The sequence below is a fragment of the Tribolium castaneum genome, chromosome 2 (assembly GCF_031307605.1).
Source record: "Tribolium castaneum strain GA2 chromosome 2, icTriCast1.1, whole genome shotgun sequence".
Taxonomy (NCBI): Eukaryota; Metazoa; Arthropoda; class Insecta; order Coleoptera; family Tenebrionidae; genus Tribolium; species Tribolium castaneum.
This window is the reverse complement of record NC_087395.1, coordinates 3,627,003-3,770,787: the sequence shown is the minus strand read 5'-3', so window position 1 is coordinate 3,770,787 and position 143,785 is coordinate 3,627,003. Positions and strand designations below refer to the sequence as shown.

General features: G+C 30.5%; 3 protein-coding genes, 3 long non-coding RNA genes and 2 other non-coding genes across 10 annotated transcripts; 4 read left to right on the top strand and 4 right to left on the bottom strand.

Moving 5' to 3' along the window:
* Positions 1-6,329: 6,329 nt before the first annotated feature.
* On the top strand, positions 6,330-8,795 carry LOC107398589 (polycystin-2-like). Its single transcript, XM_064354827.1, has 2 exons — positions 6,330-6,434; positions 7,443-8,795. The coding sequence occupies exons 1-2, from the start codon at positions 6,330-6,332 to the stop codon at positions 8,751-8,753; spliced, it is 1,416 nt and encodes a 471-aa protein (XP_064210897.1). The 3' UTR covers positions 8,754-8,795.
* Positions 8,796-11,032: 2,237 nt separating this feature from the next.
* On the bottom strand, positions 11,033-13,218 carry LOC103314610 (uncharacterized). Of its 2 annotated transcripts, XR_010333130.1 has the most exons (3): positions 11,868-11,882; positions 11,685-11,811; positions 11,033-11,356 (listed from the first exon to the last, which is right to left on the bottom strand). It is a non-coding gene; the product is annotated as an uncharacterized LOC103314610 (transcript). The 2 variants fall into 2 exon arrangements; XR_010333129.1 differs by having other exon boundaries at positions 11,685-13,218.
* Positions 13,219-27,790: 14,572 nt separating this feature from the next.
* On the bottom strand, positions 27,791-28,616 carry LOC103314611 (uncharacterized). Its single transcript, XR_010333062.1, has 2 exons — positions 28,471-28,616; positions 27,791-28,109 (listed from the first exon to the last, which is right to left on the bottom strand). It is a non-coding gene; the product is annotated as an uncharacterized LOC103314611 (transcript).
* Positions 28,617-33,409: 4,793 nt separating this feature from the next.
* LOC103314612 (uncharacterized) lies at positions 33,410-35,442 on the bottom strand. Its single transcript, XR_010333068.1, has 3 exons — positions 35,329-35,442; positions 34,024-34,074; positions 33,410-33,744 (listed from the first exon to the last, which is right to left on the bottom strand). It is a non-coding gene; the product is annotated as an uncharacterized LOC103314612 (long non-coding RNA).
* Positions 35,443-39,827: 4,385 nt separating this feature from the next.
* Positions 39,828-44,842, bottom strand: LOC135265444 (uncharacterized). The gene is made up of 2 exons (XR_010333102.1): positions 44,742-44,842; positions 39,828-39,964 (listed from the first exon to the last, which is right to left on the bottom strand). It is a non-coding gene; the product is annotated as an uncharacterized LOC135265444 (long non-coding RNA).
* Positions 44,843-54,904: 10,062 nt separating this feature from the next.
* Positions 54,905-111,610, top strand: LOC103314620 (uncharacterized). Its single transcript, XM_064354945.1, has 23 exons — positions 54,905-55,007; positions 55,053-55,200; positions 55,249-55,373; positions 59,455-59,567; positions 59,620-60,026; positions 60,069-60,508; positions 65,271-65,656; positions 65,705-65,919; positions 65,973-66,123; positions 77,312-77,542; positions 86,077-86,403; positions 86,454-86,696; positions 93,649-93,867; positions 93,922-94,062; positions 94,114-94,259; positions 94,673-95,098; positions 95,156-95,227; positions 98,201-98,381; positions 101,965-102,108; positions 102,161-102,369; positions 102,423-102,772; positions 109,992-110,218; positions 110,269-111,610. The coding sequence occupies exons 1-23, from the start codon at positions 55,001-55,003 to the stop codon at positions 111,562-111,564; spliced, it is 6,204 nt and encodes a 2,067-aa protein (XP_064211015.1). The 5' UTR covers positions 54,905-55,000; the 3' UTR covers positions 111,565-111,610.
* Positions 79,018-79,474, top strand: LOC135265387 (uncharacterized). Its single transcript, XR_010333030.1, has 2 exons — positions 79,018-79,307; positions 79,369-79,474. It is a non-coding gene; the product is annotated as an uncharacterized LOC135265387 (long non-coding RNA).
* A 3,534-nt stretch (positions 111,611-115,144) lies between the features above and the next one.
* On the top strand, positions 115,145-142,607 carry LOC655801 (high affinity cationic amino acid transporter 1). Of its 2 annotated transcripts, XM_008201061.3 has the most exons (11): positions 115,145-115,333; positions 115,419-115,701; positions 124,399-124,527; positions 124,580-124,843; positions 128,003-128,274; positions 128,440-128,537; positions 128,593-128,835; positions 133,759-133,827; positions 133,897-134,227; positions 141,019-141,127; positions 141,199-142,607. In XM_008201061.3, the coding sequence occupies exons 2-11, from the start codon at positions 115,464-115,466 to the stop codon at positions 142,254-142,256; spliced, it is 2,811 nt and encodes a 936-aa protein (XP_008199283.2). In that variant the 5' UTR covers positions 115,145-115,333; positions 115,419-115,463; the 3' UTR covers positions 142,257-142,607. The 2 variants fall into 2 exon arrangements, with proteins under 2 accessions (XP_008199283.2, XP_008199284.2); XM_008201062.3 differs by lacking the exon at positions 133,759-133,827.
* Positions 142,608-143,785: the final 1,178 nt, after the last annotated feature.

The window sequence follows — 143,785 nt, the reverse complement described above, 5'->3', positions numbered from 1 at the left end:
TTTATTAATTTATTTATTAATAGACGTAGAAGTTAAGAAGTTAATTTTTTTCAAAAAATGAGTTTAGGTTATTCAAAATTAAATTAATCGTAAATTAAAAATTCATTGCGATTAAATCGGATTTTGAGAGTAAGTCATCGCTTTAATTTCAAACAAATAAAAGAAGATAAATATAAAATGGAAAGGCTCTTGCACATTACAAAGCAGGGTGATTCGAGTAAAAAACTAACAAGTCGAGGGTGTATTTGATAAAGAACATCGTTTATTATAAAAACAATGTAATAATAAATAATAAAATTAATTGTAAAAGTTTAAATAATGAAATTATTATTCTTGTTAATATTAACGGTCGGTTTACAGAAAGCGAAATTAAAGTTTAATTTAGAATTAAACTAATTCCACATTAAGTTGCCATTTAAAATGCATTGACAAATGTCAAGTTGATCTCGAAATTAGTCACAGAAGTACTGGTTATTGTCGTTCCCAAAAGGGATGAATTTTTTTTGCAAATATAATCCAAATTTAATAGTTTTTAACCACTTCGGGAGGTAACAATCATTTGGGGAATCCACAAGGGACTTTCTATTTTACCTACTACGAGTATTTTTCTCTTATTTGCTTCATATTAAAAACCGTCAAATTCAAATATACACATACTTGTTAATTGTTTAAAGTATGGCAAACTACTGTATAATTTTTTAAACTATATAAAAATTATCACAAAATTGAGGTAGTGTTGTTTTTACTGTTTACTTAATTTACTTTATTTACTCCTGCAATACGTGTTTCATTTTCAAATTTCCTCAAAGGGATGAATATTTATTGGAATCAAAAAAACTAATGCAAAATTGGTAGGTAGACAAGTTTGGGATAAATCATGGGGTCCTAATATTACCAGTGTCAATTCTAAGCTCCTTAAGGTGGTGCCATAATATTTGGGTATATTGTAAACGAATCTCTTTTTTATCACATTAAAACCAGGTTCAATTCCGAATAAGGCCTGTATAAACAATTTTAATCTAGGGTGGATTTTACAATTGTTAGATAAACTCCGGATAAGTTATTCCTTGAATAATTACTATGGTTACAATTGTTACAACAATGTATTTTTCTAAAATTCTATAAAAATTGCCATCATAGGGCGTAACTCTAACTTCATTAATTTCGCTAACAAATTGTTTTCAATAGAATAAACTTTATATTAAATTATAATTATAATACAATTAATATCTATGATATAACATTGACAAACACATGATGAATACGCAAGTGTTTCTCCGTTTTATACTTTTTTTTCCATTTTACCTACTGTTCTTCTCTCATTTGCTTCATATTAAAAACCGTCAAATTCAAATATACAAATAGTTGTTAATTGTTTAAAATATTACAAACTACTCTATGATTTTTTAAATTAAAGTTACCATAAAAATTGAGGTAGTATTGTCTTTACTATTTACTTATTATTCGAGAGCTTTATTTACTAGTAAACAGCTCTTAGATAAAGGATTTAATAGAATTTGGTAACATTTTTCTCAGAAAACGTTGATAGGTTCAACCATGTCTTCAGGCCACTTGTTTCCATTCAGGAATAAAAATTTCCATTCAATAGTCAGAAGTATGAATTGATCATGCATTTTAAATAGCCACTTAATGTGGAATTAGTTTAGTCCTGAATTAAACTTTAATTTCACTTTCGGTAAACCCACCGTTAATATTGAAAAGAATAATACTTTCATTATTTTGTAAACTTCTACAATTAATTTTGTTATTTATTAATAACAATTTATTTGTGGCAGTAAAATAATTACAATGTAATTAGTTACAACAAGAATAAAAAAAATACGATACCAAAATTAAAATTTTCTACAAGTTGTTCCTACCACAAATTGGACCAAAAGGCAGCAAAGCTGATCAAGGTTTTGGCCCAGACAATAAATGAAAAATAATAAAAAACAATGTGAAACATAAAAATTATAATAAAAAAATATAATCTAATTCTATTTAACAAAATTACAGAGAGGAGAAATAAGAAAATAAGAAAAACAGAAAAATCATTTTATATTTGTGTTTAAAATTGCTGATTTTTGAGTTTTTTAACGTCAACGGAACTTCATTGTAGAATCAATAGATATTATAAGCAAAACACCGGCGAAATATTGATGTCCTATATGGTGGTAAAGATATGAGACCCTTGTGTCTTAGGTTTAAATTGTGAATATGGGTACGATATCTCAACTTACGATATAAATAGGGGGGATATTGATTAATAATTAAAGAGTGACAGAAGCAAACAAAGTGAAACTTACGTCTCAAACACATAGTCATCCACTTAGCGTCTTTAAGTTTATATGAGATGGGGAGATGCTTTCTGATACTATAAATATAACGTAGACAAGATTTTTGTACTCTTTGAATACGTTCTTGTGTTACTTTGTCCAGGCAGGGTCCATATACTATATCGAGATAATTGAAGTGACTTAGAACTAGGAATTCAGTTAATATAATCTTAATATTGTTAGGTAAAATATGTCTATGAGGATATAGTTTTTTAAGATTTGTGTACGCTTTTTGAGTACATTTCTTTATGTGATTCTTAAATCGTAGATCAGTATCTAATAAAAGCCCCAAATTTTTTGCTTCTTTTTTGCAATTTAATTTACAATTCCCTACCCGAACATCAATTAAATTTGAAACATAATCTCTATTTTTACCAAAAATCATAACTTTAGATTTAGCAGAATTAATAGATAAACAATGTTTGTTTGACTTTTCAACGAGTCGTAATAAATCTTTATTAATAATATCATTGGCAACTTTTAAATTATGAAAGTCGAAGCAGTAGTAAACTTGGGTGTCATCTGCATATAGGTGAACTCTACAGTTTTTCAAGCACGTTGAAAGATTGCTGGTATATATATAGAAAAGTAACGGTCCCAAAAGCGAACCTTGGGGTACGCCACAAGATATACTTTCCAAATTTGAATTACCTACACTGGTTTTTACATATTGGTTACGATTTGAAAGATAATTGTTTAGAAGTTTGATAGCCTGTTGTGAAAAACCAATAAAATGTAAGATAGACAAAAGTAGTTTATGATTAATAGTATCAAATGCTTTTGAGTAATCTAGCAAGATCAAAGCCGTTGTCTTACCATTATCTACATCTGCAATAATATCATCTATTATTGAAAGTAATGCCATTGTGCAACTATGGCCTTTCCTAAATCCTGATTGATATTCGGGCAATATATTGAATGTGGTAAGATGTTCTACAGTTTGAGTATACATAATTTTTTCTATTAATTTTGCCAAAACCGGTAGTATGCTAATAGGCCTTAAATCTCTATATGAATTAAGTTCTTTCGTTTTGGTAAAAGGTATTACGTATGAAATTTTCCATTCGTTAGGAAAAACACAATTTAGAAGACATGTGTTAATAATATTTGTTATATACAGATTAGCAGCATGTCAATGCTTATTAAGTCATTGCCAACTGCTTTTGACTATTTATATATTGTAGATTTGTATATACTGTTCTTGTATCAACCGGTGTGAATCCAAAACGAGTTCCAAAATTTGTAAATTATTACATATTATTACATTATTATTATTACAATATTATTATTACATTTTTTGTAATAAACGATTCTTTTATATCAAATACACTCTTGACTTGATGCGCAAGAACCTTTCCATTTTATACTTATCTTTTTTTATTTGCTCGAAGTTAAAGCAATGACTCACACTCAAAATCGGGTTTAATTGCAATTAATTTAATTCTGAATTATCTTAAATACGGATGGCATGCGAACACGCCTGAACTCATTTTTTGAAAAAAAAATCATCAACTCTTAACTTCTACATCAATTAATAAATAAATTAATAAACGTATTTTGTAAACTGTTGATTTTGGACATAAACCCAGAATCAAGCCAACTTCTGTTTTTAATGTTTTTAACTGTGTATTCTATGAGACTTTCCAATTTAAAAATTAATTATTTTATTCCTTTCGCTAAACAATTCAAGTGCGATAGTCAAAATTTTTTTATATTTTGAACAAAATATTTATCAATTTTCATAACCCTCCAGCTTCCACCCATCCACTTCCAGTGCCGGAAAACCGACAACTGCCGAGTTGTTTGTGCCATTACTTCTCGTGCAAGCTGTACGTCTCGAAAGCGGAAACTATTTTCTTACTTTATTTTCCTCTTTCGAGAAAATAGTACGTACTTTTTTCTCTGAATTTCCTATTGAGGGAGCAAATAACGTTCTGACATGGAATATTTCGAAAGTGAAAAACAATATTTTTTGATGAAGACGTCAAAAAAAATTATCTTTTATTCTTCTTTTTCTTGTTCTTCTCATTTTTGATTTTCTTCATTTCTTCTCCTATTCCTCTTCTCCTTTCCTTATGTTTTTTTCCCATTTTATTTGTTCTCTTTTTCCTCTTCTTTTCTTCTCTCTCTTAGATGATTACTTTATGTTTGGTAGATTCATGTCATACAATCAAAATTTTAACGTTTTTAATTCAATTTGATTAATGATTGTCTGTAAGTTTGACAAAAAAAAATATTTTTTATCGGCCCCATCCTGCAATATTCCATGAACATACATACGTCTGGAAAGCGGAAACTATTTTCTTACTTTATCTTCCTCTTTCGAGAAAATAGTACGTACTTTTCTCTCTGGATTTCCTCTTGAGGGAGCAAATAACGTTCTGTCATGGAATATTTCGAAAGTGAAAAACAATATTTTTTGATGAAGACGTCAAAAAAATCTATCTTTTTTCTTCTTTTTCTTGTTTTTCTCTTTTTTGATTTTTTTCCTCTCCTCTTCTTTTTCTCTTCTCCTCCTTTCCTTATATTTTTTCCATTTTTTTGTTCTCTTTTTCCTCTTCTCTTCTTCTCTCTCTTAGATGATTACTTCATGTTTAGGAGATTCATGTCATACAATCAAAATTTTAACGTTTTTAATTTAATTTGATTAATGATTGTCTGTAAGTTTGACAAAAAAATATATTTTTCATCGGCCCCATCCTGCAAATATTCCATGAATATACGTACGTCTCGAAAGCGGAAACTATTTTCCTACTTTATCTTCCTTTTTCGAGAAAATACTACGTACTTTTCTCTCTAGATTTCCTCTTGAGGGAGCAAATAACGTTCAATCATGGAATATTTCGAAAGTGAAAAACAATATTTTTTGATGAAGACGTCAAAAAAATCTATCTTTTCTTGTTCTTCTCTTTTTTGATTTTCTTCTTCTCCTCTTCTTTTCCTCTTTTCCTCCTTTCCTTATCTTTTTTTTTATTTTTTTTGTTCTCTTTTTCCTCTTCTCTTCTTCTCTCTCTTAGATGATTACTTCATGTTTGGGAGATTCATGTCATACAATCAAAATTTTAACGTTTTTAATTCAATTCGATTAATGATTGAACAGAGTGCAAGCGGCTACATCCTGAGGGATGTTTCTGTAAGTTTGACAAAAAAATATTTTTCCTGCAAATATTCCATGAACATACATACGTCTCGAAAGCGGAAACTATTTTCTCACTTTATCTTCCTCTTTCGAGAAAATAGTACGTACTTTTCTCTCTGGATTTCCTCTTGAGGGAGCAAATAACGTTCTGTCATGGAATATTTCAAAAGTGAAAAACAATATTTTTTGATGAAAATGTCAAAAAAATCTTTCTTTTTTTCTTCTTTTTCTTATTCTTCTCTTTTTTGATTTTTTTCCTCTCCTCTTCTTTTCCTCTTTTCCTCCTTTCCTTATCTTTTTTTATTTTTTTTGTTCTCTTTCTCCTCTCCTCTTCTTTTCTCTCTTAAATGATTACTTCATGTTTGGGAGATTCATGTCATACAATCAAAATTTTAACGTTTTTAATTCAATTCGATTAATGATTGAACAGAATGCAAGCGGCTACATCCTGAAGGATGTTTCCGTAAGTTTGAAAAAGAAAAATATTTTTCATCGGCTCTATCCTGCAAATATTCCATGAATATACGTACGTCTCGAAAGCGGAAAGTATTTTCTTACTTTATCTTCCTCTTTCGAAAAAATAGTACGTACTATTTTTATTCTATTTTACTCTCTGGATTTCCTCTTGAGGGAGCAAATAACGTTCTGTCATGGAATATTTCGAAAGTGAAAAACAATATTTTTTGATGAAGACGTCAAAAAAATCTATCTTTTTTCTTCTTTTTCTTGTTTTTCTCTTTTTTGATTTTCTTCCTCTCCTCTTCTTTTTCTCTTCTCCTCCTTTCCTTATCTTTTTTCCATTTTTTTGTTCTCTTTTTCCTCTTCTCTTCTTCTCTCTCTTAGATGATTACTTCATGTTTGGGAGATTCATGTCATACAATCAAAATTTTAACGTTTTTAATTCAATTCGATTAATGATTGAACAGAGTGCAAGCGGCTACATCCTGAGGGATGTTTCTGTAAGTTTGAAAAAGAAAAATATTTTTCATCGGCCCCATCCTGCAAATATTTCATGAATATACATACGTCTCGAAAGCGGAAACTATTTTCTCACTTTATCTTCCCCTTTCGAGAAAATAGTACGTACTTTTCTCTCTGGATTTCCTCTTGAGGGAGCAAATAACGTTCTGTCATGGAATATTTCGAAAGTGAAAAACAATTTTTTTGATGAAGACGTCAAAAAAAATCTATCTTTTTATCTTCTTTTTCTTGTTCTTCTCTTGTTTTATTTTCTTCTTCTCCTCTTCTTTTCTTCTTCTCCTCCTTTCCTTATCTTTTTTTCCATTTTTTTTGCTCTCTTTCTTTTTTTCTTCTTTTTCTTGTTCTTCTCTTTTTTGATTTTTTTCCTCTCCTCTTCTTTTCCTCTTTTCCTCCTTTCCTTATCTTTTTTTTATTTTTTTTGTTCTCTTTTTCCTCTTCTCTTCTTCTCTCTCTTAGATGATTACTTCATGTTTGGGAGATTCATGTCATACAATCAAAATTTTAACGTTTTTAATTCAATTCGATTAATGATTGAACAGAGTGCAAGCGGCTACATCCTGAGAGATGTTTCTGTAAGTTTGACAAAGAAAAATATTTTTCACTGGCCCCATCCTGCAAATATTCCATGAATATACATACGTCTCGAAAGCGGAAACTATTTTCTCACTTTATCTTCCTCTTTCGAGAAAATAGTACGTACTTTTCTCTCTGGATTTCCTCTTGAGGGAGCAAATAACGTTCTGTCATGGAATATTTCAAAAGTGAAAAACAATATTTTTTGATGAAGACGTCAAAAAAATCTATCTTTTTTCTTCTTTTACTTGTTCTTCTCTTTTTTGATTTTCTTCCTTTCCTCTTCTTCTCCTTTCTTTTTTTTTCCATTTTTTTGTTTCTTTTTTCTCTTCTCTTCTTCTCTCTCTTAGATGATTACTTCATGTTTGAGAGAGAATTATGTCTTTCTTCTATACTGACTTTTTTATTTTTAGGTCCAGTCTGTTCGGATGTTGTTTGTCCAAAACGAAGTCGAGCGTATCTCGTCAATTTTCTTCGTTTTGTTCATTTCTTGGGTTGTGATTTTACTACTAAAACAGTCGGTTAGCACTGTCAAACGAATCCGTTCTTTCTACAGAGACGCCTGGTTTTTAATCGATATGGTCATAGTGTTGATGAGTTTGGCATGTATTGGCATGTTTACATTGCGAATGAAATTGGTGAAAAGATATCTCGACAAGCTTGAAAAAGCCAAACATAACGAATTTATAAACTACTTTCATCTGTTTCAAATCGAATACGTTTTGAATTTTGTGGCCGCTTGTCTTCTATGTACTGCCACAGTACGTCTGTGGAAGTTTTTACGATTTGCTGCAATGTTTCGCGTAATGGAACGAACACTTTTAGTTGCCGGAAAACTGCTCTTATCGTTTTCTGTAGCTATTTTATTGATACTGATTAGTTTTGCGGTGCCTTTGTGTTTTCTTATTGGAAACTACTTTGAAAAAATTCACACGACGGTCAAATTAGTTAAACTAATGTTGCTTATGGCTCTTAGACCCAAAGAAATGGGCCTTCCTGCTTATTTGAGATTTAGATCTGCAACGTTTTATGTTGTTCTTTACGTTATTAGTTTTACTATCGTCTTGTATACAGTGATGATGATCATAGTCATGTCTTACTATGAAGCTAAACTGTATTTGTCATCGGAAAAGATTGAATACAATGTGAGAACTTTCGTTGAAGAAAAATCACAATATATTCCACGGTACCTCAAATACAAGTACAAATATCTGAGGGGTGGAATTGAAGCAATGCCTAAAGTTGTAGCAAAACCCGACAATTTTTATTACGTCCGCTGTAGATCTATTATTGCAGCTCGACTTAAAAGAATGACTTCAGTCGCACGATGCATTTTTCGAAATCACACACAATTCAAAAAACCGTCCTCTCTCAGCGAAACTGACGTTCAAATGATGTTGAAAGTGTGCCGTGACTATCTAATCAAATCGGAGAAAGAAAGGGCAAAAGTGTTTTTTATCGGACATGTTCACGGAAAAAGGCGACAATTTGTTGAAGAGGAACACATCAGCAAAATTGCATCGGTTGTTGATTATTTGTTACAAGAGGAACAGCCACAATTTGAAGAACAAAAAGCAAAAGTTCAAAATCAGAAGTTTGAAAATTGTGTAAAACTGATCGAACAAAAGCAGGAAACACTTAAAAGATGCGATTTGTTGCTGAAACTGTGTCTTCAGAAGATGTATAAGATTCAAAGAGTAAACGTCAAGAAACTTAGGCGATAGGTGCATGTTCTTAAAATAAAATAAAACAATTAATAAATGCTATATTGGTTTTTAATTTTTCACATATTATTGATAATTGATTTTAATTTACGACTGTTTTTCTTCAGATGGTTCGACAACAACCAATCAGTTACTTTACCTTAACGCTTTTGAAAATGGTCATCAAGTTTATTGTTATCTTTACTGATTTTGCCAAGGCAGTTGATATACAGGGTGACCCAGGGGTGCGTAATCGGTCTATAATTTTTTATTATTTAAAATATTGCAATTCTGTTTTTATTATCCGATAGAGCGACTTAAAGTCCACAAACTCAAAATGTTTTTATTGTACACAGGGTGTTGTATACAAGGTGATGAACCAAAGATACATTTTTTTAAATGAAACACCCTATATATTTTTGCATAATTCGATTCTAGGCAAAAAAATAATGTAACTTTATTTAAACTATTATGGGTTTATCTTTTTCGTTTCGGAATTATTCAACTTTTTATTATAAAAAAGACCAATTTTTGAAAAATCACTGTGAAGTCGCCTATGAATATTTTCCGGTAAATTTGCAACAGAAAAATTCAGAATATCTTGTAGTTTTACAAAATAGTCGACTTTTACTTGAAACACAGAAATAATGTACAGGGTGTGCCAAAACGCAAAAAGTTGAATAACTCCTTTTTTTTAATGGAACACCATGTATTTCTTTACACGTATCTATAGCATTTTTCATGAGCTTTCTAATGATATGCGGTTTGTATAGCAAATTTACAGTATTTCTTAAAGTGTTCAAAAAAATAGAAAACATATTTTTTATTTATTTTAATAATAATTCTTGATGAGTGAAGTTTATTTATATATCAGGTAATAATTAGATTACTAATGGAATTAGTCACATTACTTCATATCAAAAAATTAATTACCATTTGACTATCAGATTCTAGGCTAACAAATTGTCTAGTAATAAAATTTTTTTTTTGAAAAATCTCGAAAATTATCAAAAGCTTATCAAAAATGATATCGACACATTTAATAAAATACAGAGTGTTCCATTTGAAAAAAATTAGTTACTCAACTTTTTGCGTTTTGATATTATCTGCGTGCTTTAACTAAAAGTCGTCTATTTCCTAAAACTACAAGGTATTCTAAGTTTTTCTGTTGCAAATTTATCGGAAAATATTCATAAGCGACTTTGCAGTGATTTTTCAAAAATTGGTCTTTTTTATAACAAAAAGTTGAATAATTCCGAAACGAAAAGAGATAGACCCATAATAGTTTATATAAAGTTACAATATTTTTTTGCGTACAGTCTAACTATGCAAAAATATATAGGGTGTTCTATTTAAAAAAAATATAACTTTGGTGAACCACCCTGTATACAACACCTTGTGCATAATTAAAATATTTTTAGTTTGTGGGCTTTAAGTCGATCAATCGGATAATAAAAACAGAATGGTAATATTTTAAATAGTAAAAAACTTATAGACTGATTACACACTGCCGGGTCACCCTGTAGTGTAATTACAAATTAGAAGCTATAAAGTTTGGATCGTTGTTTACAGACTGGGTAAAAAAATTTATTAGTGTGAGACAAAGTAAACTTTGTTAAAATAAAAATAAATTATTCAACGAAATTAGTAAATTCAGAAGTACCACAAGGATCACATCGTGGTCCACTACTGTTTAAGGTTGTTCAGCTACACTAATTTTTTTTACTTGCAAATGACGACAAAATTTGCTTGTCGAGAAATTCTGTAAATCATTGCTTCCATCTCAAGTTATTTTTAAATAAGATAATTGAGTGGTAAAAACGTTATTTTAATTCGTATAAGTCGATAGACTTCATTGGTGTTAACAGAAAGCATTTTCTTGAATCTACTAAAGATATTCGACCTTAATCACCGTGTTTCTTTATGTTTGGGTATTGAGATACTATTTGTACTTTTATGTATTTTTATTATTTTTGTTGTACCACTTGTACATATTTTTGTAAAAAGAAGGTTCCTACAAAAGACTCTAGGAGAGTGTGGTTTTAATCAAAATTACCTTCTCGAAAGCGAGCTCCATAAAGTGCCACTATTTTTTTCTAAACCTGTTAGTCTCTTTTAAGATTAGCGAAATGAGATTAAAAAACCAAAATGTAAATACTATTAGTTTTCCCTTTATTACAGTCTTAACGAACACGTTTTTAAGAGTTTTTGCTTCGGTCAAAGGTTAATGGAACGTAAACATTGAAAGTTTATTGAACATGGTGTAGTTTTTGTTGGATTTAGAACAGGCAGACAGTTCATTAACACAATACAGATTAACAATTTATTAGAACAGTCTAACTCTTGCGCTTAATATACTCTAAGCTTCCATTAATATAAAAATAATAATGAGTAGAGTCTTCAGTCGCTACCCAACAGCCGGTGGTGTCCGTATAGTTCTCAGGAACTACCCGTATTTTTGTTAAGTCGATATCGCGAAAATGTTTCCATCTTAATTCATAGTCCTTTTCATTAGTCCGGAGATATTCGCGAGCCCCTATTTGATGCAGAATTTTGTGCCTTTTCCAATCCGGTAACTGAAGACCCACACTTAGTATCATATCTATTTCCACAAAAGTTTCATGCTGTTGGGACAAACAAAATGTTAACATAAAATAATATTTGTTCTTCTTTCCTATTCCTCCATACCAAAAAATAGAATAGTGCAATGAATGGTTTAAGTTCTTTTAACATTTAATATAGCAAGCATAAAAAAGTCGCCTGCAGTGTCATTTGTCAATCACACTAAGGTTTGAAAAGTGTTCCACAAGGAAATAACATTTTTCAAGTTTTTAGTGTGGCTTGCAGATGCAAAAAAATTCAATTTCGAATAAATCTAATTAAAAAAAAAATAAAAGAACAGAACTATAAAAAAACAATGGTAAATTATTTGAAAATACAGCTTTTTCTTACCTTTTTATCGTTATCTGTATCAGCTGTGGTTATAACAACCACGCAAACACCGAGCAGTAGAATGGCAAAAATAAATTTCATTGTTAGTTTCAAGCTTGAAACCATCTTGTAGTTTGTTTAATATCACCTTTTATACAATTTTTTATTACATATTTTCCTTTTATCACGCCATTATTTACATACCTACACTAAAAACCCAATTAATTTTTGATGTAGCCATAATTTTAGCTATTAAAAATCACAATCAAAGATCACAGCAAGTTGGATGTTCAAAGCTTGTTGAAACAAATCTTAAAGAATAAGAAAATTTTAAAAGAGCACAAAAACAACTCTTTTATTTTTTCTTTCTCCTTTCTTTTGTGCAAACTAGGGTCGTGGTCGAATTGGTTCCCAATAATCTCTATAAGTATAATTCTGTAAAAGGTAATGGTCGAATTGGTTCCCGGGTGATGGTCGAATTGGCTCCCGCATGAGCAGGTAGGTAAAAAGGATTAAGCCAAATATATGTTAATATTTTAGATTTAAAGCTTGTAGAAATGTTCAAATAATTATTTTCTTAGCACAAAATCCAACAACAAATTTCATTTATTCATGGCTAACTGGTTACTTAAAAAAAGGAGAATGTAATTTTTTAAGCCCAATGCTCTCCTGTAAATTTCGTAAAATGTTTCGTCTAGTAATGACTACTAAGACATCTCACATGATGACGTTGCGTTCGTTAATATGTCTATTAATACTATTAAAGCATCAAAATAGAGACAAATTACAAAAATAATTTTAACATTTTTCGACATAGTACCCATTAAGTTCTATGCGCCTTCTTCATCGTTTTGGAAGTACTTGAATACTCGAAGAAATATTTATCCATAGCCTTTAAATTGTTAAAATACGATTTGTTTTTGAACGTTTTGGAACTTGTAAATTTGTTCATACACTTACAAACGCCATTTCTGTTATTATAATACTTTAATCTGTTTACCTGACCTACCTGACCGATGGGAACCAATTCGACCATCCCCGGGAACCAATTCGACTATAATTAGAGAGGATTACAGAATTTGGGAACCAATTCGACTCGTCCCCAAACTAGAGTCCCTATATTGGGAGAGTTGGGACACTGAATGTCAATTTTCGAAATTTTGTTTCATATACGTCGGTTGAAATGTGTAAAAAAACAAATTCAGTGGTGTTACACTTGAAATTTGGCAAAAAGTCAAATAAATTTGTCAAAAAATGTTTCCATTTTTCGTCGACTAACTGCGTTTAGAATAGAGATGGTACGAAAATACTGGAACTGTTATTTTGGAACAGGTATGCGGTGACTGTTCCACGGAACTGTTCCGCGATTCAGTAAGTAACAGCGATACTTGGAACGACGCCTGTTCTATGCTTACACCCGTTGTCAACTTTCGCACTGGAACGAATACTACTGGTCTCGTCATATCTCGATCCTTCAACTAATATCGATTCCTAGCCTGTTCCCGAAATTGTTTTTGTTATTCTGTTACTCACTTACGGCGATCTCTGCCAATATCGGCATCGGACAGTGGTTTTGGTCTCGGTACTCTCGCTCGATGACGCATACTTACATGTTTCATTATTTAGTATCGAATTACACCGTTTATATTTTGCTAACGCGGCGTCTTATTTTTATCGTAAATTATCTTCAACGAAATTAAACACAACAAAAATGAATAAAAAACATAATCACGGATAATATAATTTTGTAATAATAAAAAATAATGATTAATTAGGTACAGGTACACACGTAAATGCGTAAAATATTCTAAATTTTATTTCGCTAATCTTGTTTATTTCTTTATTTTAAAACTAATTTTAAATTAAGTTGCCAATGGTTGTCATTTATCTTGCATTGACAATAGACAATAAACGTCAAGTTAATCGCGAACTAAAATTTCCTTTTTTTAATCTGTGGTATACATACTCGTATATACCTGTAAATTAACTAATAATATAAACAGATAAAAATATAATTCTCCGGGCAATTCTCTTTAAACGAAAAATAAAAACTGTCATCTCTCAAACTTTTCAAACCCTTTTATTTTTGTCTAATATGTAAAAAAGGAAAGAAGTACTCCCTTGATATAAATCAATTGTAATTCACTTATTTCATTTGTATTTTTATGAGGAACAACATCCGACTTCGAGTCTTGTGATGCCTGTAAGAGTGTAGTTCCTCCGTACGGCACGACACCAAGCCAGACGGAGCAATATTGTTATCGGTATCGGTAAGAGTTTCATTTTACTTTTAACGTGACTTGCTTTGGAACCACTTGGAACAGGAACAGGTATTTGGAACAGATATCATTCGGTAACAGGAACAGTTTGGAACTGTTCCGCAGAAACGTTGTTCCATACCATCTCTAGTTTAGAAATGGTTTAGACTGGCAGTCGTCGTCAATTCACTGCATTAAGCACTCCAAACTTTAAAACAGATTTTTTGAAAGTACAAGAATTTTACGTCTAAACTCTTCATCATAAACATTTTTTCCTTAACTCTAAGAAATGGTAATCATCGATGAAAGAGAGAGAAATTGAACCTTTCCTGCCAAGTTTTACGTTTATTATTAACAAGCATTTGGAAAAGTGGATTGTCTAAATAATGTTATGTACAAAATTTATGAGATTTTGGGAATTTGTCTATGCATTTATAAAATACGTAGGTACTTGAACCCAAAATTGGTTCTAGTTTTTAGGAAAGTTGAAGCTGTCGCTGCTTGGCCGCCTTTAGCATCTACGTGAACTTTAGATTTAGTTGCAAATTATAAAATTATTGGAATTCACGATTTTGTTACGTTTTTCATACGAGAACACCTTCAATATCATTTTTTAGAAAATTTAAAAAGACGACAGGAAATACAGGGTGCTCAAAAACTGGCGCACTAACTCAGTGGTACGGTGATGGGAAGCATGTGTAGATTACGGGAAAAATCTTGAAAAAATTCTTAAAGTCGTATTTTCAAAAAAATTTTAATGTTTGTATGTTTCACACCAAGTAATCATTTCCTAACAAAACTATAAATAATTAATTTTTAATTTACTAGCAGACTTTATCAATTTTTTAAATATTAAAAAAATAAAATTCATCAAAAAAATCACAATTTGTAGATGTGCCAACACTGGGAATTATTTCCTAGGAAACCATTTCAAAAATAATTTATTTTTATTGTTGCTCAAATTCTATTGCGATCATGACTGTTAGACAACGGTGCCACATATCATTTATTTAAAATTCGTTATTTATCAACATTTTTAATACAAAGAATTTTTTTACAATTTTTACTTTTATATGTAGCCAGTTCTCTACCACACACCATTGAGTTGGTGCGCCGGTTTTTGAGCACCCGGTATAAAGGGTTCTTGATGACCAATTTTTGGGACGAGATGTTTAACTAAAAATTGTGACTGAAAGAAAAGCATTTTTAGCATTGAAGTATGTTTTAAGTTATGTATTTAATATTAAAATAAATATCGAAAAATGTCAGAAATGTGAACATTAATATTGGTAGGTATTCAATTATTTTCTTTTTTTAAATAGTAATCCCAAAATTTCTACGTTTTCTACGTCTCTGGTTAAATTTGACGTAAAACTATGTCATTTTATGCATTTGACAAAAATTATAACCTTGAAATTATTTTCGACATAAGCCTCTGACATAAGTTATTAACAAAAATTTTAATAAAAAAGGATAGAAATATATACCTTATCCACTAATACAAAATTGGCTCGGTTTGACGTTCAGTGTCCCAACTCTCCCAATAAAGGAACTCTAGTGCAAACAAGCCTTTCAGTGTTTAATACATAATTAGTTTGTATTCATAGCAACAATTTTCATTGTTTTAAATTGTTTAAATTGTCAGTTTCTATCACGAGAATAATTAGACACTTTTATTTTTCTACCGATAGGCGAACACACATTTTAGTATGTTATCTTATCTTTTCCAAATTTTAAGTAAATTTGCGAAACTGAAACTGAAAAATTAAAAAGAGAAATAATGTTTTGTTTATTGAGCTTCGTTAGATGTTAAAGTTAACACACGTATTTCTGATACTCCCTGTATAAGCTAGGAACTGTGAGAATATTTAGAGTCTTGAAGTAATTTCTACCGTCAGCTGAATAGACCCCTGTGGAACACTATATTTTTTTTGAGTATATTTTTTTTAGTAGTTCACAAAGTGAATTTTGTGAACTACAGACTGATCCAGAAATACTGAGTCTGTTGGCAACACATTTGAAAGTATTTGTGCTCGTAATTTGCAACACTGTAACCGAATTCGATTTCTCTTGACAATTATTTGACGTACAACCCCACAAGAATGTTAAATTGTTGTAAACTGGAAGAGTACTCTATTGGTATCCTTAAAAATTTAAGTCCAGTGTTGCCAACAGACTCAGTATTTCTGGATCAGTCTGTATTTGTAGTTACGATTTATGGTAAATAGGTAAGGTGTGCAACTATTAAGAAATATTAAGTTATAACAACAACAAAATGTTAACTAGTTACTAGTTACTACTTCTCTGAAAAGAAGGACTTATAAAATTTATGCAAACGCATTAAACGAAAAATTTGTTCGAATGTTATTTTTAAAATACTTACTTTATATTTTTGTTTTGTGAAGGACTAAAAATCCCTTCATGTTATTTTGTTATAATATTTTCCTAAAGTGTAAGAACTAAAGTGGAATCAGTGCTAGGTTTAATTAAGCTCATAAAAGCTCACAGTTGACATTTCGATATAGACTAAACATTTTAGAGAATGGCAATTTTTTATCTAAATTTTTGGATTAAGCTTGTTGAAGTGTTTTTGTCTTGATTCTTGGAACTACTGGGAGGGCAAAAATTGAACAAAGAAAAAGGGGCTATAAATACGAGCTCAAAAAACTCCACTAACAACTGTTAGGTAGAACTTGTTAGTTAATACTCGACACTGTGCACTTCGTTGTTGTTGACATATTATCAGTTAGTGCGACCAAAACTTCGTGACTTAAAAGTGGACTTTAGACAAATCTTTAAAATATAAATATATGAATTAAAACATAGTGTTGTGGTTATTTGATTTTGTTACCCACTATAGGTTAATTAGTTTAATTTTGAATTAAATCTTAATTTCGCTTTCTGTAAACCGACCCTTAGAACCAGTTTATATAGAAGCGTGATTAATTTAATTCGAAATTAAATGCTTGATTAACTGATCACGTTGTAATGTACCCATTATAAATATCCCTTTAACGTTATAATTATCATTATCATTAGTAAACATCTTTCATTATCATTAGCAAACGTCTTAAATTTAATTTGTATCATCTACATCCGGCATGTTCAACTTTGTACCTAATTACTTTACTATCTCGAGTTCACTTTTATTTGTACATTCTTCCGCTTATCGCCTTTCATCCCTCTATATATAAGAAATCATTTTTATGTTATGGAGCAGTCAGAATAAGTTAGTTGTTACTGTACGACCTAATGTCAATTCCAAATTCCAAATTTTAATAAATTATAGTAGTAGTTAGAAGTAAAGTGCTGGAGTTTCTCTTTCCCATCACCGGACCATCACAAAATTGGTGTCAGAAGTGGGATCGTAATAGTGCGGTTGGAAAATTTATTTCAAATTCAATTTGAAATTTCAATCAGCAAGTTTGGGAAACTTCGATTTGGGCTATCGTCCATCATCCAGTGGTGCAACATCCAGGTCTTCAAGGTTCGTGTATTCGTGCTACCTGCTGCATCGTCGCTACCATAGGTGACAAACGGCGATATTCAACCCCAGACGTGAAGGTTTTCGAAAATCGTGTGGTCCAGTGTAACATAATGGGATTCCAGCAGTTATCTTCCCTTGTGTAAGTGAATTTATTTGTTTGATGCCAACAACGAGATCTATGTCAAAACACAAAAAGGAAGCTACGACGAATTTAGAAGGAGCTACCGCGTCTAATCCACATTCAATCGGTTCAGAAGAAACTAACACGATTGATTCCGTTACGCCCAATTCGGATCAAAGTAGCCTCAATAATTTAAGTATTCAATCATCTAGTAATTTAATTAACCCTAACTTAAATCTCACCAACATGTCGATTTCACTAGAGTTAGCAGAAAAAATGTTAATTAAGTTTGATGGAACCAAATCAATGTTGTTCGAATTTATAGATAATTGTGATCAAGCTCATAATCTTGTTGGAGTTGCAAATCAACCACTTTTACTTTCAATTATTAAAACCAAATTAACGCATAACGCGAGAACTTTAACACGTAATAGAGAATTTGCAAATTGGAAACAATTAAAGAAACATTTACTAGATTTGTATTCAGATAAACGTACAGTTGGTCAATGGCAATTGGAGTTAAATTCCTGTCGGCAAAATCACAATGAAAGTGTCGTTTCTTTTTCAAATCGTGTAGAAACATGCTACGTAAAATTAATAAATTCGTTAAGTGACAATTTAACTGAAGAAGTACGCAACGGAAACATTGATTTACTGCAAAATGAAGCTTTGAACGTTTTTATCACGGGATTAAATAAAGATTTGTCAATTTTAGTTAAAGCTCAAAAACCGGATACATTAGAAAAAGCAATCTCGATCGCGATTAACGAGGAACAGGAACTTAAATCCAAATACGAAATTCATAAATATCAAAACGTAAATAATAATTCGTCAAGTAGATTTTGTAATTATTGTAACAAATCGGGTCATAATTCATTTAATTGTCGGAACAAAAATCAACAACACAACCAGAACAAAAATTTTAATAATGTTCACCGAATTCAGAATCACACACATATCAATTCTCCAAGTACCAGTAATTCCTCAAAATTTAATCGTAACAATTTCCATAATAATAATTCTTCCTCTAAAATCCAGCCAAGATCTAACAATGATTTTCAAAGAAAATTCTGTAATTACTGCAAGAACAATGGTCATTTAATTAACGAGTGTCGTAAATTACAATATAACCAGTCGCGAAAGGAACAAAATAATAATTCCCGCATTAGATCTTCATCACAGTCCCTACAAAATTCAAACGGCAGTAATTTAAACTGCCCGGGCTCTTCGACGTTGGCGGAGAACTCGAGGACTGCCCACCAAATTTCCGCCGAATTGCAACATTAAACATTGCTGCTGTAACAAGTTATATTCCATTAAATATTGCTCAATTAAAAAATCATCCAGGTAAATTCCTTTTAGATACCGGTGCTGACATTTCGCTTGTAAAAATTTCTCATCTTAAAGGTCAAACTCATTGTTATGAAGACAATCTTATCACTCTGAAGGGTATTGATATAAACGTGACTCAGCATACGAAAACATTGTGCTATACTTATTTAGATTTCTATATCGGCAATCAGAAATTTACACATATTTTTCATGCAGTTCCCGATAATTTTCCGATTCCTTTCGACGGTCTTTTAGGTAACGACTTTTTAAAATCGTTCAACTGCCTAATTGATTATCAAAATGATAAACTATTTATAAATGATAAACATCTAGATATATTCCATTTAGAATATCCCATACGTGCGCAAATTCAACGCGATTACAAATCAAAATTTTCACAATCTAATTCTAATCCTCCATTAAGTCAGAACATTCCTGCTTACAATGAAAAATTTTCTTCAAATAAAATAAAAAACAATCAAACTGATTCAAATGTAAAATTTCAACTAGCTCCTAGAACAGAAACAATTGTAAAAATTAAAGCCATAAACGGAGAAATAAAAGAAGGCATTTGTCCAAATATTGATATACTTGAAGGCGTTTATCTCTGTCCAAGTTTTGTAAAGGTTGACAAAGATAGCAACATAATAACCTCAATTTTAAACACTACCGAAAAAATCGTTAATATTAAAAATATCGAAGTCACATTAGATCCAATCGATTATAGTGAAAATAGTGCGAATATTTCCTCATTACGTACGAGTACCTCTGATAATAATTTCAAATCAGAACGTTTAGAAAAAATTTCAAATTTATTACGAACTGATCATCTAAATTCAGAAGAAAAACAATCTTTACTACAAATTTGTCATGAATTTAATCATATCTTTTATATCGATGGTGACAAACTAACATTTACAGATACAATCGCGCATAATATTCCTACATCATCGAAAGTACCAATTAACGCTAAAACATACCGATTTCCAGAAGTTCATAAAGAAGAAGTCAATAAGCAAATTAATCAAATGCTCGATGAAAATATTATCGAACCATCTAATTCACCATGGAATTCTCCTATATGGGTTGTACCTAAAAAATCAGACTCTTCCGGAATGAAAAAATGGCGAATAGTTGTCGATTATCGTAAGCTCAATGATATAACTGTCGGTGACTCATATCCGCTTCCTAATATCTCTGAAATTTTGGACCAGTTAGGACATTCAAAATATTTTTCAACAATAGATCTAACATCAGGTTTTCATCAGATAAAAATGTCTACAGAAGATGCTCCTAAAACTGCTTTTTCTACTCACACAGGTCACTATCAATTTAATCGTATGCCATTTGGATTAAAAAATGCACCAGCGACATTTCAACGATTAATGAATAATGTTTTATCTGGAATTCAAAATAACCGTTGTTTTGTTTATTTAGATGACATAGTAATTCATGCAGATACTTTAGAAAATCATAATAAAAAATTAAGAGAGGTATTTCAAAGACTATCAGAACACAATTTAAAAATTCAACCAAACAAATGCGAATTTCTACGTCACGAAGTAATGTATTTAGGACATAAAATCACTGATCAAGGTGTTAAACCTGATCCCAATAAAGTTAAAGCTATTTCAGAGTATCCTATTCTAAAATCACAAAAGCATGTCAAAACATTCCTTGGATTAATCGGATATTACAGAAGGTTTATTCCAAATTTTTCTTTTTTAACACAACCGTTAACCAAATTATTAAGAAAAAACGCAGAATTTATTTGGACTAGTGAACAACAACGCGCATTTGAAAATTTAAAATCAATATTAACCAATGAACCTTTATTGCAGTATCCAGATTTTACACAAACATTTTATTTGACAACGGACGCAAGTAATTTTGCTATCGGGTCAGTTTTGTCGCAAGGTGAACCTCCTAATGATTTACCAATAGCTTACGCTAGTAGAACTTTGAATAGGGCCGAATCAAACTATTCAACGACGGAAAAAGAACTTCTTGCTATTGTTTGGAGTGTAAAACATTTTCGACCGTACCTATATGGTAGAAAATTTAAAATCATAACTGATCATCGTCCATTAACGTGGTTATTTAATGTGAAAGATCCGGGTTCTAGATTAATACGTTGGCGACTAGCATTAGAGGAGTATGATTACGAAATTCTCTATAAACCAGGTAAATTAAATAAAAATGCAGATGCCCTCAGCCGAATTCCTCTAGATAATCTGTGTGTCAATCATTTCCGAACTGAGGACGACGATGAATCATATGCGAATTTCTTAAAAAAAATAAGAACAACTCTTATCACCAATGATAATATTGAAGAAGTTAATGGTAATATTATCGACTCAACCGATAACATCTGTTTATGCATTTCAAAGGATCTCGAATGTAAGGAATTAGTCCAAATACAAATAAAAGAGAAATTTACTAACAGCTATCAAATGTTACAAACAGAAACTTTAAACGTCAACGAAGTAATCAAAATACCAATAAATTCAGCAAATAACAAAAATATTTACTATATGATAACAAAAGAACATTATTGGGAATCTATATCATACGAAGATTTGTTTAATATTTTACAAAAATTAAAAAACCGATTAATTGCTGATAACGTAAAATCCATAAGCTTACCTAAATTAAACTCTTCCTTTGATAAACTCCATTTTCACAAAATTCGTTCAATGATAAGATACATTTTTAGAAAAACTAACATTAAAATTTACATACTTTCAAATGAAATCGTAATTCCGAACACTCAAGAAGAAATTAAGAAGATTTTAACGGAATATCATTCAAATCCTTGTGCTGGACATTCGGGCTTTCATAGAACCTATAATCGAATCAAACAATATTATAAATGGCCACGAATGAAATCTGATATCAAGAATTTTATAAAAACGTGTGAGTCATGTCAAAAAAATAAATTGGTTCGAAAGAAAAGTAAAGAACCAATGGTGATTACAACAACAAGTGAAACTCCTTTTGAACGCATATTTTTGGACATAGTAGGACCGCTACCGTTATCAGAAAATGGTAATAAATTTATTTTGACATTGCAGGATGATCTTTCTAAATATTCTCAAGCTTATGCAATTCCAAATCATGAAGCAGGAACAATTGCTAAAAAATTAGTTCACGACTTTATTTGCAAACACGGTATACCTTCAACAATTGTAACTGATCAAGGAAAAGATTTTACCTCAAATTTATTAAAACAAATTGCAAAACTGTTCAAAATTAAACAGATAAACTGTACGGCATACCATCCCCAATCTAATGGTGCATTGGAAAGAAGTCATCACACTTTAGCTGATTATTTAAAACACTACATTAGAGAAAACCAAACAGACTGGGATGAATGGTTAGATTTTGCAATGTTTTCCTACAACACAACAGTTCATTGATATCACCTTAAATTGCTTTCAAATGTCACACATAACCCTTTTCTTAGAAAATACTGGAATTTTAAAAATTAACTCAAATTGTAAATTATACACAAGTTCCGCAACTTTCTTAACCGATAAAACAATTCGTAATAGTACACACAATGCTGTTGTACCTCAGTTAAAATTAAATGACGATTGTTGCATTAATTTAACTAAAACAAAAAATTTTTCTTTAAATCTATTACCTATAACACCTACTAATCTTCACATCGACACATTAAAAGAAGCAAGCCATAAATTACAAGATATTGCCAAATCAACAGACGAATTATTATTAAATAAAGATTTAACTTTCTTCCAGGATACTAGTTATACTAATCATATTTTTCTTTTGATTTTCGTAATTTTCATAATATTCTCATTATATTCGCTGTCTAAATATTGTAAGAAACGTCACTCAAATCACTCGATATTTAATCTATGTAAAAAATCATCATCAGCTCCATCTTATAATGTAAAATATGATAGTTCAGCAGGCTCACATTCAGAATCTCATTCATCAGCAGTAGATATAAGTCCGGTTGCGCCAAATACATCGTCATCACTACCAAAATTAAGAACCGATAAATCGTATTCTTAATTTTCTTTTACGGAGGGAGGTGTAATGTACCCATTATAAATATCCCTTTAACGTTATAATTATCATTATCATTAGTAAACATCTTTCATTATCATTAGCAAACGTCTTAAATTTAATTTGTATCATCTACATCCGGCATGTTCAACTTTGTACCTAATTACTTTACTATCTCGAGTTCACTTTTATTTGTACATTCTTCCGCTTATCGCCTTTCATCCCTCTATATATAAGAAATCATTTTTATGTTATGGAGCAGTCAGAATAAGTTAGTTGTTACTGTACGACCTAATGTCAATTCCAAATTCCAAATTTTAATAAATTATAGTAGTAGTTAGAAGTAAAGTGCTGGAGTTTCTCTTTCCCATCACCGGACCATCACAACGTCACTAAATTGGACAAATTGGAAAATGGATTGGTCCATTCGCGTTGTTAACTTTTAATAACGAATTAAATTTTAACAAAGCTTTTTATAAACCGGCCCTAAGAATACTAACGCTTATGACGCGCCTGCTGGGACCATCTTATTTTATCATAATGTAATGTCCCAGCCAATCTTTTTCTTAGGTCTAACTGCACCGGTATGGCTTAATATATAAGCTCTGCTTAAGCCTGTCAAGTGAACTGCATCGTAACTTAAAATTGTCTAAAGCTTGGTTTAAACTAAACCGTACCTTGAGTACCGCTTAACGCAAAAAAAACAATTTAAAGGCATGTTTGTAAATGGATCGATGAGAAATTGCGTTATTCTTGATTTGTATGATGAAAAAATTAGTTCTATTGATACAAAAAACATTTTCAGCGGAAGAAAATCCAATACACACCTGTAGATGAGATAAACAGACAGAAAATGGTCAAATTTTAACCAAATAACAATAAAGTTATTGATTTTCGAAATAATAATTACCGCCCTAAATTATAAATCTTTTTTTAATTGTTTTTTTGTATTAAATAATATTGTTGAACACAAAAGCTAGGTTTATCAATTAACCAAAAGACGTCTATAGCACCACTGAACTGATTTTTTCTAATTTCAATTCTTTCAATTGAATATTCAATTTCACAGACTTTTTCATCAATTTGAGACATTAGGTTTTCTTCTTCTTGCATTCTAAACAGTTGCTTTTTTAAAGCAGTAACTTCATAATATTAAGTACATTGGAACTGGTGTGAACATAATACTACTTTTGAAACTGGTGTGCGATATCATATTCTTTTTCCAAATAATTTTGAATTAGCAGTCTGAGGTTTGTCCAATTCTATTTTTAGCTCAAGATGAAAATTTTCGGACAATGCTTCTTTTTCGTCTTCGAAATTGAAAATTCTTTGTTTTTTATTGAAATCATGGGTTGGTGTAGTAGAATAAGTTTTTTTCTTTTTAGTCTGAAAAATTATTACGTTTACATCTAACTTTTTGTTGGTATATACATACATTACCATATCAAAACAAAAATGCTAACACATTTGGCTCTATTTCTGGCTTTCGTCATCCCTGTAGCAAAACTTTTTTTTAAATAAAAGTGGCTCAAAGTAAAAAACTTAATAAGTACTCACTAATTTTTATTTATTTAAATTATTTTAGTCTTGATAACAAAACAAAAAAACCCGCACCATTTTCACGTATTTGTAAATTATTGACAACTAATTGATAGACATTATGCAGATTATAATTAATATAAATTAACTAACAGATAAAATGTTAAGGTGCAGCTCGACTTATTTAACTCCACTTATATCTGTAAGACTAGTTTTGTTAAGCGTTATTTATAAGCCGAATCGGTGCATTAGACCTTAATTGTTTATCTTAGTTTTAATTTACCTTATGTTTTATTTTACTTATTTCTTTTATTACATTTTAATAAGTAATTTAGTAAGCTCAAAGTTTAATAACTGCACCTTTTTCATAAATTGGCTGTCCTCACAACATAGCCGAAGATCCTACGCTCAAATAAAATTATTTTTTCTGTCGTCGGGCCCCCGCTCGTATCATTTTTGTATTGTTAAAAAAATCGGCGAAGAATAAAAAAGTATCTAAAAACACCCGTCACACTTTTTATACCTATACATTAATAATTACATTCGTAAAAGTGTAGACACAATCTATTTTTGATGTAGTCATTATTTTTTTTATTAGGCTAGAGAATATTGTTTAAGTTTATAAATACAATTTAACGATGTAATTTTTTTTAATACTTACTTCACAACTCTCATTAATTGCATGCATAAAATTTTAAACATAGGTAATCAATTTTTGATGAAGTTTTAGTTTTTCTTATAAGAAAAGTGTTTTTTTTTCAATAATATTCGTATGTTCTTTAAAGAATTTAAGATCTTCCCAGCAGCCCTATTTAAGATAATAATAATAATAATAATAATAATAATAATAATAATAATAATAATAATAATAATAATAATAATAATAATAAAAATAATAATAATAATAATAATATTAATAATAATAATAATTTATTTCTATTAATTTATACAGATGTAGTAACAAAATTGATATGAAAAACGTCAGTATTATATGGTAGCGCTCAGCTCCATTTGCGTGTGCGTCATCTGACATTTCTGTCATTACGTTTACATAGCAGGGTCAAAGCGGTGACAAACTATCAAATATTTTTTGAGGTTACGAAGTGTTTAAATTATGAGTTGTTACAAAAAATACAGATTCACAAAACAAGAACTAATAAACATAGAATCAAAAACCTAACGAAACGCAAATCACAAAACACAATAAATGAACGGAAAATACTTGCGATTAACACCGATAACACTTTCGACAACCATGCGACGACGTCTATAATTTACTGTCAATGTCAGGTTGACAAATTCGTGACACTTGACGGTGTTGTCGAAGTGCACATGTAAATTAATGTTCAAGGATACCACCCTTAGATAGCCCTTAGCTGTTTAAATTTGCATTTTTTTTTGATAATTTTTTCACAGCTTTGTGTTAGTAATGAAAAAATGAAATTGATGACGCACACGCAAATCGAGCTGACCGCCACTATACACAGAAATAACAGTAACATAAAAATAATTTTAAGACATAAGTCAAAAAACCTGTCTATTATAGAATTCATTTAAAGTATATGGTTCGAGATCCAAAATGTAGTCAAATATTTTCTTTTTAAATAAATTTAAATTACAAGGTGTGCGTAGATGCACAGGTAAACTATTGTATAGTTTTATTGCTGCATAATGAGAATTTTTTTCCGTCAGCGTGAGTTTGTGTCAAGCCTACTTTGCGAGTGTTGTGCTTATGGTCCTTAGTGACATTAAATAGTAGATTCTGTTTAAAGAAAAATAAAAGTAGTCTATATATGTATAAACCAGTTACTGTCAAGAAGTTATTGCTTTTAAAGCTGTTCCTACAAGTTTCTTTATATTTTAAGTTAAATATAGTTCTCATGACTTGATTTTGAGCAACAAATACTTTTGGTTTCTTTCCACTTTGTCCCCAAAATATTATACCGTAGCTTAGTAATGATTGAAAATTTGCAAAGTATATTATTCTTAGTTGTTCAATGTTAATGTATTTTTTTAAAACACGTATTGTAAAATGTACTGAGTTTAATTTTTTTAATAAATTATCTATATGATTAGTCCAGCTTAACTTATGGTCAATGCATATTCCCAGAAAATTAGTTTTCTCTATTAATTCAATTTCTTTAGATGATATTACAATTTTATTCGGTTTCTCTGTATTCTTGTGATTACATATTGCAAAATGAATGCCCTAGGTTTTTCAAAATCTAACACTAATTTATTTTCTTTAGTCCAGTTTATTACCTTATTCATGCATATTTCTGCTTCATTCATTGTATCTGTCATATTTTCACCCCAAATTAATATGTTTGTGTCATCATCAAAGTTAACTGCACTATTGTTGTCTGAGACTGTTAAAATGTTTAATAGGTCCTTTATATAAATTACGAAAAAATAATGGTCCTAGTATACTACCTTGAGGTACACCTTGGTTAATTAGAAGTTTATTTGATGTATATACAGTACTGTTTTTTGTTATTGTGACCTGCTGATACCTATTATTAAGATAAGATGTGATCAACTTTAACATAATTACTCTTATGCCGTATTTCTTTAATTTACTTACTAGGATGTTATGATCTAGGCAATCGAAGGCTTTGGAGAAATCTAAAGAAAATTCCAAGAACCACCTTTTTTCTTCTAATTTATCTAACAGAGCATTAGTGAAGCTAAATATAGCTGAGTCAACAGATTTCCCTTTAATGTACCCGTGTTGGGATGAATTCATTAGCTGAAATTTCATTAAAAAGTTAGTAATTCTGGAAGATATAACAGTTTTAGAAATGACAGCAGACTTATTGGCCTATAATAATATACAGATGTCTGCTATCCGGAGATGTCTGTTAAAGAAGGTTTTGCTGTAGTTTTTTGTGCAATAAAAAAATTTAACTTTTTTTGTTTCTTATATATCCATTATACCCAAATATTGGTTTAGTTACGGTAACCACTGGAATAATCGCAGTTCGTTTAGGAATTATGTGATCCTTAATATTTCCCACCATCACAGTTACCTAATTTCGGTTTTTTGATACGTGGAAGTTATCCACAGGAAGATTTCTAGCACTTGACTATACTGTCACGAGCAAAATAACCGAGGGCCTTCGTTCAAATGAATATTTTTTTACTGTTTTTGTCAAAAATATTGGACATTAAATTTTTAAAATAAAGTCGAAATTAGGTCTAGTATTTCTGATTATTCAGGCTCCCTTGTGACACAAGAGTGACGCAGTCAATACCTGCTATAGGGCATATTTACAAGATTTCAATAAACATTTTATTTATTTAGAAAGTGAATGACCAATATTGTGTAGTTTGGGATTAGGAGAGACTAACGAAGTAAAGATCAATACTTTATTAGAGCAATCTCAGTCTTATTAAGTATTAACATACTCCAAGCTTCCATTGTTACGAAAATAATAATGAGCAGAACCTTCAGTAGCTACCCAACAGCCAGTAGTGTCCGTATCGTTCTCAGGAAGTATTAGTAGTTTTGTTAAGTCGATATCGCGAAAGTGTTTGTACTTTAATTCGTATCCTAGTTCATTAGTCCGGAGATATTCGCGAGCCCCTATTTGATGCAGAATTTGGTACCTCTTCCAGTCCGGTAACTGAAGACCCACACTTAGTATCATATCTATTTCCACAAAAGTTTCATGCTGTTGGGATAAACAAAATGTTAACATAAAATAATATTTGTCCTTTTTTTCAATTTCTCCATACCAAAAAATTGAAAACTGCTAAGAATGGTTTGAGTTCTTTTAACATTTAATATAACAAGTATAAATAATCGCTTGCAGTGTCAAGTCAATCACATTAAGGTTTGAAAAGTGTTATTTTGTGACTCCAGTCACCAAATTTTTTTTACAAATGTCTACCAGAAAATAACTTTTTTCAACTTTTAATATGGTTTGGAGTACCTAGTAAAAAATTTTTGAATTTCGAATATATCTATGAAGAAATATAGCAAAAAAAATAAATACATTAAAAATTTGCATTAGTTATAATGCTTTTTCTTACCTTTTTATCATTATCCTTTTCTGAGTTCTTTTCCTTATCTGTGGCTATAACAACGACGCAAACACCGAGGAAAAGAATGGTAAAAATGAATTTCATTGTTAGTGTCAAGCTCGGAACCAACTTGTAGTTTGTCTAATTTCACCTTTTATACTATTTTTTATTGCATATTTTCTCTTTATCACGCCATTATTTGTATACACAAAAAACACAATTTTTGATGTAGCTAATCATAAAAAAGTCATTAATCAGTAATTACAATAACAAAATTATTTTTGAACAATACAAAAATGTCGAACCAACATTTGAATGGTATAATAGACTTTCAGTTAAGTAAAATATTAAAGTAACTTTATATTTAATTTTTAATTTTTTTTTTAATTTCCTTTGCCCCAACTGTATTAATTATCGTTATTATGGGATAATATAATTAATAGTATTATGTCTGTTATGCAATATTCAGCGAAATAAACTTTTTACCATATAATACAGCAGATCTATTATAAGAAGTCTAGTAATGCATTGATACATTTTTTTAAGATCCATGTCGGAGTAATATCTAAATAGGAAATACGAAATACGAAATACTTTTATTGGTATTTAAAAACAGTGTGTCACAATATAAGTCAATAAAATAAGAAACGTACAAACTAAAATAAAAACCAACTTACAAGTCACTAAAATTACAGCGAACATATTCATCAAAGTCATAGACACAATTCACAATTAAAAAATCTTTTAGCTTTCTTTTAAAAACATATAAAGGTAAATTACAAAAACTAGTTGGTAACATATTATAAAATTTAGTGCAATATTATCTTGGTCCAGTTTGGTTCCGCTTTAGGCTATTGAATTTTGGAATGAGCTTGTCACCAATACGAGTATTATAAGCATGGTTTTCAGAATGGGATCGAAAAGTTTGGGTATTTTGTTTCAGATAAAGCAGACAGTGATGATAAAGTCAAAATTTTTTGAGTTCGAAAAGTAGATCTACAGTCTGCTCGATATTCTAAACCACTTATAATTCGAATTATTCGTCTCTGTAATGAGAACAATCGATGCCAACAAGAAGAATGGTCCAAATTAGAATACTGTATGAAAGAACTGACTGAACAAGGGCAAAGTGTGCAACTCTAACAGTTGATAGAGATATATTGTTCACTAACTGTCTAAATAAAAATGTTAATTTGCTTAGTTTCGTTGCAAGCGTGTTACCTTGATGGTCCCATAGTAACTTGTTATCTATAGTGATACCTAAAGTATTAGTAGACCTTTTGAAACTTTCATCAATGTTACTGCAGTTTTTTAATGTAAACAACATATCAACTGTTTTTGTTGTATTCAAGCCCAGTTGATTCGAAGAAAACGATTTGCTGGCCAACAATTTCGCTTGATCACTGTTTGCTGTAGCTATGTCCAAGATCTCATCACTATCGAGTAGTGACGTATCATCCGCAAATAATGTCACTTTGGTGTTCTTTAAACAATATGGAAAGTCATTAACGTATATTAAGAAAAGTAAAGAACCTAAGACAGATCCTTGAGGGACACCATACTCAACAGGTACACTCTCAGACACAGTATTTTTAAAGTTGACACTTTGTTGTCGATCACTTAAATACGCAGATAATAATTTGCAACTATTTGGAAGAATATTATAGTAGAACATCTTGCGAACTAATATGGTATGAGAAACACAATCAAATGCCTTACTTAAATCAAAGAATGTGGCTTTTGCAAACTTTGCATTTTCAAAACAATCATGAATCTCGTTCGTAAAGTTCGTAATGGCATCAACTGTGCTTCTTTGTATTCTGAAACCAAACTGATGTGGACACAACAAATTGTTATCTTTAAAGTGACGTGTCAATTGCTGGACTAAGACTTTTTCTAGTATTTTTGAAAATATTGGTGTTAACGAAATGGGTCGAAAATTGTTAATATCATTTTTGTCAGATTTTTTATGAACATGTGTTAGGAAAAGTAGATGTTCTTATACAGTAATTAATTAATTTAGTAAGAGGAGACAAAATAACGTCCTTTACTGTTTTCACAATATCACTACTGAAACCATACCAATCTTTACTCGTACTATTTTTCAGATCATTAATTGCATCTCTTACTTGAATACACGAAACCTCACTAAAACCAAAATACGGGACTTTTACATTATTGTTATAACACATACTTGTAAATACAATAGGATCACAGTCAGATTTTGGAACTTTTTCGCAACATTAGTAAAATATACATTAAAATCATCTGCAGTAATATCACAGTCACTCATATCACAGTTTATGTTCCGACGACATTTTGAATTTATTACAATCCACATGGCACCAGAAGTGTTTTTAGAGGATTTTATAAAGTTATCATTTGCCTTAATTTTGGCGTTTTTAATGGCAGTGCGGTAATTAAATCTTACAATATTTCTGGCCGCTTTAACATTATCACTTTTAGTTATAGAATATAAGTCATTTAGAAAAAAAAGTTTATCACGGATTTGTTTTAGTTCAGAGTCAAACCACGTAATCGACTTTAATGTGTTTTGACCATTTTTTCAGGAAAATGTAGCGTATGGTAAAATTCAATGACATCAATAAAATTTTGAAAACTTTCTTCTACTTGCAAATCACAATTATCAATTACATAATCCCATTGTACAGATTCTAGCGGTTTAAAGAATTCAATTTTGTGTTGTTGGTCTTACGATTTTTGTAATAGCTTTTTCTTGTATCTAGTATTAGGTATGTTAAGTGAGGTTTTCTAAAATAAAAACCTCAGTGTATACATTATACTTATTCAATTTTGCAAACTTACCTGATTAAAGTTTAATTACTTATAATTACCTATCAATTTTTGCTTAATTCTGTTTTAGCAATTACCGAGGCAATTACCATATAGAAAATACACAACTCCTAAAAATCCAAAATTGGCACATCTTTTGAACTATATCAAATTATCAAATGGTAACGTAATTAATTCTTTATGGTTTAGACTACTAATTTATTTGTTTACTAGACCAGAAATATTTATTTTTGCCTCAGACATAAAATTTGAAACATCTGGTACAAGACCATTTTTTGTTTCTTCTTCAAGAGCTTTTTTGTTCTGTACAACACAAAATTTTATTTCATTCTCCATTCTTTAATAAAAAAAATTCAAAAATAAAAAAACAAAAATGATTGTGACTCATATTTCTCTAGACGATAAAGTTTCGTTTTACCATAAAGTAATCAGTAGATAAAATGTTATTTTACCGTTTACGATGGAATAAATGGTTATTACTGATGTAATTTTGAAAATACTTACTTTACATTTTTTTATTGTTGCATTAATAATAATTGTATTCGTAAAAATGTAGACACAATCCATTTTTGATGTAGTCATTATTTTTTCTCATTAAACTAGAATATATTGTCCAAGTACGTAATTATAACTTATCGATGTAATTTTTATTTAAATACTTACTTTACATCTCTTATTAATTGCATACATAAAATTTTAAACAAAGGTAATCAATTTTTGATGTAGTTATACAGCCTGTATCAGAACTCACTCCCCACCGGAAAGGTGCGTATAGCTTGAGCAATTCTGAAACTAAAGTTCCTTTACAAAAAAATTCTAACTCTTTGCGTTTGAGAGATAAGAACGTGTGAAAATAACCAATCACAAAAGGCCTTGCTCTGGAGGACTAGGGGAACAAAAAACGTTGCTAGGAAAACAAAAAATAGGTAGAACGGACAATAAAAGTGGGCACTTGAATTATTATTCATTCCATAGTAACGCACTACTGTATGCACGACACCTAGGAGAAAGCTTCTGGGATTGGTTACTTTGATACCTCTGTATCTCGCAAACGAAGAACAAAAGACCTACTTTTTTTGCATTTTTGCCATCTCTATGGCTGTTACCATTAGCACCTTTCCGGTGGGGAGTGAGTTCTGATACAACCTGTATAACTGCATAAATAATATACCGGGTGCTCAAAATACGGCGCACCAACTCAGTGGTGTGTGGTCGAGAAATGCTAGAGATACGTGTGTTAATTTCACCACGTAATAAAACTAATTAAATACAACAACTTTTCTATATAACATTTTGAAAAATTCTTATTTGTAATTTTCACTGTTTTCCTCCTTTCCTTTATGTAAACGAGACGGTCAGTGTTTAATAATTAGTTTGTAATCATAGCAACAATTTTTACTGTTGTTTTAAATAGAGTTCCTATATTGGGAACTCTTTGGAACTGCTTTCACCATTTTTTGTGGAAATTTTTGAAAAACTTAAAATTTCTCAAATTTTGTGTTTACGTAGTCATATCTTCCTTATGGATAAAGCCATAAATTTCATTTTTCTGGCAAAAAATTTCTCATTAAATGTGATTTCTAACGAATAGACACTAGTTTTAGTTTTGGTAAAAGAAAACAGAAAATTGTAGTTTTCTTGTAACGTGTCTATTTTTGTAGATGGATTTTTTTATCTTAAATCATAGATCTATACATAAACGATACGAAATGAAGCTAACAGTTTAAGTAACTTTTCCGTGCAAGGATCGTTTCGATATCATTAACACTCAGTAAGCTATTTCAATTTAATATTGCGCTTAAAATGGCATTGCAGTAGTAATTTATTTTCTTTTTATTACACAAGTTTGATGAGAAATAATCAAATACCAATTGTTTTTCAGTTTTCAGGATTTTTTTCTGAATTAAATAACACTTTCTCACCTACGGTCCTCGTAGAAGAATAAATAAGTTTCAAAAACATTACTTACAACGATTGTAAATCAGCGAGGAAAGTCGCTGAAATTTGATGCTTTTAGCCCTTAATGACAGGGTTTAAATCTGACACCAAAAATTTATTATCAAAGAAGAGCAATTAAATTATGGTTTATTTTTTGTTTTGTTTTAAAGGAGATTAACGAAATAAAGATCAACAGTAGTTAATAAGAGCAATGTTTTATTTTTTTTTACTCAATTAATTAGTCTTCTCGGCTCACTTTTTATAATGTCCACATTGATCAAACTTATAGGTAATCGAGTCAATAGGTATCGTTATCTTACAAGTGTTTTTAGAACTAAAGTTTCTATTAAGTACTAGTATTTCTTTAAAGTTAAGATCCACCAATGAAATCGGACGATCGGGTTCTTGTGGTTTCTGGGACGCATCTTTGGGTTGCATTGCCTGTTCCATAACATCCGCTATCTTCTCCTCAGTTAAGTCAAGGTTTTTTTGAAGTAAGACTTTTAGTCTTGCCAATTGTTGAGCTTGCCACTGTCAGGACAAATTAAATGTTTTTTATCCAACATAAGATGGTTATTTTTGGACGACTTGTCCCCCCTGTCAGAGAAAAACATTATTTTTACTTTTTATTACATCTTTTAGATAAAAACATTTTTTGTATGTTTTTGTTATCCATAACAAAGTATCTTTTCTAGTTCAAGTCGCCCAAAAAATTGCGTTCACAGCTTGTGTCGAAAGTGCTTTTTTATTGAACTCGGTTTCACCTCGTTCGTCATTCATTTTCGACACTCGATATGAAATATACTTTACCGGTAGGTTGGCGGACCTCTGCTCAATTCCCTCTTTAGAAACTAGATTTTCCTGTTGTAAAGAAGAAAAGTATTATCTATCACGGGAATTATTAAATGCAGGTAAGTAACCTCTGGCAACGTACTGTCCTTTGGACTTAACGTCTCTCTGGACAGTAAACCCGTTGCTTAGGGTTATTAACTACTTTTTAATTCTCTAGGTATAGTATAAACTAGAGTTCCTTTATTGGAAGAGTTGGGACACTGAAAGTCAAACCGAGCCAATTTTGTATTATGTGGATAAAGTATATATTTCTATTCTTTTTTATTAAAATGTTTCTTAGTAACTTATGTCAGAGGTTTATGTCGAAAATAATTTCAAGGTTATAATTTTTGTCAAATGCATAAAATGACATAATTTTACATCAAATTTAACCAGGGACGTAGGAAACGTAGAAATTTTGGGATTACTATTTAAAAAAAATAATTGAATACCTACCACTATTAATGTTCACATTTCTGAAATTTTTCGATACTTGTTTTAATATTAAATACACAAGTTGAAACATACTTCAATGCTAAAAATGCTTTTCTTTTAGTCACGATTTTTAGTTAAACATCTCGTCCCAAAAATTGGTCATCAAGAACCCTTCATATTCCCTGTCGCCTTTTTAAATTTTCTAAAAAATGACATTGAAGGTGTTCTCGTATGAAAAACGTAACAAAATCGTAAATTCCCAAAAACTTTATAATTTGAAACAGAATCTAAAGTTCACGTAGATGCTAAAGGCAGCCAAGCAGCGACAGGTTCAACTTTCCTAAAAACTAGAACTAATTTTGGGTTCAAGTACCTACGTATTTTGTAAATGTATAGACAAATTCTCAAAATCTTATAGATTTTGTACATAACATTATTTAGACAATCCACTTTTCCAAATGCTTGTTAATAATAAACGTAAAACTTGGCAGGAAAGGTTCAATTTCTTTCTCTTTCATCGCTGATTACCATTTCTTAAAGTTAAGGAAAAAATGTTTATGATGAAGAGTTTAGACGTAAAATTCTTGTACTTACAAAGAAATCTTTTTTAAAATTTGGAGTTCAAAAAACAGTGAACTGACGACTTTTCGCCAAATTTCAAGTATAACACCACTGATTTCTTTTCCAATTTGTTTTTTTACACATTCCAACCGACGTATATGAAACAAAATTTCGAAAATTGACATTCACTGTCTCAACATCATCGTCCCAACTAGGGTCCCAACTCTTCCAATATAGGAACTCTAGTATAAACAACTATGAAATTATTTCAAGTCCTGCTTTTCTTACCGCATCTTTGCCTAGGACGCAAACACCAAGCAATAGAGTAGTAAAAATAAACTTCATTTTTAATTTCAAACTTGAAACTAACTTGCTTTAGTTTGTCTTATTTCAGCTTTTATACCTATTTTTTCTTATTAATTGCATACATAAAAAACATAATTACTTTTTGATCTAACTATTAAAAAAGCAATCAAATAATATATTACGTTATTAGATGTAAATGTTCTAGTTTATATGGAGAAGCTGAATGTTAAATAACTCAGCTGAGCCACAAAAACTCACATTATTTTATTTCGAGTATACTAGAGATTATAAATTGGTACAGAGTACACCTATACGAGGGCAAGGTGAAAAATTCTAGACCTACCACAGACTTAACATTGTTATCAATAATTTTTTTATGCGGGAGCAAGTAATGGAGTGTTATACTCGAAAGAAAAAGTTTTTAAAATTGCAGATGCAAAGTAGACACAAAATGATGTCTAGTCATGTCGGTCTGAGGTTTTTTAAATCGGTACTGTTTTAGTAATAATAGAAAATTCGTGCTGTGACGTAAGCAATGTCTCGACTAATGATTCGTCAATCTTTCGCTGCATACAATTAACGCTACGACCTACGTTTGCAGTATTTTGCAGGAGTTTGTGTTTTGGTAAAATGACTGCTCCTGCAGCACATCTGAAGTCGTATGTAAAACAACAGAGGCAGAAATTAAAAAAAAACGTACGTTTTTCAAGCTATCTTTGTTGGCCCAGTTTTCTATCTTAAGTTCTGTGACTGGCTGATTCAAAAAGAAACATTGCTGACGTCAGGCCAGAATTTTCACTTTTTCAATTATTTTTCTCAAAAACGGTAGAGCTTTGGTTAAAATAAAAAAATATGTTGTCGGCTACCCATATAAAAATTTTCATTTTTTAGTAAAACAATCCATTATGTGTCATAAGAGCAACCCTTAAAATTCGTCTTAATTTGCCAAATAGCTTTTTTGAGCATTTTTTAAAGTAAAGATGTATGTCTGTTTTAGTATGTCTGTTTTGAACAATGAACAAAATAGTGAATTTCGCCGTCATTAAATTCTCTGTTTTGGAGGGCTTATAGCCAGCAGAAACTTATTCAAAGTTGATACAAAGAGTCAACCTATTCATATTCTACTGTAAAAAATGGCCAACTGAATTTGAACGCGGTCGCACATCTGTGAATGATGAGTTTTGTGAAGAACGACGAAAACCACAGATGAAAACCTCAAAAAAAAATGCAGAAATTTGGTATTGGACGATCGGCGAATGAAAGTGTATGACATACCTGAGGTCATAGGAATATCTGAGAAAAGAGTGCAGTTTATTTTGCACCAAGAATTATATACGGAAAAATTGTGTGCAAAAGGAGTCCAGCGCACCTGCCTACAAAAATGCTCTGGCAATAAGAAAATTGAGAGATTTAAAACATGAATGATTAGAACATTCTTTATATTCGCCTGATTTGACCAAACACAAATTTAAGAAAAATTTTGGTTAGAAAAAATTATCTCTCAAATGAGGAGGTGACTGCGGCTGTAGACAAGTAGTTTGCAGACCTACCAGAAAGTTATTTCAGGGATGGGATTAAATAACTAGAAACACATTGCACTAAGTGCGTTAAACTAAATAGTAGATATTATCCAAAAAAATAAATGTATATTGCATTTAATTAAAAAAGGAATTCTTTTATTGTTAGGCCAAAATTTTTTCACCTTGCCCTCGTACTAGGTAGACAAAAACCACACCAACAAACTCTTGGGAACAATTCTGAAATGCTAGCAGTCAAGGAGTTCTTTGATAAAAGCCATCGTCCTCTACCTTGTGTGAGACAGTTTACACCAGTCTAGTAAATTTCTACGCCTTGTTTTTAGATCAATCTTTATTTATCTTTATTAAAATTATGAAGCTGCTGGGTTCCTACCATGCGAAAGGAGGTTCATCTGAGATTATTTTCCTACAATGGACCCGTCCTGCAATTTTCTTTGCATTTTTGGAAAGGAGTTTATCTGAGATTATATTCCTCTAATGGGCTCGTCGCGCAATTTTTTTGCATTTTTAGAAAATTCACAAAAAATTAGGTTACCCCTATTTTTTATTTTAATAGATTTTCAGTATTAAAGCCAAAAAAGCAATTTTTGATTGCGTGACGTAGTAGGCCGAGCTACACCTATTTCAATGCGCGCATACAGCTATTTCCAACATTTTGATTAATTTCGACCTTCCTCAACTATCAAATGATTTGTATAAACTGATTTAGGTTAATTTTCGTATTTCTTATTTTGTTTTTGCTGTGTTTGCTTATTGTCATCACATAAATGCTTACGCACACCACCAAAACGTTATATGAGCATGAACATAACACAACTTTTGATGTGCGCTGGTGTTTGCGCTTGCATCTAGGATTACTTTCAATTGTTTTTTTAAGCATTCTTGCAAATTTTTGAACATACATCTCGTAGAAATTGTGTTGTTTTTTTCTGAAGTTTCATTAGGTATAAAATTAACAAAATCTACGATTTGCGGGATGAGCCCATTGGTAATTCAGCAAGTGATTCCCAACACATAATGTAAATTTCTGGTGCTCACCTTCGAATAAACGTCCATGTGCCTTTGATTGTTTACCTATTCAAAAATTTGAACAAATTCTTCACCTCAATGAGGCCTTAAGCACTAAAAATTCAGAGCTTCACGCTATTTATTGGAATATTAAACTGGGCTTGTGCGGGCGCCAATTACACCTGGACTCATACCAAACAATTTGGGAAAAACTTTTCGCTTTCTTTAAAAAACTTCTGATGATTTCGATATAGTTATGGCGTGCAAAATCTTGCTATACGAAATTTTGATAGTGAAACGGAACACCATTTCTACATATTACTCCATAAGACTTTTTGTTTGTTTTGAAGCCTTTCTTAGGCCTAGCTGGTACGAAGTCAGCAAACCCATGGTGTTAAGAACGTTTTGGAGAGAAGGTCTCATTAAAATTGCATGGAACTACTTGCCGCGTTATTTGAATTCAAATGCTTTGCTTCAAACGTTGCGAAGTTTCGTTTAGTATAGAAAAAATCGCTGCAAATTAGTACACCCACAGAATGGAGAAGCCGTTCAGTTTTTCGTAGTTAAATGCTTTTAAATGTAGGACTTGGACTTTTGAAATTTTGAATTGTTTGCATTTTTTTAAATTCTGTGAAAAATGCGAAACGGATGTACAGGCTGTTCGCGAAGTTGAGGCGTTTCGTTTAACACGAGATACTAGGCATTATTCTTAAAAGTTGTCATGTAAATCGTCATAATAAAATGTTTTTAATAATGGAGATAATTTTTAATTTTTCTAAAATTTTAAACCTAACTGGTCTCACTTAAGAATTTATGCATTTCTTTCCTTACACTTATTTCTCGTGTTTAAAGAGAAATTTAAAAAATAGATGAAATTAAAAATTATGATTAATTACGCCAAAGGCGTTGTGTGTACGAAATTTTTTTAAGCCATAACGGGCTTGTGGTTTCCCATTTTGAATTCGTACGATTTTTTTTTACGCCATACCAGGCTCATAGTTGTCCATTAGCAAAGCGATATCTTTACGAATTTAGCTCGTCACGTATCAGATATGGTATATGGTGTATGAGGCGCTAATCTGCGTTGTGTTCAAAATGTCAAAACCGTAGCCACTGACTGGTCCAGAAAATCTGAGTCTGTGGCAAAAGGTTTGAACGTATTTTTGTTTGTAATTTGCAACACGGAAACCGAATTCGATTTTACTTGACAATTATTTGACGTGCAAACCCACATGATTGTTGAACTTTTGTTAACTGGAAGCGTATTCCATCAGTGTGCTTTAAAATTTAAATTCAATATTGCCAACAGACACAGTACTTCTGAATCAGAGGTACTGGAAATTAAAAAGTTTGTGACGTAGGCCTTAAAAGAATTATCCTGTATCTTTAGTACTAGAATTAAAACATTGAAGTACACATGAGAGTAAGTAAGTAAGAGTGAAAACCCAATCTACCGTTTTTCTTACCTTTGCAGCCCAAAGCTACACTCTTTTATGAGGTTTTTTTTGCTAAAGGAGGAAAGATTGTTGAATAGTTTTTGTTTTACAAAGGACAAATTGTAAATGAAACTCAAAATTCATCCAAAAACTAATTTATTTAGCAAATTATATTCGACAACAATTAACACTGCCACTGTGTGTGTACTCCGGACTGACTAGGAGTTGCTTGTACGCGCCTCACTTGTCATTATTCCCGCCAATGTCACCAGCGGCGCCCCCTTCACTTAACATAATGAAATAAGGATCAATAGCAGTTTATAAGAGGATTGTTTTATTTTAATATTCAACAATTACAGTCTTATTCGTCATATGTCCACATTGATCAAAGTAATATTGAGTCCCATATGGTGCATATATCATACATTTCTTATTATTACCAAAGTCTCTAGAAAGTACTCGTACGTTTTCAAAGCTTAAATCATCCAGTAAAATCGGACGATAGTATTTTTCAGATTTCGGGGGAGAATCGTTAAGATGCATTACCTGCGCCATAATATTGTCTACTTCCTCATCACGTAAGTCAAGTTTTTTCTGAAGTAAGTATTTCAGCCTTGCCAAGTGTTGTGGTCGCCACTGTTAGAAAAAAGAAAATGTTTTGTATTTTAATAATAATAATAATAACAATAATAATTTATTTCTATCAATTTAAACAGATGTAGTACCAAAATTGATACGAAAAACGTCAGTATTATACACAGAAATAACAATAACATAAAAATAATTTTAAGACATAAGTCAAAAAACCCGTCTATTATATAGAATTCATTTAAAGTATATGGTTCGAGATCCAAAATGTAGTCAAATATTTTCTTTTTAATTAAATTTGAATTACAAGGTGTGCGTAGATGCACAGGTAAACTATTGTATAGTGTTATTCCTGCATAATGAGAATTTTTTCCGTCAGCGTGAGTTTGTGTCTTGGATACTCTAAGTCTACTTTGCGAGTGTTGTACTTATGGTCGTTAGTGACATTAAATAGTAGATTCTGTTTAAAGAAAAATAAAAGTAATCTACATATGTATAAACCAGTTACTGTCAAAAAGTTATTGCTTTTAAAGATGTTCCTACAAGTTTCATTATATTTTAAGTTAAACATAGTTCTCATGACTTGTTTTTGAGCAACAAATACTTTTGGTTTCTTTCCACTTTGCCCCCAAAATATTATGCCGTAGCTTAGTAATGATTGAAAATTTGCAAAGTATATTATTCTTAGTTGTTCAATGTTAATGTATTTTTTTAAAACACGTATTGTAAAATGTACTGAGTTTAATTTTTTTAATAAATTATCTATATGATTAGTCCAGCTTAACTTATGGTAAATACATATTCCCAGAAAATTAGTTTTCTCTATTAATTCAGTTTCTTTAGATGATATTACAATTTTATTCGGTTTCTCTGTATTCTTGTGATTACATACTGCAAAATGAATGCCCTAGGTTTTTCAAAATTTAACACTAATTTATTTTCTTTAGTCCAGTTTATTACCTTATTCATGCAAATCTTTGCCTCTTTCATTGTATCTGTGATATTTTCACTCCAAATTAATATGTTTGTGTCATCAGCAAAGGTAACTGCACTATTGTTGTCTGAGACTGTTAAAATGTTTAATAGGTTCTTTATATAATTTACGAAAAATAAAGGCCCTAGTATACTACCTTGAGGTACACCTTATTTAATTAGAAGTTTATTTGATGTATATACACTACTGTTTTTTGTTATTGTGACCTGCTGATACCTATTATTAAGATAAGATGTGATCAACTTTAACATAATTCCTCTTATGCCGTATTTCTTTAATTTACTTATTAGGATGTTATGATCTAGGCAATCGAAGGCTTTAGAGAAATCTAAGAAAATTCCAAGAACCACCTTTTTTTCTTCTAATTTATCTAACAGAGCATTAGTGAAGCTAAATATAACTGAGTCAACAGATTTCCCTTTAATGTACCCGTGTTGGGATGAATTCAGTAGCTGAAATTTCATTAAAAAGTTAGTAATTCTGGAAGATATAACAGTTTCAAAAATTTTAGAAAACGATGACAGCAGACTTATTGGCCTATAATTTGATATTAAGTTGGGTCACCTTTTTTGTATATAGGAAGAACTTGCGCTCGTTTTAATTGTTCTGGGAAAATTTCATAATCTAAAGAGTTTTGAATAACAAAAGACAAAGGTGCGCTAATTTCTTCATTACAGTATTTAATTATGTTAATAGATATTTCGTCAAAGCCTGTACTTTTCTTATTTTTTAAATTTTGAATTATAGTAATAATTTCTTGACTAGTAGTTTTAGCATTGGATGAGATCGTATTATTATTTGACTTACTTCGTACAAAGGACGCTGAATTAATGAAATACTGGTTAATGTCATTAAAAATCTGATTAGGATCACCTTCGATTTGAATTTCACAACATATTTTACTTCTGCCACAAATTTTGTTAGCAATATTCCAAGTACATTTTGATTTATTGTCTGCATTTTGAATCCGTTGTCTATAGTAATTTTTACGTGCCGCTCGTAGAGACATGTCGTATTTTTTTTCAAATACTTATAAAGAATAACATTCAACATTCAACATTAAACAGTTATTTTTCTAACAAGCAGGTATCTAAATAACTATGTGTGCAATAAGTTACAAAATGAACGTGTTTTTGCACTAGACATGGTCCAATATTTTTCCAATTTGATTGTGAAAATCATTTTGAATATACTAGTGTTGGATCTTTACTATAAAAATAGTATTATTTGTCATAATATTAATCACACTTTTTAGCACTAGGGATAAAATAATGTAATACTTTATAACTAGTGATAAAATTAAGAACATACAACTGAAATGACATATTATAATAGTTGCTTTTCACAAGCAAGTTAGGAAAATGATGGTTTTGCGGCATTACACTTAAAATAACTTCACAGATATTTTAGGTACGTGCAGTAACAATTTTTTGTTAAAACTTTTTTGTATTGCACATAAAGTATTATGCTTTATTCACTCAAAAGTTGCGATAAAAATTCGTTTGAAAAAGACTGAACTAAAATAAATTCCTACAGCTTTTGAAATTAAAAAAAAAAAATTTTAGCGACTTAAAAGTATTCTTAAAATTGTAGACACTTTTGGAAAAGTATACCTACAAAAAATATTTAAATGTCATCTTAACAATATTTACATTCTTCCTCATTTCCCACAGTACTGGCTGTTTCGTCTAATCACCATATTGGAATTATTGAGAGTTTTAATAATGATAGCAGTCATTTGATTTTTTTTACAACCATAATCAGTTAGGAATATAGAATGTTCCATTAAAAAAAAAACATAAATTTGTAAGCTTTTTCTGGAAATTCCCTGTATACTTGAAAATAATTTTATGTGAGTCAGGGGTTAGTATCTACGGCTTTCGTAAAAAACTAATTTGCTGACATTTAAAAGTCAATAATGGACTTTCTCACATCGCTGGGACATCCTGTAGTTATGTATTTCAAAAACAGCTAAATTTTGGTATAGGGAAAGTTGATAAAAATCCGTTTGAAATAACTCGAGTAATTTAAAAACCCAGTAAAAATCATATTTCTCTATTTAAAATAAAAAAATTGATAGCGATTTTCGGTATAACCAAAAGTGCCGCCAAGTTGAAAATATTTATATTGAACAGAACTTAACGGGTTATGACTGTGAACCGATTTTTAGATAGATAAATATCATTATCACAACTTCCAATACTTCCAATGCGCTACAAATGTAGAGATCGCATACAGTAGGTACTTGAGAATCTCTCAGTTGCTGATAAAGGACATCAAACCGAATTAAAAGTTCCTATGACAGAAAATTGTTTCAACCTTTTTTCACCAGTTAAATTTTTAAGTTAAGTTTTTGGTGCTTCGGATCATATTTTTTACATTAAGTTAGCGGGAACGACAGCTCTTGCAACATTAAACAAATACATGTTGAAAAAATCAACACCTAATGTCTTCTTATGATGTAGGAAACAATTAGAAAACTTGCAAATTCTACCGTAAATTCAATTCAACATCATAGGGAAAAAAAACAAAATCCGATACCGTTGCGAAGAAAAACAACTTAAAAAATATATCGAAATTAAGTTGCTTGGAAAATATCTAAATTCAGTCTTGTGCATAACTGAATGTTTTTTATCTCCACACAAGAGCTTGTTTCTCACTTTTGAATCACCTTGTATAATAGTTTCTAGGCCGATTTATCTACATTTGCATGAATTAAAGTTTCTCTAAAAATATTCAGATTTTTCAACTTTCACTTCCTAATCACTTTATGAGGGATGTGTCAGGCAAGCTCGTAAAATTGTTTATCTGGACCGTACTTGAAATTTTGTATTTGAAAACAAAGCAGATTTAAATAATATTAATAACGAGAACAAATTAGAAAATTTACTAAGTATGATGCTTTAGTTTTAATAACAAGTGTTCAATAATTGTTCTGGTCAGATCGCTTGTGTGGCAATTGTCACAAAAAACGTATGTCTTGGTTAACATTACAAAACAATGACAGATGACAGCTGTCAGTGTCAGGCCAAAAATTCACACATTCAACTGAGCTTGCAGAGTAAATTCTTGGACGTCTGGATTAAATTATCATGATTTTCAATGTGATTTTTATCAAAAATTCCTAAATGCAAAAATAAGACATTTAAATAGTTGACTGCAAACCATATGAAACTATCACGCAATCTACGTTCATGCTAGAAAGAGAAAACTACAGCAAACCACGACCAGAACAATTACGAACACCTTGTTACATTTGCGCTTGAACAAGGAAGCTGTAGTAGTTGCTTTGATTTGGAATTAGTAACTCAAGAATATTTTTTCAAATACGGCCCTGGTTAGAAACATCTTCGCATAATGTTCTCTGATGAATTTATTAAGGTGGTAACAAACCCTGCCATAAATCTTTGGGGAAACTTTACTCTTAGATACTCTAGCCCACGTATGACATACAAAAGTTTACCTAAAATTGCCTAAAACTGAAGCCAAGCCAATTTTATAATTTACATTCAAAATTTTCCTAGTTGGTCGTCACAACTTGGAAACAGAATGCACATATTTAGAAGTTTCTTGTTATGTTGTGGTATCAGTACATAATTAAACTTTTCTTACCTTCGGCTGAAGTTTCTTTGTAAAGTTTAACGTTTTCTGTTCTCCAGAAGAAAAATTCTGATTGAGATTTTAAATATTCAACTACATTCCTGTATATTGGTCTTTAAAATATAAATAATTAGTTATGAACTATCCATATAATTTTTTGTAAGTCATTGTTTTTTTTGTATACGGAACCAAAAACAACATAAAATTATTTCAATACTCGTTTCTTCTTACCGTATCAAGAGTGGCTTTGACTATGGTGCAAACACCGAGTAATAGAATGGCAAAAATAAACTTCATTGTTAATTTCAAACTTGAAACCAACTTGTTTTTTTTTTGTCTTTATTTTAGCTTTTATGTAAATTATTTTATTACCTACATTTCAGATTAATTGCATACATAAAAAACGTAAATAATTTTTACTGTAGCCATTAAAAAAGCAATCAAAATAAAAGATTATTTTATTAGGGGTAAATGTGGGGATAAGCTGAGTAAACTCACATCTGCTTTTAATAACATACTCGTATACTATTTTATTTGCAAACGTATGGTTAAAGTAAATGAGTAAGACAATAATAATAACCTAGACAAAATTTTAGGAATTTAAAAAAGTAATCAACATAGCAATGACAAATATTGCAAAGTACTATTCAATAGGTGTTTAAATAACTTGTGATTATGATATGACTAACGTTATAGGGTTTTTATAATACGAAGGAATTTTTGAAGAACAAAATTGTTACAGTTTGTTAATAAATGTAACTGTAAATATACCAAGTTTGTTACCCTACTGACTGCACCAATTTATTTGGGGCGGAAGCATTATTTTAGTTAGGCTATTTTAAAAAAATAGTTATTATCTCACTTTAAAACTTTTGTAAATAGTATAACAAAATTAGAAACAATAGACCGGTCACTTGTTGAAGCTATTAGACTCGTCAATAAAATGTAAAGTTTTGTAAAAGGTACTTCAGGAATTCTGGAAAAATTAGCTAAAAAATTCTGAATGGAAAAATCTACAGAAAATAAAAATGTTAGTTGAATGAAAAAAAAAATTGCGGAAGTGTGATATAGTGAATTAATTTTCTAAGATGAGATGAATTCTTACAGAAAAACAAACTAATTTTACAATCGCAAATTTAGAACAATTGAGTTTAGGTTTAACGATTAGCTAACTTTCTTTAAGTTTTTTTTTCTTTAGGATTTTTAAGTTTTGTATAAAACTTGTTTTCTTTTGTTTGTTTTTGTAATGGAATTTATTAAAATGAAATTTGTTTTTATTTTTCCTGCTATAAGAATTAATAAAAAGTGTAATCTAAATTATAAAATTTTAACAACTAATTTCTGTTTTTTACAACCTTAACACCTAAATAACGTTTTTATTGACCTCACAAAAATCAGATCTTTGATTATTTCAACTTACCGGTGTAATTGCTTTTTATATTGGATTCGCATAGCTATATTATATATTATATATTATATATTATATATTATATATTATATATTATATATTATATATTATATATTATATATTATATATTATATATTATATATTATATATTATATATTATATATTATATATATTAGTTGTTTTAAAATTGTGAAATCGTTATGAATGATTAGATCTCTCATTGAAAGTATTAATTAGGTACATTGGCTGTTATTTTTTTGAAGTGCATGAAAAATGAATGAATGAATGAATAATAACAGCTAATTATGAAAAAAATGCGACGTTGGCGTTCTTATAGCTTTGAAACAGCTATACCTAGATAATATTGTAGGAAAGTTGTGATGCTGTTCGAATTTTTCCCATTTAAAGAGATGACTAATTTTAGCAATACATTTTTTAATAGTATTCGCTTGATGTTTATTTATCGTTATTTATGTAATTATTTATAAAAAGGCCTATTTTGTTTAACGAGCATAACGTTTACCAAAACGAGTGAACGTGGCGCCACAATTCAAAGAACAAAGAGAAAGAGTTCTAAAGACGATGTTTCAAGAATATGCACAAATGATATAACAAAAGAGGAAACCACTTAAAAATAGGCGATTTGATGTTGAAACTCTACAAAAGATGTATAAAATTCAAACATTGATTTTTGAAACATTGATTATTATGATTTACGAAAAGAATGTGTTAGTCATTGTTTATTAAAATCAGTGGCAATTATCTGACTAATACGTACTTTCTCTTGCCTCAAAATCGGTGCAAAGGACTCATCAGAATCAATATTTACCACAGTTAGACTAATAGCTTTGAAAACATCGATAAAACCTAAATGAAAGCAAGTAATTAAGCAAAATGCTTAACGAAGAGTGATTTAGTGTATAGAATTGTTATTTGCTTCCTCAGCAAGTAAGTTACTAATATTTTTTTTTATATACAGCGTGCTCAAAAACGGGCGCACCAACTCAATGGTGTGTGGTAGAGAACTGGTTACATATGAAGGTAAAAATAGTAAATAAATTCTTTGTATTAAATTTATTGATAAATAACGGATTCTAGATAAATGATATGTGGCAACGTTGTCTAACAGTCATGATCGCAATAGAGTTTGATCAACAATAAAAATAAATTATTTTTGCAACAGTTTCCTAGGAAATAATTCCCAGTGTTGGCACATATACACATTGTGATTTTTTTGATAAATTTAATTTTTTTTAAATTAAAAAAAACTGCTAAAGTCTGCTAGAAAATTTAAAAATAATTATTCATCGTTTTGTTAAGGAACCATTACCTAGTGTGAAGCAAAAAACATTAAAAAATAATGAAAACTAAAAAAGTTAACACGATAAGTTTGTAGCTCTAGATTTTTTAAAATATGACTTCAGGAATTTTTTCAACATTTTTTCCGTAATCTGCACTCAATAACGTACCACTGAGTTGGTGCGCCAGTTTTTGAGCACCCTGTATACATCATAACTATACGGCCTATTTTAGAATGCAACTTGCTAGAAACTTAACAAAAATTATTGCGGAGGACTTTTTAACGGAAGGAAGAATTATCGCTGATCCCAGCAAAGTCAGAATACTCCACGTGACCGAGTTACGTCGTAACGACTACGTTGGAGGTATCCACGGCAGATTTCAAGCACTTGATTACGGTCAAGTGTACGAGCTTTTGTACAGATGGACATCTAATTTTAAAGACGAAGTCGAAATATGGTTTCGCATTATTGGTTATCTGGACTCTCCCGAAACACAAGAATGGCTCGATGAATATTATAGAATATAAGAGATTACAATAAAGATTTATATAATTATCAAAAAAAATGTGTTTGATTATTTTGCATTTTGACCAACTATAGAGTGAGTCTGCTAAAAGTATCCCAACTAGCATACTTTTACAACCGAAACCTTCCAATATAACCGCCAATTCCCAAATGTGACGGTTTTATAAGCTAACTGTTAGTTAACCACTTTATCTAACCGTTACCTACGCGCGGTTATGTGTGGTTATATAATTTTTTTACATCTCGCTTATATTTGGTTATGCTTAGTGATCTAGCCGTTATATTGTCCTTATATAACTATTGTCTAAAGTTTATTTAAAAAAACTCAATAGTAGATTTTAATACAAATTAAAATTAAAATAAATTGGTGCTTCTATCCAGCCTCTTTGGAGTGCACAACATCACTATTGCACAATAAACATTATTCAGTGTTTTGTTGATTTCTTGTTGAAAAATTCCAAAAGAATTTCTAGGGATGACTTCTACAAGAAAATGTTCGATGACCAGAACTAACATAGAACTACTTATGTTAAGACCGAAAATGCTGTAGGAGTAATAGGAAAGATGAAATGCCATTTTCCGGCAAAGCTTCTAACGTAGTCAGTGTTTTTGTGTTATCTTTTTGCTCCAAAAAACAAGAGTCTGTCAAACTGTTAACAAATTTCAGTTATCAGGAACTAAAGTATTACTATTTTCAAAAACGTATTGTTCACTGTTTTCTTCATTGTTTTCTCAACTTTGGACAAATTCTCCGATCCCAGCTTAACATTGTAGGATTAAAGGGTTGGCAGGTAGAAAGTGAGAAAACATTCATTCTTAGAATAATTTGCTTTGGTTTTGACAAATTCATTTTTTTGTGGTCAAAACTAAAATACATTTAGGCAAGCTTTTTCAGCTTTCAATTAAGTATAAATTCAAATTGTACTCTATTTACATGATAAACAATAAATATAGATGACGATTCACGTTGTTGCAACACGTAGAAGTAAAGAAAAAGCAAAAATCACTGTTGAATGCCTTTTTCGACCAACAAACTAGATAATTTTTTACCATATAAACGAAAATTTCTTTGATCACTTGTTTTGTTTTGTAATTATTATTATAAAATACCGGCAAATATTACATATAACTGCAACATAACCATGCTTAGATCATCGATATATAAACTGAATCTAGCATACGCTATATTGCATTACATACATAGCAGTTATCTAACCGTCACATAACCTTTGTTGTATACGCTAGACATAACCACGGTTAGAACACTGTTATATAACCTAAATCTAGCTTGGGCCATATTGCTTAAGAAACATAACGGTTATCTAATCGTAATATAATCATGGTTGTAGACGCTAAACATAACCATGGTTAGATAACCGTTATATAAACTGAGTCTAACATAACCAATGGTTAAGTTTGTGTATTGCGGTTATATAACGTAATATGACCGAAAGATAACTCAGTAAAACTGTGCTACTAGGGATCTTTTACTATATCCCAAAAACAAATTACTAATATTTCAGAATTTTTTTACATTTGATTAATTTATCTGAACAAGTTTGCAGATAAAATATTAAGTTATTTTGTGATAAAAAAATGTTACAAAAAGCGATAAACAAACTGCATTTTAGCCATATTTAGCAAACACTTGTTCATAATCATAAAACCAAATTATTGTTTAATAAACCAATTTATATTATTAGGTTAATTGGCTTAGGGTCAAAAATGTACAGTTACAGAACCGAAAACTCTTGTTTCCAAAAGGTACCTATTAAGAAATCAATTTTGAAAGAAGACATATGTTTCTAAGATTACAACATTTGCTAATTTAATGAAAAAAAATACTTTCATAGACTCTAAGTAATGTGATCAAGTGATCATAAATCATAAGCATTATATTATTTACTGAGGAAGTAAAGAAAAAGTCTCTGTGTTGGGAATATAACAAAAGATACCTTTTATCTAATTCTACAATACTTTAGAATATTGGACATTGTCGAATAAATCACAGTTTTTTATTAGTATTGAAGTAATAAATTAAGAACACAATAATAACAATTATGGCATTGATAGTAAGAACAAAAGTAATAATTTTTAATGTATTAAATATAACTTGTTGAATAGGACTTAAAAACTTATTTCGGAATTTAATTAAAATTAATTTATAACTTTTGAATCTATTTATTTATTACTTTCATATTTTTAGTATTTTTTTAAAATATTTTGGCATTTTTTTTACATCATAAATGTTTGGTGATATTATTACTGTTTTGTTCTTAAATTCTGCTAATTGCTTTCGAATATAATTATTGCTAATAGTTCTAGCTAATTCATATCCAGATCATCTATTTTATTATTATTAACTGACTTTGAATGTGTAAGGATTAGGGTTGTGATAACAAAAAACCGTTTTTAAACAATTAGGAAAAAAACACTCTGATGCTTAACTGGTTATTCATAACCAGTCTATTATTAGATTATAAGATTGATACTAGGAGACGTCTTATGATATCAATAAAACCATATGATAAAAACTAGGTCTTATGAAAACACCCGTAACAAATCTAAACTGCATTTTCTACATTTATCTTTATATTAAAAGAAAAAATATGGTCACTTTTTCCTTTTTTCAATGTGGATGCCAGATTTACTGTAAACGAAGTTGGAACTAAAATGTAGTATTTATATTTTAAAAATAATTTGACAAACGTTACTTCAAACCGTCAAATAAAAATTTTGAAAAATAATTTGAAAATATTGATAAATTTAGTCTCAAATTTAGGCCATATTATTTGGCTGTGTACAAAACATTGTATTGCATACGAGACTTACATGTGTTTTATACTATAAATAACTATTTTTTTTTCTAGAAGTTGTTAGAACGTGTGCTAAAGCGTATTGAAGAGTTTATGTGTTATAAAGTTACTTTAAAATTGATTATGAGAAAAAAGATAAAAAACACTACGTTTTACGTTTTACTCTTAATTTTACGTTTACTTTACTATATTTTGACCAAGGAAACCGAAATACCTTACCTGTTATTAAAGAAAATTCTAAATTCGATTCGTTTTAATATTTTGCTGTTAATATTTCAGTTGTATGTTCGTTTTTTAATTCTACATCGAATGATGTAAAAATACGTGACCCGACAAAAGAGCCCGCGGCAAAATAGCCCTGACAAATTAGCTCATAAATAAATAGCTCATTCCCACCTTGTTGGACGTTAGTTGAATAAAAATGTATGCAAACAATAAACCGTCTAAAAAATTATTCTAAATTTTAAATGGTGGAAACAAATTAGGAAGTTGAAGTTTCAAACAGATAATAAAATGAGTTGAATGAAAATTCAATTCTATTACGTAACCATATAAAAACTAAAGTTTACAATCTTGCTAATGTCGAAATTGTTCTTAGTCACAGACAATGTTTGAATAGTTTCAAACATTTAAAAATTATAAGTAAAAAAAAACATTTATTTACGGCAATTCAGGTAGAAATGGTCCAGCGGCTTAAACCCCCCATTGACATTACGAGTATTCTGTTATAAAGATAACGCCAAATTATGTGCACCAGGTAATAGTGCTCATTTCATGGGCAATAGTGACATGAAACGCGGTGTGAAAGGCAACAAGAAATAAAGTTATGTCTAATATAAATTCTCATACAAGCTTAAAATTTAACTTTAGCTAGACCGGGACGAGTCGAATTAATTCCCAAATTCAGTAATCCTCTCTAATTATAGTCCAATTCGTTCCCGGGCATGGTCGAATTGGTTCCCATCGGTCAGCTAGGTAAGATTAAAGTATTAAGATAAAAGGAATGGCATTTTAAGTGATTGAATGAACTCGTACAAAATATTTTTTTACAATTGTTTAGTATTCATGGTCTGAAAAATGAACACTATGTACCAGTGGCCTTTTTTTATTACGAGATAAATCTACTAAATCGTACAGACTTGCGCGGTCGTATTTAAAAGAAGCCTGTGAAGAAATTCAAAGGCGCCATGCAACCCGGCATGGCTGCCCAGCGTGCGTTCAGGGATGAAGGATCAATGGTTCCGATCTCTAAGGTGTCGGCTTGCACATATAGCGACCGAGTCCCACATAACCAGATCTAGTCTGGTATGCGTAAATGCATTTCCCCTCTCCAAAAAAAAAGAAATTCAAACAAACTTATCACCATCTACCATCACAGCTGATTTTGAAGTATCAAATCACTTGAGTGGTAAAGATGTTTTTCCAAATGCAAATTTACGGGCATGCCGTTTTCATTTAGCACAATCATGGTAAGTTAAAGTTAAACTAACATTTATTTCATCATTCTTATGAATGTTTTGTAAACAGGTACAGGAAGATTCAAAAGCTCGGCCTTGTGAGTGAATATCTTCAAAAGGAGTCCGAAGTTTCACAATACCTTACATATGTGTTTGGCCTACCCCTTTTGCCCCCTGAAGAGGTTGGTGAATTCAGCCAACAAACAGAACTGTGACTGCATTTGTGGATTACTTGGTAGAAAACTATATATCCGATATTTTAAAGTTTCCGCCTCATATGTTCGGCATCTCTACAAAGAACTACAAATGCATGTGAAGCATTTCATTCCAAATTTAATTCGTCTTTCTATAGTGCTCATCCTAATATTCAAGTGTTTTTAACTGTTCTAAATAATTTTCAAATAGATTCTTATATAAAACAATGTAGTGTATCTTGTGTAACAAAAATTTATGACCGACCTGTTTTGAATAAACATGAATATATATGTAATAAAATAGAACAATATAAAAATAAACAATTAACACGTCTTGCGTTTGTGCAAGCCGTTTCGTCTTATTTTAAAATCAGTAAGTAGTATATACGTATGTATTTAGTTTATATGTGTATAATAAGATGTTACTAACGTAAATAAATTGTTATTTTCCATGATATGATTTATTTCCTTGTAGTGAAATACATGTACCTACAGTTCACAAAATAAGTCTTCTGATTTCAGCAGTAATGCTTGCTTGCCGTCGAAAACAGATCATAGAGCTCAAAAAATTACATTCTCTTTTTTTTAAACACCCAGTTAGCCAGGAATAAAGGAAATTTGTTGTAGGATATTGTGTCTCCTACCAGATTTAAATCTAAAATATAAACTTACCTGCAGCTTAATCCTTTCTATCTACCTGCTCATGCGGGAACCACTTCGACCCTGTCCCGGGAACCAATTATACTTATAAAGATTAGCGGGAACCAATTCAACCACGACCGCTAGATCATGCTCTCTGTTTTGAAAAAAATTCTAAACTGAATTCTTCTGTGTAATTTCTAACTATTTCATCATACTTTGAGTGGTAAAAACGACGGATTTGCTTTATTTTGCCGGTGATCAAGTAATTAGTTAATTTGTACCAGAAACGTTGAAAATAGCAATTTGGTGTCGCGAATTTTTTGTAGAAAATTTAATTTTCTATAACTTCGTTGTCTACACTTTTTTTTAAACTTTTACCGTATTACCGTATTCGCAGCATTCGCAAAAAGATGAGTTGGAACGCAAATTGATATCAGTTCTAAACGATAATTCTTTGCTTATCATCGATATTTATTAAAACGCTAGGGATACGGTTGACGATACAAAAAAATGTAAAAAACAAAGTTATAGAGAATTAAACTTACTCCAAATTTGATCTACTATAGTTTAGGTATAAATTAACTGTTCTACTATAATATTCTTTCAAATAGTTGCAAATTATTATCTTCGTATTTAAGTGATCGACAACAAAGTGTCAACTTTAAAAATACTGTGTCTGAGAGTCTTTGTTGAGTGTGGTGTCCCTCAAGGATCTGTCTTGGGTCCTTTACTTTTCTTAGTATACGTTAATGACTTTCCATATTGTTTAAAAAACACTTTGGTGACATTATTTGCGGATGATACGTCACTACTCAACAGTGGTGAGACCTTGGACACAGCTACAGCAAACAGTGATCAAGCGAAATTGTTGGCCAGCAAATGGTTTTCTTCGAATCAACTGAGCTTGAATACAACAAAAACAGTTGATATGTTGTTTATATTAAAAAACTGCAGTAACATTGATGAAAGTTTCAAAAGGTCTACTAATATTTTAGATATCACTATAGATGACAAGTTACTCTGGGACCATCAAGGTAACACGATTGCAACGAAACTAAGCAAATTAACATTTTTATTTAGACAGTTAGTGAACAATATATCTCTATCAACTGTTAGAGTTGCATACTTTGCCCTTGTTCAGTCAGTTCTTTCATATAGTATTCTAATTTGGGGCCATTCTTCTTGTCGGCATTGATTGTTCTCGTTACAGAGACGAATAATTCGAATTATAAGTGGTTTAGAATATCGAGAAGACTGTAGATCAACTTTTCGAACTCAAAAAATTTTGACTTTACCATCACTGTCTGCTTTATGTGAAACAAAATACCCAAACTTTTCGATACCATTTAGGAAACCATGCTTATAATACTCGTATTGGTGACAAGCTCATTCCAAAATTCAATAGCCTAAAATGGAACCAAGCTGGACCAAGATATTATTGCACTAAATTTTTTAATATGTTGCCAACTAGTTTTTGTAATTTACCTTTATATGTTTTTAAAAGAAAGCTAAATGATTTTTTAATTATGAATTGTGTCTATGACTTTTATGAATATTTTCGCTGTAATTTTAGTGACTTGTATGTTTGTTTTTTTTTAGTTTGTACGTTTCTTATTTTATTGACTTGTATTATGACACACTGTTTTTAAATACGAATAAAACTATTTCTATTTCTATTTCTGTTTCTAACTTTCCATTACTTGCCAACCCGTAAAGTAAAACGAATCCGTCGCTTCAGCGTCTTTGAAGGTCTTTGGGGCCTAAACCGTTAATCGCTAAACCATAGAGATATGGATTTGAGGATTTTTTAAAAATAAGTTTAATTTTCTACAAATTTTTTTCTTACATTTTTCTTTAGAGTCTTGGAAGTACGGGTCAAAGCGCAAGTTTTCAAGATTTCATTTTTTTTTCTCAAGTTCCTTATCAAAAATTATATTAATAAATTTAAATTAATATTAAACGATTAAACGCCGAGAAGAAGTGCCCCTATTTTTATTCTACGTACTATTTTTTTGAGTTTAGAAAATATTACGATTTTGTATCTGTAAAGTATTTGAACTTGATTGAAATAAGTAGGCCCTAAAAGAAAAAAAATGTCTACATCAATCAAGCGTCATTAAAATTTGTCGGAAGAAGATCTGTAAAAAATGAATGGTAAGACGAATTTCTGTTTTGCAAAGTTTGTTACTTTGTTGTTAGCATTACCCTCAACGTTTGCAAGCATTTTTTTCTTCTTGGTGGGCATATCCTCCGACATTTTGGATGATATCAACGAAATGTCAAGAAGGCAATTATTTGAATTAGTTAAAAATGATAAACGGCCACACCTTGTACGATTCAGAACCTGGTAAAGACTTTATAGTAAATCACTATAACACATCAAATATCTTTTTAGTGAAAAGGGTAATAATAACTTACGTCATGATCAGAACATTTACTTATGGCCAGAATGGATTAACAAAAATGACGATTTGGCATTGCAAGAATACGAATTTGCGTATATAGGTTATCATTTTGAAAGTAAGTATTTTTTCTAGCATAAGATTAAAACTAAAAGTAAAATTCACCAAAAATTTATTATAGTTTAACTATGTCCCAAACTTGAATCCTTAATTAGTTAAAACCATTCGTAAATTAAAAACAATTTTGTCTTAAGTGATAGTATAGAAAACGTTTATTACAGTAGTGAAAACCGTTTCTTTGTATCTGTTCTCTAATGCACGTTATTTAGATTTAAAGTTGAAACTATGACCTCGTAACCGGCTCTTGAGCTTGGTCCAATATTAAGATTAAATGGCTTTTGACACTGGCAGAGTTTAACAAAATTTACAAAATTTCTCCGATGTTTTCGCGAGGTTCAAGATAAAATTAAGTACAGAAACTAGTCGAAAAAGTAGTTAATTTTTGATTTTGTGTAAGATGTGTCAAAAATGTTTATGCAGGGTGTCTCAGCTAAGACTTTCGAGCTTAATATCTCAGTTATTTGTCAACGAATTGTTATGAAATTTACAATGCACATACTTAAGGAGGTGGTCTTTCAATTAGAGGCAAAAAATGACCTCAAGTTAAAAAATAAAATTTTAAAACACATTTCTTTTATTTCAAATTAAGCCAAATTACCCCGAAAAATAAATGGCCACACAAAAAAAATTAACCAAATAGCTCGGCTGATCCAAGAAAAAAATTAAATTTTGTTGTTAAAAACTTGATCCAAATTTTGATAGTAATTTGGGCAGTCACCTTTTGAAACAATTGATGAAGCATTTCTATGTGGCATTTTGTGTACCACTGAAAAAAAACTCAAAAGTGTGCGCGCTGTCAGAAAAGTAAAATTGTTTTAATTTGGTGAAATTACTTTAAAAACCAACAACAGTGGCTGAGATTTCTGTGTTGTTGAAAAAGGAATCAATATTCGCCTATGGAAAGTGTCGTTGGACTTTTTGTGAAATGTTATTTATGAAATTTAAAGTTCAAAGAATTGTCAATAATTTGAAGACACAGGAAGCGTACCTGAACTAAATCGAGTGAGGACAAAACACGTCACTGGAAACGAAGCAATAGTTGGGGCTGTAATTCAAGCTTTTGAAGAGAATCCAATCAACAGTGTACGAAACATTTCCAAAGTCCTGAATGTTCAAGTGATTAGAATTTTTCAGTTGTTGTTCAGTCTTTTAGTACTTTTTGAAAGAATTAAAGCATCCAGTACCAAAAGTAAGTCAAAAATATAGTTTTTTAACTTTGTATCGGTGAGAGATAATTGTAAAATGTCCCTTGCATGACAGCTACGTTTCTGCGAGTAGAATTGACCAAAATTCAATCGTAGTGCTCATTTGTCTCATAGATATCTACGCTTTTGCATCTGTACCCACGTTTAACAGTTTGTTTCTCATTTTTCTCGCGAAACAGACGTCTTCCACGAACGAGTTTTTTCTGACAGCATTTTTCACTGACGATAAATTTCTTAATGTAAGTTTTAAAAGGCATGTAAAAATTACGTTTTCAAGACTTGAGTTGTTGCATTAATTGGATTTTAATCTTTATCTTCTAAAACATCTGCATTTTAAATTTCATGAAAATCCGTTGACAAATATCTAAGCTATCACGCTCGAAAGTCTTAGCTGAGACACCCTGTATATCATCAGGTTTTTTGATGACTGAGTGGGTTCAGTGATAAGAGGATTCTATGAAAAGAGGCGGTTGTGACGTCACGATTTCTTTCTTAATTTTTCATCGCGGAAATTTTGAAAAGATCCTACTGGTATAGAACGAACGATATTTTCAAGTTCTGGTAAAATAAAAAACGTATAAAATAAGTTGCCAATGCCTTTAAGAAAAACGCAAACTAAAAGTTTGAGGGCTGTCGTTATGCAACGAACGTATGCGAGTTGCATACTTAGATATTTTCGCATAAGTGTTATTCCACATTTTTTTTTGTTGGAACATTTTAATTTAATACACGTTGCTATGGAAGCGTGTTTAAAAATAATAAAGACATGTTTCTGTCGGAAACGTGTTTAAAATAGTGTTGATAATCTAGGATTTAGATATTAAAAAGAAGGCCTAAAATGTTACCAACAAAAAGTTATAAAACCTTTAGTACGCTTATAACTTTCTTCAAAGTAATTTCTTTGCTTGTCTCCTTTTTCTCATCTAGCCTAATGTCTAAAGCTTTATAACTTGCATTTAGAGTTTTGTTTGAATAAACCAGAATAAAAAATATTTAATTGAACGTAGGACACTGGTCTATGGTCGATAATAATAATTATTATTTATAATCTGACCTATTATATTATAATATTCCTCGTTTTATATTCAAATTAGTTTCTTCAACTTTTTTAATGTTTTGTTTTAATTTTTAGCTATTTTATTCTTTTTTATTCAATTATTATCTACACTGCCGTTCAAAAAATTCCGAACACCTCTAAAATTTCCACTGTGGTGCATGAAAAATTGTAAAATCTTTTAAATTGTGTTTTACAAAGAAACAGTATCTTAGTAGTGAGAAAACAAAATGAAACAACAAAAAGTTAACAAGTTCTTTCAGATTTTAATTAGTGTCAGTAAATTGTGTAGTTGTCTTATTCATTGTAACGTACCATTCTGTAATACGTAACTTTTAATTTGCATTTACTAGTTTCATTTCATTTTATTTTACAACTTAATTTACTTCGACGTAATTAATGACTATGCTTGTAAATGATGTAAATTAAAAAATGCAAATTATTATTATTATTATTAAAACAATAAAATATTAAAGAAACTAACATTAAAAAAAACGTAAAAGAAAATTAATAGTTTAAAATTATTAAGGGGTGTTGCATCCAAGAGCACCTGTAACGTCTACTCGTACTTTGCTTTGGCAATGTATTTTTGAGAAATTTGAACATTCTTCCTCCAGTGCTACTCTTAAGTTATTCAACGTCCCCAGTAGCGGTTGGCGTAGTAGTTCTACTCTTTTGACAAGAAAATCCCAAACCTAGACTCATCTGTAAAGAGTACGGTTTTACATTTGTTGTTGTCTCAACAACTACTACTGTTAATTTAGGATCTCCAACTAGTTTTTTAGCAAACAAACCTGCTTCCTTTAGTCTTTTCCAGACTTTTGGAGGTAAAATTTTTACCTTTCAAACGTCAGTTATTCATCTAGCAAGGATAGCTGATGAGAATTCGTTATCTCACAAAACAGAAAAACCCAGAAAACGGTTTTTTTAAACCCCATTAAGACAATAGATAATTGATTGGTTGAACAAAATTTATACCAAAATTAAATTAAGGGCCGGTTTATAGAAAGCACCATTAAAATTTAATTCGTTGTTAAAAGTTGAATAAAATTTACTTGAATTTGGTCACGTGAGCAGTTAATCACGCATTTAAATGCAGACTAAAAATTAATGACGCTTTTATAAACCGGTTTTTAGTACTTTACATTTAAAAGATTAAAGGTCCCGAATTTTTTGAGCGCCAAAGTACAATGTGTTTTTAAATGATTCTCATCTAGTCGTTTGTGAATTTCCCATGTAAAATCAGAAATGCCGCTTTGTAGAATTAATGACAACTTACAGTTTTGACATTTATTGACAAAAAATTCAATTGAGCAGAGCGGTAAAAATTTTTTTACATGTAAATTAATTTCAAAGTTAACTAGTTGAGAATCATTAAAAAACACTTTGTATATTTTAACAAGTTTTTTCTACCTACTTCTTTTTAATTTTTTTGAAAAGTTTTAACATTTTTTTGGTTTTTGTTTTTCTTTTCTTTGTAAATGACTTTTTCTCAAACCCTGCAGCTTTCTTCCTGTGTTTTGACTCTTTTCTTCCAGTCATTTATCTAATGATGCTTAAATATAAGATTCCCCTTTTCAATGTCTTGTTGAAAGTATTAGTTGTTTCAAAACTATAAAAAGGCCAACGTCGCATTTTACCGAATTATTTTTTTAAATAAGATTGATAAAATTGTGAAATAGCTATGAATGATTAGATCTCTTATTGAAAGTGTAAATTACATTAGCTATTATTGTTTTAAATTGCATGATTTTAAATTGTGACGTTGGCGTTTTTATAGTTTTGAAACAGCTAGTATGCATTAATTTTACATTTTACAGTCGACAAATCAAAGGCTAGTTTTGACATTCAAAACCTGACAATTTTTCCGTATGCAGCTTATCCTGGTGAGGTTTTGATAATAATTACTGCTAAGAAAAAAGCCAATTCTCTAGTAAGTTAATGAAATATTTTTAAACTTTGAAAATAAAGGTTCTGTTATTTAGCGAATAGACCTTCCTAAAGATATCTTTGGCGAAAGTGGATACAAGCTTTGTGTTCTCAATCTTAAACCTTACAATCCTGTTGCTCTTATCGAGGGAGGAGCAAGTCGAGTTGTAGCCTCATCATCCGACATTCATGTCGACGGTAGTTTATCATATGATAAGAATTTTAAAGACAGATCACACAAAGGACTCAAGTTTTATTGGACATGTAAACAAACCTTGCAACCACCTACTTTCTGTAAAAGTGGGATTATCTCCAAAGAAAAACGCTTTACCATTCCTAAAAAATTTGTCAAGGAAGGTGATTCGTTTAAAATTACCTTAACTCTGAAAAGTACGTTTACAACTACAGCCGCAAAACAGCAAACAGTTACAGTCAAAAGTGGAGTCGCAAATCTGATGATTATGTAAGTTGCATCAAATATGGAATTTACCCAACCTTTGTCTAGATGTAGGAAAAATTGCCCACCAGAAATGAAAATATCAAGTATTAAGGCAAGAACGATCTTCAAAGTAAATTGCAAGCAAAACTGCGGTGGTATCAATGAGACAACAGACTACATTTGGACGATCAAATCGAAAACAAATCCAGACTTTTCGTTCGATTATAAAAAAAAATCACGATTTGGCAGAATTGGACCAAAATTCGTAATTAAACCAAATGCTTTAAAAACAGATACGTACACTGTAAGTGTTAGTTTGAGTCCTAAAGCGATACGTACTGGCACTGCAAGTTTTGAAATCAAGTTTGGAGAACTGGAAGGTGTTAGAAGTTGCTCAATCGAACCGAAAACTGGACAAACTCTTGTCACTAAGTTCCGTTTGGTGTGCATTCAAGTGTCGGAAAATGATACATTTACGTACGAGCTGTATGGCAGGGATAAAAAAGGTGCGTAATCAATAATCATTATTTGCGTAGCCAGATATGCTTAACTTAACGAGCATAATGTTTGCCAAAACGAGTGTGCGCAGTGAACAAATTTTGCAAATTTTACAAGTTAAACACTAATAGCAACACAAAAGGTAACAAAAATATTGTACCGATATTTAACAGGGTTTCTATAAATAAATAAATTTTTTCAGTGTTTTCCGGGTAGAATTTAGAGAAAAATCTTCCAAGACAAACAAAATTGAAGTTTTTTTTTAACAAATTGTAATTGCACAGCTCAGATAAGTCTTTTAATTGTAATTTTACTTTCTTCCGATTATTTTTATGAATATACTCTAGGTTGTGTAAAACGTGTAACACGAAAAGTAACCAGCTGCAGAAAAAAGTATTTTTGTTCCTAGATATTGTTGTCTTTTTGACAATGTAAGGCTAATTTACTAGCGTAGAAATGAGAAATATTATATTTGTTCTTTTCGAATTCAGTTTCTACACAGACAATAAGAGTTAGTTTTTATTTAGTATTCTGCAAAATTTTTCTAACATCAAGTCTTACGACTGAAATGCTGTAACTTAGGCCTGCGTATATTTCTTGATATTTTAGTAATAGAGACCGGATTTTTGGGAAGAGGTTAAAAACTCTATTTAGATGTCAAAAAAGTTTGTAGAAAAACAGAAATTAGGTATGAAAACGAACTCACTAAAATCTAATCTAATCACTAACTAATTTTTTCACAATTCCTTGAGTACATTTTACAAAAAATCACGCTTAATTCACGAGTTTAATAAGTCAGAAAATAAGTAGTTTCTCATAGTGGCTTCACTAAAATAATGCTTTGCATTTTCAAGGTCAAGTGAATGTTTAGAAGAAGAGAAACACAAATAAATTGAAACATAATATTCTGAATGAATAAAAAAAACAATAGGTTCAATACGAGTAAGAGACTGATAAGCTAATTAACAAAAAAAATTAAAAAACAGTAAAACTAAAATTATGAATTTCTAAATGACTAAAATTAAAATCAAAAAACTATAGAACGGCAAAGTGAGAACATTAAGAAATTAGATTACCGAAATTATAAGACAGTGAAACAACGAAAAGCCGAAAAAGTTAGAAAATACGAGAAATTAAGAAACTACAAATCTGAAATACTGACAATTAACTTAAAAACTATGAGATTGAATGACTGGAAGCGTAAGAACATAAAAAATAAGAGTGTTATTAAAAGTTGAAAAATTTAAAAAAGTCAAATGGATCACCCAATTTTTTGTTTTTGCTTCTCAAAGATCATTAAGGGTGGATTTTACAATAGTTAGATAAACTCAGAATAAGTTATTTGTGGTATAATTTCTATAGTTGCTATTGTTACAACAATATATTTTTCAAAATTTAACCTCAGGATAAAGTTATCTGACGATTGTTATAGCAGCCCTAAGTGGTTTAAATAAAAACATAACTATTAAATTTTAAAGGGCCAAGTTAATAATTAAAAAGTTTAAGTTTTTGTGTGGGAATTTTGCGAAACAATTGAGTTTTTGCTAAAAAACTTACGAAATGTTTGGGCATAAAAACTAAATAATTACTAGAATCAGTCTTTGTCAAACATAAATCGATCCACAAATTATCTACGATTTTTGGACCTAAGTGTAATAGAAAACTTGAAATGTTCTTTGAAAACAGCGAAATACCAAATAGTTTACAAAATAATCAATCAATTTTTTGTTCAGTTTTGAAAGCCTTGTTTATGATTGGTCAATTTTACAGTTGGGAGTGCAATATTCGTCTGATATCCAATGACAAAAGCATAATTTTTTATATTTTTATTGGTCAATTACTAATACCTGGAATACATGAGACAGTGAACAGTTTAAAGGCCGGTCTTTTTTACACAACAGGATTTCACCTTAGATGCTTATAAAATGGTCAATTCTGTTTAGTTTTTGGAATAATTTGTTTTTTTTTGACAAAAACACACTTTTTTTATTACACACAAACTAAGAATCATAGAAAAGTTGGTCTTTTACACAACTAATTAAAATCTACACTGTTCGTTTAAAAAAATTATTAATTAGGTACAATTAATAATTAAAATAAATACATTTTTAAAATCAAAATTAATTTTAAGAGATCTACGTAAATAATTTTTTATCATCAAATTGAGACTGATAAAAAATTGTATAGTATTAAAAAATAATTTAATATACAGGATGAGTCAATAGTGGGTTACATCTGACATGTTCTAAGATGTAACCAAAAGTACTAATTGCACTTTCCACTTGTATACTTCGTTTGATTTTTAAAAACATGAATTGAATCAACGCTGGTTTCTTATCTTTTAAATAATGATAATCTATAATAAAATTTAAGCAAAACTGTCAAGATAAACTTGACACAACCCAGAACAATGTAATCGAAATCGTGGATTAAATTTAATTTGGAGTTGTTGAAACTATGGTGAATGTTGGTTGTGCGAATACCGATTTGCTCAGCTGGAATCAATATTATTGGTTGTATATTTATAGAAATTCCGAAATATTCCACTATTGAGTCACCCTGTGTAGGGTTCCTTCCGAGAAGACAAGGCGAATTCCGAGTTTACTGCGTTATACATAAACAATATAAAGATTCAGGGCTTTCCTACAAAGGTGCACTTTGTATTGTTGTATTGGGTTTTCTTTAAATTCTGACTAGAAATTTCAGTGTTTATTGTTGTTGTTTATGGTGAAGATGAGTGTGAAAAATAATAATGTAAAACAATTTCTTGAAAAAATTGCTCTATTTTGAAGAAAAGAAAAATTTTTGTAATTTGAAACGGCAAATTACAAAAATTCAAGATTTTTTAACTCCTAAGTGAAGTTATTTTTTTGAGAAATTGTATTATATTATTCTTCACAATTATCTACACCATGATCAAGAATAAACACTGAAACTTTTAGTCTGCATTTAAAGAAAACGTTATTTAAAGAGTGATTTTAAAACTATTGTATCTTTGTGGGGAAGCCTCGAATCTTATTTTTTTATATTTGGATTACTGAAGTGATCTTCTACAGCGCTCTGAACTCGGAATTCGCCATTTAGAGATACCTCGTAAAATTAAAATTGCATATTTTCAAAAATTAAATGTTCATACAATGACAAGGAAACTTTAACGCTGAGAAACTAAAAACACAAAAAGCAAAAAAATATTGAGACTCAAATTTTGAAGAACTAATCGACTGAAAAAATGAGAAACTTAAAAAACTATAGATCTGGAAAAGAGAAACACTAGTAAATTGAAATATTAGATTCTGAAAAAAAAACTAATACACTAAGAGACTGAAAAGCTAAAGAACTTTAAGACAGGAACACAAAAAAGTAAAATACAGTATAATTAAAAATCTACAGGGTGACTCAAAATTGACTCCCGTACTTTGGGAATTTGATTCAGGGGGCTAATACAAATCGAAAGTTAAAAGTAACAAAATTTCTAATTATTCTTCGTTATCGAGTTGTTGATAAAAATGTAAATAATAAGCTTTATCCTGTCATTCCAATTATGTATGCAAGATAATTCATAAGTTGATGTTAGGGATGTTAAAATTCTTTAAATCGCTTTCTCTAGTGACAAGTATTATTAATTTTCTTTGGTTTTGTATGCTCGAAATGATACGAATCTACTGCATTAGTACATTCGAGATTTTATCGTTATGTTAAAAGCTTGGCTATAATTTAGATGTGTGTATGGCAATGACACTGCTGAAGCTAGGGCATATGCGGAAAAGTTTCCAAATCGCATTGTATCATATTTTGGGACTACAATTATGGTAAATTCGCTTTAAATAAAATTTAGTGTTTAAATTTTAAATTTTAGTTTTTTGACAATAACTCGATAACGAAGTCCAATCGGACAATTTTTCACTCTTTACTTTCGATTTGTTTTAGTCTTCTGAAACAAATCCTAAAAGCACGGGCGTCAATTTTGAGACACCCTGTATAGATCTAAGTGACTGAAAGAGTGATACTCTAAATTAAAAAACTATGAAATTATATAAGAAAAAACATTATTAATATAAGAGGGCAAAATCATGAAAAAATAAAAAATTAAAGAAATTAATACAGTAAAACCTTTCTTAATGGACACCCCCGAATAACGGACACCTCTTCACAACGGAGATTTTTGTAGTAACATAACAAAACCTATATTAAAATGTACACCTTCCATTAGTGGACACCTCTCTACAACGGACAGTTAAAATTTTTTCATTGGTGTTCGTTGTTGAGAGGTTTTACTGTAATATAAATTACTGGAAGCCCAAAGAACTAAAATAAAATACCTATTATATTGAAAAAAAATTATGTAATAATTTTAAACAATGTACTAGTAAAAAATTGAAACTATATCTTATTTTAAATTAGGAACACAACTGAAAGATGATTAAAACTTATGTCTCAAGTTATTTCAAGTTTTAAGAAAAACCATTAAAAACTACGTGTTAGGAATGTTTCCTAAATTTGGTCTCTAGTAATAAGTGGCCCGATGTAACTGCAGCATTAACTATATATTTCTTAAACGTAACGTGGTGATTTTTTTAATTCTTCTTAAAATGTCTTAAATTATAACTTTTAGCTAAGGTTACAAACCGTGTAGACTGGATATTTAATTAGCAATAAAGTTAAATTTGTTTGAATTCCCGTTAAGTATGTGTTTATTGTTTAGCTCATATCTCATTTTTATTTCCAAGATTTATTCAGTTGCTGCCAAAACCAGATTTTTCTTCATTTTAGATCCAACAATTGAAGAGTTTCTAATAGGCGGTAACAGCCCTGACATTTTTACTAAAACATTCCCATTACCAACTTCCGAAAATTCAAATTTTGTTGTCAAAGTAATGAGAAAAGGTGAACCCAAACGTGAAATTCCACTAGACGTCGTAGTAACGTCGAGTTTAGGCGATAAAGACTCAGAAGAGGCTTTAGGAGTCTTGAAAGATTACTACAAAGAATCAGATATTTCTGCCGGTGTTGCCAGTAATTCATCTGCTGAAAGACAAAAAGCATTGCAAAATTTCAATGTATTAGTCGATGAAGTGATGGAAAGTGTACGCAAGAACGAAAAGGTGGACGAATTTATTAGAAATTTGAAATTACAAGCAGCCAGTGACTTTTCTAAAGTATTTTCGCGTCAATTTAAGTTGGTTTTGTAAACTTGATTATTTCAGTCACCACTCGATACAATTAACGAGGTTTTGCAAGTGAGTAACACCATAACAAACCTTCACATTCAAGCCAGGGAAAAGGAGTTACCCAAAGCAGACCCCGAACTTGCTGAAGCAACGACCAAAGTTTGCAAAACAATGAGCCATAAGTTCTTAGAATTGTTGAAAAAGGAGAAATATCCATTGACGCTCGACGACAAAGCTCTGCAACATTCTCGGTTACTTACTTTACTCTTAGAATCTAAACTTGTGACTAAAGTTTGTTTTTCAGGATCGTAGAGAAATGTGTGCAGACTTATGGCAATGCTGATTATACACTTGTGGCTCCAAAGGAATACAATCTGACACAACTGGAAATCATCAAACAAGAATTTGAACAATACGAGAATTTCGACGAAAAATATTTCGAAAATATGCAAAAGGTATTTCGTTCTGCTTCCGTCTTCTGTAGCTCAGTTATTGTTATAAGTAGTACATTTGTGCAGACAACTATTATTTGCACATTTGTATGGACGTATATTATTCTAGCTGTCTGTTAGTACAAATATACAGAAACTTGTGAAAAATAATTTTCAAATCTATTCTCACTGTCGTGTGATTTTCAAAAGACTAGTTTTTGACATTTATTGTTTGAATTTTCTATTACCTTTCTCGTTCTTAGAATACCCGTTTTGTTTGAACTTGGTGGTTTTGTTCCACGGACATTAAATTAAAAAAAACTTTGACACAAAAAACATTAGACTTAGCAAAAATTACTAGTACATGTTAAGAAGAAACAAAATGTGCACAATTTGAATCCATGAAATAAGCCCATACAAAAATACGCACAAGAAAAAAGCTCACAGAAAAAAGCCCACAAGATAAATGCTCACACGGAGAAAAGCTCACACCGAAAAAACCTTACACAGAAAAAAAAACACACATAGAAGTAAACGCATTTAGAAAAAAACCCATATGGAAACAACCCCACATAGAAAAAAACCCACAAAGACATAAGCCCACCTAGAAATAATAATAATTTATTTCTATCAATTTATACAGATGTAGTAACAAAATTGATGCGAAAAACGTCAGTATTATACACAAAAATAACAATAACATAAAAATAATTTTAAGACATGCACAGGTAAACTATTGCATAGTTTTATTTCTGCATAATGAGAATTTTTTTCCGTCAATGTAAGTTTGTGTCTTGGATACTCTAAGCCTACTTTGCGAGTGTTGTACTTATGGTCGTTAGTGACATTAAATAGTAGATTCTGTTTAAAGAAAAATAAAAGTAATCTATATATGTATAAACCAGTTACTGTCAAAAAGTTATTGCTTTTAAAGATGTTCCTACAAGCTTCATTAATTTCAACTTAAACATGTTCTCATGACTTGTTTTTGAGCAACAAATGCTTTTGATATCTTTCCACTTTGCCCCCAAAATATTATACTGTAGCTTAGTAATGATTGAAAATTTGCGAAGTATATTATTCTTTGTTGTTCAATGTTAATGTATTTTTTAAAACACGTATTGTAAAATGTATTGAGTTTAATTTTTTTAATAAATTATCTATATGTTTAGTCCAGCTTAACTTATGGTCAATGCATATTCCCAGAAAATTAGTTTTCTCTATTAATTCAATTTCTTTAGATATTACAATTTTATTCGGTTTCTCTGTATTCTTGTGATTACATATTGGAAAATGAATGCCGTAGGTTTTTTCAAATTTTTTTTTTAAATAACCCACAATGAAAAAATCCCAACCAGAAAAATACTCACAAAAAAAAAGCCCACAAGCTAAACGTTCTTACTGGAAAGAAACATCATTCTCTGTAATCGTAAATAGATTTATAAATTTAAAATTATTCGGATAACAATAAACATATGTGTTTTAATTTTTAAGAATCAGGTTTTGTTACAATCTTATTCAAGAAAAGAGTAAATTAAGATAATCATAAGCTTAGCCATTCAAATTTTTTTAGACAAACACAACTCAATTTTATTTGTTGTAATTTTTTTGTTATACTTAATAAATTTAAAATTTTGGAAAACTGATTACAGCTTTTCGACCTATAGCTTAAACCTAGACGGAGCGATCCCTTTGAATTTGTCATTCCGTTTGTAATAATTTGTTGAATTATTGTTCTCGCAAGTTATGAATATCAACAAATTATACCGTATGTAAGGGAATGATTTAGCAAAAATTTGAAGTTAAATAAGAAATAGTTTATTGAAAATGCAGAGTTTTTCCAAAAAATTGTTGTGGTCCCAAATTTTAAGAACCTCTGAACCGGAATGATAAAAATTAGTTTGTTATTTTGTTTAGAAAATATGGGCATTAAAAAATTTAGAATGGAGGCACCTCGAGAGTGTTAAATGATAAAACGTTTACAACTGCATCACCTTGCAAATATTACAATCGACTCATTTGAAACGTTTTTGTTTTGTTTTTTCAAAATAATTAAGTTTTCGAGAAAATTGCCGCGATATTCGAATACCCGGCTGTAGCAAACACAGATACTGTTTTAACAATAATCATTTTAACAGAATTTAGATAATTGATGCAATCAGGACCGCGCCACCCGGATGCCAGAGGCCCCGTACTCGGGCAGCAAGTCAGGAGGGCGGCATAAAAATTTTCTCAAAAAAATTATTTCGATTATTTGTGTTTTTGATTCGAAAACGTGCTAAAAAGTTAAAAACAACATTTTTGACCTAATTGACTGATTTCTCTATATCAAAAAAAAACTGAATTCTTACTTAAAACATAATAAACTTTTAATCTATTTCAACAAAAATTTTTATATTTTCTGGAAAATAATCTGAGTTATTGCATTATTGCCACTAAACATACAAGTATAAATATTTTCGACTCAATTGGGCGTTTTTTTGGTTTAATATTATAAATCATGTATTTTTTCGGATAAAAAATTTTCAAAACATAAAACGCTGCGAAGTAGACATTTCTGAATCAGTTCTGTGATTTTTCAAACTTTCGCGAAAACTGAGCTTTTAAGCTTAAAACGTGATTAAGCAAAAAGATAAGGCAAAAATAACATAATTTTTATTCCAATTCTATCATATTATAATATAACCCAAAAATTCTAAAATCATATTATTTTCGGTCCAATTGAATTTAATGATTTTTCAAGTTGGTTTAGCAAAATTTTGCAAAAAAACTTGTGATTTCACCTCGAAAACGGTCGAAATAATTGCATAATTTTAACAATTTTTTGTTTTTTTTTTGGTTAATTTTGCACAATAATTGCGTTTCTTTGAAACGAGATAAAACGCTTGAGATAGGAAAACATTTTATAAAATTTAGGGAGTAATTCTGTAACTTCTCAATATTTACTGAGTATAGAAAAAGACAAATCTTCTTAACTGATTTACAAAAAGGTGCACTTTTCCACACTTAAGTTAATCATTGATATTAAAATTTGACAGTTTTTAACGAATTTTGCAAAATCTCGTTTTTAACTCGCTAGAAAAACTGATTTTTACTATTGATGACGTGTTTTTTTATCTCGGATTCGTCTAATATTTAAAATAAAAAAAAATCTCTCTTCACATTTTGCTCACAAGAAGCTATTCACTTCTAGATTTGTTTTTATGGAAATTTCTCAAAATAGACGCGTTTCTTGTTAAACAACGGTTGAGAAAGCAAAAATATTAAAATTTTAAGTCATTGTTCAGTAACTTTTCGTTCTGTTTCAACAAGCTTTCGCTTAAGCGGTCCAGAAAGCGAAAATAATATTATTCGTGACATAATTCTGCGATTTTTCGGCGTACTTTTAATTAAATTTAGTAAAATAATTGCATTTGTGATAATTTTCGGCTGAACAATTATATGCTAAAATGCTTGAAAATAAGGAAAAATTAAATAATTTATAGCTAATTTAGTGTTTTTTCATTCTGTTCTAACAAAGTTTCGCCAAAAAAAGTTAAGTGTTACAATGGTCGAAAAAGGCACAAATAACTCTATTTTCGACTCAACTAGACGATTATTAAACAATTTTAGCTTAAAGTGCGAGAATGGTTCTAGTACAGATATTATAAATTAGTACATTAGGTTTCAAAAAGGGGCGGCAAAATGTAAAATGCACCCGGGCGTCAAAAAAACCTGGCGCCTCACTGGATGCAATCTCTATACGAAAGCTGAAACAAAATAAGCGCTGCCAACAAGACAAGGTTATTCCTCATTATTACGATTCTGCAGGTATTGTAATTTTGAAAAGGTTATTTTTTCTCTGTCAATTGTAATAATATCTTAAAAGTCAAAAGAACATTTTTATTTATTGTACTAATTTAAAAAGCATAAAAGTGACCCATTAGAACTAAATTACGAAATTGTAATTCATTCCAAAGTATTCTTTGGTGTGACATTAATATTTTTTAATTATTGAAATGTTTTCAACCACGCTACGTTTCAAAGGAAAATTTCACCTCGATTTTATAGATTGCAATGACTATGAGTGTTACTTTTGCAAAAAAAAAAGATTTTTAGCTGTATTTAGAAGGAAGATTTGAAGATATAGGTAAACGCTTTTAGATTTGAGATTTTTGTAAATTTTTCGCTAATCAAGTGACACAATGCTATGCATACTTTGGCCGGTGCGCGCGATTCGCTTGTAACTGGTTTGTAACTTGGTGGTAACGGATGGTTACCCTACGTTACTACCATTACTGTTTAAACGCAGCAACCCCGAAACAATTCGAAAATGTTGTATTAAGAAAAATTACGATAAAGCAATGGCAGAAATAAAATCTAAAATATCAAACAATTATCTATGGGTCAGTATGGATGAAACAACTGACATAAAGAGCCGATGTTTGTTAATCTTATTGTTGGGATATTAAATCCACGTGAGCCTTCACAGCAATTTCTAATATCTACAGTTTTTAGAGAAACCATAAACGCAAAACAAATACGTGATATCGTCAAAGAATCTATAACTAAAGTTTTCAGTGGGGATAATTTGAAAATATTATTATTTGTTACAGATGCAGCAAGTGTAATGATAAAAACAGGAAAACTGTTAAAACAACATTTTCCTAATATGTTGCATCTAACTTGCTTTGCACATGTATTACATCGGGTCTCTGAATTTATTCGAGATAGCTTTCCTGAAGTTAATTCTTTAATAAGCGCATTTAAATTTTTTTTGTTAATATCATCATTATATAAAGAAATATGCACTTATATCCCTTTACCTCCATAACCTGTAGTTACACGCTGGGGTACTTGGAAGCAGTTTGTTTCTTTTCTAAAAATTTTAATCATTTAAAATCATTTGTTATTGCTTTAAACGACGATGTACAAAGCATTAAACAATGTAAAACTTAATTTCAAGCACAAATTTAGTTTCTTAACTTAATTTTATTGAAAACAATTTTTCAAATATTCCAACTGTAATCAAATTTCTAGAAACGCAAAATTTAAAAGTACCCACGGCAGTCGAGAAATTTGAGTCTACGTTGATAGAGTTAAAATCTGTAGAATGGTCATTACAAGATAAATTTAATGCAAAAATTGACGCAGTTGTTACTAGAAATTACTAGAAATCCCGATTTTCTAGTTTTAAAACAAATTGCGAATAATGTACCTTCGACATATTTAGCATTAGCACCAAACTTTTTATTTACTCCTGTAACCAGTTGTGATGTAGAAAGTTATTGAAGCGTATTTCTCAGGAGAAAATGATTAACATATTGTAATTTAGTTTTTAATTTAATTTCAACAGAATTAAAACGCAACATTTTTAAAATACAATAGTGACTTACGCTCTTCTGTTTTAAACATCTTCATTGGTGTCCATGTAAGATCGGGGAAATGATGAAGTTATTTTTTAACGATTATTTCTTTCACCTGGCAAATTAGGTGCCTTGTTAGGGTTTGAACTAGCCAATCAGAAGCTGATATTAGCGACTATTTTAAATTAACTTATTTAATTAATAACTAAAATCAACTACAATATTTTTAAAATTGGTTCAGAAAATAAACTCAACAAATATACCGCAATCTTACGAAAGCGCTGAAGGGTCACACACAAAAATCTTTTTAGACTAAATTGCCTGTTTCTAAGTCGGAATTGCCAGTTACTAAGTCGGAAAGTTGGAATTGCCAGTTAGTAAGTCAGTGATTCTCAAAAGATGGGTAAATAAAAATTCTTGAAGAAAGTGTACACTTTTTGAGAAAATGACATAAGAGTATTTAACTCGAATGATCATAACACACTCATGTACAAAATAGCCATTTACTAACACCCTGTGTATTAATATATTGCGCCGCTGCTATAACAATCGTAATTGCAACTTGTACATAATTTATTTTATTTTCACGGAAAGTACTATAACAAAATCTTGAAGAAACCTTGTCGTTTATTGATTAGTAAGACATATACATTGAGATTTTTATTTTACTGAATATTACATAACACATAACACTATTAGGTACTCCTATGCTCAATTTAAAAACAATTATATCAAGGCATTATTAGAGTGCTTAGATCTTCTGTATTATTATATGGTAAAGAGTTTATTTTGCTGAACAGTACTTAACGCACATAATACAAAAACTAAATTACTCCGATTTCCGGAACAACCGGAAGCGTCGTTATCATGAAAATAAATGCGCAGGACCTAACTGATGGTAGTTGAATACTAATTTTCAAATAAATAATTATCAGAATTTCCAACACTTCTAATGCGGGGTTTTGGCGGAACAGCCAGTATAAATTAGTAATTTTCAACAGGTCCGCTATAATAATTGTATATATGCTAGCATGTAGGTACCCTTGCTATCTTCACTATATACTTCTCCGATCTGTATGACGTATTAGCTAATGCGCAATTTTGCGACTTAGTATCTGGCAATTCCGACATAACATCTGGCAATTCCGACTTACTAAGTGGCAATTCTGACTTAGTATCTGGCAATTCCGACATAATATCTGACAATTCCGACTTACTAACTGGCAATTCTGACTTAGTATCTGGCAATTCCGACATAACATCTGGCAATTCCGACTTACTAACTGGCAATTCCGACTTAGTATCTGGCCAATTACGACTTAGTATCTGGCAATTCCGACATAACATCTGGCAATTCCGACTTACTAAGTGGCAATTCCGACCTAATATCTGACAATTCCGACTTACTAACTAGCAATTCCGACTTAGTATCTGGCAATTCCGACTTAATATCTGGCAATTCCGACTTACAAACTGGCAATTGCGACTTAGTATCTGGCAATTCCGACATAATATCTGGCTATTCCGACTTACAAACTGGCAATTGCGACTTACTAACTGGCAATTCCGACTTAGTATCTGGCAATTCCGACATAATATCTGGCAATTCCGACTTACAAACTGGCAATTGCGACTTACTAACTCTCAATTCCGACTTAGTATCTGGCCAATTCCGACTTAGTATCTGGCAATTCCCACATAACATCTGGCAATTCCGACTTACTAAGTGGCAATTCTGACTTAGTATCTGGCAATTCCGACATAATATCTGACAATTCCGACTTACTAACTGGCAATTCCGACTTAGTATCTGGCAATTCCGACTTAATATCTGGCAATTCCGACTTACAAACTGGCAATTGCGACTTACTAACTGGCAATTCCGACTTAGTATCTGGCAATTCCGACATAATATCTGGCAATTCCGACTTACTAACTGGCAATTCTGACTTAGTATCTGGCAATTCCGACATAATATCTGGCAATTCCGACTTACAAACTGGCAATTGCGACTTACTAACTGGCAATTCCGACTTAGTATCTGGCCAATTCCGACTTAGTATCTGGCAATTCCCACATAACATCTGGCAATTCCGACTTACTAAGTGGCAATTCTGACTTAGTATCTGGCAATTCCGACATAATATCTGGCAATTCCGACTTACAAACTGGCAATTGCGACTTACTAACTGGCAATTCCGACTTAGTATCTGGCAATTCCGACTTAGTATCTGGCAATTCCGACTTAATATCTGGCAATTCCGACTTACTAACTGGCAATTCTGACTTAGTATCTGGCAATTCCGACATAATATCTGGCAATTCCGACTTACAAACTGGCAATTGCGACTTACTAACTGGCAATTCCGACTTAGTATCTGGCAATTCCGACATAATATCTGGCAATTCCGACTTACAAACTGGCAATTGCGACTTACTAACTCTCAATTCCGACTTAGTATCTGGCAATTCCGACTTAGTATCTGGCAATTCCGACTTAGTATCTGGCAATTCCCACATAACATCTGGCAATTCCGACTTACTAAGTGGCAATTCTGACTTAGTATCTGGCAATTCCGACATAATATCTGGCAATTCCGACTTACAAACTGGCAATTGCGACTTACTAACTGGCAATTCCGACTTAGTATCTGGCAATTCCGACTTAGTATCTGGCAATTCCGACTTAATATCTGGCAATTCCGACTTACAAACTGGCAATTGCGACTTAGTATCTGGCAATTCCGACATAATATCTGGCTATTCCGACTTACAAACTGGCAATTGCGACTTACTAACTGGCAATTCCGACTTAGTATCTGGCAATTCCGACATAATATCTGGCAATTCCGACTTACAAACTGGCAATTGCGACTTACTAACTCTCAATTCCGACTTAGTATCTGGCCAATTCCGACTTAGTATCTGGCAATTCCCACATAACATCTGGCAATTCCGACTTACTAAGTGGCAATTCTGACTTAGTATCTGGCAATTCCGACATAATATCTGACAATTCCGACTTACTAACTGGCAATTCCGACTTAGTATCTGGCAATTCCGACTTAATATCTGGCAATTCCGACTTACAAACTGGCAATTGCGACTTACTAACTGGCAATTCCGACTTAGTATCTGGCAATTCCGACATAATATCTGGCAATTCCGACTTACTAACTGGCAATTCTGACTTAGTATCTGGCAATTCCGACATAATATCTGGCAATTCCGACTTACAAACTGGCAATTGCGACTTACTAACTGGCAATTCCGACTTAGTATCTGGCCAATTCCGACTTAGTATCTGGCAATTCCCACATAACATCTGGCAATTCCGACTTACTAAGTGGCAATTCTGACTTAGTATCTGGCAATTCCGACATAATATCTGGCAATTCCGACTTACAAACTGGCAATTGCGACTTACTAACTGGCAATTCCGACTTAGTATCTGGCAATTCCGACTTAGTATCTGGCAATTCCGACTTAATATCTGGCAATTCCGACTTACTAACTGGCAATTCTGACTTAGTATCTGGCAATTCCGACATAATATCTGGCAATTCCGACTTACTAACTGGCAATTCCGACTTAGTATCTGGCAATTTAGTCTAAAAAGATTTTCGTGTGACCCTTCAGCGCTTTTGTACTATCTTAATAAATTAGCGACTATTTTATTGCCACAATTTTTCTTGGGTACTCCGTAATTATAACAAAACAATAATATTTATGTTTTAATTAGATTTTTGTAAGCGACCGGTAACAATAATTGTATAAACCCCAAGTAAACTACGCCAATGCACGCGCTGTAACGGACCATTTCATTGATAAATATGAACATCGCGAGAGCGCTACGACGTGTCGACTGATCGGTTGTGGCCTCATGGTCACCCCATCAAATTTCTTTACACTGGTAATCATAATCACAGCAAACTGTATTATCAAAAGTGCACAACAATGAGTGCGCCAAAACCTTTATAAAACGAGTATTTTATGCTATTTTTTATACTTTGCGCCTCTTTTTTTCTTATTTTAATTAAAAAAAAAATTTGTCGTCTAGGAAATTTTGTGTCAATTTTGGTAACGATAATAAATAACAAATAATAATATAATAAATACAAAAAAATGAGAATTACATCGGTCGTACGTGTATTCCACACATTATCGATGAAACTCTTGACAACTAAATATCCCTAAATTTGTTATAAAGTACACTCTACTTTAATGAGCCATAAACGACTACTACTGATTGACATTGATAAACGTATTATAAACGTAAAGTATAAAAAATTACTTTTTAATGAGTTAATGAGAAAAACGTAATAACTTATTCGTTCTCTGTAGGCTTTGTGATATGTGGGTATTTTCTCTGTGAGCATTTTTCCGTGTGGGCTTTTTTCTATGTGAGATTTTTTCGATGTGGGTCTTTTTCTCTGTGGGCATTTTTCTGTGTGAGCTTTTCCTCTGTGGGTTTTTATGTAGCGGGTTCGTCAAGTTTTACACTCAGGCACTTTACACCTCTTAGAAGAGAGAACACTGATATACAATCTCGCTAGGAAAAAAAATTTTTTTTTTGATTCATTTGTCCAATAAAAAAGTAAAAAACCATTTGACCAAAAAATCACATTAGCTGTTTTTACATCAATAGATCGGAAATGTGAAATAAAATTATTCTGCAAAAATTTGACTTGAAAAAAATCGTTAAAAGCCATTTTGATATTATTCTTCGGACATTTCAGTATAATTTATGAGGGACAAGATTGAGTAGTAATAAATCTTTGCTACAAAAGGACTCACTACCTACCCCAATAACAGTAATGACTGCAGAAATTTTACTACACGGTCCCATCGGGAGGTTTTAAAGCCAGGAGCGGAAAAAGCACACTAACGTTGTTAAAAATGTTTTTATTAAAAAATTACATCAGAAGATCAAATTGGTGACTATTTTGGTCTAAGCACAAACGAATTCTTCGTTTACAATTCGCATGAACTTTTGCCGTAAGATTTAAAGATTAACATTCCATTTACAGTAAACAGATAAAATAAATGGTAATCCGGTTTTGAAAAATTCTTACCCGCTGCCTCAACCTTCAGACCCAACAATGATCGCGTGCCAATTTTACGACAAATGTAATAAATTTTTAAAAACCACCACCCTGATGGAGACCTTTTGTGGAAGTGATTTACAATTTTACCAAAATTCATGGGAAAACAGCTGCCCCAATATTAAAACAGAAATTAAAAATCAACGACAAATTTTCTCAAAAATTTAATTAGGCACTTTGATGCACTACCTCAAAATACACCTATGGACCAAAGATCGTTGACATTAGTCTATAGTTAACTAAGCGAAAGTGAAAAAACACACCATACAAGTAATCATTTTAAAAGTTGGTCAAATCGTTCTTCTATACAATAAACTCACATACGATTTTTTTTAGAATCTTAGATAAATTACAAAAAGGTGAAAAGTGCCTGAGTGTGAAACTTGACGAACCCGGTATGTGGGCTTATTTTTGTGAGCTTTATTTCTGTGCGCATTATTCGTGTGAGCTTTTTTCTCGTCACCGCACAATTTACTTCCAAACTTTTTCAACTTTGGAGTTTTTTATTTTGTTTATTTTTAATGGGGACTCTTGCTTATTTTTATACAATTCCATGTGGCATTACAAAAGAACAGAAAAATTTATTGTCACACTTTTTTGGGACACTGTATAATCAAAATTATTTTCTTGAAATGCGTCTTAAAGTATATAAGTAAATAACAAATATCAAAAGTCTATCTTTACAAATGATTGAGCTACAGAAGACGAGAACAGGGCATGTAGACGTGTGCTTTAATTTTTAATTTTAATTTTTTTTTTCAGTTAAAGGAATCAAGTTTAAAGGCGATCAAAACTGCTTCGAATACTGCAAAGTCTATTGCAATGACCCGTGCAGTTGGTGATGATGAATTTAGGATGAATGGATCTATTAGTTCGGTGGTTGTGTTAAAAGACGAAGGAAAATATTTAGTTAAGAAGGTGGTGACCTCTAATGGAGTGGTTTTGATTCCTCCGAAGGAATTCGCAGGTGACAGTCATCCGTACGATATTTTGGTAACGAATCACTTTTAAGTATTTTCCACATTATTTTGTATTGTGTGAGATGAATAGTTAGAAACAGATTTGTCCAAAAAATTCTTGCAGCTTATAATATACAGGGTGTATCATAAATATACCTCTTTTTTTTTAAATCAATTGTCAATGTCAAAAATTTTTAAATTATGTTGGAACCCTGTGACATTAGGACTGTTTAATAAAAGAACATAATAGTTCGTTTTTAATTTAATTTTTTAATAATGTATTTTTAATTAAAAAAATAACACTTTAAAATTTACGCAAGAATATGCTTTTTCAGGAATTATTTTGCTTGTTTTCCGTTCAATTTGGCTTTTGTAAATAATTACTTATACAGGGTGAATCTGCTAAAAGTATTTTATATCTTAGAAACCAATACTCAAAATTACTATACAGGGTGCTCAAAAACTGGCGCACCAACTCAGTGGTACGTTATTGAGAAGCAAGTGCAGATAACGGGAAAAATGTTGAAAAAATTCCTAAAGTCATCTTTTCAAAAATCTGGAGCTACAAACTTATTGTATCAACTTCTTTAGTTTTTATTATTTTTTAATGTTTTTATGTTTTACACTAGGTAATCGTTCCCTAACAAAACGATGAATAATTATTTTTAAATTTACTATCAGATTTTAGCAGTTTTTTTTAATTTAAAAAAATTTAAATTCATCAAGAAAATCACAATGTGTAGATGTGCCTAGAGTTCCTATTCGGAAGTAAAATTACCGTTGGGGGCGCCACTGAGCTAGGTCGAAAACAGTAACCATAAATGGCGGGAAAATGTTTATTCAAATATTTTGGGCGTTGTACGAATTTTGGGACTTCACAATTATTACATTGCCTATGCGGAATGATTATTGCATTTTTGATGCAAGAAACTTATGTTGACAAATGAGAGATGACGAGGAAAACACGAATAACGAATGACTGTTTGGTTGACTTTCTTTATTGGAAAATTATTACAAAGACATTGAATAGCCTACCTTTTGGCATAATTTACGTTTAAATATATCAGCAGTTGTTAATCTTTATTGTAGTTTTGTAGATTTACCGCAGCATTTCATGATTTTTTCAGTGGAAAATTCTAACCTAAAATTCACACACTTCACTAATTTATTGGTTTCTTGAGCCAAAGTTTGTGTTCGCTGTGATCCATTACTTATAATCTTTAATTAGACAACTGTTTGATAACACTTTGTAATCAAAATTTAAATATTTTTCACTTTTTATCCACTTTCAAGTTCCAACAATAATCACTTTATATGACTTTATACCACGAAAAACTATAGAACCAAAGTCAACGCTAGTATTTACCACCACATACTTTTAAAGTAATTCTTTCTATTGTAAGTAATTAACATTATACACGCAAAATTGTTGAACAATTCATTAAATATCAGTTAAATGTGGAATTACGAAAATTTAGTTACTGTTTTCGACATAGTTCGAAAGTCATCACCAGAGGGCGTCTAGGTAATTTTATTTCCGAATATTGGGAGAGTTGGGACACTGAATGTCAATTTTCGAAATTTTGTTTCATATACGTCGGTTGGAATGTATAAAAAAACAAATTGGAATAGAAATCAGTGGTGTTACACTTGAAATTTGGCGAAAAGTCAAATAAATTTGTCAAAAAATGTTTCCATTTTTCATCGACTAACTGCGTTTAGAAATGGTTTAGACTGGCAGTCGTCGTCAATTCACTGTTTTTTTTATATAAACTCCAAATTTTAAAAGAGATTTCTTTGTAAGTACAAGAATTTTACGTCTAAATTCTTCATCATAAACATTTTTTCCTTAATTTTAAGAAATGGTAATCATCGATGAAAGAGAGAGAAACTGAACCTTTCCTGCCAAGTTTTACGTTTATTATTAACAAGCATTTGGAAAAGTGGATTGTCGAAATAATGTTATGTACAAAATTTATGAGATTTTGGGAATTTGTGTATGCATTTACAAAATACGTAGGTACTTGAACCCAAAATTGGTTCTAATTTTTAGGAAAGTTGAACCTGTTACTGCTTGGCCGCCATCTACGTGAACTTTAGCTACTGTTTCAAATTATAAAGTTATTGGGAATTCACGATATTGTTACGTTTTTCATACGAGAACATCTGCAATATCATTTTTTAGAAAATTTAAAAAGACGTCAGGAAATATGAAGGGTTCTTGATGACCAATTTTTGGGACGAGATGTTTTACTAAAAATTGTGTTTGAAAGAAAAGCATTTTTAGCATTGAAGCATGTTTTAAGTTATGAATTTAATATTAAAATAAATATTGAAAAATTTCAGAAATGTGAACATTAATATTGATAGGTATTCAATTATTTTCTTTTTTTAAATAGTAATCCCAAAATTTCTACGTTTTCTACGTCCCTGATTTAATTTGACGTAAAATTATGTCATTTTATGCATTTGACAAAAATTATAACCTTGAAATTATTTTCGACATAAACCTCTGACATAAGTTACTAACAAAAATTTTAATAAAAAAGGATAGAAATATATACCTTATCCACATAATACAAAATTGGCTTGGTTTGACGTTCAGTGTCCAAACTCTCCCAATAAAGGAACTCTAGATGTGCCAACACTGGGAATTATTTCCTAGGAAACCGTTTCAAAAATAATTTATTTTTATTATTGATCAAGTTCTATTGCGATCATGACTGTTAGACAACGTTGCCACATATCATTTATCTGAAATCCGTAATTTATCAATAACTTTAATGCAAAGAATTTTTTTACTATTTTTACCTTTATATGTAACCAGTTGTCTACCACACACCACTGAGGTGGTGCGCCAGTTTTTGAGCACCCTGTATAATTATTTCTTCTCAATGCATGTGATCTTTTTATGAATTTTTCTATCTCGGATTGATTAAATGTAGTAATTTGTAATACTAGAAACGTAAAGTTTTGTCAAATTATTAGTTTTTGAAATTAAAAGAAGATTTAAAATCGTTTTGGTTTTTTTATAAATAATTGGCTATTTTCCATTGAAGACGCTAGAAATCGTAGAGCTATTTGTACCAGAGCGATATCTAATTTTAAAGATTTTTTTAACGAAAATTGTGGTTTGTTAAGAAAAAAATTAGTTAAATTTATCAAGAAAACTGCTTTGAAAGCTTTTAATTTTTTTTCAAGTGCCTTCTTAAAAAAGTTGTTTATTTTTTATTGAATACATGCAAAATATCGTAGGCTTACCTATTTAACAAAAAATCTTGTGGTCCATTTCTGTTAAGCCTTGCAGAAAGTAGCAAAAATATGTTCCAATAAATCCTAATAGTTTTTCGACTTTTGTTTTTTTTCTGCTGAGTTAGAGCCAGATATCACAAAATAGTCCAATTTGTTACAAAAGATTTCCAAACTCGGAGATTCTTTGTAAATACATAAAATGAAAAAACAGGTTCTACGTTTAAATTTTTTTGCACATTTCGTTCGCCTAAATTTATTTTTTCACAAAAGTTTTTATTAACTAAAAAAATACCTTAATTTATAGAACAATGTTGTTTGAAATTAACAATTTTTTAGTTTTTTTAGTCTAGACTTTATAAAAAATTGTTTACATCCTGTTGAAGACATGTCAGAGAAATCGCATGTTTGATAAAAAAAATTCTTATTTAAGCGATGTGAAAAGTTGCTGACATTTAAATTTCATTTTTCAGATTTTAATTTGTTCGATTTTTCAATAGAAATCGGTCTTAATACATAAAAAAAATTCCAGGATAATCTGGCTTTTTCGAAATTGTTGAATTAGTCGTGCCAGATATCACAAATGAAACCATTTTTTAGAAAAAAATTATTTTATTTCAAAAATCCTTCATCAGTTCAAAAACTTACAAAATTAGTCCTAAGATTGTTTTTTGAACATCCTTTGTTTGACTATTTTCTTAACGATAATTATACGATAATAAAAGAGTGAGTTGTCTTTGCTTATTTTGTTTTGTCCTTTTAAAGAATGCATTATTTTGTAATTTTGTTGAATCACAAGTTCCAAAATTGTTGAAATTTTTTAGTAAAAGTTTAACTTTTTTGGTAGATATTTTTTGGCTAACCAGAGAATTGCAAAAATTAGCACTTGAAACAACAAGAAAATTACTGTACATACTACCAACTTAAGATTTTTAAAAATGAAAAAATTATAATAGTTATAAACGGCCGCAAAAGGCAGATCAAGAAACTGTAACTGTAACTTTAACCACTCAGTAGTTATTTAATTTTTTCTACATTTTTGTGCGTCTGAAGGTATATAATTAAAATGTTGTGACACATTCATTTTGGTAAGTTTTGAAGAACCATAACTGAATTTCTTCAAATTTCACTTTCTGTATTTTATTACTGAGTATTATTTAGCATCTCATTTTACATCTTTTTTATCTCTCAATTTTGTTTTCCAAAAACTCATAGTTTTGGAGATAACTCAATTTTTCTGAAAAATGCACATAAAATCTCTTGGATACGTAGTGTGCCATGTAAAAAATAAATTCTGACATAACAATATCAGACTGACGTTTGGACGTCATGTTTTGATTTTGTTGTGAAAATGAATTTTTTGTACAAATCTCATCGAGATATAAACTTCAAAAAAAAAAAGAAAAAAACCACGGCATTACCAGAAAAAATATGTAAGAAAGAATTAAAAAAGCTTTTTGTAGAATTGATCACGCCACATTAGAAGCGGTGAATTTTTAAAAAGTATTAAACAATGTATTACTTTAGCCGTCATTTTAAACAGTTTTGTAACTGCAGGTGATATGGTATCGCTGTTGGTGGGCTATACCTCAGTTTTTTCATTTCTTTATTTATCCTTGCAAATGTCTGTCATTTTTATTTAATAATTTCTTGTCAAAATTTTATTAAAATTTATTTCTCGATGAGATTTGTAGGTATGCATTTTACGCGAAAAATTCATTTTCACAATAAAATCAAAACGTGACCTATTATATAGTGGCGGTCAGCTCGATTTGCGTGTGCGTCCTCAATTTCATTTTTTCATTACCAACACAAAGCTGTAAAAAAATTATCAAAAACAATGCAAATTTAAACAACTAAGGGGTATCTAGGGGTGGTATCCTTGAACATTAATTTACATGTGCACTTCGACAACACCGTCAAGTGTCACGAATTTGTCAACCTGACATTGACAGTAAATTATAGTCGTTGTCGCATGGTTGTCGAAAGTGTTATCGGTGTTAATCGCAAGTATTTTCCGTTCGTTTATTGTGTTTTGTGATTTGCGTTTCGTTAGGTTTTTGATTCTGCGTTTATTAGTTCTTGTTTTGTGAACCTGTATTTTTTGTAACAACTCATAATTTAAACACTTCGTAACCTCAAAATATATTTGATAGTTTGTCACCGCTATGACCCTGCTATGTAAACGTAGTGACATAAATGACGCACACGCAAATGGAGCTGAGCGCTACCATAAATGTCATTATGACATTAGTAGGTCAAAAGGTATTGTTTTTCATAGCACGCTACATTAGTATACTAGCGGTTGTGTGTGCATTTTTCAGAAAAATCAAATTATCTTCTTAACTATCAACTTTAGGAAAAAAACTAAAGTGGTAAAAAATATGTAAAATGAGACGCTAAATAATAATTAGTAATAAAATACTGGAGGTGCTGTTTAAAAAAATCATGTTATGGTCCTTCAACGTTTACCAAAATAAATGTGTCACAGCAAGGTGATGCTACAATGCAAATGTATGGTCTTGTTACCAAAAGGTATCTCAGATATTTGTTTACCTACAGACAAAGTCTCAACTTAATATTCCAAAAACCAAGGGCACTGCGATTTTTTAATAATGTGCCTGCAGACGCACTAAATTGTATAAATAATTAAAAAACTTAAAAATAATAAATATAAATATAAACATAGCAAGTTAAACAGATAACAAAAAGAAGAAAAATTACATAAAAAATGGTATAAATTACGAATAGAGAGACAGCTAGATCGCGAGGGAACTAGATAAAAATTCATTTATACTATAATAACATTCATTTATAAGGTACCTTTTAATAACGGTTTTAAAAGCATTTAATTTAAGAGACTTTGTGTTTGGACTAAGCTTATTATAAAGATTGAGGTTTAATGTATTTCTAACGGCACTGGTACTCTTGAAACGGGGTGGCAGAAGTAGTTGTGCTGATTGTGTGTAATGATTATGAAAGTCTGCTTATTTATTGAAATTATGGGATGATTGGTGGATTTCAAGCAAAGAGAAATAGATATATGTTGAAGCAAGTGTCATTATATTATATTTTATGAACCACGGTCTACAAGAATCATAGCGGCTAATGTTAGCTATGACCCTAATTGCTCTTTTCTGAATTTTAAAGATTTTATTACCGTGAGAGGCATTATGCCAAAAAGTCACTACATAGGTTAAATGTGAGTGAAAAATTGAATGGTATGCAGTTAATAAGCATTCTAAACTTAAAACTGTCTTTAATTGTCTGATAAGATAAACTTGACTAGATAGTTTTTGGCATAGGCTTTCAATGTGAGAACTCCACTTTAGAGCTTCATCCACAACTACACCCAGAAGTTTAACATGGTAGCCAGTTATATTATTATTGCTAAAAGAAAAGTCAATGTGCTGTGTCTTATCTGAATTTACCACCAAGAAGTTTGATGCGAACCTTGTCTGTCAAAGTTTGCCTACTTAGTTGAAGGGAAGTTTTATCTTTACCTGATACTATAAAGGTTGTGTCATCAACATAAAGAACACTTTTAAAAGGAAGTACATAATTACAAAAATCATTTAAATATATTATAAATAAAACAGGCCCAAGTACGGAACCGTGAGGTACGCCGTGAGGGTTTATATACATATCTGATTTATTGCCACCTATAGTAACCATCTGTTTTCTGTTACATAGATTTGATTTAATAAAATTGTTTGGTATGTCTCTAATTCTGTAAATCTCTAGTTTTTGGATATGCAGGTCGTGTTTCACACTATGAACAGCCTTACTAAGGTCTAACAATGTTGCTGCCATGAGTTTACCTTTCTCAATATCCTGAATTATGACATTAACAACGTTGCTGACTGCTTGGATGGTAGAGCAGCCTTTTCTGAATCCAAATTGAGCTTTATGTAGCACATTTAACGAGTCAAAGTAATTCACTAATTTGTTCTTAAAGACAATTTCAGTTATCTTACCAAAAATGGGAACAATGGAGAGTAGTCGATAGTTATGCGGGTTATTAGTGTTGCCTTTTTTAAAAATAGGTATACCTTTAGTACGTTTAAAGATTTCAGGAAAAATGCCAGTTGAGAAACAGTTATTAATCAGTGAAGTAAGTATAGGTGTTAAAATGTCTTTGCTTAATTTTACAACTTTAGCAATAATGCCAAATATGTCGCATGTTCCAGAGTTGCTTAGATTATTTATGGCTCTCAAAACTTCCTCCTCACCCACAACATCAAGGAAAAATGATTTTCCAAGATTATGAGGTAACGAAACCAATTCGAACAGATTCAAGTTGACCGGCGGTAGTGTTTGAGTTAATTTAGTTGCAATAGAACAAAAGTGTGAATTTAACTGATTAGTGTATATGTCGCAATGAGCTTTATTATTATTTTTAATTTCACTGTTAATAAGTTTCCAGGCCGTTTTGCTTTTACCTCAGACATTTGTTTACCTACATACAAAATCGCAACTTGATATTCCAAAAACCAAGGGCACTGCGATTTTTTAATAATGTGCCTGCAGACGCACTAAATTGTATAAATAATTAAATAACTTCTGAACGGTTAAAGTAAAATGCAAAAACTAAACTGATTTATAAAGCCTATAAAGTGCAAATTTTAATATGTATAAATATAAAGGAGGTGTCATAAAAAAATATGTTAAAGACGGCACTGTTAAAAATAAAACATCTTATACAGGGCCAAATAATTTTAGAACGTACACTTTGACTTCCCGTTTGTAGTGCTATTTGATTTATTTCGATATCTTTGACAGTGTAGGAACCATCGAGTATGCTCATATCAGTGACTCACCCTGTATACTTAACCACTGGTATTAAAACTAATCTGTCGCTTGAACATCTTTAGGACCTAAACCATTGTCGACAGAGATATGGTCTCGCAAACTTTTTTAAAGGAATTTTAATTCTCTGCAAATGACTTCCCAACATTTTTCTTGTATCATTAATCATATTCGGAGCGTTTCAAAAAATACAAGACGAAGCGCATATTTTAAATATTTTTTCGTCATGTTTTTTATGAAAATTCTAGACATCAGTTTTTCTCAGTCTGTTGAAAGCGCAAACCTAAACATTTTTGCATTTTTTCCAAATAACTAAAGTATAGGTGTTAGATTTCAATTAATTTAAAACGATTTGGTGCCGAGAGGGTATAACGCTTAAAGCGTTCTCATTTTTACTTTGCCGTAGTATTTCTTTGGGTTCAGAAAATCCTGCGATTTTGCTTCCTAAGTTATATCCTACCCTGATCTGTACTCAGAAATCTTGTCTAACTAATTATTAAACTGTTGCAGATGGTCACTTGGAACCGCGACATTATGTGGTGGAATCCTGGCAAAATCCATGTCGATACAGACATAGCCAAAATAGAATTTTGGCACTCGACATGCAAGCAACATATTACACACTTTAAGAAACCGGTCCACATATTTTTTAAGGTAAGAAACGATGGCACAAAAATTTTGAACAGAATGCTGGATACCTACGATGTTCCTGAAAACATTGAAACTATAAAACCATTCAGGCGTAACTATTTAGTTAAAGTTTATCGAATTGCTTTACCAAGATTAAGAAAACTGCATCTCCGCTTTTTCAATTTAACGATACCCAAGTCATTGAAGGTGCATGTTCCATAATAAATGTTTATGATTTTTCATTTGTAGTTTTCTAGTTTGTGGTCAAATTTTTCGAATATCCAGAACATAAAGATTTTAAAAGAAGCGTAACAATGAGAGCACGTGGTAAACAATATTATGTCCGTAATAGCAAGACTTATGATATTTGGATTTATATTGGAATTTTTCCTCTAAAAGGCTTTGCTGGACGTTCAATAGATTATGGGTTGGAATGGTATGGATCATCCTGTCTCAAATGGCACGAGAACAAGACTGTATGGCAAGCATCAGGCTGCCAGGTAACCTATTTTAATTTTTTGTGATCCAAAAAAATCACTCATTAACTTCCGTTGAAACAAAATTCCTTTAAGCTATTCTAACGTTTATCTTAATTTATCAATATACCTACTTACCGAAAGTTGATTAAATTCACAAACTACATAAATAAACATACCTTTGTAGTAGTTTAGGTTGGTATTTTTTCTTAAGAATTTTTGTAAATTTTCTAAAAGACAAAAATTTGTTAATATCTTAGAATGCTTCTTCCTAAATAATAAAAGTTTTTGTTTAACTTGCTTTGTTGTCTGTTTATCTGTTTCATATTCTCCAAACCAAATTCCAGAAGGTTTCTGTTGTCCGAATGAATTGAAATTTTTCATACTTACGTAATGGGCGAGACAATGCAAATAATTCTATGTAGTTAATTACCTTCTAAACGGGTTTAATGGGTTGTAAAGTTTTAGGATTTGTTAAAAAGGGATGTTCGATTTGTACATACCACCTTTTATACCAACGTACACAGTCAGTCTGTGGACGTCACAGTATGTATGAAAAACGCATCCTGTTCACTCACTTCTAAAATAGTACATTCTTTGACGAGAGTTGTAAGTAACGTATTACGTACGAGTGGAAGAAGCTGCGCACGAGCAGCTAGTACACTAGTACAACGCGAGTTGTCTACTATACTTTTTCTACGACCATCCTATATTGAGGTTATCTTTCACTATTAAATCACTTTGTAGCATCAAATACATGGCCTAAAGAGATAAAGATTTGAATGGCTTCCTCTTTGGCCAAAATTGGTCAACAACACATTTTCGGAAAAAGATTGACATTGATAATTGACATTGTTCTACCGTTTTTTTCATTTTAATTCAAAAACTCCGAATCACCGTTGAATAATGTAAAAGTCCCGTTTTTTGTTTTTTTAGTGAGGTTTCGTGTATTCAAGTAAGAGATGCAATTAATAATCTGAAAAATAGTACGAGTAAAGATTGGTATGGTTTCAGTAGTGATATTGTGAAAACAGTAAGGGACGTTATTTTGTCTCCTCTTACTAAATTAATTAATTACTGTATAAGAACATCTACTTTTCCTAAATGTCTTAAAAAATCTTTAATAACACCTGTTCATAATAAATCTGACAAAAATGATATTAACAATTTTCGACCCATTTCGTTAACACCAATATTTTCAAAAATACTAGAAATAGTCTTAGTCCAGCAATTGACACGGCACTTTGAAGATAACAATTTGTTGTGTCCACATCAGTTTAGTTTCAGAATACAAAGAAGCACAACTGATGCCATTACGGACTTCACGAACGTGATTCATGATAGTTTTGAAAATGCAAAGTTTGCAAAAGCCACAGTCCTTGATTTCAGTAAGGCATTTGATTGTGTTTCTCATACCATATTAGTTCGCAAGATGTTCTACTATATTATTCTTCCAAATAGTTGCAAATTATTATCTTCGTATTTAAGCGATCGACAACAAAGTGTCAACTTTAAAAATACTGTGTCTGAGAGTCTTCCTATTGAGTGTGGTGTCCCTCAAGGATCTGTCTTGGGTCCTTTACTTTTCTTAATATACGTTAATGACTTTCCATATTGTTTAAGGAACACCAAAGTGACATTATTTGCGGATGATACGTCACTACTCAACAGTGGTGAGACCTTGGACACAGCTACAGCAAACAGTGATCAAGCGAAATTGTTGGCCAGCAAATGGTTTTTTTCGAATCAACTTGATTACAACAAAAACAGTTGATATGTTGTTTACATTAAAAAACTGCAGTAACATTGATGAAAGTTTCAAAAGGTCTACTAATATTTTAGGTATCACTATAGATCACAAGTTACTATAACACGCTTGCAACAAAACTAAGCAAATTAACATTTTTGTTTAGACAGTTAGTGAACAAAATATCTCTATCAACTGCTAGAGTTGCATACTTTGCCCTTGTTCAGTCAGTTCTTTCATATAGTATTTTATTTAATTTGGGGCCATTCTTCTTTTCGGCATCGATTGTTCTCATTACAGAGACGAATAATTCGAATTATAAGTGGTTTAGAGTATCGAGCAGACTGTAGATCTACTTTTCGAACTCAAAAAATTTTGATTTTACCATCATTATACAGGCTGCTCAAAAACTGGCGCACCAACTCAGTGGTACGTTATTGAGAAGCAAGTGCAGATTACGGGAAAAATGTTAAAAAAATTCTTGAAGTTATATTTTAAAAAATCTGTAGCTACAAACTTATTGTGTTAACTTCTTTAGTTTTCATTATTTTTTTATATTCTTATGTTTCATACCAGGTAATCGTTCCGTAACAAAACGATGAATAATTATTTTAAAATTTACTATCAGATTTTAGCAATTTTTTTAATTTACAAAAATTAAAATTCATCTAAAAAATCACAATGTGTAAATATGCCAACACTGGGAATTATTTCCTAGGAAATTGTTTCAAAAATAATTTATTTTTATTGTTGCTCAAATTCTATTGCAATCATGACCGTTAGACAACGTTGCCACATATCATTTACCTAAAATTAGTTATTTATCAATAACTTTAATACAAAGAATTTTTTACTATTTTTACCATTATACAGGGTGCTTAAAAACTGGCGCACCAACTCAGTGGTACGTTATTGAGAAGCAAGTCCAGATTACGGGAAAAATGATGAAAAAATTCCTAAAGTCATATTTTAAAAAATCTGGAGCTACAAACTTATTGTGTTAACTTCTTTAGTTTTCATTATTTTTTTATGTTTCTATGTTTCATACTAGGTAATCGTTCTGTAACAAAACGATGAATAATTATTTTTAAATTTACTTTCAGACTTTAACAGTTTTTTTGATTTAAAAAAATTAAAATTTATCCAAAAAATCACAATGTGTAGATGTGCCAACACTGGCAATTATTTCCTAGGAAACCGTTTCAAAAATGATTTATTTTTATTGTTGCTCAAATTCTATTGCGATCACGACTGTTAGACAACGTTGCCACATATCATTTATCTAAAATCCGTCATTTAGCAATAGCTTTAATACAAAGAATTTTTTTACTATTTTTACCTTTATATGTAGGCAATTCTCTACCACACACCATTGAGTTTGTGCGCCATTTTTTGAGCACGCTGTATGTAACCACTTCTCTACCACACACCATTGAGTTGGTGCGCCAGTTTTTAAGCACGCTGTATATATACTACTCTCTGCTTTATGTGAAACAAAATACCCAAACTTTTCGATACCATTCTGAAAACCATGCTTATAATACTCGTATTGGTGACAAGCTCATTCCAAAATTCAATAGCCTAAAACGGAACCAAACTGGACCAAGATATTATTGCACTAAATTTTATAATATGTTGCCAACTAGTTTTTGTAATCTACCTTTATATGCTTTTAAAAGAAAGCTAAAAGATTTTTTAATTGTGAATTGTGTCTATGACTTTGATGAATATTTTCGCTGTAATTTTAATCACTTGTGTTTTTTTTAGTTTGTACGTTTTTTATTTTATTGACTTGTATTATGAATATTATGACACACTGTTTTTAGATACAAAAAAAAAAGAATTTCGACATAAATCTTCTAAAAAAATTACCAAATTTGTGGATTTTTTAAATAAAAATTAAATTATAAATTTAATATTTATATTTAATAATAAATTAGTAACATTTGCGCCGTTTTTTTAAATATTTTTGCACAAAAATTGCTAAAATAAGTTCACCATTGTTCTATCTTTTAACTTTTTTAAATTTACAAGGCACTTTTCGGTCAGAAACTCACTTATTTCTCGAAATATTTAAAAAATGCCAAATTGGATCAAAAAGACATTTTTTTCTTTCTCTTTACCATCAGACAATTTTTTTTCTATGAATTTAAAAAATAGGAACTTGCTAATATTTTGTATAAAACTATTTAAGTATAATTATCAATTATTTAATTTTATTAATTTTTTTATTTTTCCTTTTTATATATTTTTTTCTTATCTTTACCGGAAAAATTAACAATTGGGTTAAAAATAACAAAAACCATTGACATTACAGAAAATGGCAAACATTATTTATGAAAATAAAATCGATTTGTTTGAAGATTTTTTTGAAAAATTGCTTGTAAAGAAGATATAAACTTTGTGCATCTGTATAAAAATTTTCAGTTTATAAAGGAATCTTGATTTTTGATCTCATTTCTTTTTTAATTTAATCCCTGTGCAATAAAAAAGCAATGTGTGACAAAGAATGTCTGTAGTTTTACGTATGGGAACGAAATTTTTGATAATACAAAAATTTTGGCGAAAACTACAAAAAATGGAAATTTTTTCGAACTTTTACTAATCTGCACCCCACTTTTTCATATTAATGATACAGAAAATATACGACTATGGCACAAAAGGTTGTAGAGACTTGAATTTTCTTACAAAAAGTCCAGAATGATTCTTAAATAAACCGTAAACTTTTATACAGTATGTGTTGAAAACATGGTGTTAGGGAATTTTGTAACTTAAATCTATAATCAGACGCAAATTGATAATTGAACAAATAGGTGCAAAGTGGGAAAAAGTTAAATTTAGCAACGTTCTAGAAAGTGAGGAAGAAAACGATAAGAGAATAGACTTAGGAAGATTCATTCATTCAAATTCAATTAAATTTAGAAGATGTTCAAAAATGAGAAAAAAACACCGTGATCCAAAAAGCTAATGAAGTAAGTACTTGTAAATTATGGAGAGTTAAGTTTAAGAAGATTTTGAGAGACGATGAAAAAGACGTAAAAGCTGATTTATCTTTTGGCAAAAGAAATGCTGAAGGATAAGTTTAAAAGAAGATTTTTGGAAAGAAGATGAGTTAATACAACTTATGATAAATAAATTAATACAAAATATGATACATAAATAATCAAATCTTAGAAGTAGTTATGAAAACATTTTCTAAGGAAGTAAAAGAATGTGGTACAAAGTTACGAAGAATCACGTGCGTTAAGTTGGCCCAACCACTTTCAAATTTTGATAGTGTACATACGGCATTCAAATGTGCTCGGAAAGTGCTGAAGAATGGTGCTATTTATTTAAAAAATGCTACTTTAGTTTTAGAGATTTTTTGTGTTTTTTTGGTTGGGCTAACTTAACGGTGGCCCAACCATTTTATGTGCTGGACGTTTTGTTTATGTCATTTAAAAATGCTGGCAAATGCCGTATTTTAAATAAAAAGTGCTGAGAAAAAAACGAAATTTTTATTTAAATAATGGTTTAGCTAACTTAACGACAGCCCAACCACACCGAGTGCCTTCGAGTTTTTTATGTCAACTAAAAGACCTTAAAAAAAGCTGGCGAGTGCTGTACTTAATTCAAAAAGTGCTGAGAAAATAACATTAGTTTTTAATATCGAAAATTCTCTCTCTTAAATGCAGGAGCTGTAGTGCTTACTTAGGTACATCATATATCGTTTATTTTTTTTAAGTAGTTTCACATTAATTAGAATTGTTTAATAAAAACACAATAATTAGTACTTTATTTAAAAAAACATTTCATTTTAACATAACATAAACAATAAAAAAATAACATAAATATTATACTTTTACAAACAAGTAGGGCACAACCTCTTAAACTTTTTCCGGGGGACAGTTTGTGTTCACTTTGTCTCGAAGATCGTCATATATTTCCCATTTTTCTTTTGGCCTTTTACAATAGGCAATAAAATGGCCTACATCACTAGCAAAAATTCCTTCACCGATAATTTCCACTACCCCCTGAAGTTTGTAGTTTAGGTTTTTATGGGTTAATGCTACATTAGCAGGAATCTGGCAAAACTGAACACTTCTATATGTGTTGGTCAATGAAACTGATGCCTAGCCAATAAATATGTAGTTTTCATTTAAATTTGATTTCACGTTCAGATACTTTTCGTCACATTTTGGACAAAAGCAAGTTTTCTCCATTGTCTTTGTAACAAGCTCAGCTACTAAATTATTGTCACTTAACATAATTGTTGCATAATTTCTGGTTTCATTGTAACCACACTTAGAGCAAACCGTGATTTTTTTCTTAGACCATTCTAAGAAATTATTAGTAGCTAATCTATCTATTAATAATTGCTGCGTACATACGCAAGGAATTTCTATTTTTTATTTTATTTTTTATTTAAAATATGGCATTTGCCAGCATTTTTAAATGACTTTTAAATGGCATAAACAAAACGTCCAGCACATAAAATGGTTGGGCCACCGTTAAAACACAAAAAAATCTATAAAACTAAAGTAGCATTTTTTAAATAAACAGCAGCATTCTTCAGCACTTTCCGAGCACATTTGAATCCGTATGTGCATTTTCAAAGCTTGAAAGTGGTTGGGCCAACTTAACGCACGTTGAAGAATCATACTAAGAAAACTTCTAGGAGATGAAGTAATGACAAAATCAAGTTTAGCACGGTTTAGGGAGGTGAAGAAAGTGATTACAGTATAAATTTAGGAAGATTCAATAAAGTGCAGTTAAGGAAGAATAAATGAAGTTTAAAAAGATTTGAGAGACAAAAATAAGACAAAGAAGTTGTTCACTTTTTTCTTTGGCTAGATTTGAGATGGCAAAAAAACAACAAAACAATTTTTAGAAAAGCTGATAAAGAAAGATATTGAAAACAAAAGTTAGAAAAAATTTGAAAGACCGAAGAAGTATTTAGTTATGTTTTTTTAAAAAACTTTGGAAAATAAGGATGAAATAGGGAATGTACAAAACTATCTTACAATACAGACTGGTTTTCTTAAATCAAGTACCCTATATTTTATTACTTGTTTGGACTTTTTGGATTTCGATCTATTGGTCAATTCTTCTAATTTTATTTTTTAAATGCTCAAAATTCAACAATTTAGTAAAACTAACAGTTGAAGCGTTTTACTTCATCAAACTAAATTTTTAGTTACATGAAACTATGAGTTTAAAATGCAAAATATTATTTTGTGTTTTTTACAGGCTGGACCAAAAACGAATTTAACAACAGTTCACTGTTTATGCAGCAATTTTTCATTGCTCGCCGGCTATTTAGAAAATTATCCTGTCGAACCTCAGCAAGTAATCCGTCCGAATATAGTACTGAGGTTGATATCTTGTTATGTCATTTTTATAACAGTGTGTACAACTTACTGTATTTTTTACCTACTCATATTCTTCACTTTGAGAGAAAGAAGAAAGGTATGTTAAAATAATTCTTAACAAAGAGATTTTTCTTACATTTTTTCTTTCTAGAAACAATTATTTTTTTTGGCCGATAATAATCTTGAACACCCTTTTGCCTATCTGCTTCTGATTAAAACAGGACATGGCTACAATTCTGGTACTTCATCGAATATTATGATTAAACTTATCGGAAGTAAAAAGTCAAGTGAGGTCAGTTATGGCATTATAATATGTGCTGTTGTTTTAATTGAAATTCCACAGCCTCACGTTTTAAATTTTCCGGATCCAAAATTGCAGCTTCTTCAAAGTTTTGGGAATGATATGTTTGTGATGACCACAGAAAGTCATTTAGGCGAAATACGAAAAGTGGAATTGTGGTTTGATTCAATTGGACCTAACGCTTCTTGGTATAATTAAATTTTTTCTGTAGCAGATGTTAAACTTTATCTTTATATACTCTTTGCAGACAAAACAGAAGTTATGATAGATATAAGTTTACAACTTTTTATAAAGTTTTTTGCATTAACTTGCTATAGAAAAAATGTTGTATCATACACGACGATAAAGATTGTTTCTCAACTCGTACCTTCGTTAGTCTTGAACTAACCTTCTCACTAGTAGACAAACAATCTCTTTATCGTCTTATATAATAACAGTTCTTTATTATACAAGATGATAAAAATGTATTTTATCTTCGAGGGTGGTTTATCCAGTGATAAAATTTCATTTTACTATGAAGAGAAAACAGTTGAAGAAATACAATTTTATCATTAGCGATGGAATAAATAACCATGGTCACTCTGTATTTTTGCGCTTTTAGGCACTGTCGGAACATTTTGGTATACGACATGCAATTACGCCAAGAGTGGAATTTCCCTATTAAAACGGACTTATCTCTGCGCAGAGGCACAACTCGCCTTATTGTAACATCAGACTCTGAACAAGAAAAGGATAAGGGTTTTTTATCAATGTTTAATATTCGAATCTTCTCCCAAAGATATCATACTTGGTGTTTTTTTCGTTATGAAGAGCATCTTTCATTCTTGAAGAAAATTACTATCGTTTTATCAAACTGTTTGATGACTTACGTTTTTGTAATGTTGTTTTACACATTGCCTGAAATGCATTTGCACGATTCTCTGGATTCTCGTCAAGCTTTAACGATTGAGAGTTTTGATGTTTTTGTGGCGTTTGTTGCCTCTTTTATGCCATTTCTTCTTCATAATGGAATTGCATGGATATTTCGGTAACTATTCTCCAAAACGTAATAAGTACAAAACGTTCAACTTTAAATTTGATATAGGAACACGCAACGCCAGTTCTCCAGATACAGATACACGAATAAACTACCGGTTTCAGTTAATTTCACTTTGTGGTAAGTGAACGTGTACAAGGTGTCCGGAAAGTCGCGCACCGCCGTGACACTACATCATTGGGCGATGCCCTAGACTATAAGAAAAATGTTTAAAAAAATCTAAGTCTTTTATTATTGAAGATATGACGAAGCAAAGAGTAAAAATTATTTGCCAAAAATGAGGGTGTTTGCACTATTATTTTGGATCCAAATATTTGAGGAATAAATGAATTTGAACAAATGAACATTATAACATAAAAACTCAAGAAACTTTTCCTAATTCTTTAATAAATGTTAACACAATGTTTGAGTCAACAATGATGATAAATCTGGCAACACTTAGCCAAACCATGGTTACGGTGCTTGTTTATAGTAGAGTTCCTATTCGGAAATAAAATTAACTAGACGCCCTCTGGTGATGACTTTTGAACTATGTCGAAAACAGTAATAGTATTTTACAGTATTAGCAAGGTAAAACGGTTTTTACTGGCGAAAGGAGGGAATGACTACCTTGCGTATACTGTACAATACTTTATTTGTTTCTCACTTGTAAACAAAATGAAAGTTATTAATAAAATTTGAATAAAAAATGTGGCTATTTTCGAAAATTTATCAAAATGCTGTAGAAAATTACTGTGGAAACGACTTGACAACAACGTAATTTATAACGTTGCGAACGTGTTAATTTTATAACTGGCGCTCCTGTCAGTTTTACTAGTAGCTAACTTGTAAAAGTGAAGTTTCGAAGTGATTAGACAGATCGGATTATTGACGTTTACAAGTGAGGAACAAATAAAGAAATTTTCGTAATGCCACATTTAACTGACATTTAATGAATTGTTCAACAATTTTGCGTGTATAGTGTTAATTACTTACAATAGAAAGAATTACTTTAAAAGTACGTGGTAGTAAATACTAGCGTTGACTTTGGTTCTGTAGTTTTTCGTGGTATAAAGTGTTTATTGTTGGAACTTGAAAGTGGGTAAAATGTGAAAAATATTTAAATTTTGATTACAAAGTGTTATCAAACAGTTGTCTAATTAAAGATTATAAGTAATGGATCACAGCGAACACAAAGTTTGGCTCAAGAAACCAATAAATTAGTGAAGTGTTATGAATTTTAGGTTAGAATTTTCCACTGAAAAAATCATGAAATGCTGCGGTAAATCTACAAAACTACAATAAAGATTAACAACTGCTGACACATTTAAACGTAAATTATGCCAAAAGGTAGGCTTTTCAATGTCTTTGTAATAATTTTACAATAAAGAAAATGAACCAAACAGTCATTCGTTATTCGTGTTTTCCTCGTCATCTCTCATTTGTCAACATAAGTTTCTTGCATCAAAGATGCAATAATCATTCCGCATAGGCAATGTAATAATTGTGAAGCCCCAAAATTCGTACAACGCTCAAAATATCCGAATAAACATTTTCCCGCCATTTATGGTTACTGTTTTCGACCTAGCTCAGTGGCGTCCCCAACGGTAATTTTACTTCCGAATACAAAATTGGCTCGGATTGACGTTCAGTGTCCCAATAAAGGAACTCTATTTATAATATCATTAAAATTGTCGTTTCGTCTGTGAGTGTCAGTGAAAAATTAAAACGTTTTCCAACATGTATTTCTTGTTTGGTGAATATGCTGGAAATGCAAGTGAAGCCGCTCGTCAGTAGGCCGTACAATGCCCAAATCGACGGCATCCAGCCAAAAACGTTATTCTTAGACTTGACCATAGAATGCGAACAACTGGTCGTTTGAAACCTTTACCAAGAGAACTTGGTCAGCCCAGAAGTACGAAAACCGTTGCTGCAGAAGAAGCAATTGTAGAAAAAGTCCAGAACCACCCTACAATTAGTATAAGAGAACTTAGCCACAACCTCGAACTACCCAAATCAATCGTCCACGAAGTGCTAAAATCGGAAAAAATGCACTAATGTGCAGGCGCTTCCCTAGAAGAAGAAGTTATTGTCGATGTCTTCTTCAACAAATAGAAGAAAATAGGGATTTTATGAAAAGTGTTTTGTGGACAGATGAGGCAACGGTCACGCAAGATGGGGTATTTAATACCCACAATAATCATTATTGGGCCACAAAAAATCACATTCTTGGTCCCTTCATTCTTCCCCCCCGAGTTGACGGAAATGTTTTTCTGAATTTTTTAACGGGCCCTTTCCAAGCAATGTTAGACGAACTTCCTTTGGTAGCTATCCAAGTTCTTCAGTGGTTGGGGAATGGTTAAACCTAAATTTTGAAAATCGTTGGATCGGAAGAGGTGGTCCTATAGCCTGGCCGCCACGCTCTCCTGACCTTACACCATTAGATTTTTTTTGTGGGGATATTTAAAAAATATGGTTTACCGACCTGGAGTCCCTGAAACTCGTGAGGATTTGGTGAACCGAATTCGTGCCGCTAGTGCTACAATCACTCCGGACGGAAATATTACAAACGGTGCATGCTAATATTGCTCGTCGAGCAAATGCTTGCCTCCAAGCAGATGGACAAAACTTTGAGCGTTTGTCGTAATTTTTTAGTGTATTGTTTTAGTTTTGACAAATGTTTTGATTCTATTAATTTTTTCTATTTTGTTTATTCGTGTTTAAAATATTACAATAAATAAAACTGTCCACCGCTCTGTTGCATTCAATAACATAAATAAAAATTACGATAATGGGCGAACTAATCCGACTAACAACAATACTACAACGGCGTAACCATGGGTTTGAACACTATAAATTAAATGTGTTTAACGTCTTGTAATGGTGTCCAAGACTTCAATTATAATTTTTGATTTCAGTTTTTATGTGTATTTTTGAGCAGTGTTGCCTTTTTTCAAAATTTGTGTAGGCTTGGATGTAAAAACAGTGCATGTGGGATTTTTTTTAACATTTTTTTACTTTGGAAGACTATCCAATCACTCTCTTTCAACGAGGTGCGCGACTTTCCGAACATCCTGTATGTAGGTAAAATGTCACTAAAACTTTTAATTCTAGGGGAATACTCATTTTTATGATTATCTTTTCGACGACTCTTTTAATAGTATTTGGATTTTGGGTGCAGTTTTATAGTAGTTGTGTTTGGCTTATGTCATGTATCATTGGACTTCTACTTGCTATGACGATTTATGAAACTTTGTGGTCGATGGTTCTCAATATGCTGTACAAAATGGAAATAGTAATTGTTTAGCATACATTTGATGCAGCGTAATGGACGAAAAATCTTTATTTTCGATTTTTATTTTTACTACAGTTTTTTTATGTTTTTGATTCAAAGTAGCTGTTATTTAGCAAATAGGTTTTACAAAAATTAAATTACTTCATAGGTGGGAAACAAGGTGTAGAAGTGTTAGAGCTTTAGTTAGTAAATTTATAAATTTATTCAACGTACATTTTCCAAAATTTGTTTATTTTTCTCAAATTAGTTCTTATTTTTTAAAGTTTTTCAAAATGACATAACCCAACACTTTTTCCATCTTCCAAATCTTTTTAAAATTCAGTTTCCAACAGCTTTCTTCCTTAGATTTTCTAAACACTGACGTTTTTCCGTTATTTTGTTTTTGTATAATAGCCTAATGTTAATGACTTAATGTAACTTAACTAAGACATTAATGTCTTAATGTGTTTCTAAACTTATTTTTATTCAGTTGTTTCATTGTTTTCTTTGCCACCTCAAACCTTGTCAAAGGGTAAAATGAACAGCTTCTCAACATTTTCTGTTGCTTTTAGAAAAATTTTTAGTAGTTTCTTCTAAAAGTCTACCTACTTAATCTCCAGCAGTTTCCAGCTCTTTTCTTTCAAAGAATAAAACAAAAATATTCTTCATCTTCGTTACCACACTAATCTTCCTAAACGAAACTTTCTTTTTTGTGACTTTTCTGAAAACGGCTTTTTTTAAGAATATTCTAAATTTAATGCTTTATTTTCTTCAATTTTTTTGTTATCTACTTTCATGAATCTTTTCAAAATTATGCTTCACTAATTTTTTTTCACCTTCTAAAACCTTTCTTGTTGTTCGTGTTTTTATCTAATAAAGTTTTTTTCAATTTAACTTTTTTTACTTTGCAACTCTTTCTCGCTTTTTAGTAAAAAGCGTTTTTTCGTAATGTTATCAGCAACTTCTTTGATTTCATTGCACTATCCTACACTTAATTTTCCTTTTTTTATCTTTTTCTTTCTCACCTTGTTGAATTATTCTAAGTTTTGCTTCAAAGTTTTCTAAGTTTTTCTTAACCTTTTTTTTTGGAAGCTTTTTTGTCTTTTTTTGTCACTAACACCTTTTTCGGCAGCTTTTCTAAAAAACTGATGTTTCATATCTATGAGGTTGTTTTGTATAATAATTTGAGTGTCTTTCTTTTTTTCACTAGTTTTTTTGCCCTTTTTTTCTGCCAAAGAGTAAAACGAAAAGCTTCTTGGTTTTCTTTATCATCTACAAAATTTACACGTCCTTATTAAGCTTTTCTAAAAAAAGGCGTTTTTTTCTTTGTTAACGTCTTTTTAAATTTAATTTTACATTTTCTTCAAATTCCTTGGAAACTCGATCTCCAACCATTTTCTTTTCTACCTTCAAAAACCTTGCTTTTTCGTTTTTTTTATCTAATAAAGTCTTTTTAAGTTTAATTTTCTTCTATTTTGTATTTCTCAGTTTGGTTTCTATGTAAAGTGCGTTTTTTTGAAATATTATTTATAATTTCTTTCATTTAATTTCACTGTTTATGTATCTGTGTTCCTAAACGTAATTTTTCATGTTTTGATTATGTCGTGTTTTCTTAACATTGGTGAAGTCTTTTAAGCTTATTCTTTTATTTCTTTTAAGCTTTCAACTCCTTTTTCGGTAGCTTTTGTTAAATTCTTTTCTCTCGTAGTTCTTGTGCCTTCTTCTTTACTTTCTCAAACCTTACCAAAGGGTAAAAGTAATTTTTCGTCTTCTTTGTCATTTCTCTACTTCAAAACTACTAAAGAAACAACGTTTATTTCTAATTTTTTCAAGATCTTTCTAAATTTAATTTCTAACCTTCAAATTCTCTGTCATTTTGTTCGAATTGAATCTTTTTAAATTTATTCTCCAGCAGTTTTTTTGCCCTTTTCTTTGTCAAAGAATAATTCCACAATTTTAATTTCCCAACTCTCAAACCGAGTTTTTTCTAATTTTGAAGATCTTTCAAAATTTTGTTTTATATTTTTTAACTCCTTCGTCACCTTTATTTTCATGACTCTTGCTCAACTTGTTCACCAGCCACTTTTCTTTTCATCCTCTAAAACCTTGCCAAATTTAATTTTATTTTCGTAATTTGATAAACAAATTGACTTCATTTTGTGGTTCTTAAACTTGTTTTCCTGTTTTTTAACTATTTCACTTTTCTTCTCACCTAACTCTTCTAAGCTTATTTTTCAAAATTTACTAAGCTATTTGTTTTTTAAAAATCTTCCTAAATTTATTCTCTTGCAATCCTTGCGCCCTCTTTTCGATTACCTCAAACTTTGTCAAAGAGAAAAGTGAACATTTTATTTGTTTTCTTCCTTCCTCCAAAATTTTCTGTTTTATACCACCTTCTGCAACGATTCTAAAAACGGCTTGTATTCCTGATTTTTTCATATTTCTAAACTTAATTTTTAATATTCGTCAACTTTTTCATATTTTTTTTAAATGAAGAATAATACTTAATAAATAGATACATTTTAAAAATTTTACTCTTCTCAAATTCGCACTCTCTTTTTGGCTTTTTTATAAAGTGTTTTTCATTTATTTTATCAACGATTGTTCTGATTAGATTGTTAGTTTTTATTGAAATTTTTATTTGACTGTTTTAATTGTATATGATTTCTAAAACTTAACTTTTCATCATAAGCTCATTGCTTATTCTTTTACAAATTTTTTTCGTTTTATTACTTTTTTAGCTTCAATACTCTTTTCACATCTTTTGATTAATTTTTTTTAAATTTATTAAATACATTTCTCGACAAATTTTCTTAAAACTGATTTTTATTCGAACTTTACGAATAATAACCCTAGGTTTATTCTTGTATAACATGTTAAAAATTTTTATCTTCTTTTTATAAATATGCCTAAACTTATTCGTTTTCAAGTTATTAGCCCTCTTCGTTACCACTTCAAACCTAACCTTTCCACCTCCTAAAACCCTTCTGAATTTAACTTCGTTATCGTTTTTTTTTTCTAGAGACATAAAATTTTTCAAAATTTAACTACTTTGCACATTTCTTTTGATTTCTGCAAAAAAGGCAGTTTTTTGTAATTTTATCAACAATTTTCTGATGTGACTGGCTTAAAATTGTATTAAAAAGCGTTTTTCTAAAAATTAACTTTCAATATTCCTTTTTAAATTACCTTACGAGATTATAATTATTCCATTTTATAAAAAATTAAGTAAAGTGAACACCTTTTTTTTTGTCTGCTTTATCTCCGAATTTTTTCTGCAGTTAACGATTTTTTCTGAATTTTTCTGAAAACGAGTTTTTCTTGATATTTTTAAATTCAATTTTAATTTTATTTCTCATTTCTTAAACTAAATGAATTCGTTATCTCTCAAATTGTTTCTAAACTGAACGCTTTCTCTTTCTACGTACCATTTTCTTTATTTTAACAAAACAAAAAAATATGAGATATATATAAATGTTGAATCAGAAGTAACTTCACTATAAAAAAAAGAAAGTCAAAAACTAGTGTTGAAGGTTTTTCGTCAGTCATCTTGTTTATGCAATATTTTGTTGGTTGTTGGTAGTGCAAACTTTCATGTTTTTAGGGCCACAACATTGAAAAAATGTTTAACGACATAAAAGACGGAATTAATCTTCAAAGGGCGTATTTGTACAAACAGTTTGGTACTTTAGTTTTACGGCCTTATTTCGAACACTTGTACAAACCTTTAAAAGTGAGAGATGTGATGGTGTGTACAAGAGCCACTTTTTAAAAAAATTACTTTAGTGGCGCAATTTTAGGTAAAAAAGTTACTGTTGAGACGACGTTTGTCCATAATTGCGGAACTTGAAGATCTCGTTATGTTTACAATTTACATAACAATTTTGTACATTACTATCTTGTCTAATAAGGATTTCCTGACGATTTATGGTAGAAAAGAAATGTCTGAAATTGTGCAAGGCCTTTTTACTCGAACTTTCGGATTTTCGAACATTAACGATGGACAAGAGTTAGAAAAGAATGCGTGGTGTTTATTTTCTTTTGATTTTTTGTTCTTTTCAGTATTATTAGGTATCTCAACGACACGTTAATTCTAGCAGTTCATCCTTTTGAATGGTATGGTAATTATTCCATAATCGATTCCACAAAACCAAACGTTGTCGATTTGGTCAATAAACTAGTGGGTGTTGTTCGTATAAGGCAACAGAGAATGATGCCTAATTTGTGTGAAGTTGCACCACAAATGCGTTTTTTGAATATGTCTTGTTGGCCGGAGTTTTCTCAGTCGATGATTGAAACGAAAAGGCATGGATATGCATGGGGAGAGTATACTCCTTATTTGGTTCATGACAGACTGGGAGGCATTTGGGAATATCAGCCTGAATACAAGACTCAGACGTTGGCGCATATTGGTAACAATAATAATAATCTTTATTTGCTACTTAAGTACAAAAATATAAACATACTGTGTAGCTCGTTAGAAAAAGGAAAGAAAGAGTATAAAACAATAATTTACATTTAAATACATACACAAGATAGGAAATATCAGTGTAAGAAAAAATTTTCTAAAGGCGTATTCATATATTCTTCTAATGAATAAAAATAAAAGTGTAACAGACATTTTTTAATAATATACTTAAATTTCATTGCAGTCAAATTTTTTATGCCGTTGGGAAGTTTATTATAAATTTTCACGTCAAGTGTATTGTTTTACTAGTTTCCAAACGACAATACGGAAGTTTCATTAGATTGGCTGATCTAGTATTATAATCATGTGTATCCGACTGTAAAGGAAATTTATTTCTGACTTTATGTATTTCTACAACTGTGTACAATATAAATAAACATGGAAGAGGCAGAACTCGGTACATCTTGAATATTGGCCGACAGTGAGCATTGTAAGGACAGCCTGCTATGATGCGCATAATTTTTTTCTGCATTATAAAAAAAAATATGGAATGTCCACAGTTTCCCCACAAAGTTACTCCGTATGCTATTTGAGACTGGACTAGGACATGGTATGCTATTAACAGTGTGTTGACGAATACTGATTTTTTTAATTTATTAAATAAAAACACATAAGTGGCAAGCTTAGAGGTAAGGGCATCTACTTGGTGAGACCAGTTGAGTCTATTATCTATGTGAATTCCCAGGAGCTTTATACTATTGATCTTTTCGTTTTTAATTTTTTTAGATATTATTAGTTGTTGAATTTTATCTCGATTTATCTTTAAACTGTTGCCCTTGTACCAGTCTTCCGCTTTACTCAATGAAACTTTCGTTGAATCTTTTAAGTTTTCTATATTTGTGCTAATATTAGTAATGGAGGCATCATCAGCATACATCAATAAACCCGAAAGGCCCATATTATAGAACATGTCATTCACATAAATAATAAACAGAACCGGCCTCAGCACCGATCCTTGAGGCACTCCCCTTGCAGATTCTTTAAACGAAGATAATTCGTGATTCAGCAAAACACATAGTGGTCTATTTGACAAATAGGACTTAAAAAACGATAGAGATAGTCCTCTAATTCCATAGTGCTCTAATTTATCCAGTAAGCAATCGTGGTTGACGCAATCAAAAGCTTTGCTTAAATCACAAAGAGTTATAGCGGCCAGGTGTCCATTATCAAGGGCTACAGTAGTATAATCAACAATCTTTCGAACCACATCAATCGTTGAATGTTTAGTTCTAAAGTCATGCTGCGAGCTATGAAATAAAGAAAATTTTTTAAAGTAATTAACTAAGCGCTTTTTCACTAATTTTTCAAAAAGCTTTCCTAATGTTGGTATCAGTGCAATCGGCCTATAGTTATCGGGGTTGTTAACACAATTTTTTTTATGTACCGTAATAATTTTAGATTTTTTAAACATATCTGGAAATACTCCTTCACTGAAACATTTATTAAATAAACCGGTGAGCGGCTCAGCAAGAAAGGGGGCGATCTCTTTTAAAATTTTATTGTTTAAATTGTAGATATCCCAGCTATTAGTATTTTTATTGAGTCTATGACTTCTAGGGAAGTTACCGGTTCCAAATAGAAACTACTGTTATGTTTTATAGGGACATTGCTCAAAAACCTCTGGGAGTCATTAATAGTGTTTGGAAGTGTTTGTAAAATTTTATCAGCAATTGTAGAAAAGAAATTAATAAATGTTTCAGGATTGAGCTGTGTATTAATAGTTTTTGTTTTGCACTTTCTCTGTTTATTAGTTTCCAAGTATCCTTAATTTTATTTGAAGACTGTTCAAGAAATCTGCTATTTGATTCTTTTTTGGCACGTGTTAATTCTTTTTGGTAAAATTTGTGCATAGTTTTGTAAGCATCAATATCTGTGGTATCCTTAGAAACATCACTAATGACTTTGAGTGCACTCTTCGATTTTTGAGATTTTTATTGAAGCATTTTATGTTAAGTTTGTTTGTATTGTCGAGGTTGTTTTTTTTAAGGGGAAAAATTTTTCTGTAAACATTTGCAATGTGTCTACTAGAGTTTTGGCATAACCATTTGCTGTTTTGCCAATTAAGAAATCGCTTAGTAAGTTAATTGAATCTAAGCCCTGTTTTAGATTCTGAAGTCCCATAACAGTGACTGGTCTAGTCCAAATATAAGGTGGATTCCTAAGTACTTCGCTTTTGAATTTAATAGCCACACCCAAGTGGTCAGACAAACATATGATATCAACTACGTTAGACTCAAATTCCTCTTGTGGTAAATTTGTAATAATATTATCAAGACAAGTAGAAGAGTTATGCGTTATTCTAGTATATTCATGAATCGTGGTATTTAGTCCAAACATAGCCAGCAGATTTTTAAACTCATTGGAAGTATTAGAATTAACACAAGTATCGGTATAGAAATCGCCAAGTATTATAATTCTAGTGAATTTACGACAAAATAAATACAGAAGCTGTTCTAATTTATGGAAAAATACTTTGGTATCTCCTAGGCAGGAACGATATACACAAACTATAAGCGTGTTTGGGTCTTTTAATTTTTAATATGTACATCATTGCAGATATCACCTACGTCAACATTTTCGTACTGGATGCAGTTTTTTACAAACACAGCCGTTCCTCCATGTTTATTTGTTAGCCCTCAGTATGCAGCCGCAAGTATGAAATTACCTAGTTTAATTAAATTAATTTGATTATCATCTAGCCAATGTTCCAAAACACAAGGTATGTCGTAATTATTGTCATTTAAACACTGATAAACACTCGTTTTCCAAAATTTTTTGTTTGTGAACAACTAATTGATAAAAATGTGCTCAATCAATACAGAAATTACAAAATCAAGCTATAAATGCACATACTTGTTTGGCTTTTATTATTTACTACTTTTTTAGCAAATTAGGTCTTTTTAACGTCATTCTGGAGTAATAAAATTTTGTCTTACGACCAATTTTTCTTTTCTTTACCTATATACTTTTGACAATTTTTATTCTTTTTTGTTTTTCAAAAATACAAAACTTCAGCAGATTTTTATACTTTGTGTTTATAATATGTTTATTGACGTCTATCATTAGGAGGCATTAGGTACAGTGTACTTTAATGAAATTAGGGATATTTAGTTTTCAACAGTTTCATGATAATGCGTGTAAAACAAGTGCGATTAATTTAATCATCATTTCTTTATTAATTATTATTTCTTAGTTATTACCGTTACCAACTGACACAAAATTCCCTAGACGAAATTTTTATTTTATTAAACTAAGCGCAAAGTATAAAATAGTTATTTATTCGACGAGTTTGAGTGTAAATCGGACGTTTTATTTCACGAGTGGTTTTTTAAACCTCGAGTGATAACGAGAGGTTTACCATCCACGAGGTGAAATAAATGAACCGATTTACACGAAAACAAGTTGAATACAACATTTTATTCTTCGAGTTAGACTCAATAAGGCTTAAAAGTGCTTAAAATCTGTTAAAAATAATCTGACGTTTCGTATTGAGAAATGCCAAACAGTTGTCAAAACTGTCTTACACAGGAGAAAAATCCGAAATTTTGACAGTGTCGAAGAATAAAATAGTATAAAATACACGCTTACGACTTGTTTCCTAACTTGGGATTCGTGCGCCAAATCAGCTCTTATACAACTTGATCTTTAATATACTATTTTGTTTACATTACATCTTCTAAATGTGAGTAAGACAAAGATCGTTTTAAACTTACCTTCTGAACTTCTTCCTTTCGTTTCCTTTCTTTTCCTTTCCTTTCCTTGCTTTTTACTTCGTAACATGGTATCTTCTTAAATGTACTTAAAATTTGTTTGTTTTTATTTTTGCCTTCTAAAACTTTGCTCTTTAGAACTTTATACTTTTTTAAGTTATCTCAAAACGTCGTCTAACTTGGTATTTTAAGACGTTCTTTACTTTTTCCCATTTTTCTAAACTTAACTCACTATTTTCAAAATTTACGTACAATTTTTTTGTCTCTTGAAACTTTGCTAATCGTCATTACGTTTTTCAACCCTCTTGTTTTACCTCAAAAGTGTTTTAAACTTAACTCATCACTTCTTTACACTTTCTTGTTCAGTTTTTCTGAAAATGTATATTTTCGAAACATTTGTTGGCTTGGTTCTTGGATATCACTTTTGAAGTAGGGGTCTGTTTTCAACATGTTATTTTTTCAATATTCTCTAAACTTAATTCTTTAAGAACCCTTTTTTATCATTTTAATTATTTTACCACTTTGTACTTTCTTCTTTAGCTTGTTTGAAAGCGAAGTTTTTTCGTAACTTTGTCAAAAATTTACATGAACTGATTCTTCAAATAAAAATACTCTTTCAGTTTCTTTTTTAGACTAAACTTTAACTTTTTTTCAAAACTTTGATCTTATTCTTTATCTTATTTTTTACCACATTTTTCTTTACATTCTAATACTTCGTTAAACTCAGGCCGTTAACTTATTTTTTAAACTCTACCATACTCCCAAAAGTTTACCTTTTTTTATTTTATTTATAAATAGGGTGTTTTTCGTTCTTTTGCAATTTTTTTTTTTGGTTCTTGTATATCACTTATGATAATCAGACAGCTTTTCTTAAACTTAACCTTTCACTTTTTTAATTCTTTAACGTTTTTCTTTACCTTATAGAGGCTTTCTAAACGTAATCTTCAAGTTCTTCTGAGTTTTCTCATTTACCACCACAAACCTTGTTAAACGGACTTCATTCTTCTTTTGCCTTCTTTTTTATCTCTCAAAATATTCTTAAGATTAACTTTTTAGTACGTTACTTTTTCTTTTTTGTAGTTAGAAAAAATGCCTTTTTAAATGTTGTTTTTTTAAAGCGTATTTTTCGCTTTCTTACTAAATCATTTTTAATTTTTCCACCTTCCTAACTCTCTTGTTTAGCCTTGTTTTTCACTTTCTATAAACTGTCTAAACTTGTTCTCCAACAACTTTTTCAAAAAATTGTTGAACCTAACTACTTAATCAAGAATTTTTTCTAATTTTTGTTATTTTAAAATTCTTTAATTTACGAGTAGTTTTTCTGAAAATGAAGTTTTATTTGTAACTTTTTCAACAATTATCTTGCTCTGAATTTTCTAAAGTTATAGTGACACAGTCTTCATATTTTAAAAGACATAACTTCTTATCTTCTTCAACACCTAGATCTTCTTTTTTATCTTTTTAAATATTGCTAAACATATTCTTTTATCGAATTTTTGGATCTTTAAATTTAAGACTCAGACGTTGGCTTTTTTCTTCACAACAAAGAGTATTTCTTAACTTACTTTCAAAACATCTTTTTTACCTTTATTTTTCTCTTCTAAAACCTTGCTTTTCAGTACTTTACACCTTCTTCCTTCTGAAAACACCGTTTTCTGTACCTTACTGTTTCTATAATTTATTTGATTTAGTATTTAAAAGCAAACAGAAAGATGTTATTTACTTTATAAGATTCTTCTAAACTTAACTTCTTACTATCTCACTAACATTTGCGTGGTTTTCTTCAGCTCATAAAAACTTTTTTTTGCCTCTCAAAACTTTGCTAAATTTAAATTGTTAACAACTTTTTTATCTGTTTTGCTTTATCTTTCAAAAGTGTCTTAAACTTAATTATAATAATAGTAATAATAGTAATAGTTATAGTAACAGTAACATAATAGTAACAGTAATAGTAATAGTAATAATAATAATAATAATAAATAATGTTATTTACGTTCTCAGATCTTTCTAAACTTAACTTCTCACTATCTCACTAACATTTGCGTAGTTTTCTTCAGCTCATAGAAACTTTTTTTTGCCTCTCAAAACTTTGCTAAATTTAAATTGTCAACAACTTTTTCATCTGTTTTGCTTTATCTTTCAAAAGTGTCTTAAACTTAATTATAATAGTAGTAATAGTAATAGTAATAGTAATAGTAATATAGTAATAGTAATAGTAATAGTAATAGTAATAGTAATAGTAATAGTAATAGTAATAGTAATAGTAATAGTAATAGTAATAGTAATAGTAATAGTAATAGTAATAGTAATAGTAATAGTAATAGTAATAGTAATAGTAATAGTAATAGTAATAGTAATAGTAATAATAATAGTTATAGTTATAGTAACAGTAATAGTAATAATAATAATAATAAATAATGTTATTTACTTTCTCAGATCTTTCTAAACTTAACTTCTCACTATCTCACTAACATTTGCGTGGTTTTCTTTAGCTCATAGAAACTTTTTTTTTGCCTCTCAAAACTTTGCAAAATTTAAATTGTTAACAACTTTTTTTTATATGTTTTGCTTTATCTTTCAAAAGTGCCTTAAACTTAATTATAATAATAGTAATAATAGTAGTAGTAATAGTAATAATAATAGTAATAGTAATAGTAGTAATAGTAGTAATAGTAGTAATAGTAATAGTAATAATAATAAATAATAATTTTTCAACTTTAAATATTTCAGCGTCTTGAAATATTCCTTCACTTTCCAAAATTAGCAAAATTTAACTCTTCATTTCTTTATGAATCTTTCTATTTTTTTCCATTTTTTTCAACTTCCTTGTCCTGGCCTTTTAGTAGTAGTAAAATAATTAAGTTAAGACAAGCTTAACTACTTAACTTGTCACCTTCTTTACCTCATAGAAGTTTCGCCAACATATTTAGCAAATTTTTATAAATTTGTTTTTGAACACTTTATTTAATCTTTTCTTCCCAAGTTTGCTGAAATTTATCACTTTCTCACCTCACAGAAACTTTCTAAACTAAATAAACATTTTTCACTTTTTTTAAACTAACAAAATTTTTTGTACTAGTTTAAACCCCCTTCTTTAGGTTTTTTGTAATCGGCATTTTTCAGTGCTTTCTCATCTCATGTTTTCTCATCTCAAGTTCCTAAACTTAATCCCTCGCCTTTTCCAACTTTTCTTGTTTTTCTTCATCTTATAGTGTGTTTTTAGACTAGTCTAAAGTTAAGTCTTTTTCTAACTTCTTCAACAAACCACTTGTAAATTATAGTAAGATGGTTTTCAAGGCTTTTCTTAACCTTTTTTATCTTCTAAACTGTTTCTCTTATTTTTTTTTAATCACATTTCAAAATTAATTAAAAAATTAAATTTTTCGTATTTTTTTGCCACCATCTTCATTCCTTAAAATCTAAACAAAATCTAACAAAAGTTTAAATTTTTAGGTCAATTTGCTATTTATTCTGGTGGTGGATACATTATGTATTTGGGCCGTAATTACTTCAATTCGTATCTAAATGTGCGCCAAATGATCGATAAATTGTGGATAGATAGAGGAACCAGAGTCACATTTATCGAATTTTTGTGCTACAATCCCAATGTTAACACTTTCAATGCCGTTAAATTACTGTTTGAACAAAGTGCAACCGGTTTTATCGAAAAAAGTGTATATGTAAGTGTTGACTTTTTTGATAAATTCTTGCCTAGGAAATGAATTTTCAGGTGTTTCCCGCCCGAATGCTTTACGTGGGCAACGAAACCCAGATAGTTTCTTTCGTTTTTATGTTCGTCATTTGGGTTTTTTTCATGCTGATGAAACAGATTGTTGCCACTGTTAAAGGTTTTCCGCGGGTTTTCAAGGATCTTTGGTTTCTGATTGATTGTTTTATTATCACAATGAGCGTATTATGTATCTCCGTATTTAGCGTGAGGACGTATATGGTGAGAACCTACTGGAATCAGTTGGAACATGTGGAACACAAATTCGTAAATTATTTCCATCTTTTCTACATCGAGGATGTTCTGAGTTACGTTGCTGGTTTCTTGATTTGCACCGCAACGATTCGATTGTGGAAGTTTCTTCGATTTGCTTCAATGTTTCGAAAACTGGAACTGACATTTATCATAGCTGGAAATGCTTTCATGTCATTTGCTGTTGCTTTCTTTTTGCTGCTTTTTACCTTTGCGATGGCTATTAATATGGTGATGGGAAACTACTTTAAGAAAGTTTACACAGTGCCAAGAACTGCAAGGATGATGACGACCTTAGCACTGAAACCGCTTGAGATGGAACTTCACCGATTTTTGGTGAACAAAGTTGCAACCATCTACATTACACTCTACATGGTTGTTGTCCAAATATCAATGTTTGTCTTAATTATGATAATCGTAATGGCTTACATCGAAGCTCAGATGCAAATCGCGTCCGAAGTCTTCAAATACAGCATTTACAACTATTTGGAAGAACGAATGAAATACATCCCAAGGTATTTCAAGTACAAATTCAAGCGCCGAGCAAGAGCCGGTTTCGAAGAGTTGCTTAAAGTTACACCGAAACCTGATAAAATTATCTACTTGTTTTGTAAAATTGTGACTTCAAACAGAATGATGGCAATGAAGTATTTGACGAAATGTCTCGTAACAAACAAGAACAGAAAGAAAACTGGAGTTTTATCTGAATACAACTCACGATTGATGTTGAAAGTGTGCAGAAGTGTGTTGATCAAGCCGGAAGAACAGGAGGTTGAAGTGTTTTACAAAGGGCGTGTGCAAGGGCAAAGACTAAAATTTGTTGATGAGAGAAGAGTTGAGCAAATTGCCAATATTGTTAACCTGCTGCTTCAAGATCGTTTGCTAGAGTTTAGTCAAACTGGAATCGAAGAGTCGACGATTGAAAAATGTGCTCGGTCGATTAAGCAGGACATAAATACACTTCAAAGATGCAATCTGCAGTTGAAGTTAATTTTACATAAATGGTTTTCGATTGAAGCGAGTTTAAAAAAGGTTTTGAAACGTTAACTTTGTATATTGCTTATTTTAAACTGTTCAATACATTTTTATGTTGTGCTTGTAAATAAATAATTTGTTTATTTAGTTACAGTTATTCCTTTAGCAGTGAATGTTTCTAACGTAAAACGACCGACAGAATCTAAATCTGCAAGAGTCAAGTCGCTACTACTCACCGTTTCGAAAATATCGTCAAAAATTTAGTCTTTTCAGAATTTGTGATAAACAAACTTTCTTCATTATTTTCCAGTTATTTTCTTAGCATTGAGCGTTAACGTAAAATTACCGGCGAAATCCAAATCTGCAAGAATCAAGTCGCTACTACTAAGTCGCTATTAAATCCGGAATATTTAACAACTTTCGAGTTTGAAAAAGGTTTTGTTTTTTGCGCTTTTATCACTGACTGTTATGTCTTTCTTTCTCCCTTTTCTCACCAATTTCGTGCATACAGGGTGTTTTAAAATTGGGGAATTCCGAGCTCAGACCATTGTTGCGAATTGCTTCAATCAAAACATAAAAAATAAAGATTCATGGCTTCCCCACGAAGATACACTGGTTTCAAGATCATTCTTCGAACTGCGTTTTCTTTAAATGCATGCTAAAAGTTTCAGTGTTTACTCTTATTTATGTTGTATTTATGCTTGTTTATGTTGTAACTTGCCGTTTCATTTAAAAAACATTGCTCTAAAATGAAGCTATTTTTTGAGAAATTGTTTTACATTATTATTTTCTACAATCATCTTCATTCACTATAAATAAAAGTAAACACTAAACGCCTACATTTGAAAAAAACGCATTTCAAATTGCACCATTAAATCAATCAGTCTTCTGCATTTGCTATTTTGTGTTTTTACCTTGCCTTGGTCTACTACGGATGCCGCCATTCTTTCTATAACATAGCCAAGATCTAAATGCTCAGAAAAAAAATATATTTTTAAGAGATGCTATTATGACTTATGATGACTTGCTCTCGCATAAAAATTTTGTTGATAACAATATTAATTGTATGGTAGGCCGAGAATTTCTCACCTTGCCATCATACTGACGACTGGATTGTGTTGCACATCCAATCTTAGACCAGCTTCTTCTTGAAAGATAACTTCTTCAATAAGAGTCACAACTTGGCGACTTTCATGTCAGATACATGACGATGTTTTCTACATTCATTCATGATGGGCAGTTCTTGCAACGAATTCGTTTATATGAAAAATTAAAAAATTAACTTGACGCCTGTATATTTTTTTTAATTTTACTTTTATTTTATTATAGTTTTCAGTTTTACTGAAAAAAATTCTCAAAAAACAATAAAAAATTAAAATAAGTAAGTTTATATATATAAAATTGCTTTTCCTGACTGACCTATCAACGCACAGCATAGACGGCTCAGGATGGAAACCTGAAATTTTCACAGTAGATAGCTATTGTAACGTAGGGGTGTACTAAGAAAATCACCCCCTAAGAGGGTTAAATAGGGTGTTAAAATTTGAATAAAAATCCGTCATTTTTTAAGTTATATTTTTGAAAATTAGTATTTGGGCTTTGGCGCTTTGGGTTTAAAATAAAGAAAGACGTGTTTCAGGATTTTTGTAAAATCAACCCCTAAAGGGGTTAAATGGGGAGTTGAATTTAGAATTAGAGTTTAGAGAATCCGTCATTTTTAAATGTCCATTGAACTTATGTTCTTGAATATTAGTATTTGGGCTTTTTGTTAAAAATTAAAAAAAACTTGTTTCAGGATTTTCGAAAAATCAACCCTTAAGAAGGTTAAATAACGTATTAAAATTTGTATAAAAATTCGTAACATTTGAATTTACATTGATTAAAGTCGGTATTTGGGTTTTCTGTAAAAAGTGAAAAAACACGTGTTTTAGTTGAAAATACCGACCCCAAGAGGGTTGAGCAGGGGTTGGAATTTGTATAAAAACCCGTAAATTTTACTTTGTATCCATGCAGTTAATATTTGAGTTGAAGATGATGAAAAACGTTGTTTAAGAACATTTGGAATTTCCACCCCTAAGGGGGTTAAATGTAAAAATCCGTCATTTTTGAACTTATATTTATAAAAATTGGTATTTGAGAAATCTGTGAAAAATAAAAAAACACACGTTATATGATTTTTAGAAATTATACCCCCAAAGGGTTCAATATCAAAATCCGTCATTTTTTTAACTGATATCTATGAAAATTAGTATTTGTGCTTTCGGTTAATAATGAAGGAAGATATGTTTTAAAATTTTCGAAAAATTAACCTTTAAAGAGGGTAAACGAAGTGATAAAATTTGAATAAAAATCCGTCATCTTTAAAGTTATATTAAAGTTTTATATTTGGAAATTATTATTTGGGCTTTTATTTAAAAATGAAGAAATATGTTTTTAGATTTTGCAGAAATCAACCCCGAAGGGTTTTAAAACGAGTAATAAGATTTGGATAAAATTCTATAACTTTTAAATTTACATTACAAAAGTTGGCATTTAGGCTTTCGTTGAAAAATGTAGTCTTTTAGTTGTTTTGGTAATTCTACTCACAGGGGGGTTAAACAAGGGATGGAATTTGCATAAAAATTCGTTTTTTTTTAATTTGTATTTATGCAAAATGGTACAATACATATTTAGAAAATAGTAAATTTTACTGCTTGGAAAGCGATGTCATTTCACATACAAAAAAGTTAGAAATGGCTGTGCATTTCAGAGAGCAGATGAACAATATCTATATGCGCCAAACAGTAGATTTTTACAAAAAACGCCAATATCCAGGTTATCAATTTTATTCCAGTTAAAGCTCCCACACTGTGCTGTATGCACCAAAAAAGAAGCAATAAAATATAGTTTATACAAATAATAAAATTATGTGTTCCTATTATTTCTTACAAGGTTTGTCTTATTAGCTTTTCGAAATAGTTGTGGACATGCGTGCGAAGCCGCGGGCAACTGCTAGTGCCAAGATAAAAATATTGAATTATCCCTTAATTTTGCGGCGAAGTGTATTTTAAAATAAGATTTTCCAAAGTCTTTTAATGTTTTTTCCAGATATCCAAGATTGTTTATTGAAGTATGAATTGCTTTTAAGATAGGTATCTCCATTTTTTTGGATCTTAAAAATCTCCGTACCTATGTAATTTAGGTTATTCAAAATTTATTTCCATTTGCAACTATGACAAGATCCACAAAAAAGTACGTATTGTCCTGGATAAAATATGTAATAGGGTTAGTCACTTTATTTTAATGGCTTGCTAGAAAGTGTAGCATAAGAAGATGCCGTTAAGGTAAGTGCATTTAATTTTCTTCTTAAGCTATGCCATTTGAAAAAAAATTATTATTGCGTTGTATTTTCCGTTTAATTTCACAAACCAATAATCAACCTCTACGAGCTTTTTTCTAGACAAGTTAGTTGTAACTTAATTAAAAGGATGCATAATTGTAATGTGTATTGCAGATTGCATTATATAGGCGTAAAAATTATGTTTAGACACCTTTTATAGATTTTAATGTAACGATATATTTGTCATACGATGCCTTGTCTTGCAAAGCATTGAGTTGTATCGGTGGCAAAAATTTCTGTAAAAATGGTTGTATTTAAATTTGGCGCTGTACCTTTGACACTACTGACAATTCAAACGTCAGTTTGACAGGTGTCAGGTGTCCCTTGTTTATTGTTATCATTACGTTATCAATGATCTAATTTTAATTAAAACGAAGAAAAACACCACACAATTACTTGTTTTATCAGTGCTGGCCAATTTCCGACGCATCATTCCGTCTTTTAACAACACACAATCAACAGGTGAGTCAGTGAGGTTATGTATTCGCCAAATTTTCAAGTCAACATATTTTTATGAGCGTTCTTATCAGTACAATCTCAATTGTAGATCTGGGTATGCGTGTGAGATAAGACATTTGGCTCAGTTGGAAGTATGGGGACGTTGGAAACGGTGTGGAGGGTGTTGACGAGGAAGAAAATCCTCGATCCTGTGTCAACAGAACGCTCCGAGTTGAGCAGAGTGTTGAATACCTGGGATTTGACGGCTCTGGGTGTTGGGAGCACCCTCGGTGTAGGTGTGTATGTGCTGGCTGGTCAGGTGGCCCTAAAAACAGCGGGGCCCTCAGTTGTCTTGTCGTTTGTTATCGCCACAATTGCTTCAGTGTTTGCTGGTAAGTCTTACTAACCCAGTTTTAAGCGCAGTTTTACACTTCCTTAATAATTATTATAATTACAAGTGATAACCTTTAGTTATGTAAATATGGAACTGTGTTACTTAATCTTGCGTTTAGACGCAGTAATTAAGCAAAAATGATTAAATAAAATATAGTAGAACCTCGCTAATCCGAGCTTCCATTTTTTTTCAATCGGTCTACGGAATACAATAGATTAGGAGACGAAACGACGTACAATAAAAACGTCCTCGTTTCTTTAGTACCATTAGTGTCGCCAGAGAGCGCTGTTGTTTCATTACCGTCTGAATCTAAATAACGGTTGTCAATTGTCAATAGTGACTGATAAAAATAATGCTAAAATTTTATTGTTAACTATAATTTAAAAAACTTTCAAACTTTTATTAATTTGCTCTCTGTCCCATATTTCTCAAAACGCTGCGAATACGGTCACAGATGCAAGAAAACTGTTAGGAAGAAAGTTGTAGAGAATTAAATTTTGTACAAAAAAGTGATAATTTTTTGCGCACCGTCGCTTATTTATCGTAATACTGAGAATACGGTTAAAGATACAAAAAAGTGTAACGAACAAAGTTATAGAAAATTAAATTTCCTTGCCACACCATACTTCTATCTTCTACAGTTTCTACTGTTGACGATAGAAATACGTGTCTCGCAGACATTTTTTAAGTTATCTACATTTGTCTTGTACCTGTGACCGAATTTGGAGCGTTATGAAAAATGCAAGAAGAACTGCAAATTTAAAATAATTTTTTCTTATGTTTCTTACGAAAATTTTAGCGTCAGATTTTCTCAGTCTGTTAAGAGTGCAAAGTCCAACATTTCTGCATTTTTTTTTCAAGTAATTAGTGAATTATTAGTTGAATTTAAATCAATTTAAAAGGGTTTGGTGCCAAGATGGTACATCGATTGAAGCTCCCTCATTTTTACTCTGCGGTACTAACGCAAATTGGACAATTTTGTATCTTGTTTCGTCTCCTAATCTATAGTCCTCCATAGATCAGTTTAAGTATACTTCATTTATTTTTTACATTATCCCTATTCTCAGATGACGAAGTTTCACTGTACGTAGATTTCTGAAATTTTTCAAATCAGTGCCAGATACAATTATTGAGTTAGATAAGTTTGGTATTTCTAGTGAAATAAATTTGTACAATAATTGTGAAATGTATAAAAATCGAACAAGTGCGTCATCAACTCATCATCCAGAACAAAGACAAATTGTGGCACGTTTTTCCAACGTGTGATAATATTTATCAGCTCTTTTATTACGAATAAAAATAACATGATTAATGCTTCTTTTTGGTGTGTGTTTAATGCGTTTAATAAAATCAGTTATTATTGTGTCGTTTTGTTTCAATAATCATTGATGTTTAAAATTGCTTCAATTTTATGAATACGTATTTTTTATCTTTGGAACCGACTGATAAGAAAATTATTTGTGTCAAATGACAATTTATTGTATTAGAATAATAAAAATATTAAGGAAATTGTATTGGCAGTTAATTTTATTTATTTCATTGTTAATTTAAAGGCTAAAACTTTCATCTATTACCTTAAATACATCAAACCTTTTACAGAATTCATCAGTAATTATACCTAGCTCTCTTGTGTTTAGATTTTTTATTCTGTGGATATATATTTTTTTAAAGTTAAAATAAATACATACCTAAAATTGAGACAAGATATTTAATTTTTGTTGTCACTAAGAATTCGTTTTCTGTTCAAAAACCTTATTTAAACATTGTTGTTTTAGAATAGCACTTGAAATAATAAAATTTGATTAAATATGTTTAATTTTATTGCTACTAATATTCTTAATTCATTAATTTTAATTATAAGGAATTAGTTTGCGATTATTAGTTTTTGAGATATTGTGAAAGATACTTCTAGCTGATTCACCCCATATGATTTGTTTATCTTTAATTTATTTTTGACATCTTAATTTTCCTTTTGATTAAAAGATAATTTACAAAATGTGTCGCAATGCTGTTATTTCGAAAAAAATATAAGTGCTTTTTTAATTCAAAATTTTTATTGACTGAGAATTTTTTTAAATCAGAATTTCTTTTAGTTTGTTTATGTCTTATTAATTTGAACAGATCTAGGTTTACTGTTTGAACATTATAATTTTTTACTATGATAATACAACAAATATTGTCTTATAGAATGAGTTAGATAATTCTGTAAAGGATTTAAAAACAGTTGCATTATTTTTCTATCAAATACTTAAATCAGACATACTTTAGATTCAGAGCAGTATCGTAATTATCTGAACCTTTGAAGAGATTGTGACGACAGTAAGAGAAAATTATTTCGGGTTAAAGATCATGTTGCCTTATTTATTATTTTTAAGTATATTTTAATAGTTACAGTGGAACTTCTATGACTTGAAGTATTCTAGTTTGTAGCTTATTTTGATGAAATTTTTAGATAAAAAAAATACTTGCTTTAAACTATCAAAAAAAAGAACAAAAACGAAACCATTTTTGATCGGGTTTTAGAATCAACCCACAAAATTTTTGTTTATTTCAAATCTCACAAGAGGTAATAACTCGATATCTATTTACTTCATATTTTTGATTATTTTCGACCACATTTTGAGAAATTATTACGTGTTTATAGCATACATACTTATTTGAAAAAGTTAAAAATGCCTAAATAACGCCGTTTCGACGTAATTTTTTATTTTATTTTAGAGGAAATTTTGTGAAAAATGTGCTTAAATGCACAAAAAATTAACAGACAGATAATTCTATTTTCTACCTTTTTGTATTTTTTAGTCCGATTTAGTTAAATTTGCGAAATATTTGATGACTTTTGAACAAATTTTTATGAAATAAGTACACTTTTATAGTTTAAAATTGTACTTAAACGTTCGAAAAACAAAATTTATTTCATTCCTCTTAACAATTTATTTAATTTCATATTTTTTTTAATTTTAAATTAAAATCAAGTAAGTTTGTTACTTAATCCTTCTTAGACCGAGGTTTTCAATTTCTGTAACTCAAAAATTTATAAAACTGTATCATATTTTCTCTAACTCGAATCTAGTTAGAGATGTTGCACCGTATTTGTATAAATATTATAATAATAGTCAACTAATCAGAAAAAAATAACTTAAACCAGTGCACACAAAACTATGCAAGAAGTAACCTAATTATTTGTCACATGAACGTCTCGAAAGTGAGTTGATATAATTCGACTAAAAAAATATGTGAAAAAATTTTATCTCTGCGATTAGCTCTTTAAAAATCACTCTCTAAAAATCTGAGTTGAAATTTTGATCAAATATTTGGCTTCAAATGCCAACAACTCAAGAATGTGTTAAAAAAAGTAGTAAACAGTAAAGTTTCAAAACTAAATGACTTTTTTGTAACAAGAGTTTTAAACAACAAATTTGGATGGTTATTTCTTTCGAGTTTCTATTTCAAGCGAGCACCAGAACAAATTTGCTTATTTAACAAAGATTAAAACACTGGTTTAATTTTTATACGAAAATTTTTATTTATTTAATGAAATTTCCTACAAGTTTTATCTGCAGCTAGAGATATTGGAGTTACTGTACGATTATTATTTGAGAATTAAATGAGTCATCAATATTAATAATAATTGTTTCTTTATCACGTTTATCTTTATACCTACTATGCATTTTTAAAGCTGAGATAAAATTTGCAATAATAATTGTCAGATTGAGAGATATATTTTTTCTCTTATTCGATAAACTACTATCGTTTTATCAAATACCTGCATAAACATAAGTAGTAATGAAAGAAAAATAAGTACTACATTAAATTTAACCACATGCAAACGTTTTACTTTATCTGTTTAACTTAAATACTGTATAAAGGGATTCTTGTCTTCAGTGCTTGCTAGTTATTTATTCAATTTATATTTTAATAATTCTTTATTATCAACTTCTTGTTGGATTTTCTTAGCGTGGAAAATAAATAAAACAAAGTTTAAAAACCCGACACATCAAACTTATTTGAAACACAAACATCAAGTTGGCATACCAATAAATTTGCAACGAATTTTGCAATTTTTTATTTATCTTACAAACTTTGTGTGTTTTTGTGATAAACGTTTTCATTACTTTGAAAGAAGTCATAATTTAGCTATTTCCTTTTTTGTTTTACCAACATTTTATAAAATGTTTCTCAGCTAAATGTGCACTAATTCGTTAAAAACAAGCTCAAATAAGGCATTTTAGGTACCTATAATTTTGTGGTTCATAATGTTTGAGTATTCGTTTCGTTTCTTCTTGAAAAATACTAAAATTCCTAAACAATATCGTCCGGTCGATGTTATTTTCTCATTTAATAATTCTTTGTCATTTTTCGAATTTAATGTGGTTTTCAGTAAAAAATAAACAAGGAGACCTAAATTAAACGCTTATCTATCTTGTCTTGGCAACATTTTTTTAATTCATCAAATTTCAAACACATTTTCAGGTCGTATTGCAATTTTCCGCTTGTCTATGAAAATAAAGGAAATAATAAAAATTGTTTCTTCTAACCTCAACTGTTTAGTTAGATAATAAAATATGAAAAGTCGAATAACTCACTAGTTTTTCATCTCTAACAGAAAGCACAAATTTTGATTTTCACGGATATACTCCTACATAATTTTAAAAATGATGTTTCTTTTATTTAAATTTTAACACCCTTATGAGTTGAATTTTTTTCGGAATTTCGAAAAAAAATTCCTAATACACGTATTTTTTCATTTATAATTTTAATATTACTTTAAAATGACGGTATTTTTTTTAAATTTTAACTACGTTTAACCCCTTTAGGGGGTGATTAAGTAAAAATGCTTTCTTAGTGAATGTTTATGTTACAAAAGCTGTATATTGTGAAAATTTTAAGCTTGTATCTTTAGCCGTTTCAGCTGTGAGGTGATTGGCCAGGTCAGGTCAGGTCCGGACTATCAATTTTTATGTGTATACAGGGTATATGTATAGATATACAGGTGTTCCGTTTAAACCCCACACCGGTGATAATGGAAGTCGCTATCAACTTTCTTATTTTAAATGGAAAGCTTTACAGGGTGCTCAAAAACTGGCGCACCAACTCAGTGGTACGTTATTGAGAAACAAGTGCTGACGGGAAAAATTTTGAAAAAATTCCTAAAGTTATATTTTAAAAAATCTGGAGCTACAAACTTATTGTATTAACTTCTTTAGTTTTCGTTATTTTTTTATATTTCTATGTTTCATACCAGGTAATCGTTCCGTAACAAAACGGTGAATAATTATTTTAAAATTTACAGATCAGATTTTAGCAGTTTTTTTAATTTAAAAAAAATAAAATTTATCCAAAAAATCACAATATGTAGATGCGCCAACACTGGGAATTATTTCCTAGGAAACCGTTCCAAAAATAATTTATTTTTATTGTTGCTGAAATTCTATTGTGATCATGACTGTTAGACAACGTTGCCACATATTATTTATCTAAAATCCGTTGTTTATCAATAATTTTAATACAAAGAATTTTTTTAATATTTTAACCTTTATATGTAACCACTTCTCTACCACACACCATTGAGTTGGTGCGCCAGTTTTTGAGCACGCTGTATTTTTTAATGCGTTTTTGGATTACTAACATTATTTTAAGGAAGTTATTTAGGATTTTTAATGTTTTTTTTATTTGCACCTTCTTGTTCGAAAATCGATATCTCCGCCATTTTTAATGTTTGGAAATATTTTTTAGCTCAATTGAAAAAAGAAGCCTAGATCTTTGTTTTCAAATTTCTAATAAAGAATAACAAACCTTGAATGTTTAAAATTAAGGTTTCAAAATTTTAAGCACCCATAACTCAATTTTTTCTAATGAAATGCCACAAGTTTTATTTCATTTAATCGTAGATAATTTCATTCTGCAACGATCTGTATTAGCATTCCCTTTACTTATATGTTTAACAGTTTTTAAATTACAATAACTTTTTGCTGGGATTGAGAATATTCATTAGCCATAGGTCTTTTCTCATAGGTTGCTATGGAAACGAGAGAAAAAATGTGAGAAATTAAAGTTTTTGAAACAACATTCAAGGAATTTTTTTTTTTTTCACAAGACGGAAAACACAATTTTGAACAGAGATGTTCTACAATTTCAAAAAAACAACATAACTTGAAAATTGTCACAGATAGGTATAGGGAATGCTAACACAGATTGATGCAGAAAAAAATTCTCCTCCATCTAGTAGAATAAAAATTGGGACATCTCATTTAAAAAAATTAAGTTATGGGTACTTAAAGTTGTCCAAAGTTAACCCAAAAATTTTTGGGTTTATTAACTTCTTCACTAATTTTGAACACATTGGAGCACAGTTATGGACTTTTCCTTTTTATTCTCTAAACATGATTTCGAAATCTCTAAAACTATGAAAGTTCCCTAGTAGCACACTTATATAACCGAGATGAAACCTTCCAATATAACCGCCAATTCCCAAATGTGACGCTTTTATAAGCTAACTGTTAGTTAACCACTTTATCTAACCGTTATCTGCGCTCGGTTATATTGCGGATATGTGTATTTATCTAACCTTTATCTACGCGTGGTTATATTTCGGTTATAATTTTTTTTTTACATCTCGCTTATATTTTGGTTATGCTTAGTGATCTAACCATTATATTGTCCTTATATAACTATTGTCTAAAGTTTGTTTAAAAAAACTCATAGTAGATTTTAATACAAATTTAAATTTTAAATACTTAGGATAAATAAATTGGTACTTCTATCCAGCCTCTTTGGGATGTACAACATGACTTTTGCACAATAAACATTATTCTGTGTTTTGTTGATTTTTTGTTGAAAAATTCCAAAAGAATTTTTAGGGATGACTTCTACAAGAAAATGCCCGATGACCAGAACTAACATAGAACTACTTATGTTAAAACCGAAAATGCTGTAGGAGTAATAGGAAAGGTAAAATGCCATCTTACGGCAAAACTTCTAACGTAGTCAGTGTTATCTTTTTCCTCCAAAGAATAAGAGTTTGTCAAACTGTTAACAAATTACAGTTATCAGGAACTAAAGTATTACTATTTTCAAAAACATATTGTTTACTGTTTTCTTCATTGTTTTCTCAGCTTTGAACCCAGCTTAACATTGTAGGATTTAAGGGTCGGCAGGTAGAAAGTGAGAAAACATTCATTCTTAGAATAATTTGCTTTGGTTTTGACAGATTCATTTTTTTGTGGTCAAGACAAAAATACATTTATGCAAACTTTTTCAGCTTTCAATTAAATATAAATTCAAATTGTACTCCACTTACATGATAAACAACAAATATAGATGACGATTCACGTGCTTGCAACACGTAGAAATAAAGAAAAAGCAAAAATCACTGTTGAATGCATTTTACGACCAACAAACTAGATAATTTTCCACCATATAACCAAAAATTTCTTAGATCACTTATTTTGTTTTGTAATTATTATTATAAAATGCCGGCAAATATTAAATATAACTGCAACATAACCATGCTTAGATCACCGATATATAAACTGAATCTAGCATACCATATATTGCATTACATACATAGCAGTTATATAACCGTCACATAATCTTTGCTGTTTACGCTAGACATAGCCACGGTTAGAACACTGTTATATAACCTAAATCTAGCTTGGGGCATATTGCTTAAGAAACATAACGGTTATCTAATCGTAATATAATCATGGTTATAGACGCTAAACATAACCATGGTTAGATAACCGTTATATCAACTGAGTCTATCATAACCAATAGTTAAGTTTGTGTATTGCGGTTATATAACGTAATATGACCGAAAGATAACTCAGTAAAACTGTGCTACGATCTTCAGACTCTGCTCTATGTGTGATATTTCTCTATAAAACCTTTCTTCTTGTTTATAGATATGACCTAAGATTTTGGTAAAAAAATCTAAGTGAAAATAAAAAAAATGTTTTGAAAGAACATGTCGCTTAATTCAGACTTTTATAACAAGAAAAAAATTCTCGAATGATTTTTTGGTAGTTCTCGGCGTAAATGCAATAACTAAACACAAAAAAATAATTAAAAAAAATATGATAGCAAAAAAGAGCACGTTAAAATTTTCATATTCATACTGATTTTAGAATTCCTTTGCAGATAAATATAATCACTTAATTAGAGAGAGTTTTCCAATGACAAATAGACTAATGAATTTTTTATTTTGTTAAACTTTAGTTTGTGGCTGTATGGTATTTATAACTTTTTTCTTTCATTTTTTATTTCGTATTTCTTTTAGAAAATTTAATTATTGTTTATTTGTCATATCCACCGGTAATTTATTTTTCTTTTTGATAATCTTATGTATTTATGTTATACTGCTATTGGAAGCTGCTAACTTATGTTGGATAAGGGGTGGTTTGAGAAATTATAGATCAGACATACTAGGGTTAAGTTAAAAATTTTCAAAAAATCTCAAATATCTCGAAAACGGTTAAACCTAGTTATAGGGTAAACTGATAAAAGCTTCCTTAAAATAACCCACCTAATCCAAAAACGCAGTGAATTGCATAGCTTTTCATTTAAAATAAGAAAGTTCGTAGTGACTTCTAATGTGGGGTTAAGATGGAACATCCTGTAGGTGTATGGGAAATAGGTTTAGGGCTATGCAGTTTTTAAAATAGAAGAAAAATAATAAATTGTTTTTCTGTTTCAGGTCTGTGTTATGCCGAATTCGGAGCTAGAACTCCTCGAGCTGGTTCAGCCTACATCTACAGCTACGTCTGCGTAGGCGAATTCGTAGCTTTCGTAATCGGATGGAACCTAATCCTTGAATATGTCATAGGTAAAACCTCTTAAAAAAATAGTTTTTGACTCAACTATTTCTCTAATATTAGGTTCAGCAAGCGTTGCACGAACTCTCAGCAATTATCTCGATGCCCTTATCAATGACACGCTCAAAGACACGTTCCGAGAAATCGCCCCCATAGACGGCATCAGTTTTATGTCCACATATTTTGATTTTCTAGCTTTTGGTATTTCAATACTGCTAGCAATTGCTCTAGCATTTGGTTTGAAGGAGAGCAGTATAGTCAATAATATTTTCACTGCGATAAATTTATTCGTAGTGTTGTTTGTGGTGATCGCCGGAGCTACTAAAGGTAAGTTCTTTTTCTTGGAAATGTTTTACCCGAATGACTGAAATATCGAAAATTTTGCACTTACTCCTACAATTTTACTTATTATTGAAAGAAGTAAATACAATTTAGGCAAAACACTATTAATTAAAATTTAAGAAGTCACTCGTTTCAGAATTAATTTTGCATTTTTTTTTTTGTAAAATGCTTTCTAATTTTTTAATTGAACCTAACTTTTGTATTTTGTTCGTTGGATAGAACTTTATGTTAAAAACTTGAAATCGCCAAAAACGGTTATTTTAAGCACCAATTTGAAAATAATAGATTTTGAAGCATTTTTTGCTTAAACACGACAAAATTCACTGTCGAAAAGCTAATACTCTCTTAGACTGTCTGAAAAAAAAAACAATTTAATCATCAGTTTTATTGATGTAAATTTATTTTTGAGGATTTTTTGTTTAAAAAAGGTAAAACTCACTGTAGAAAATATGAAATTGCTTTATTTTGGCTTCGAAAACAACAAGTAATTAAGAATTTTGAAATTGTTTGAATTTATTCACATTGTAAAAAGGCTCTAAATCTGTTGTAAGGAACTAAAGTATCTCATTTCAAACTTATTAATGTAGTAATTTCTCTTCCTTTACTGCCCAAACCTTCTGAATTTGATTAATTCCTTCTCAAAAACATAGCGATTTGCGTTTTTCCGCTTAATTTTGACAAATTCTTTTGCATTTACTTAATTTTGCGGAAAAATAAACTAGAGTTAAATTAATAAGTAAAATTACGCAATTGTTAGGTCTTATCCTACGATTTAGTTTCATTGATTTTGTTATATTTTGAACTTTTTTTAAGTTTCTCGTTGAAGCCGAAGAAAATAACGCAAGTTATCGTATGATTGAAAGAAGATTATCAAATTTAATTTTTAGTTTTGGGGAAAATTGGGTTTGATTCAAGTTAATAAGTAAAATTAAATAATTGTTAGGTCTTATCCTGCCATTTTTTTCTTTGGTTTTGTTAAATTTTTCAAAATTTCAAAATTTTTGGTTAAAAAACAGCAAGTTAGCTGTTTACTGTTATGGTTGAAAGAAGATTATCAAATTTAGTAAGGTTTTCAAAAAAATTATGAAACTTATTTTTTTTTATTTCGAAACAATCAGTTTTTTAGTGGAAAACGCTCTAAATTTATAAAAATAATAGATGAATTAACGCAGTCTCATGCCTGATATAGATACTTACGATTTTTTATTTTTTTTGACAAAATGATAATCTTCCAAATTTTGGGAAAATGTTTAAAATTGTTAAAAAGAGACAAAAACATTTTAACTTCAACTTAGCAATTTTTTTGTAATTAGAGATGATCGAAAGACGCGAAAATGCAGACGAAACTTTGGGATTTATAGAGTTGTTTTGGTATTTACAATGTAATATTTCGCTATTTTCTGTTTACTTTTGATGAACTCTTTTGAATTTATTTGGTTTTCCAATAAAAAAATCCGAATAAAATCAACAAACAATAAGACAAGAATTTTTGAATTTACTGAGCATTCGAGTGACAAATGCTCTAATTTTTTTTTAATTTGGTGAGTTTCTTTTCTCTAACTAAATAAAGCGAAAATTGTACATTTAAGTTTTCCAGTAAGAAAAACGCTCGAAATTCTACAAATTAGCGCAAATAACACATTTTTAGGTTTAATCTCGCAATGGCAAAATTGTTTGTCAAAATTTCTAAACAAAATTACCACATTCGTAAGAAATATTGCTAATTTGTTTCATTTTTAATTTAGTAACTTTTTAAATAAAAAAAGTGTTTTAACTTTATAAAAACGATGTAAAGAATGCCATTTCCACATCTAATTTTGCAATATTTTGTTTTGAAATTGAAATTTTACGTTGAAATTTTTTAAATTTTTGAAGTTAATGCATTTTCGATGTAATTTTGGCATTTTGTGCTCTGTTTTGACAAAAATTTCTTTTTCAGTGAAAAACGCTGTAATTTTTATAAAATACTTAATCTTCAAATTTGTGACTTGGTGATTTTCTGATTTGTTTTGTCTTTTTTTTTCAAATTTACATAATTTCTTTGTAGGAAAAGCTCCGATCTCATAAAAACAAGTGGAAACGACTCATTTTTAGTGTTTTTTCTTGAATTTTTTGTTTTATTTTGGCAAAATTATTTCCATTTTCCACGTAATTTTAACACTTTTGCTTTGTTATGTTGCACTTTGCTACCGGGCAATCGATTGCTCAAAAAATATTTTAAATCAAAATAATAAATATTTTTTTAATTTAATTTCAACAAATTGTAACCAGAAAATTGATCGTTTTTTATAGTTTCTTTCTTAACGATACAAGACTAATTAAGCCAACAACTGTATAAAACAAGATTTAATAAAAAAGTAATCTATACTCCTAGTTTAAATTATTAACCGCACAATCATTTTTAGTAACATTTTTGATTATTAACTATAACTGCAACTACAATAACAGTTATCAATCAATAAAAGGGTTATTCATTTATGGAAATACCCGCATTAAAATTTTCAAGATTTACTGGAAATGTTTAACAACACCTAACGCCAAAGAAAATAACATAAGACCAAAATTTTTCAATTTTGGTAAATATTTATTAATCTTCCTTTATTTATAAGACAAATGAACAATAAGAAAAATTTCTGGTTTATGGCTATACTTTGTGAGGTCACAAAAATAGAAATACAGTTTTTAGTTGTTCTGTTGTCAACTTAAAAAATGTCATTGATTATTTCCGGAAATAAAAAAACCTGGTAAAGAATAATTAATTCACAGACGATTTAGTCCAAAAATTCTAAAGTGTCTTATAAAGTCATAATATTTTAATCACAAAAAATTTGTAGTATGTAATTCAATTTAAAAAAAAAATTAGTGTCGAAACGTACCGACGAACTTTTTTCTCGTAAAACTAACGTTATTTTATTTTGCAACAAAACCTTTTACTTTAGGAAAACATATCAAACAGCACAATTTTGTTCACTAATTCACAATGATAATAATTTAATCTACTTCTAGGACCTAATCTTATTTTGCAATTTTTTGCTTGTTTTGAGAACATTTTTCTAATTGTAAAAATATTTCGAAATGATTTTGATGCTCTCTTGAGTTTATTGAATTTTTCCAGTAATAAAATATTATTTTTTATTTATGTAGCAAACACAGACAACTGGTATTTGCCAGCCAATGGCACTGGCACAGGCGACGAGGGTGGATTTTTCCCCTTCGGCGTTGAAGGGATGATAAAAGGAGCAGCGACCTGTTTTTATGGGTTTGTGGGTTTCGACTGTATTGCAACAACAGGGGAGGAAGTAAAAAATCCAAAAAGAGCCATTCCAACAGCGATTATTTTTTCACTATTTGTTATATTTCTTGCATATTTTGGAACTTCTACAGTCCTTACATTGATGGTCCCATTTTATAATGAGGTAATAATTATTTACGTAGTCAGTTATGTTTAACGAGCATAATGTTTTCCAAAACGAGTGAGCGCAGCGAGTTTTGCAAATTATGCGAGTTAAACATTACGTGTTACGTTTAAAATTTTTCATAAAAACATTTTTACGATAAAAATGATGGGTTAATTTTTGTAGGATTATAACGCTCCACTTCCCCATGCTTTTGAAATGGTTGGCATGAGCTGGGCCAAATGGGTTGTAACAATTGGGGGCCTATTTGCACTATGTGCCAGGTTCACAAAAATTATTTTTTTTTTAATTGTTTGAATGCAAATTGTTTAATTTTAGTTTGTTTGGCGCTATGTTTCCACTTCCAAGAATAATCTACGCAATGGCTAACGATAGTCTTGTTTTTCGGTTTTTGGGTCGTGTCAGTTCAAGATTTAAAACACCAGTTGCTGGTACTTTAGTGGCTGGTGTTTTGACTGGTTTAATGGCCGCTCTTTTCGATGTCAGTCAATTGATAAATATGATGTCCATTGGAACTCTTATGGCATATACTATAGTTGCAGCAAGTGTTCTTCTTCTACGGTAAATTTATAAAATGTGTTGTTTTTGTGTGTCTTTTTTGTTAGTCAGGAATCCACAAGCGTTAATTTTTTATAATAATAGTATATATTAATGTTTACTGGTCACACATTACTCACACTACAGAGACAGAGAGTGAATATACAAAAAATATATACATAATAAAAGTAACACAATAGCTACATAACTAGTGGACGTGCGCGCATGGCGCGGGAGCCATGTTTTTTTTAACAATATTTTTCGGGACAAAATTCCAATAAGTTACTTACAACATACTCGTACTAAGCATATCTAATTTTTTGCTGTTACAAGCTATTTTTTACACATTTTTGTTACATTAAGTTTTATTTATTAACTATTAGCATTATAATTGTACAGTAGGGTGATTTGAAAATGTCATGCCAATAAACCCTGGTTTGGGATCGGTAGGTACTCGGACCGCAAACATCTGTGGCTATAAACTAAACTTGAGTACACAAAGTAATTTTACTTTTCAATTTGAATCCAACTGCTTAAAATAAGATTTAATTTTATAATGTTCTTAGTAATTTCTAAAAATCACTATGTTAATAAATTCCAATAATTCTATTCCCTTTTGCAATTCTAATGAAGGTGTCGTTTAATACTCAATGCGAAATATAATTGATTTCGAATTAAAAAAAATTAATTAATGAATTAAAAAAAAATGATTGCCTTTAAAGGCCTATTTGTGAATTGTGCGTTTTAAAAATTCTACCTATTTTGATACTTGTTCAGTGATTATTATTATTTCTTCAACAAGAAATAGAATATATTTAAAGAAAAGATGGCTCCAGTTAAAAACAAAACTATGTTTTTTTATTTGCAAATTTTTATAAGAAATTTGTTTACAGTTTGTCACTTTGGTAATCGTATCTGATTTTTTTTTACAAAAAGGGATGCAATTAGTTTTCGCTGAATATCATAGGGAGAACAAATTTATTTAGCAACGCCAATTAAACAACTTTATTGAAATTGGTTTCATCGACCAAGGGTTTCGACGGTTAAATTTACTTGAAACATCAGATCTTTTAAGCAATTATATTCGAGTCAACTGTTGGAATCAACAAATAATAAAATTTCCATTTTTGATTAATTTTATTCTCAATACGAATTAAATGACAATTGTAATTGGAATCAGCTTTATTATTAGTTGCATCAATTACGGATTTCGTCAACATAATGACTTTGAAATTTACTAAAGACATCATTGTTGTACATTGTAGCATATTTTTCTAGAGTAAAACTTTGTCGCCTATCTGTTAAAATTAGTTTGTAGAAAAAAAACTCATTAATGAAAATTTAAATTTATTTACAAAATGGGGTTTATTATTTTTGTCGCTGAACTTCGTTAATTTGCGTTAGAAATGCAAATTGTAACTAAGTTGTATATTTTAAAAAAATAGAAAAACTTAGAGTTATAAGAAAATATTTGTTTTGCTGCAAACTGCACAAAAATTATGGTTGTCGTTTTGTGAGACACTACCAAAGAATTTGCTTTCATTTTCAAAAACCGAAGGTAATTTCAATGTTACGAATTTACTAATTCCTAAAATCTGTTATTATAGGTAAATCATAATCACAAACTTGCTTTGAAATTACGGAAAACCCCACATCTTATCGCTTATTAGAAGGTACGGGTTCATTTCTACCTACTTACACATTTGTACTACATTTACAGTAATTTCTAGGATTTCGTTCCAAAAACATTGAAAATATCCACATTTCTAAATGCATATGCATTTATAGAATTTGGGCAAAATATGCACATATGCACTTTATATACATTTTGCATATTTTCTTAGTAACGCCAAATTGTGAACTTTTAATGAGTATCTCATGAGGTATATACTTTTTTATTTTACTAAGGTCTAAAAATAAAATTTTACAATGTATTAAAGCTGTAGCTTGTTTTTAAAAGCATTAACGATGTTGTAACAAGTTTAAGCATTACATGTAATGTAGAAAACTTTTTCTATAGCCGAATGACAGTTTATAAGTAAATTATTAGCTTCGAAGTATTTCGAGGTTTGAGCCATTAATTTAGCTTTTTAAATATTTTTGTTACAATTTTCAACAATGAAATTAATCTGTAATATTACAATTATCAAGAATATCTTTTTTGTAAACAGAAATTATTAAAAATTTATTATGACTAGGCGGAAATATCTGTTTATTTATTTATTTTAACTACGGAACCCAGTATAAAAATAAAATACATGAAAAATAATTAGTTATTTACCTAACGAGTTTGGAAAGTGGAATTTTTTGAAAAGTGCAAAAAATAATTAATCTATTTCTTCGTTTCAGAATTATTCAACTTTTCGTTATAAAAAAGACCAATTTTAAGTCGCCTATATTTTACGAAAAATTTGCAACAGAAAATCTCAGGATACCTTGTAGTTTTAGCAATAGTCGACTTTTACTTGAAACACGCAGATAATGTACAGGTGTGCCAAAACGCAAAAAGTTGAATAACTAATTTTTTCAAATGGAACACCATATATTTCTTTACACGTACCGATAGCATTTTTCATAAGTTTTCTAATGATATGCGGTTTATATAGGAAATTTGATATATTTCTTGAAATTTTAATTTTTTTTTTATTTATTTTATTATTAATTCTTGATGAGTAATAATGAGATTACTAATGGAATTAGTCACATTAGTACATATCAAAAAATAAATTACCATTTGACTTATCAGACTCTAGGATAACAAATTTTCTTGTAAATTTCGAAGCACCATACCGTTAGAAAGCTTATTAAAAATGCTATCGATACATGTAAAAAATACAGGGTGTTCCATTTGAAAAAAATGAGTTATTAATTTTTTATATCATCTGCCTGCTTTAACTAAGGTATTCTGAATTATTCTGTTGTAAATTTGCCGGAAAATACTCATACACGACTTCGCAGTGATTTTTCAATAATTAGTGTTTTTTATAACGAAAAGTTGAATAATTTTAAAACGAAAAAAGATAGACTCACAATAGTTAATATAGAATTTAGTTATTTTTTTGTGTAAAATCCAATTATGCAAAAATATATATGGTGTTCCATTTAAAAAAATATAACTTTGGTACAACACCCTGTATATCATAAAAATATTTTTAGTTTTTGGACTTCAATTCGATCTATCGTACAATGAAAACAGCATAGCAATATTTCAATTACCAAAAAAGTTATAGACCAATTACACACTCCTGGGTCACCCTGTATGTACGAGTATTTAGAGATTACTTTTGAATATTTTTAATTTTTAGAAATAGAAATAGAAATACTTTTATTGGTATCTAAAAACATGTGTCATAATACAAGTCAATAAAATAAGAAACGTACAAACTAAAAAAAGAAAAAAAACAAAATTACAAGTCACTAAAATTACAGCGAAAATATTCATCAAAGTCATAGACACAATTCACAATTAAAAAATCTTTTAGCTTTCTTTTAAAAACATATAAAGGTAGATTACAAAAACTAGTTGGCAACATATTATAAAATTTAGTGTAATAATATCTTGGTCCAGTTTGGTTCCGTTTTAGGCTATTGAATTTTGGAATGAGCTTGTCACCAATACGAGTATTATCAGCATGGTTTTCGGAATGGTATCGAAAAGTTTGGGTATTTTGTTTCACATAAAGCAGAGAGTAGTATATATATAATTTGCTTAGTTTCGTTGCAAGCGTGTTACCTTGATGGTCCCATAGTAACTTGTCATCTATAGTGATACCTAAAGTATTAGTAGACCTTTTGAAACTTTTATCAATGTTACTGCAGTTTTTTAATGTAACCAACATATCAACTGTTTTTGTTGTATTCAAGCCCAGTTGATTCGAAGAAAACCATTTGCTGGCCAACAATTTCGCTTGATCACTGTTTGCTGTAGCTGTGTCCAAGATCTCACCACTGTTGAGTAGTGACGTATCATCCGCAAATAATGTCACTTTGGTGTTCTTTAAACAATAAGGAAAGTCATTAACGTATATTAAGAAAAGTAAAGGACCCAAGACAGATCTTTGAGGGACACCACACTCAACAGGAAGACTCTCAGACACAGTATTTTTAAAGTTGACACTTTGTTGTCGATCACTTAAATACGAAGATAATAATTTACAACTATTTGGAAGAATATTATAGTAGAACATCTTGCGAACTAATATGGTATGAGAAACACAATCAAATGCCTTACTTAAATTAAGGGATGTGGCTTTTGCAAACTTTGCATTTTCAAAACAATCATGAATCTCATTCGTAAAGTCTGTAATGGCATCAACTGTGCTTCTTTGTATTCTGAAACCAAACTGATGTGGACACAACAAATTGTTATCTTCAAAGTGCCGTGTCAATTGCTGAAGTAAGACTTTTTGTGGTATTTTTGAAAATATTGGTTTTAACGAAATGGGTCGAAAATTGTTAATATCATTTTTGTCAGATTTTCTATGAACAGGTGTTATTAAAGATTTTTTAAGACATTTAGGAAAAGTAGATGTTCTTATACAGTAATTAATTAATTTAGTTAGAGGAGACAAAATAACGTCCCTTACTGTTTTCACAATATCACTACTGAAACCATACGAATCTTTACTCGTACTATTTTTCAGATCATTAATTGCATCTCTTACTTGAATACACGAAACCTCACTAAAACCAAAATACGGGACTTTTACATTATTGTTATAACACATACTTGTAAATATAATAGGATCACAGTCAGATTTTGGAACTTTATCTATCACAGTTTTCGCAACATTAGTAAAATATACATTAAAATCATTTGCAGTAATATCACAGTCACTCATATCACAGTTTATGTTTTGAATTTATTACAGTCCACTGTAATTTCTGTGAATTCCTGATTTTGTCAGTTGTTTCTGTCCTTACATGTGCTTGTGTACTGTTCGTTAGCTACGAGATCGATAAAGGCGACATTTACGAACCTCTAAGGGCCCTTTTGGACTCGGAGGAAGTCGAGACGTAAGTAAGTCGCTCTAAAACGTTCTCGACCGTCGAAACAAGGCAAATCGATCAAAAAACGTTTTCCAGATATACGGAAAATCGTAATTTGGACGGAACCAGCGAAGAAATCGAACTAATGCCTGGGGAAATCACAACTACGAACGTATTTAAACAAATTTTTAACTGTGGTAGACATGGATTCCCTTCGGACGTTTCCGAACGAATCGTCAAATTTCAAGTTTGTCTCTATTGCATTCTTTGCATTTTAATCGGAGTTTGTGCAATGCATTTGAAAGACTGGATCCGAAATGACGCCCTTTGGGGTATTGTCGTTTCGGGGGTTGTGGTCGGATTGGCCGTGTTGGTTTTAATGTCGATTACAACGCAGCCACAGTCGAGGAAAGAACTGCCCTTCAAGGTAATAGTTTACAGTTTTTAAACGATTGCACACGTTTACTCATAACTAAAAACCGGATTTTTAGAAAATTAAAAACCTTATTTATTTGTCAAAAAAGGTTGTACAAAACCAGACATTAGATATAAAAATCTGGTAATTCTACTACAGGAAAAATAAATTTTTATTGGAATAAAATTTTTTATAAAAACAAACAAACAACACAAACTAAGTTTTGTCAAAAACTTAAAATTACCTATTACACAAAAAAAGCTATACACAAGTTAATTAACTGTTTAACATGTTTAATTATTTTGTCTTTCCGTAAAAATTCATCTTAGCCTAGAAAATAAACTCAAAAATATCAATATTCTTTCATTCAGTTAACATTTTTATTTTCAGTAGATTTTTCCCTAGTACCACACTTTCATAACCGAGATAAAACCTTCCAATATAACCGCCAATTCCCAAATGTGACGCTTTTATAAGCTAACTCTTAGATAACCACTTTATCTAACCGTTGTCTACGCTCAGTTATGTTGCACTTATATCATTTCCTTTACATTTCGGTTATGCTTAGTGATCTAACCATCCTATTGCCCTTATATAACTTTTGCCTAAAGTTTATTTAAAAAGAGTAATAGTAAATTTTAATACAAATTATAATTTTTAATATTTAAAATAAATAAATTGGTGCTTCCATTCAGCTTGTTTAATTAAGGTGCACGACATCACTAGTGCACAATAAATATTGTTCAGTGTTTTGTTGATTCCTTGTTGAAAGGTTCCAAAAGAATTTTTGGGAATGACTTCTGCAAGAAAATGCTCGATGACCAGAACTAATATAGAACTACTTATGTTAAGACCGAAGATGCTGTAGGAGTAATAGGAATGGTGAAATGTCATCTTATGGCAAAACTTCTAACGTAGTCAGTATTATCTTTTTACTCCAAAGAACAAGAGTTTGTCAAACTGTTAACAAATTACAGTTATCAGGAACTAAAATATTACTATTTTCAAAAACGTATTGTTCACTGTTTTCTTCATTGTTTTCTCAACTTTGGACAAATTCTCCGATCCCAGCTTAACATTGTAGGATTAAAGGGTCGGCAGGTAGAAAGTGAGAAAACATTCATTCTTAGAATAATTTGCTTTGGTTTTGACAAATTCATTTTTTGTGGTTAAAACTAAAATACATTTAGGCAAGCTTTTTCAGCTTTCAATTAAGTGTAAATTCAAATTGTACTCCACTTACATGATAAACAATAAATATAGATGACTGTTCACGTGTTTGCAACACTTAGAAGTAAAGAAAAAGCAAAAATCACTGTTGAATGCATTTTACGACCAACAAACTAGATAATTTTCCACCATATAACCAAAAATTTCTTAGATCAGTTATTTTGTTTTGTAATTATTATTATAAAATGCCGGCAAATATTAAATATAACTGCAACATAACCATGCTTAGATCACCGATATATAAACTACGATATATTGCATTACATACATAGCAGTTATATAACCATCACATAATCTTTGCTGTATACGCTAGACATAGCCACGGTTAGAACACTGTTATATAACCTAAATCTAGCTTGGGCCATATTGCTTAAGAATCATAACGGTTATCTAATCGTAATATAATCATGGTTATAGACGCTAAACATAATCATGGTTAGATAACCGTTATATAAGTTGAGTCTAACATAACCAATGGTTAGATTTGTGTATTGCGGTTATAAAACGTTATATAACCGAAAGATAACTCAGTAAAACTGTGCTACTAGGGTTATTTTCAAAAAAAATTTCTATACTTTTTATACACTTTACAAAATTTACACTTTATTCATGATTTTATTGCTTCATCAAGCGACAGGTCTACTGTTTCTAATTTTGTTGTTATTTATTAAAATTTCAGAGTGAGAATGTAAGTCATTTTTTAAAATGGTTTGACTAAAATAATGCTTTGCATTTGCAAGTGCTTGTAAATCTTCAGAAGAAGAAAAACACCAATAAATTGAAACATGACATTCTGAATAAAAAAACAATACACAAAGAGACTGAAAAGCTCAAAACTGGTATACAAAAATTGTTACAAAATCAATATGAATAAAATCCGGTAGATCTAAGTGACTAAAAGAGTGATAAACTAAAAAAAAACTATATAACTGCAAAGTAAAAACATTATGAAATTGGAAAACTGAAATTATACTAACGAAAAACTGAAAAATTTAGGAAATTAATACGAAATTAAAGAATTGAAATACTGGGCACATAGAAACTATGAGATTGAAAGACTGAGAACATAAAAAAGCTTGTTAAAAGTTAAATAACTTGAAAAAATTAAATCGAACTCTTAATTTTTTGTTTTTGCTTATCTAAGATCATTAAATTGTCTAAGTAAAAACGTAACTCATAAATTTCAAACGCACAAATTAATAACTAACGAGATATTAGTTTTGTGTGGAAATGTTGCGAAACAATTGAGTTTTTGCTTAAAAACTTGCGAAATGTTTGAGTTTGAACACGAACTAATTGCGAGAATCAATCTTTATCAAAAACAAATCGCTTTACAATTTATCCACGATTTTTGAACCCAAGTGTAATAGAAAACTTGAAATTTTTTTAGAAAACAGCGAAGTTCCAGATGGATTGGTCGACATTTACAAAATAATCAAGCAACAATTTTTTTGCTTAGTTTGAAACGTCTCATGATTGGTCTGTTTTACAGTTGGGAGTGCAATATCCCTTTGATATCCAATGACAAACGCTTCAATAGTCTTGCAATTTTTTGTGCAACAGATAAATAGGAGGCAATTTTTATATTTTTGTTGGTTATTAAAATTTACTCATTCCTGGGACAAATGAGATACCAGTGAATCGGTTTTAGGGCCGTTTTAGGGTTTTTGGGTCTTTCTCACAGAACGAGATTTCGCCTTGGATTCGAATAAATTGGTCGATTCTGTTTAGTTTTTGAAATAATTTTTTTTAATTGTTTTACTTTGACGAAAACACTGTTTTTTAAATTTGTTACACTAAAACTTATCCTAGAAAGACGAATCCTAGCCAGACAACTAATTAAAGTCAACACTGTCGGTTTGGAAAAATTAGCAATTGCAATAATTAAATAAATAAATTTTTAAATTCAAAATTAACACTTGGCAAATATTGTAATTTTGAAACTTTTGTGTAAATTATTTTTTCATTATAAAATCAAGGCTGATACAAAAAGATATAAAAAATTAAAAAATAATTTAATATTGAATTAAAGTATGCACGCTTTCAAAAATTTAAAGTTCAAACACTGACAAAGTAACTTTACTACTGAGAAACTAAAAACACAAAAAACTAAAAAATATTGAGACTGAAATTCTGAACAATTAAACGACTGAAAAACTGAAAAAACTATAGAAGTCGAAAAGCGAAGCACTAATTAATTGAGACATTATATTCTGAATAAAAAACCAATACGCTAAGAGACCGAAAAGCTAGAAAACTTAAAAACTGTAATAATATAATTAAACTAAAAAACAGATTGAAATTCAGTATTTATAAGTGACTGAAAGATTTATAATTAAACTATGAAAATGCAAAGTAAGAACATTAATCAGATAAGATAGTAAAATCAGGGTTCAGTGTTAGGCCCTTTTCTATTTTCACTATACATTAATGACGTTCATGACTATCTCACTTGTAGTTATAGACTTTTTGCGGATGATCTCAAGTTGTACAAAGCAATAAAAAAACCTGATGATGTTGTTTCTCTTCAGACAGATCTAGATCTTTTAACTGATTGGTGCAGGGAGAATGATATAATTCTAAATGCAAACAAATGTGTTTTTATCAATTTTAATAATAATAATAATAATAATAATAATAAGCCTTTATTTACTACAGGAATCCCATTTACAGTAAATATATACAAAAACTTAGAACTACACTAATACTATACTAATGATATAGACGAAACAATCTTCCGCCACGAATCATAGTTGATATCACCGTCTTTACATACATTATTAAATAGGGTAGTCATTAATACGATAGGAGACTTATCAGCTACATTGGTCCTTCTCGCTATAGGATAAAATGTCATGGCTTGTCTGGAGTTTAAACGTGGAACAGCAAAATTTAACATATTTAATAGCCAAGAACAGTCGATGTTATTATTAATTAAATTATACAGAAATTTAATTATAATACAAATACGGCGAAACTGTAAAGATTGGAGACCGAATCTATTCAAAAGCAAGTTCTGGTCATAGCCCCTTATAGGATAATTTCCATCTATTATAAAAACTAGGAATTTTAGGAATCGTCGCTGTATGTTTTCGAGTTGATCTATATGGATTTTATAAATCGGGTGCCAAATAAGTGCGCCGTATTCCAGTTTGCTTCTAACTAACGAGAAGAATAGGGTCTTCATAACTGATATGTTCTTAAAATCTCGACAATTTCTATAGATGAATCCATATGACTTAATCGCTCTAGCCGTAACATCCCTAATATGCTCACTGAATGCGAGTTCAGTATCGAAAATAACTCCCAAATCTTTAATAATAAAGGTACGATGCAGTGTTACGGACGAAATATCATATACAAATTCAAGGAATTCGCGCTTTTTAGTGTAAGACATAACGGTACATTTGGATGGGTTTAGATAAAGGCGATTTTCATTACACCATTTCACTACTGCGTTAATATTGTTCTGTAAAGTGAGGCAGTCCTCTATAGATTTTATTTCTGTGTAAATTTTAAGATCATCGGCAAAGAGAAGTTTAGCGCATGTTGATAAAGAACCACATATATCATTAATGAAAAGCAAAAATAATAAGGGTCCAAGATTGGAACCTTGCGGCACACCCGAAGTTGCAACGTAACTATCCGAAATGTAGTTACGATATTTAACCCTTTGCTCTCGATTAGCAAGATAAGATTTTATTAGGGATAGCAAAGAACCGGAGAAACCATACTGATCAAGTTTTAACAATAACAGATGATGATCAATTTGATCAAATGCTTTTTTGAAGTCCATATAAATGACATCAACCTGACCTTTTCTGTCCAAAGCGTCAGATATGAACTGAGTAAAACAGGCTAGATTTGTAACAGTTGATCTTTTTTCAACAAATCCATGCTGCGAAGGTGATATAAATCTTTTTACAGAAGAGTAGATACGGTCGTAAATAATTGACTCAAAAACTTTCGAGAAATTACACAAGATTGAAATTGGCCTGTAGTTTTGAATTTGTGTTATATCACCCGTTTTGAAGACAGGACAAACGTGTGCTATTTTCCATATGTTAGGAAACGTCGAAGTTTGCAATATTAAATTAAAAATGTATACGAGTGGTTTAGAAAAAATATGTGCACAATCCCTTAATAAAAAGCTGGGGATACCATCACAACCAGCAGTAAGTGTGTCTTTAGATCGCTTTAATACCCGGATTATTTCATGCTCATTAATCTCGTTCACAGTAATAAAACTATTTAGATTCGTCATCATCGAGGGACTATCTGAAGTCAATGTCATGTCAGAAAAAACACTTTTGAAGAATTTAGCGAAACTATTTACTATATCATTAGGATTTGATATTGCATTACCATTATGATACAACACACCCGGAATTCTAGAGTTACGCTTTTTAGCTTAGAAAAGTCATTCCTTCTTCGCCAGTTTTACTGTCAGATGGTGTGTGTCTTCCCTCTGCATCAGTTATAAAAGACCTTGGTATCCTGTTAGATAGCAAGCTAACTTTTGTGGCTCACTACGACCATATTATAAGTAAAGCCAATCGGGTTGCTGGCTGCATCTTGAGGTACTCTAGGGATTTCAAATCGTTAAGAACTTTGATGTTATTGTTTTCAACTCTGGTACGACCGATTTTTGAGTACGGTTGTATTATTTGGTCTCCTTATTATCAACGTCATGTGTGTCGGCTTGAATCTGTTCAAAATAAATCTGTATGTCGTATTCAATATAAACTTCCTGATCGTGTGTCTTCTTCTTGTTCTTTGAGCAAATTATACCTTAGGCTCAGTAATCTGGAGACCCGTAGAGATTATTTTAAATTATGTTTTATGTATAAATTGCTTAATTGATCTTTTAAGTACCGTAACGTTCAATGTGCCTAAGCATGCCGTCAGGACCGTTCCCCGTATTTATTTACATTTTTGTAATACAAACTAGTGAGTTATATCGCTGCACTAATAATTTTGGTGATATCGATTTTTTTAATTGTGCTTCAAATAACTCATTCAAAAGAGAAATTAGAAAACTATTGAAAATGTAAATCGAGTTTTATTGTAACAACCTTCTGATTTTTTATGGCGTTAATAAATCAAAATCAAAAAAGAAAAACGGAAAAATTGAGGAATTGAATAATATGAAATACCATGGAGAAATTGAGATACTGAAGAAACGAGTTCTTGGAAAAACTATTAAAAATTACGTGTTAGGAAAGTTTTCTAAAATCCGGTCTCTACTGATACTTGTGTAAAATTTCCGGCTGAATTCGATTCTGTAGATCGTTTGTTAATTTTCAGTTACCTTCATTATGAAAGTGTAAATCGATGTCCAGTTATGGGCGGCGCGTGACCATGCTAGTATTGGTGGTGGTGATACTACAATATAGAAAAACATAAAGCTTGTTTATAAATGTTGAATATACATTTCCAGATGAAAAAATTAAGTTTCAAGCTTTACTGAGAAGAATGTATAGACAAAAGTTGCCTAATTTGAGTTTTTCCAAACGTGTGCAATCGTTGACTGTTATGATTATGTATTTTCTTACACGAAAAATTTTGCCAAGGTCCCTTTGGTGCCCCTCATACCCGCATTGAGCATCTTGATAAACATTTATTTGATGCTAATGTTGGACGTAAACACTTGGATTCGATTCGGTGTTTGGATGCTCGTAGGTCAGTATAAGAAACTAATTTTTTCTAATTTCCTCCAATGCACGCTGTAAATAATACGCATGGGTATTCAGGCCTTCCCACTTACTATTTTTCCATCCAAACTCATTCCGATGCACGAAATGAGAGCATATGCAGTCGTGACTCCGTCAAACCGAACGGGAACTTAACCTCTTTCACCAATCATGCCTATGTTAACGATGAAACTTTACCGAAAATTAAACCACGTGCACCCGAACCGCCCATTTCGAACAACATCGAGGCGACCATCGCCGTCTTGGACCTAGTGCTCGAAAACGAAGAAGCCAACATTGACGAGAACCTAATCGAACGCGAACTTTCCCTTGGCTCTGCCTCTGACGCTTCCAATGTTTTACGTGAAGAGAATGTCCAAGCTGTTGTGCATTGTCCTGACCAATCCGGTGACGTTGAAACCCCCACTCCTGAACCTGACCCCGCCTCTGACGAGCCTCCTCCAATGGAGGAGGAAGCGGACGAGCCCCCTCCAGTGGTCGAGGACACGCCTCCAGTTCCCCCACCACCTCCACCCCCACCACTAGAAGGTGTGGCCATCCCGAGACCACATTTCCGCTTAAGTGAGATAAATAACGTTAAATTGAAATCGTGGGACGAGACAAAACCACTATCGCCACCTGTTGACTACTCTCGACAAAATTCAATGGCTCCTGACAATGATGGTAACCTCAAATTCGGTTCGCCACAATATAAAGAATTTCGCGAATATTTAACCCAAACGTTACAAGATGGCGGTTACGCCCCGACGCCTATCATTGGCATAAATAATAAACCGGTTAAAACCGAACCGGTTTCTATCGAAAATGTTGTTCAGGACAAAATTGACCGAGATGATGTCAAGCAAAAGCTGACATTGTTTTTAGAACGGCATAATAATAATAATAATGTGAAGGAAGACAATTTGCAAATTAATAATATTGTTGAGGATTTTAAAGAAGAATACAAGAAGAATTCGGAAAATGTTAGTAGTTCAGGTGTGAAGCAACGCGCGAAAGATGACAACGATTATGACCAATTGAGGCATAAACAGAACATGAATAACGTTTTTAAGAGTATCAGGCTGAAAAAAGTGGACAGTTTTAACGAATCTCAGTAAAGCTTGATATTGATTGAGATTGATATTAACAAAGCGTCCCGCTAGCTTTGGATATTAAGAAGTTGGAGATTACCAAGTTTTTGTTCCTGTTCCTATGTCGCTTTTTGTTGTTTCCTTTTCCTTTCTTCTTTTGCTTTGCTTCTAATCTTTGCATGAATTTTTTATTACACGGTATTAAAGAACTGGGAACTATTATCGAGTTCTTTACAGGTTTTCTTATTTACGGATTTTATGGTCTTCCGTACAATGTAAGAACGTTCAGAAATTATGAAAGATTAGAATGATTCTCCTCCTAACCCTATTTTATAATATACAAATTATAGTTTATTATAATAAAATATATTTTATGAATTAATTGGTTTTATTGCACCTCTTGCACGCTCACCTTACATAAACGTTTGACAAGACAGTTCAAAATCATCTACATATTTTCTTCGAACAAATCGGCCGAAGTGCCTTCATGTTCCCCGAGTTTATTATGATTGCAACCTTCCGAGGGTCATACGCTCAAATAAAAATTTTTCTGTTCTGTTAGTGTTAGTTCTGTTAGTTAATTTTTAGATAGCTGGAGAGTTTATTACTTATTAGGTATGTGCAAAAGTTTTACATTCGTCAGTATAACAATGAACCATAATGTATTTATTGCTATAGGAAAGACTTGGATTATACACTGCTGCAAAAAAAATCCGGACAGTTTATTTTTTTAAATTTGAAATACTTAATTTTTTTGTGTAAATTTTATTCAATCATCAATCAATTAACTAGTGTCTTAAGGTTGAACTATACTGGGCTCACCATCCAGGCGGCCATGCGAATGCACTAATTTGAAACTCAATTTTTAAGAAAAATAATACACAAAATCGTTTTTTTACATTTGGATATTGTTCCTATGTTCACTTATTACCTCACAGATCAGTTCTTTATCTCGATTTAAATATTTGTAACCAAGTTATAACGGGGTAAACAGCGTAATAAGCTTAATGCTTTTATGGAAAAACCTAGAGTTCAAATGGCACGAAAAAAATATAGTATTACCCATACAAAAAATTATCAAAAACATAATACTATTTTTTAATGAAAAAATAAAATGGCTAAAAATTGAGATTTTTTTCATTTTTTTTTAAATGACACTAACAATTTTTTTCAAATTTATGTATATTGTTGCTAAGGTCAACAGAAAGTCACCATATTTTTTTCAAGCAATTTGAACTTACAATTTTTTTAATAGAACAACAAATTAAATCGACTTTTAAACCCGTTTACACTCGGTTACGAATACTTAAAATGAAATACAAACTGACCTGCGAGGTAGTGACTGAATTTAGGAATAACTACAACTACAACTATTACTTTTCTTAAAAATTCAATTTCAAATTTTGCGTTCACGCGCTTGCTTGTACAGCTCCTCTTTGGAGGTTCTGAGTATAGTTCAACCTTAACGGGGTTTAGAAGAAATTTTCATACTTTTTTGGGCTAGACCAGCGTTAAACTGTTTTCCTGTACTTTGGGATAAGGTACATAATTTTAAT

Bases quoted from the DNA above. Each gene is read 5' to 3' on its own strand.
- LOC103314620 (XM_064354945.1), top strand. The intron at 60,509-65,270 runs GTGCGTAATCAA...TCTTCATTTTAG, and splicing joins GTATGGCAGGGATAAAAAAG to ATCCAACAATTGAAGAGTTT. The intron at 77,543-86,076 runs GTAACGAATCAC...AAACTGTTGCAG, and splicing joins GTCATCCGTACGATATTTTG to ATGGTCACTTGGAACCGCGA.
- LOC655801 (XM_008201061.3), top strand. From the start codon at position 115,464: ATGGGGACGTTGGAAACGGTGTGGAGGGTGTTGACGAGGAAGAAAATC. The intron at 133,828-133,896 runs GTAAGTAAGTCG...AACGTTTTCCAG, and splicing joins GACTCGGAGGAAGTCGAGAC to ATATACGGAAAATCGTAATT. The intron at 141,128-141,198 runs GTCAGTATAAGA...ATGGGTATTCAG, and splicing joins CGGTGTTTGGATGCTCGTAG to GCCTTCCCACTTACTATTTT.
- LOC107398589 (XM_064354827.1), top strand. From the start codon at position 6,330: ATGTTTGGGAGATTCATGTCATACAATCAAAATTTTAACGTTTTTAAT. The intron at 6,435-7,442 runs GTAAGTTTGAAA...TTTTATTTTTAG, and splicing joins ACATCCTGAGGGATGTTTCT to GTCCAGTCTGTTCGGATGTT.